At 36.7% G+C, this 144,179-nt stretch overlaps 4 protein-coding genes across 5 annotated transcripts; 3 read left to right on the forward strand and 1 right to left on the reverse strand.

Annotated features, from left to right (window-relative positions):
- The first annotated feature begins 14,020 nt into the window (after positions 1 to 14,020).
- Positions 14,021 to 45,770, forward strand: MS3_00004436 (uncharacterized protein). 2 transcript variants are annotated; one of them, XM_051212353.1, is made up of 10 exons: positions 14,021 to 14,303; positions 19,501 to 20,098; positions 21,746 to 22,149; positions 23,694 to 24,256; positions 29,358 to 29,975; positions 32,933 to 33,517; positions 33,763 to 34,415; positions 36,579 to 36,918; positions 37,861 to 38,489; positions 40,722 to 42,312. In XM_051212353.1, exons 1-9 carry the CDS (start codon positions 14,249 to 14,251, stop codon positions 38,473 to 38,475), a joined length of 4,431 nt encoding a protein of 1,476 aa, XP_051072531.1. In that variant the 5' UTR covers positions 14,021 to 14,248; the 3' UTR covers positions 38,476 to 38,489; positions 40,722 to 42,312. The 2 variants fall into 2 exon arrangements, with proteins under 2 accessions (XP_051072531.1, XP_051072532.1); XM_051212354.1 differs by lacking the exons at positions 14,021 to 14,303; positions 19,501 to 20,098; positions 21,746 to 22,149; ... (5 more) ...; positions 37,861 to 38,489; positions 40,722 to 42,312 and adding exons at positions 42,420 to 42,954; positions 43,883 to 44,395; positions 44,842 to 45,770.
- Positions 45,771 to 50,437: 4,667 nt separating this feature from the next.
- On the reverse strand, positions 50,438 to 63,226 carry PSMC6 (26S protease regulatory subunit 10B). The gene is made up of 10 exons (XM_051212355.1): positions 62,909 to 63,226; positions 62,645 to 62,873; positions 62,530 to 62,609; positions 62,452 to 62,491; positions 58,799 to 59,184; positions 55,359 to 55,583; positions 54,146 to 54,227; positions 54,028 to 54,108; positions 51,839 to 51,910; positions 50,438 to 50,869 (listed from the first exon to the last, which is right to left on the reverse strand). Exons 2-10 carry the CDS (start codon positions 62,745 to 62,747, stop codon positions 50,751 to 50,753), a joined length of 1,188 nt encoding a protein of 395 aa, XP_051072533.1. The 5' UTR covers positions 62,748 to 62,873; positions 62,909 to 63,226; the 3' UTR covers positions 50,438 to 50,750.
- An 18,082-nt stretch (positions 63,227 to 81,308) lies between these two features.
- On the forward strand, positions 81,309 to 99,207 carry FAIM2_1 (Fas apoptotic inhibitory molecule 2). Its single transcript, XM_051212356.1, has 10 exons — positions 81,309 to 81,775; positions 81,818 to 81,852; positions 81,883 to 84,013; positions 86,494 to 86,558; positions 86,606 to 86,659; positions 88,706 to 88,796; positions 89,578 to 89,808; positions 90,933 to 90,980; positions 91,814 to 97,239; positions 99,129 to 99,207. Exons 3-9 carry the CDS (start codon positions 83,876 to 83,878, stop codon positions 92,054 to 92,056), a joined length of 870 nt encoding a protein of 289 aa, XP_051072534.1. The 5' UTR covers positions 81,309 to 81,775; positions 81,818 to 81,852; positions 81,883 to 83,875; the 3' UTR covers positions 92,057 to 97,239; positions 99,129 to 99,207.
- A 29,760-nt stretch (positions 99,208 to 128,967) lies between these two features.
- On the forward strand, positions 128,968 to 130,887 carry MS3_00004439 (uncharacterized protein). The gene has a single exon (XM_051212357.1). It carries the CDS (start codon positions 129,265 to 129,267, stop codon positions 130,573 to 130,575), a length of 1,311 nt encoding a protein of 436 aa, XP_051072535.1. The 5' UTR covers positions 128,968 to 129,264; the 3' UTR covers positions 130,576 to 130,887.
- The last annotated feature ends 13,292 nt before the right edge of the window (positions 130,888 to 144,179 follow it).

A 144,179-nucleotide genomic window follows, 5' to 3' on the forward strand; every position in this document is an offset into this window, starting at 1 on the left:
GTACTCTAAATGGGGACGGATGAAACTATTGAAGATTGTGTGGAAAGTTCTTCCGTCAAACTGGCCAAAAATGCGCCTCAACGTTACCAGTGCAAGGTTTGCTCGGAAGGCATTTTTGTCACAGTTGGCGTAAGACTTCAAATCATGGGGCACCAGGACTCCTAAATCTTTTTCGACTTGGGATACTACTAGAGAGGAGTTTCCTAAGTTGTAACTGTAGTTTGCAACATGTCGCAGATGGACTACTTTACACTTTGAAGTGTTAAAGGTAAGTCCGTTATCGTCTGCCCAACTTTGAAGTCGAGTCAGATCCTCCTGAAGTGCCTGTGTATCGTCTTGGTTGCGTATCTCTCTCCAAAGTTTCACGTCGTCGGCAAAAAGTAGTAAGTCTGACGTTACCTGTTGAGGAAGATCATTTATGTAGATCAAGAAGAGAAGAGGCCCTAGTACTGAGCCCTGGGGGACCCCACTAGGACATTCCATAGCCTGAGATAAAGTGAAATTAACCCTAACCTTAAAGTGTCGATTTTTAGGTATGAAGTAAGCCAATCGATTAGGGGTGGTTTGATACCTAGTCGTTTGAGCTTGTTGATAAGACACATGTGGTTAACCTTATCAAAAGCTTTTGAGAAATCAAGGTAGATGACATCAACCTTTCCCTTGCAATCGAGGATGCTTGTCCATCTGTCCACCGCAGTCAGCAGGTTGGTTATACAAGAGTAACCCTTCCTGAAACCATGCTGTTGGGGTGAGAAGAAATTTAAGGACAGTAGATAGTCATTTAAACCGTCGCATATCAGGGACTCCATGAGTTTTGAAGGTAATGACAGAAGAGCCACCGGCCGATAACTTGAAGGTTCATTGCGTCGACCACCTTTGAAAATTGGTGTGATGTGAGCCAACTTCCAGTTTTCCGGTAATTTGCCTCGGCTAAGCGAGTGTGAAAACATCACGCTAAGCGGCGTTGCCAGGATTGAGGCTGCCTCCCTCAGTATGGCAGGATGAACCATATCCGGGCCAGGAGAAGTGTCAAGTCTTAAGTGCTGCAATTTCCGGAACACCAAGTCAGCGCTTAGGTCCACTTCAGAAAGTCCTGTGGAGTTGGAGATGAGACTGTCGTCAATAAAGTTGATGTCAGCCGGTTGAAATGTTTGAGAGTAATGGGCCGCCAGAAGGTTAGCGGCGTCGCCATCGTTGTTGGTCGGGCCGTTAAGACCTAGCAGTTGAGAAACTCCTGTTTTGGCTTGACGAAGAGAGGCTGCATAACGGAATAGGCTTCTAGGGTTAGAGGCGAATTTGTCCATAAGCTTTGTTTGGTACTGAAGCCTGTCTTCTCTTATAGCCTTCGTGCATATGTTCCTGATATGTTTGTATTGCCTATACGCTCCATCGTTATTAGTTCGTTTGTATTCCGCCCAACAGTGCCGTTTGCGGCTTAGGAGGCGAAGGGTACGGTTCTTGATTACTGTAGGTGGCTTGAAGCTTTTGGGAACCATTTGAGGAACTGAATGGTCCGTAGCACATAAGAGCGTGTGCAGTAAGAAGTCCCAATGACCATCCACATCGATTTGAGGGTGAACATCCCAAACCACCTGTTGTAGATAGTCATGTAGAGCTGGCACATTCAGCCGTTTAAAATTCCAACGCAAATTATTGTTGGGATACCTTAGCTTAGTTTTGATGACAAAACTGAAGGCTATGACGGCATGATCGCTTTTTCCCAGAGGAGCCAGGATTGAGAGGTTGTCGACTAGGAATTCTTCGTTAGTGAATACACAGTCTAAGCGCGATGGTGTCTGACTGTTTCTCCAACGAGTTGCCGACCTCACATTTTCATATAAGCCCAAGTCATCGATGAGGTTGAAGAACCGAGCTTCAATTGAGTTGTCGCCTCCAGTGTACGTGTGTTCCGCGAAGTTGACTCTAGGGAGATTAAAGTCCCCTAGAATCAGGATGTGTGTGAAACCGAGACGGATAGAGCGGGATAGTCCTTCCAGCATACGACTATCGTACTCGGTGTCGGCAGTTGGCTTCCTGTAAATGACTCCGACTAGACACCTGGAAGTACTAGACAATCTTACAGAGCACCATATGGATTCCTCAAGATTGTTAAACTCGAGGTTGTGAACCTGGTGCACCTCCAAGCAAGAGCTCATGTATATGGCTACTCCGCCCCCAATTCCTGTTTTTCTGTCGTTGCGGAACAAAGTCATCCCAGGCAATGCTAACTCATGGTCCGAGAACTGAGAAGATGATTAACTAATGCGCGTTGCTTGTACATGACCTTGGCAGGGAGCGATTCAAATGGTTCAAATGGTTGTGGACGGAATAGAAGAAGCTTTCGCTTAACAGGCTTCCGTGTCTAGTAGCAGGGGATCACCAAATCCTCCAGGCAGGAACCTAGGTATGTTAACAATAAAAAAGGAAAAGAAATTGGTAAATCATAATGTGATGCTGTCCTTGGTCCTTAAGAATAGGTCAAGTTGCCTCTTGAAGGACTCCTGAGAAGTCGCTTGGACTAGCTCGGCCGGCAGCGAATTCCAGCTTTTGACAACTCTTAAGGAGTAGAAGTTGTGTCTACATTCCGTCTTGCTATGTTGTGTTTCCAGTTTCTGGGTGTTACCCCTTAGGTTGTTATTCGAACTAAGCTTAAGTAGGTGTTTAAGAGGATGTCCAGAAGTGTTAAGAATACTATAAGCCATTAATAAATCACCTCTAAGACGCCTATATTCTAGTGGGTAAAGGTCTAGTGAACGGAGGCGTTCTTCGTAAGGCTTAGATTTGAGTCCTCGAACTGATTTCGTGGCTCGCCGTTGGATACGCTCCAAAGTGACCTTGTCCTTATGGAGTGAGGGGGGGAGTATTATGTTTCCGTACTCTAAATGGGGACGGATGAAACTATTGAAGATTGTGTGGAAAGTTCTTCCGTCAAACTGGCCAAAAATGCGCCTCAACGTTACCAGTGCAAGGTTTGCTCGGAAGGCATTTTTGTCACAGTTGGCGTAAGACTTCAAATCATGGGGCACCAGGACTCCTAAATCTTTTTCGACTTGGGATACTACTAGAGAGGAGTTTCCTAAGTTGTAACTGTAGTTTGCAACATGTCGCAGATGGACTACTTTACACTTTGAAGTGTTAAAGGTAAGTCCGTTATCGTCTGCCCAACTTTGAAGTCGAGTCAGATCCTCCTGAAGTGCCTGTGTATCGTCTTGGTTGCGTATCTCTCTCCAAAGTTTCACGTCGTCGGCAAAAAGTAGTAAGTCTGACGTTACCTGTTGAGGAAGATCATTTATGTAGATCAAGAAGAGAAGAGGCCCTAGTACTGAGCCCTGGGGGACCCCACTAGGACATTCCATAGCCTGAGATAAAGTGAAATTAACCCTAACCTTAAAGTGTCGATTTTTTAGGTATGAAGTAAGCCAATCGATTAGGGGTGGTTTGATACCTAGTCGTTTGAGCTTGTTGATAAGACACATGTGGTTAACCTTATCAAAAGCTTTTGAGAAATCAAGGTAGATGACATCAACCTTTCCCTTGCAATCGAGGATGCTTGTCCATCTGTCCACCGCAGTCAGCAGGTTGGTTATACAAGAGTAACCCTTCCTGAAACCATGCTGTTGGGGTGAGAAGAAATTTAAGGACAGTAGATAGTCATTTAAACCGTCGCATATCAGGGACTCCATGAGTTTTGAAGGTAATGACAGAAGAGCCACCGGCCGATAACTTGAAGGTTCATTGCGTCGACCACCTTTGAAAATTGGTGTGATGTGAGCCAACTTCCAGTTTTCCGGTAATTTGCCTCGGCTAAGCGAGTGTGAAAACATCACGCTAAGCGGCGTTGATGATCTGTTCGACATTCAGTGATCCAACTGCCGGATGATTTGGCTAGGGCTCAGTGACATTTCACTGGCCTTACAAGACTTTCCAATTTTAAGAGGAGTCTGCCACTGGGCATCTTATCAAATGCTTCACTGAAATATATGTGGATAACAATCGCTGATTCTCCACTATCTAGCAACCGTCCATTTCTCTCTCGGTATTAGGTTTTTTGTGCAATATAGTCCTTTTCTGAAACCATTTTTGCTGTCTAAAAATTTGTTGGTTCTCACGAACGTTATTATGGCCTTTTGGTGATTCTTTGTAGTATTTTGTCCACGATATTGGTGAGGTTGATAATTCGTTGAATTTATGGGAGTTTTCTTGATCGTGTTTTGTAAATAGGAATGACAAGTGTACCCTTCTAGTCCATAGTCAGCTCACCTTGGTCAAGTGACATATTGAATATCGTAGTCAGTGAGATAGCAATATAGCGTCTAATTTTCCTCAAGATTTCAGGGTGTAGTTCATCTGGCTACGTTAAGTTTTCCATAAGTAGTGTTAGGGCCTTTTGTACATCGTTCCGGTCAAAGTCACTTATTTCAATCCGACCTGTAACGTTCCATCGTATTTACTATGCTAGTGCTGACAGTGACGGCCAGGATATAAATGACTGAATTAGTAGGTTGTTTAACTGCCGGAAATGAGTTCATGCCTCACCTACTGACGTGCCGGGGTCAACGTGCCAGTTTTCAGCCGAGGCTGAAGAGTTGATCGCTTTCATGTCTGCCTACTATATGTTATGACGTGCCGGTGCAACTGCTTGATAGACCATATCAGCCGTGAACTTGAATAAGATGACCACATTATCACTTCTCACCATACGTGAGAGGAACTTCGCTTGACTGACATCATCACAGTGTGTGAAGACTAAGTCAAAGAAATGCGGAGTTTTGTAGGTCATATCTGGTGGGATCTCCAATGTGCTGGAATAAAGCCAAAACAAATGTGATTTCCAACAATTTTCAATCGGGCACTGTTTTTCATGTCCCTACTTCTAAGTTTCCTCGATTTGTAGTTGGTGTATCAAAGTGACCAACTATAAAGCTTCTGGACCTGTTCGACCAGGGTCTGAATTTACTTAGGGGGAAGTCATTCACTACTCAATCTGGACAGAGATGTACTGGGCCTACGTTGAATATCTTGCCTTTGTTATTATCTTAACCTGCTGCGTTCTAGCTTACATGTTCCTGAATTGTATGTCACTACCTCGACGGCTCGTGTGGTTGAGGTGATTTACGTGTACGTGACAACCCCATCACCTCTACGGATTAGTCTGCCGGCCACATTGAGAAGTAATCGAGTTTCAGCGTAATGCGCTTTTGATGTTAATCATGTTTCTGTAATGATCATGACGTCACGGTAATTAGTACTCACCATGGTTCCGAGCTCCACCATTTTAATGAATAAGCTTCTAGCATGTGTGTAGCATACATAGTTTTACAATGTGAAAACTCTCAAGCATAAGGTCTTATCAATTCGGCGGTGCCCATTTCTTTCTGCTTCTCTTGGTCATCTCAGAGGACCGCTTGGACATGTATTACAGATCCAGTCAGTTTGCTTGAATTTTCCAGTATTAGGTTTATTTCATCAGCAGAAGCAAGAGTGAATTTCAAGGGTCGGCCTTCCTAAATACTTTCGGGACCCACGTTTTGTCCTTTTCTATAAAGCCTATGAGTGTTAACCCCTGCTATTAATCCTGGGACTAGCTTGCATGCCAAAGGCTTAACGTGGCCTAGGTCACATTCAAAGTTAGCTTTTTCATGAACCCTTCCCATCTCCTACTCCTATTTGGCAATAGAAGTGGAGGTCTGACTTTTTCTCTGGTCTTCTAGGTGTTATTGTAAGCCACTCATTAACTTTATTGTTTCTTAATCAAATCTTTTGCAACGTCCATGCATTGCTCCTGCATAGTCTGTCTTGCGCTGTTGTGGATATCTGTATACAGTTTTGCATTTGAAACCGTCAACACATTTCTGGAGCTCCTTTCAACTTGTATCTCCTTTGTGTGCTTATTTTTATTCCTCGTATTCATGTGTGTATTTGTCATCCACTACGTCGTGGAGGTTCGAAATGTTGGTTTCGTTCAAATCTATGGATAGACATGATAACATTCGTTGCTACCTCGAGATCTGATAGCTGCCCATCTGCTGTTGGTTGCTTGTCTGAGGGCATCTTTTCAACAGTTTAACAGCTCGATCGCCTCAGAGGTCGGCAGATGCTTTGTAAAGCATTGGGCCATAACCACACAATCCTCAAAGCTGAACACGAGACAGCTGAAAAAATAGATATTCGATATTTAACGCGGAGAAGAACCTAACGATGAAGAAGGCGGGAACAATGAGTTGAATTAATTCGAGTTGATCAGATGGTATGGTCCGGCCTTGCGGGCGTGGTTCCTGCTGAATGTTACCCTATGTCTTTTATTCATATTAAATATATTGTTCTATCTATAGCCTAAGCTTGTTCTACATCATGTATTGGTGATTGTTTCGATGCAATGAGTTGGTGTAGACGATGATGTTACTTCTACATAAGATCTTATAGATTAGGCAGTTATATCATGGAAATGTACAATCTTAGGATTAAGTCTGTTATTAGAGCAGTACTAATATCATAGTAGACCATAATTCTACAGTGCAGTCAATGTGAGTCCCGTGCATACTTGGTGATAAAACTTGTTACAATTGTCACGTAGTCTTACATCTTCAAACGTAAGGAAGCTTGAGGGCCTACCACGACGACGTTTTGGTTGTGCCATTGAAATGGTCAAGTAGGTGCTTGAGAGGACCACTTATTGTGTTATTCTTTAATAGCTCCTATTATCAGCACAGTGTTTTCAGCCTTCATTCACTAGCTTGTACATGACATATGTCATACTAACCAGCACTTCCACTTCTTTGAACTAGGTAAAAAGGAACAATTTGTTTGATAAACCAGTCAAGTAAATTTGATATTTAGTAATGTCTCTTTATTCCTCTCTAAAAAACATAAACTCTATGAAGAATTTTCAAGATGGGTTATCAGGCGAGTGACTGGTCTTGATTATATATCTTAGTAAGAAAGACTCCAATATTTAGGATCCCCATTCTAAGTAACAGGTTAATGTTCGATCTGACATCATAATATTTTATATAAAGTTCGTCAAGCCACCCTAGCAGGTGCATATAACCGGAACATCATCGACACCGCCATTTTGAGGCAACCCTCGGATGATGGCACGTCAGAGTGAGAACATCCTTTTTTTTCTCAAGAGCAGTAGCATCAATTTTGAAGTGCCCTAGCACCCGAAGTGACCACAGCCGATTCAGTTGATAGCTTTAAGAGAATATTTGGATATACGTGCTCATCTACGGATTGAACCCCCCCCCCTCGGACTAGATGTGTCTAATGCGTGTCTTATAAATTGCCGCGTTATCATCAATGCATAGTCAACACTACTTAGTATGTTTCATATTATCATCTCCAATTCCCCTATTGTCCTTTCAATTCCGTGTTATTACACATACCAACTAATTTTTCGTTATTCTCGAATCATTCATACTCTCTTAGCATTTTAATTATTAGTTTATAATCTTGACATTGCACTCAACCAACCTTCTGCCTGTTAATTTAATAGCTGCTAATATTCAGAAACCCTACTCCTCTGGGGATAACTTTACCATCCTCCCATATGACGGCTGCAACTCTGGAAGCATTTTTTGCCAACAAACGTCGTTTGCCAACTGGAAACCATATGCACCCGGATAGGCCACATGACGCAACGATCAAGCACAAAGGCAAGTTGGAGCTGACCATTCCACTTGTGGACTGCCTTGATCACAAAAAATACTTGTAAAGGACAGGACCTACCAACTCGGCAAACCTTATATAGGTAGGGTACCTGTCCATTCACGTAAGGCTCATACAAACAAACAGGAAGAAGCTCACGCGTTTCAAATTGAAAACATCTACTGCTTGTATATGAACTTCGCGAGTCCACCAAATAAAATGGATGAGCTGCGTGAACTTAGCAATGCTAATAATGCTCATCTGATAGGAATATCTGAAACTTAAATATCTCAGTTTACGGACCAGGAGCTAGCAATATCTGGGATGTTTTTCTCTCTCAACGACAAAAACAGAAATTGGGGGTGGAGTAGCCTTATACATACGATCATGCCTGGAGGTACACCAACTTCACAATCAAGAGATTATCAGTCTTGATGAATCCATATGGTGCTCTGTAAGATTGTCTACCACCTCGAGTTGTCTAGTTGTGGTCATCTACAGGAAGCCCACGACAATCGTATACTGGAAGGATTATCCCATTCCACGCTTCTCGGTTTCACTCACATCCTGATTCTAGGAGACTTCAATCTCCCTAGAGTCAACATACGTATATTGGAGGTGAAAGCTCATCTGAAGGTCGGTTCTTCAACCTCACTGAGGATCTGAAATTATACGAAAATGTGAGGTCGGCAACTAGTTGAAGAAACAGTCAGATACCGTCGCACTTAGACTGGGTATTTACAAAGGAAGAATTCCTAGTTGACAACCTATCAATCCCAGTTTCCTTGGGAAAAAGCGATCACGCCGTCATAGCTTTCAGTTTTGTCAGCAAAACTGAGCTAACATATCCCACCAACAACCTGCGCTGGGATTTCAAAGAGTTGAATGTCTCGGCTCTACAAGACTATCTACAACAGGTGGACTGGGATGTTCACCCTCAACTTGATGTGGATGCTCATTGGGACTTTTTATTGCACACGCTCTTATATGCTACCAAGCAGTCAGTTCCTCAAACAGTCCCCAAGGGCTACAAGCAACATGCAATCACCAAGAACTGCACTCTTCGTTTTCTAAGGCACTGTTGGGTAGAATACAAAAGAACTGACAACAGTGGCACGTACGGGCAATACAAACATATAAGGAACGAATGCTATAAGAGAAGACCGGCTTCAGTACCAGACGAAGATTATGGATAAATTTGTCGCCAATCCGAAAAGTTTATACCATTATGCAGCTTCTCTTCGTCAAGTCAAAACTAGATTTTCTCAACTGCGAGTTCCTAATGGCTCGACCAATAACGACGGCGACGCCGCTAACCTTCCGGTTGAACAATACTCTCGGACAACTCAACCGGCTCACATCAACTATACTGATGACAGCTTCATCTGCAACTGCATAGGACTTTTCGAACTGAACCTGAGCGCTGACTTGTTGTTCGGGAAACTGCAGCACCTAAGAAAACACACTTCTCCTAGCCCAAATATGGTTCACTCTGCTACACTGACGGTAGCAGCTTCAATCCTGGCAGCACCGCTTAGCGTAGTGTACTCACACTCGCTCAGCCGAGGCATATTACCGGAAATTTGGAAGCTGGCTCACAGACCAATTTTCAAAGGAGGACAATGCAGCGAACCTTCAAGTTACCGACCAGTTGCTCTTCTCTCCATACCTTCAAAAATCATGGAGTCCCTGATATGCGGTGTATACATGACTATTTACTGTCCTCAAATTCCCCCTCACCCCAACAGCATGGTTTCAGGGGGGAGGGCACGCCTGTACAACCAACCTGCTGACTGCGGTTGACAGACGGACAAGCATCCTTGATCGCAAGGGGAAGTTTGACATCATTTACCTTGACTTCTCAAGAGCTTTTGATAGGGTCAGCCGTATGTGTTTTATCAATAAACTCAAACGATTGTGTATCAGATCACCTCTAATTAATTGGCTCACTTCATACCTGAAAATCAACATTTTAAGGTCAAGGTTAACTTTGCTTTCTCTAAGGCAGTGGAGTGTCCTAGTGGGGTACTCCGGGGCCCAGTACTAGGACCTCTTCTCTTCTTAACTTATATAAATGATCTTCCACATCAGGTATCGTCAGATGTATTCCTTTTTGCTGATGACGTGAAGCTTCGGAGAGAGATACACAACCGAGATTATGTACTGGCACTTCAGGAGGATTTGACTTGCCCTCACAGTTCGGCAGATGATAACGGACTTACCTCTAACACTTCAAAGTGTAAAGTAGTCCATCTGCGACATGTTTCAGACTACAGTTACAACTTAAGAAACTCCTCTATAGTAGTATCCTGAGTCGAAAAAGATTTAGGAGTGCTGGTACCCTACGATTTGAAGTCTTGCGCTAATTGTGACGAAAGTTCCTTTCGAGCGAACCATGCGCTGATAACATTGAAGCACACTTTTGACCAGTTTGACAGGAGAACTTTCCACATAATCATCAAGAATTTCATTTGTCTCCATTTAGAGTATGGAAACACAGTATTTCCTCCCTCACTTCAAAAGGATAAGGACACTCTGGAGTGTATCCAACGGTGAGCCATGAAATCAGTTCGAGAACTCAAATTCAGACCATATGAATAGCGCCCCCAATCACTTAACTTTTACCCATTAGAGCACAGGCGTCTTAGAGGTGACTTTCTGATGGCATACAGCATCCTTAGCACTTCTGTACATCCCCTTAAACACCTACTTAAGCTTAGTCCCAATACAAACCTAAGGGGTAACATCCAGAAAGTGGAGACGCAACATAGTAGAACGGACTGCTGACAAAACTTCTACTCCTTAAGAGTTGTCAAACGTTGTAATTTGCTGCCGACTGAACTAATAAAAGGGACTTCTCTGGAGTCATTTAAGAGACAACTTGACCTATTCCTAAGGACTATAGATAACATCTTATTATGATTTACCAATTCCTTTTTTCCTGCTTTATCATTAATATACTTAGGTTCCTGCCTGGAGGTATTGGTGGTCCACTGCTACTAGGCACGGAAGCCCTTTAAGCGAAAGCTTTTACTATTCCGTACACAACCACTTGAACCCAACAAGACTTACAAGACCGCAAATAACCAACAAACTGTCTAGAACGAGCGCTATAACATCAACGATTGAACATGGTAAAATAGTCGGAACCGTAATGAAACGACGAGAAACAGGCAGAAAGAATTCAGCCTGTTCATACAGGCTTGTACCAAACATATTGGATATTGAATAGACCTGCCATGTCTCTCGAAGATAGAATAAGAAGGAAGAAAGCACTAGCTGAACTTGAAACCCGTCGGCAAAACGGCGAGGTAAAACTCCGGCTAGTGGGTTTTTGGATAGTCAGGTCTTGGAAGCGAATGTCACCAAGGCCTGTGTGGATAGGCTGTTATATTTATGAGTTTTATATGCCAACGCTCGTAGTCTACGAAATAAGTTCTATGAACTAGAAGCACTAGTGGACAGGTTAAAGCCATTCATTGTAGCAGTGACAGAAACTTGGTTAGTCCATGACGTAGACATTACTCCTGAATTACCCGGATACCATTACCTCAGGAGTGATAGACATAGATGTAGAAAAGGAGGTGGCGTTCCATTATATATGGACAATAGCATAAACATCCACTCCTCTGCTAGTGAATCCCATGATAGCGGTACTTGTGAAGTCATTAGCTGTAAGTTGGCTATCGGATGTAGTACATTTATGATCGGTATCATCTATCGCAGCCCAATCTGCTTAGCTGATGACTTTATTTTAGAGCACGTTCATCTTTGGAGTGAAAATACCAGATGCTTGATAATAGGAGACTTTAACGCACCTGATATTAGTTGGACTGATATGACCACAGAAGGATCTATAAACTCCTTTGATAGTAGGTTCCTGATAACAATAATGGAGCATGCATTAGTGCAGCATGTATCCAAACCCACACGTTTTGTTGTTAACCAAGGTTCTTCTCTGTTGGACTTGGTATTCACTCATGAGATTGACAATATTGTCGACCTAAATATTCTTCCACCGTTAGTGAATAGCGATCACGCTGTTTTGTCATTCGCGTTTAGAACTAGGGACATGTTATACGATCTGGTTACACCTCGCCCAAATGTATGGAAAGCTAAAATATCAGCCATTCAGGAATGCGCTGCTAAGACAGATTGGTTTGTAGATACTAGCTTATCAGTTGAAGAAGCATGGTCTGTATTTAAAGGTAAGTTTAGTCTAGTTACGTCCCCGTTCATACCATACCTGGTACCGCAAAGACCGAATAACCGTCCACCATGGATAACTAAAACTGTCAGGAAACTCTTTAGAAAAAGGAAGAATCACTGGAATATGTTCATCTCCACTGGCTTAGAACAATACAGATCCAGTTATTGTAAGATTAGAAATGCCTGTAAAGCGTTACTAGGCAAGACTAGACTATCATACGAAAAACAATTGGTTAGGAATTCTAGATATAATCTGAAACGGTTATTCTCGTATATAAAAAGGCGAATTCAAAGAAGCGATGAAATTCCATCACTTTTGATACAAGAAAATCCGTTAATCTTGGCAGAAAATGATGCCGAAAAGGCTGAAGCTTTATCGGAATATTTTAGTAAAGTATTTTCTATCGGTAATGAGGAACGACCAACGATTCATCGCGACCGTGACGGCTCGCTGATGGATCCTGTAGTCATTGAGAAAGGTACTGTTTTAAGGCTACTCCAGCGTCTCGAACCTGATAAGTCCAGTGGTCCTGATGATATTCATCCTAGGATTATGGGAGCCATATCTGATGTAATTGCTGAACCATTAGAGATACTGTTTGACATGTCTCTAAGGCAGTCCAGAGTGCCCAGAGTCTGGAAAGACGTTATAATAAGTCCGGTGTATAAGGCTGGGAGTAGGGATTTAGTTAGTAACTATAGGCCCGTTAGCTTAACTAGTGCAGTTGTAAAACTGATGGAGAAAATCATTCGGATACCTGTTATAAACTATGTTGAAGGGCATAATCTTTTCTCCGGGGCACAACATGGTTTTCGGAAGGGCCTATCTTGCTTGACAAATCTTGTCATTTCACGAGAAGATTGGGCTGCTGCAAAAGATCGGAATGCTCCTGTGGATGTGATCTTCATAGATCTAAGTAAGGCCTTCGATAAGGTCTTCCACTCTGGTCTTAAATTCAAACTGGAACGTTTTGGAATCCATTATACAGTTGTAGATTGGATTAATAACTTTCTCCATGACAGGAGACACAGGGTAAGGGTAAATGATGCTCTCTCCTCGTGGGTACCTGTAAAAAGTGGGGTTCCCCAAGGTACAATCCTAGGTCCTCTTCTCTTTTTACTTTATGTAAATGAATTGCCAACTGTAGCAAAATCATCCGTTCTACTCTTCGCTGATGACATAAAGATTTGAAAACCCATACACAGTAGGTTGGATAGAATGGTATTACAGGATGATCTTAGCTCATTGGTGGCATGGTTAGACAGGTGGTCGCTAGAAGTAAATCCCAATAAGAGTGTAGTGATGCAGTTAAACAACTCTGACGAATCGTATCACTATACACTACGTGGATTCGTGTTACCCAAAGTAAGGAACTATAAAAATTTAGGAATCATATTAAGCAACGATCTCAAAACCACTAGTTACTGTGAGGCTGCTGCTGCAAAAGGCTATAGGGTGTTATGGTCAATTCGTAGGTCTTTCCAGTATTTAGATGATGAAAGGTTTAGATTACTATACCCGATTTATGTGCAACCACATTTAGAATACGGTATTCAAGCAGCGTGTCCTTGTTTCAAGTACGAAGCAGATATGCCGGAAAGAGTCCAACGACGAGCTACTAAGATGGTACAAGGTCTATCTGGCCTATCTTATGAAGACAGACTGAGATACCTTAACTTATTTCCGTTATCTTACCGTAGAATACGGGGTGATCTAATATTGGCCTATCGTATACTGAACTATGACCTTGGTATTAACATGTCTTATCTTTTACTTCCGTCTAGAACCGATCATTTGAGAGGACATTCGAAGAAAGTTCAAAAACCGAGATCAAACCGTTTACGTCTGGAGTTCCGTTTCTCGCACCGAGTAGTGAATTACCGGAACTCTCTACCGGAACACGTAATATCAGCACCGTCTGTTAATATATTCAAAACGAGATTGGACCTCCACAGTATTACAAACTGCAAGGATTAATATAGGTCAATAGACTTCCTATCCTTATTACTGAAAACTGAAGACTGAATATATGCCGTTCATTGACAAGAGGCAGTTAGAACAACACAATACACTTGTGTTGGAATAAGTGATTTCATCTTCAAATTAGAAGTTGATGGAACAAGAAACCGTCTGATAGTTGAAGGAATTGTTTGTTTGTTTCAAGTGGGTTGTGAAGGTCGAAAATGCTTTCGGTTCTGGTGTTTGTGGACGGGATTTGTTTGTATTATCGGTTTGAGTCGTCAAGGCTCGTACAGTGATTGTCGCTTCGTACTGTTAACAGTTCAAAGAAGTTATATGTTGAGGTTGCTCTATTACATTTACCCCTTGGGTTGCGGAATCTCGGATCATAAATAATGGACGTCCGACTGTAGTGACTTCATCCTGTTATTTATGGATATTGACAACGATATCAACCAAGTTTTGCCAGCTGGAAAACTAGCTAGAGGTTAGTTAAAGTTAGCTTAATTTGTTCTTGTGACTGGTGTATGCTATTTACTACCAGGTATGACTTACTATAGCTCCGTAGTTTACCTTCAACAGCACGCTCCCTGGTAATACGTGAAATATATAGCTTATTGATGTTCCAAAGCATACCGATTGCCTTGAATAAAGTAGTATCAGCCTCAAAGTTTCGTTGGCCTGAATTCGACTGCGTAGATTCCGACTGGTTCTGTTAGCTGCTCTTGGGTCTAATTTTCACAGTCTAATCCCAATTCTGAATTTAAGCAACTTCCAGGAATAATTCAAGATAACAAAACTCTATGCTAAGCATTTGTCAAGTTCACTTCGAATGGGTTGTTTGTCGGGTCCTATTTTTTTTTACATCAAGTCATATATGGTGGAAGCTTTCAGTCTTCAGAGGTCAAGCGATCCTTACTAATTTTCAGTATTTGTACTACTGCAAAGTCCGGACTTCACTTTCAGTGTACCGACAGGTGCATATATTAAGCGTCCTGTTAGGGGGTTCGGTGAGACTTTAATTTATGGGTGATCTGTTAGCGACGCTAAAGTAACCCTGAGAACGTTCATCTACCTACTAGGGCCAAACAAGGGTTATAAACTAGTGCGAATCGGAATTAATATTTACGGTTGACGGTTAGGGTTAGAAATTAAACTCCGTGTTTTCACCACGAACTAACCACCTGAAGTGTCAAAACTCTATTTGGTCAAACGGGTAAGTGAATTTCGCGCCGAAATCCAAGAATTGTTATCCTAAACGTGTTTGGTTCTTCCATAAATTATAGTCTCTCCGGATGTCCTCTCAGATGGCCACCGGTCCTGGATATAAAGAGAAAACAAGATATGTTAATGCCGAAATCACCATTCTGTATGCTGTAAGCCGGTACTAAATCACGTCGTAGCCTGCGATAACGGAAATAGGTTGGGGCGTCTAGGTCTATCTTCATAAGGTCGGCCAGCGAAACTTTTCTTCATTCTGGTCACTCGCCATTTGACTCATTTTATCACACCCGCCTCATATCTGAAATAAGGACTCTGAGTCATATAGCAAATGGAGTCTTACAAATGCTGGGTATAAAATCCTGAGCGTGTCGACCGCTTCACTTACCTTGGAAGTCTCATCAGCTCTTGTGGTCTGGTGTGTGACGAAATCTCAGCACGGATACAGAAGGCTCGACCAGCTTTTACCAACTTGCGTCATTTATGGCGTAGGCGAGATATCCGTCTATCAACCAAAGGACGTGTTTACTGTGCAGCAATTCGTTCCGTCCTACTTTATGGCAGTGAAACATGGCCGGTATGAGTAGATAATATTCGTATGTTACTAGTATTTGATCATAGGTGTCTTCGAAATATTGCTCGTACATACTGACTGACTGATAATATCCTGAGAATTTATTTATGAACGACCTTTGAGCGATATTGCTTCATCCTTGAGGGGATTCAACCACTTACTACGATCGAAGTAGGATTATTAATTGATGTGAGTGATCGAGATCAGACGTTAGCGTCATAAGTCGGCACTGGGGATTTAATCATATAAATAATTGAATTTTGCCCCAATATCCAAGAGTCACAATATTAGGTCAGATTGATTCATCTATTAATTGTAGTCTCACCTCATATCCTGAACATTTATTTATCGGAATGATTTACGAAAAGGTAATGAGACGCTAAAGCCTTTGGCAGCGGGAACCTTATATTTATTCGTAGTTCAGTGTGCATTGTTAGTTAAAACGTCTAAATCTTTATCGTCCGTTGCTTCGGTTATTGCCATTCCACTTACTGCGTATTTGTATGAAACTTCACAGTTCGTTCTTTTCATCACCATTCTCTTTTGGTAGAACTGATTTTTAATCCCCGCTTATTCATTCATCTAGTGAATCCAGGCCTTCTTATAATATTATCCTATCAGACATACGATGTATGGGTCTCGAAATCTTAATTAAATCAGCAAAGAGTAAGACAGATCACTGCGACAATTGGTAAATCAGGCTTATGAAGTAGAACAGAAGATTAATTTAGAGATGGTCGTCCACTAGATTTGTGTTAACGCTCGCTTATGTATTGCCTTCGACGTGGATATGTATTTTAAGGTCTTCCAGTAATAGGGGTAATGCTATGTCGACCACTCGAAGGAGTAACTGAACCCCTACTTATTCAATGATGATTTTCCCCAGTCCAGTGAGTATCTTGTAAAGTTAATTGAAAAATATACATATCTTTCTAAGCTACCACGCCTTAAATCAGCACATTAATAAAGGAAGTCAACAAAATGAGGGTCTAGAGAGAAATTCTGTCAAGTCTGATGGGAAGCAAGACATGAGAATTATAGTTCAAATAAAATTAAGGAATGTAGATTATGAACTAATGCTAAACTCAGGGTTTATAGGAAAGCGAAGCAGAGCATGATCATACTACATTTACTGAATTTATTCTTTGTCACCCGTTTGCATCCATACGTTACGGTCACTGATCCGGTCCAAATTCGCTATGTTCATTTTATTACTTAGCTCAGACTAGGGTAATGCAAGGTATAAGACCTTATTATTATTTTATTATTTGCACACATAGATATTGGTACAAGGAGGCACCAAATACATATGCGCCACACAAATCTCATTTGATTTGTGTGAGAGCTGTGATACTGCCCGGGTGCCCAAACAGAAGAAGGTGGCTTTCTTAGGGGGCCACACCCGGAGCCTTCGACCTGAAGGTCTGATCCACAAGTCAGTGGAGCATCGTAAGGAGATGCAGTCCCATGGTAGTCGGTGACCAACGATTGGTTCATACGCCATTTGTCCACTCAGGATACTGTAGCCCATGTGCACTATTGGTTTGGAATTAAGGTTTTCCAACTCCCCTAGGTGGACTCTCCATGTCCACTGACCCGGTTAAAGCGCCGGACATTCGCTTTTCGTCCTCTTAATTTCGTAAACAACACCCCCGTCACGAGAAGGTAATGAGTAGGACTTCCCTGGTAGAGGCTATATACGCGTGGCCATGTGAGAACATTTGGAGAGGGAGGGCGGACTCTCCTCACTCTCGACCGTACCAGGGCATTTGGGGGCAGGTTTAAGTCCTACCACCCAAAAAATCAAAGCATACTTTGATCTAATCTATGTCCCGCTAACAACTCAACTCAAAATAGGTGACTGCGTTCACCATCTTTATTCTCATGTTCAGAAACACATTGGAGTGAATGCTCAACCTACACATTCACGACCATATTTGTGACCTACTTGATGTTTCGCGGCTTCCTGTTCTCTAGCTTCGGTTAGGTTCCAAATTATTGAAGTTAGTATCTTAAACATTAGTTCAACTTATCCTTATGTGGTCATTACAAGCCAATTCCTGTACTTTTTAAACTATCACTGTTAGCTTTTATAGCAAGTCGTATAGAATTATTATGACTGCCAAGTCTCAGTTATTACCAGCCGATTCTAATGATATTTCTAAATCACTCTCTAAAAACCTCCGAAGTTATTCCGTCAAGTCCTTCTGCTCTCTCTCTCGCTTTATGTCATACTCCTTAAAGCTTAAGCTCCAGTGGCTTCAGGTTAATATTTTCAGGGTGCTAAGTAATGAAGAACTGTAGATTAACTACATACCAGTTAAACTACTCCTTAATCGCCTAATCTGAAAGTGAATTCTAACATCGTCTTTTAACACGATGGCTACCAATATCTTGGCGCTTACCTTTTTTTGAGTCTGAGTATCTGCCTATTGCCTATACTTTTTTCATCCATTTCACTTTCATCATCCACCACTTCTAATCACTACCCACACTTTTTAAAGTCTAGATTTAGGTTTCTTTCGCTCGTTGTGTTCTGAACACTCCGAGATGTTCTTCCGAACATCTTTTAGTCAAGCAGTAACCTCAAGAACCGACCGGTCTTTCCTAAGCTTCTGGCTAAGGTTGTCAAAAAACATCGCCTATTTATGATTAACTTAGATTGGGCTTTTTTGGTATAAACATTTTTTGCATCAAACTAATTGTTGCAACTAACGTTACCACAAACACCAAGCTGAGCTAGACTCGGCTTTAAGATCAAAATCCTTTTGTGTTCACTAAGGCTCTGATAAACGCTTGATTGCATTACATCATGGTCGGAATCCTAACTTATCCCTCAGTCAGACCAAGTCTTCTGTTGGCTCTATCTATCAAAAGGAAAGTATACTGTGAAGCGTTGTGCTTGATGGTCTTACGATTTGTTGCAAACCAATTCGAGTTTTAAAAGAAACAATGCTGATCGATGGGTTATATTGTAGCATGACCGACTGATAGCTGGTCACAAGACTGAACCATTGACACGAGCTCAAAATTAATCATTAACAAATCAACACAACTCGGCAATAAAAATAGGGCTATTTCTTGCAAAGTGGTCTGGTTACAAGTGAAAACACTGGACATAATAAACATGGAGAACATCGTAGCATAGATGATCGGAAAATACGGGTTCCGTAGGCTAATTATGAGGAAGTGGAACTGACAACCACCCATTAAGCTTTATTCTTATCCTTCCTATATAGTAATATGCCCTGTATTGCTCTTCGGTACGGTTTCCATTAAGGGCTTGTCAGCTGGATGAACATGCCTTTGCTTGAACTCATTAAAATCTATTCATCCAAGGCTCTATCACTATCTGTGGTATATAAGCACTTCCGAGCATAATTTAGGGATTTATGTAGTTGTTGCTTGATAACTAAATAGTTACAGTTAAGGAATTCACGCCTTATTGTGAGTTATGAATACTGTCATTTGGGACGTAAGATAAATTGAAGTTAATTTGGTCACATTATGTTCATTACTCTACCCTTGTCTGTGAAGTATGTAATAAAGGAAATTGTTATACATTCATTTTCCACTTCCTACTTATATTGGTAAGCATGGATCTTAGTGGAATAGTTCGCACGCGTTTTGCGAAATGCTCTAATTTGTAAATGAATTGTACATTTAGGGTTTGGTTATAAAACTAAACAGTTACCAAACGTAATAACAGTTTACCTTAAGAACCAGTTATATATATATATCCCTTTTTACGTCTGGTGCATTTCTCATTAGTAGTTATCGGAGTTTCTTTTTTGAATTATACTATCCATAAACAAATAATTTGATCATACTCATATCCTTACCATGTAGTTTTTTTAGTGGTTGCCTATTTTTATGAATTCCCCTCTAGAACCAGATCGTCCAACTCATATATGTACTTCCATTCTGCAAAACCCTTCTTCCAATTCATCCAAAACAGTACCATTTTTCCCACGTGTATTGCTTAGCGTTCAGCAACCTCTGTCTAGTCTGATAAATCAAACAATAATACAACCTACTGCTCTCACCACTGCATCTGGTGCCAATACGCCTCTACCACATGCTTCTAGTTTACATATGTCGGCTACATCAGTTTCATCTCCCATTAATTCTACCAATCAGTTCTTCCCTTTGATATTGGCTGCCGCATCTACATTGCCTCCGTCAACATCAAGTGCACCGACACCACTACAACTTCACTTGGGGAACTATTCAGGAAGCTCTAGTGTTACATCAGCATCAAGTCAAAGTATCTTTTTACACCCAAGTGTCACAACTACTGCATCTTGTTTGTCCGTACCGAATGTTTTAAACAGTCCATCACGGCTAGGTACATCTGGTGTTACGACAGCTTCCACCCCACTAGTTGCTTCGTTAATCAATAAAAACTGTTCCACATCGCCGTCAGTAGCTCCTGTTGTCATATCTCCACAGGCTCCAAACCACATACAACCAACACTTGCTTTAAGGTTTGCTCACTTCGTGACATTAATGCCTTTAATAAAATGTATTACTACATATTTTAAACATTTTTTTCAATATTAAAATTTTTTTCCAGTAGTTTTTGTCAAATACCACCAAAGCTGATAGTGTTTTACTGCTAAGAAGGTAAACGTTTTCTGTGTTAATGGGAATAGGGCTCATATTTTATAGCTATTTAAGACGTACCGGAGCTCAAATATCTTACACAGCTTTTTGTTGGCATACATTGTGTATTCAATGGCCTCAGTTTTTCATCTTTTGTATTGTTATCATAATTATTTTGGTGGTAGTATGTTAATATGTAATATGTCTTGGATGTAGATTTTGTTTCTATGAAGGTCGGGGTAGACCAGTTAACTGTATCTAAAATTTCTGATGTTAGATGACTAGGCAATCAGTTGCAAACCTACCTTTCATTCAGGGAATCTTTTACAAGATGCCTCTTCGATTCTAATGGCGTTGCTTCCCTCCATGGGTTTCAGACCCTTACCATAGTGAGACACTAAGTTCTTTGAGTTGCGACAGACTTCGACATTGTATAATCTACAGTGTTGAACAAGCCACAGTTTAGTCACAGGTCTGAGTGGCTGGACATCATAATGCATTATGTTTAGTGTTAGCTGGTTGGAGATGTTAGGGGCGGCCAAACCAAAACGTGGCATCAGTGCTTGAAGACACTAACTTGTAGTCTGAGCCATGTTGGTAGATGCAGACTACTTGGTTGGGGTCCGCGTGACTTTCGTAACCAATGGTTGGAGACTCTTGGTGACATGGCTCAGAATCGATCACAATGGCGTCGGTGTATACACTCCCTGTCTTCCCTTAAACTAAGAGATTAAAATCACTTCATATCTTTCCTTCTACGAACCAATTCTTTCTTCTTGTACTATATCTCTATATGCAATCTTTCTCCTACATATTACTACCTTTGACCTAACCACTGCTATGAATCCGGTGTTCATCTTGTTGTGCTGATGCGGTATGGCAACCTAGACCGATGCACATATGTGCCTGGTCCTACGTTGTAGCTGACTGACTGACTGAGATGTTCTTTCTAAAGCTGTAATCAATACTCATTTTCCAAACCTCTGGAAAATCTAATACTTCGAGTATCCTAACAATCTTTTTCAGACTTATGGCTAATGTTACCTTTACTAAATTATCCAGAATAGGCAAGTGTATTATGGGACAATAAATACTGTTTGATTATGTTTATTTGTTCATATGAAACTAGCTTTGGAACATCCTATAAAATGTTTGTCTGTGATCCATAACTGAGCTCAGCATTTCCATTGCATAAATTACGTGTCAAGTTTTAATAAACACTGAGTACCAGTTCATTACACTGATCACCTATCAAACAGTCTACTATTTTTAACCCTGCGCTTACTGAAAATTTTCAGCGAGTTGGGCTTAATTTAAAAAGAATCTGATAGACAGCTAGTCCGTAATTAAGTTGGGTATTTTACCCTTTATAACACTTTCAGTACAAATGCGAATTGCATTTATCTAGTATTCGACGCTTGTTTCCGTAAATGTATGCCCTTAGAGGTTTTCATTGTGAATTGCTTGATAGCTAGTTGGAAATATTGTAGCAGTTTTCATCTTTGTTTTCTGTTGCTTTCCTTTTATAGATTCGCAACCCATACGTCAACCCAATGTAGCGCTATGGTTACAACTGCAACAGTGAATTCAAGTGCCTGCCCACTAGTGTTTGAAACTCCTACAACAAATGTTACGTTGCCACTCCAGTCTCAAAGATCACATTGTGTAACTGCCATAAATTTCCCTGCGCCGACTTCTTCTGTATCTGGAAGTTTGCTCATGAGTTCTACTCTCTGCTCAACTCCACGCGTACTTATTCACAAACCTCAAAGCCTTTCAAACCCACCATCTTTGATAGAGAATCCAACAACTTCAATTACTACTGTATCCCCCAGTAAGATGAGTACATCTGATTCCAGTTTCACCAATTTATCGAATCCCGCTATCATTTTCCATGATCAAGTAAATACACAGTCTCCACAAACATCAAAAAGTAACTATATTTGTCTAGTATTTCCCTTAATTTCTACAGATTTCAATTTTTTCGGACTGCGTAACTTGACGATAATGTCTCTTAATATGGATTTAAATGTCTACAGGGTTTCAGATGCACCTTAATATGTGGATACCAAATAGCTTATCTGGGAACCATACTAATCACTAGTTGACAAATATGATCCAATCTTTTCTAGTTTAGAAAGTAAGATGAGTGAAGAAAGGAATTAATTACTCGTAAACCACAAACCTGTATATGATATCGTTTTTATGTAAAACTTAGGTTTCGGTAAACAAACTGTACAGAGCTTATTTTGTCTAAAAAAGGAAATGCCGTAAACTTTTGCCTTTGAATATGAAGCTTATGTAAACACTTCTAAAAATTCATTCATCAAGCACCTTGATTGTGATGAGTTATTATGTTACCCTGTTGCCCAAGTTGAAGTAAATGGGGTGGCGTTCGAATCTAGGAATTATTAACCGGAAGTTAAACGCACTGATCATAAAGCCACTTCTCCGTGAATGTAGTTCCGATTACTCACATGTTTTATCATCAAACAATATCAGTTGTCAAAGGTTGTTCGTCTGTCACACTCAACATTTTACAAAATTAATGTGAAAATTATCATTTAGATACCTGAAAAAAATCAAGAAATGTACTAGTGTTTTTTGTTATGTTCGTTAAGCTTGAATGCTACTACTGATTCGGCTTATTCGGAACGGAACGAAGGATCAGGATTCAGAGACTCGTTAGGCTATTCTGGTTCGTTGTCCCCGACTCAGCTAACTCGATCAAGAAGACTTCGTAAGGTGTAGAAAGTGTATTCTACAGGCAAACAGCAGATACTAAGTCAAGTCAGGTCAAGCACACAAATCAAGAGTATTTATACAAATATTTATAATCGATATTGTCATGGAAAATTTTTAAACATTAATCAATAAGTTCATAAATTGGCTGCTATTTAAACATTTAATCGATAAGTTCATCAATTGACTGCCATTCAAATATTTGAACATTTAATCGATAAGTTAATCGATTAGATGAAATTACAAAATATGAGTTTTGGGGATCTATCGTACCCAACATTTTTAAAGTAAAATTTGGAACTTCAATATTACCACCTTTTCAAGCAGAGGAGATACAATTTAGTAGTTAACCATCTTGGGCTCTACATTTTCGAACTGTCGTACCTTAGTCTGGAAATCCGGGTATTATATATCCATTTCTCACCCTAAGTATGGTTCGGAAAGCAAAAAAATTACTCATACTCTATTACTAAATTGAATTACAATTTTTGAGGTGGGTTCTATAAATGTTTTACTTGAAGTTACTGGTTGAAATATCTATCATTATCATCATGAATCCCATATTCTCCATCGGTTGTTATGAAAGTTAGTTGGATATATGACGGTTTTCAAAACATTCATTTGCTTTTCGGTGGTTAATATAAGAACATAGGTCCATAATTTGTGTTAAAAATATCAGAAAAGTGTGATAATATATAAGAATAATAAATTCTTATTTATACCTTTATCTTACAGCTAAATTGGTTAATTTTACCACACCGCTATCTGCTACTGTTCGTTTGATTACACCTCCATCTACGGTTTGCACGACTACTAAATCCACATGCACTGTATCCACTTCTGGAAATAGTGCTTTAGCTTTCCCGACATCCTTATCTCAGACTGTAGCACTTTCAACTCGGCCATCTATAGCAAATACAGGTAGTGTATGGTCAGGGTTGACAGTGAATCCTAATGTTTCGTTCATGTCTCCTTCCAGTGGTAATGTTGTTGCCATTCAGTCTTCACAATCCTTGATTGTTCAAGCTCAATCTGACTTACCTGTTCAGTCAACTATAGCAACTTCTTCATCTTTAAATCCAAGTTTGATGATGTCTCTTCGAAGTTTTTCTGGAAGTTCATCAAATACAGGTCCATCTTTACCCTTGAGTGCAGCTAATCATACAGTGCTGGCCTTCAACTTGGCAAATTCAAATGTTCATAGTACTCCTACAACATGTACAAGCGTTACAGGAATGCTTACAAATCCTGTCCGGCAAATAAATTCTTCCAGTCCTGCTTCTCCACTAATTGTTCGTGTAAGTGACCAATCATATTTTAGTTATCAAATAGAAATTCTCCATAGACTGGAGTTGAAAATATTGTATTACCTTTATATCTTCTCATTATATAACACTAGATTCTTAGACTGTGTCTTGTCAATTGCACATCAACCGAATTTTGTGATCAGTTTTTTTATTGTACCCAATATTACAACATGCGGTTGATTTTGTCGGGTGGTACTTTCGTGTAGTTACAACACAAGTTCTATGTAATCTATCTTTAGGTATATGATTTCTGAAGTTTGAACTAAGTTTTAGGTTCCCTTCTAGATGTATTTCTGTTTAAGATATATGTTAAGTTAGTCACTCTGTGGGAGGTCAGTCAGTCAGCTACAACGTAGGACCAGGCACATATGTGCATCGGTCTAGGTTGCCATACCGCATCAGCACAACAAGATGAACACCGGATTCACAGCAGTGGTTAGGTCAAAGGTAGTAATATGTAGGAGAAAGATTGCATATAGAGATATAGTACAAGAAGAAAGAATTGGTTCGTAGAAGGAAAGATATGAAGTGATTTTAATCTCTTAGTTTAAGGGAAGACAGGGAGTGTATACACCGACGCCATTGTGATCGATTCTGAGCCATGTCACCAAGAGTCTCCAACCATTGGTTACGAAAGTCACGCGGACCCCAACCAAGTAGTCTGCATCTACCAACATGGCTCAGACTACAAGTTAGTGTCTTCAAGCACTGATGCCACGTTTTGGTTTGGCCGCCCCTAACTTTCTTCCAACCATCTCCAATACCGGATAGCATTGCACGTCGTGGTAGTCGGTGTTCAGGCATACGTAACACGTGGCCCAACCATCTCAGTCGATGAAGATTCATAACCTCATCAACTGATTTACCATCATTCCCTAATACCCTGCGTTTAACCTCACTATTACTTACCCGGTGATCCCAGCAGATGCCAGCAATATTTCTGAGTCATCTGTGGTCAAATACTAATAGCTTACGAGTGTCTTCTACTCTTAATGGCCTTGTTTCGCTACCGTAAAGTAAAACAGAACGGACTGCCGCGCAGTATACCCGTCCTTTTATTGATAGACGGATATCTGGCCTTCGCCAAAGGTGACGCAAGTTGGCAAAAGCCAAGCGAGCTTTTCGAATCCGTGCCGAAATTTCGTCAGACACCAACCCATTAGGGCTGATCAGACTTCCAAGATAAGTGAAGTTGTCGACGCGTTCGACTACTTCACTCCCTATCCTTAGTTCAGGTGTTGACGCAGACCAGTTCTGAAGCATAAACTTGCATTTGGAGGGAGAGAAGCGCATTCCAAACATTCTGGCATTGTTGCTCAGTGCTACCAGAAGACTCTGCATTTTGTCAGCGTCTTCACCAAACAGGACTATGTCATCTGCGTATTCTAAATCGATAAGTGGACCTCCTGGATGGAGATCAATACCCGAGAACTCAGTCGGCGAGAAAGTTATTTCCATCAGTAGATCTATGATGAAGTTAAACAAAAATGGGGAAAGTGGACAGCCTTGACGGACACCACTTGAGGTTGCAAAAGTAGATGACAGTTCGCCATAAGCTCTGACTCGACTAGTAGTGTTCGAGTAAAGAGCCATCACAAGGTTTATGTACTTCTGTGGTACGCCTTTCAATGACAGACACTGCCACAGAATCTCGCGGTCTACCGAGTCAAATGCTGCTTTTAAGTCGAGAAAGACCACCATTGTCGGACGCCGATAAGTATGCCTGTGTTCTAAAATCTGACGAATGGTGAATATGTGGTCGATGCAGCCACGACCAGGTCTAAAGCCAGCTTGATTCTCTCGTGTTTGCAGTTCACGAGTCTTAGTTAGACGTCTGATAATTATCGAGGCTAGTATTTTAGATATTATATTAGTTAAACTAATCCCTCTGTGGTTGTCACAAGATGATTTTGACCCTTTCTTATATATTGGGACGATAAGTGATTGTGACCAGTTAGATGGGATAACGTCTAACTCCCAGATCCTAGCTAAAATATTAGTCAACCTAATCGCTAAAATTGGACCACCATCCTTAAAGACATCTGAAGCCAGTCCATCTGGACCAGCTGCCCTTCCTCGTTTCAGATTAACTATAGCCTTTTGAACTTCAGCTAGAGTTGGGGGACCTACTTCAATGTTCCATTCACACTGTCTGGGAATGGAGGGTAGTTGTAGAGTAGCTGAAGGCCAGTTGAACTGTTCTCTGAAATGTTCCGCCCATCGTTCTAAACGTCTGGACTGGGAGCAGATGAGAGTATCGTCTTTTTCCGATATAATCTCACTTACACTTGACTTATTAATTCCAGTTTCTTTTATTAGTCTGTAAAGCTGTCTTGTGTTCCCTATAGTCGCCGCCTTTTCCATCTCTTTTGCTTTCGTTGCCCACCACTGCTCACGGTCGTTTCTTAGACTTTTTCTTAACCTAGATCTGATTTGTTGTCGCTCTTCATCATGTTGAGAACCTGATGGGACAAGTTTGCGAGAATCCATCAGTGTGATAGACTTTGAAGAAATCCACTGGTTCTTTGAAACTCTGTGGTTTAAATCACTGATAGATGTCACTGCTGTTTCGACAGCTGTTTGTATGGCTTTCCAAGCAACAACTGGGTCAATCTCGTTTTCAGAACTACCTAATCGTGACCTCAGTTGTTCTTGGAACCTATTTTTGGTTTTCTCGTTACTCAACTCAGTTCTAATGGGTCTTTTTAATGTGACTTTTTTGCGCCCAGTGAGGCGCAAGCAGATGCGTGCCCGTATTAGGGCGTGGTCGGAGTCCAAGCAGGTACTCCAGAATGAGCGACAATCTTGTACCGACCCTCTCCAACGATGACCGATGGCAATATGGTCTATTTGAGTCCATCGTTGGTTTAGTGTAGGGGTCGCCATGTTAGACGATGTCTCTTATGCTTAAAATTTGTGTTTGCTAAAAATAAGCGATTGTCTGAGCACAGTTGCAGCAGACGGTCACCATTATCTGTTCGCTGTGCTGGAATGCTAAAATATCCACCTAAATGCCTTTCTGTTTGGTTTAAGCTACCTATCTGAGCATTAAAGTCACCCCCTACGAGTACTATGTCTGAGCGTTTAGCTTTCTGAATAAGTTCGGACAGCTTTCTGTAAAATTCATCTTTCACATCATCTGAGCTGCAGTCAGTGGGAGCGTAGGCAGAAACGACGAAAAGGCAACGACGTGTATCCCTATCCTTCCGAGTTCTTACGAAGCCGTTTAACCGAACAGCACATAGACGACTGTTGACGGGGATCCACTCTAGCAGTGCTTGTTCCGCCCTCATGCTTAGTGCTATGCCTACACCTGCCAGTCCACGAGAACTGGCCATCGGGTCACCAGATACACGTAGGGTGTATTTCGTTGGCTCTACGTTTTGCCGAGGTGAGGTCAAGTGAATGACCACACTGGAATCCTGTATGCGTGTTTCGGAGACACAGCATACATCAGTGGAAAGAGACTCTAGGGTTTTAGCCAAGGAAGCCTGCTGACCGATTTGACATAGAGTGCGTACATTGAAAGCTCCAATGTGTAGTTTGGAGCGAGGTTTCAGTAGACCTGGGACAGAGTTTTGAGCACTAGAATCGTTGGCTATGGTGACACTTGAGGAGGAAGCCGAAGGAGGAAGTTTAGGGTTGAAAGTCGATGTAGGAGGAATAATAGGAATTGAAGAGGAAGGTTGATTATGAATACAGTGGTCTCAAGTGCTGTTAGAGGTATGAGGGCGGTTATCACTTCCCGGTTGCCCACACCGTGGAAGGGTTCTTCTGGAGGTACCTGAAAAGGAAATTGGATTAGAGGTGGTCTCAGTGACCTGAGAGCGTGACCGCAGTGCCCAAGGGACAACTGCTTGAGGCCGGTCGCGCACGGCCTTTTCGTGGGAGGTTTTTGACGTGTTAGCTCCGTTCTTCAAAGGGCCTTACCGCCGGAGACGGAAATCCGTGAGGTAAGGTGATGTGTGCATTTTTAGGGTCGACCTTTTCTAACCCCACCCCTCCTTGTGGGAAGGCAGCATCGCTGTCATGCTGGTTGTCTGAAGGAAACACCTTACTGCTGCCACACCTCTGTACAGTCAGCAGTACGACTTCGCCTTCGGACCTTGGGTTTGTTGCTTTTAGTCTTACCTCTCTTCAACCGACCTGTCTGACATGGTAGGACCTTGATGAACGGTTGTTCCAGCCAGTATAGCTCGGTTGCTTCATCACGATAGGCAAGCCCGACCACCACGTCAAGGTAGCAACAACGGTCGGGAGGAGGTGCCAATCAGTGTTACATCTGATCGTACGAATTAATAGTGGTGCAAAAATAGATTCAATTAGTGGTTAAAAATGTGTCTTGTCAATTGATACCAACAAAAATAAAACCCGAGCTCGGCTTCCGTTTCCCATTTGACTTGAAATATTTCAAGAAAAGCAATCACATTTGTACGTATGTCTGTACACCGATTATCATGACGCACAATGCTGACTAGTGTTGGGGTGGGTTGGAGGAAAGTTAGAGGCGGCCAAACCAAAACGTGGAATCAGTGCTTAAAGTCACTAACTTCTGGTCTGAGCCATGTTGGTAGATGCAGACAACTTGGTTGGAGTCTGCTTGATTATCGTAACCAATGGTTAGAGACTGCGTAACATGGCTCAAAATCGATCACAATGGCGTAGGTGTATGCACTCTCTGTTTTCACTTAAACTATGGGATTATATCTTTCTACCAAATTATTCTTTCTTCCTACACTATATCCTAATATGCAATCTTTCTTTTATATATTACCACCATTGAATCAACTACTATGAATTTTGTGTTCAGCTTGTGCTAATGAGGTGTGGCAACTTGTACCGATGCATGTGTGTGTGCCTGGCCTTACGTTGTAGCTGACTGACTGATTATTTCCGTTACTATAACACTGGACGACCAATAGAATGTAAAAGTCCTCTGTGTTGAAACAGTATCATTACATTGGATGCTGTCAGAATATCGTTAGCATATAGCTACAAACTATGAAAGTTACGCACACACACACCTTCAATACTTTGTTAATTGTCGATGGTTTATACCTGATTAACTTTTAAATTTTTCTGTGACATATAGGCTAGTGGACCTTCAGCAGTTGGATATGTACCAAATACTAGTACGGTTATGGGTCCTACATCGCTTTTAAAACCATTCAACTTAAGCGGAAACACGGGATTATCTGCTACCTCGTCCAGCACATCTGTGGTACCGCATATTTTACCGGTCAATATTGCTCCAGCCAAATTAACTCCTTTACAACCATCGATATCTGCTTCAACTTCTTCAATATCTCATACCCGTTCAAATTTTTCTCAGAATAACTCTGTTTGCATTAGTTCTCATCGCCTCCCGACTTCATCTATTTTTTCTCAGCCCAGTCGAAAGAGAGCACGTAAGCAGCAACTCGCTTCATCTTTCTCATCTGTAATGATTACTCCAGTTTCGGTTGTCTCGTCGACTACATCAACTGCTGTCAGTATGAGTAGTCTAGTAAGTCCTTCCAGTTTAAATTCTGTAGTATCTGGATGTCGCAGCGTTTTACCATCAACACCTACCCTGGTTGCCATGGCTAAACCAACTATCCAACCACATCAGTTTGCACAACCTGTGTACAGTTGTCAAGTGACACATTCACCACAGATCTCAGGAAGTTCTACTAAATCAGGTCCTGTATCAGTGGATTCTGTTTATCGGGTAAGCTAGAAAGCTGTTAGATTTGTTTGAGTATTTCTAATAGTATTGCAATGAACGAAAATATGGTGGGGAAAACCAGTTTATTATTTTATGCTAAGTTACACAGTGCCTTTGTAAAATATGGAAATTACACATTAAATACATTATTTGCAAATTTCCATTGAGTTATCCTTTAAATACTCCATTCTTCCAATCCTGTTGTTATTCCGATTGCTCTCTGTTTTTGTTCCTCCTTTTTATTTCGATCTTTTGCTGGTAAGCATTCTACTTCCGATTCCTGCTGCGTATTACTTACGTTCGTTCGCATATTAGCTCACCCACAGTATGATGTTTGTAACAGTTGTTGACATTTCATAGCGGAGTGATTGCTTATTATGTAAAGTGTTTTATTGTTAATTATTAACTTTTAATTTGAAGTTCAGCTTCACATATTTTAATTTATACAACCAGTCGGCACCACCAACATTCATTTAGGTGTTTTAAAGGAAAGTTCACAAACCTGGACTCGATTACTGGGTTACGTCCATAAACACCCACTAAAATGGTTTTTCTATAGTTTATTAACTAATTTATTAGTAATATTTCTTGGTTAAGTGGTTTAGAGTTTTAGCCATTATTTTGAGACGGTTTTCGTATTGAATCAGCATCATTAGTACCTACTCACGACTCTGTCAACGACTGAATCCAAGACTGTTAGGTCTCATACCAAGCGCTGAGTTGAAATTCAGTCATTTAAGTTTCAAATCAAAATAGGATGTCATCGGAAAGTAACTATCTCACTTCCAACTCTGTTGAAGTTCATTGATCGCGGCTTCTCACCAGAATTTTAATCATCTACCCGTAATCAATGGGTGGGTGGGGTGTTAAGTATCATGGAGTGAAGTTAGTTGCGATCCAGTAGTTGCATTCATTGTCTACTAAATATTAAGTGCTATTCTTAAATCTCCATTCTTTGCTCTTGTTTCTTCCTTTTGAACCATAACCCCTCCATGTTTCGATATTTATTAATGTTAAATTTAAGTTCCCTCTTTTGCTTCTTATCTTGAAGCTTTCCTTCCCTGCTGTAACCTCATCCCATACACGTTCGTTTCAGGCCTTACCTTGATGACTACTAGCTAATTGATCAGCTGTTCTAACCCCGGTAGACATCTGGGATGGCTGACAGAGCTCTCAGGTCAGTTTACTAGTAGTATGTGAAATTTAAGTTGTAAACTTTCTAAAGGTAATATCTTATCATGATTGAGCTTCTCCGTAGCTGTACCCATCGCTAATTTTTTCACCGATTAAGTCACTTATCCATGTGTTTCTAAGCTTACCGAGATGTGCCATCCGAATTTAAAATAGCTAATCACAAATTTCTTGCTGTAGATATTCTGTTGTTCGTGGTTGTTCTGATTACTGACTAAATCTTGACTCAAACACTAACAGTTGTGATTTCTACGTGTTCACTTACATCGCTTAATGTATTGAACATCCAACAATAACTGATCTGCATACATCATGGTTAGATGTCTTAATTTGGAACATTGGTCGTAACTTATAGTTCCTGTAGATGAAGTTGTTAATTTATCGATATTATAAATTGTATACATTACACTGCACTACAGAAGTATCACACTACTATCAGCACCAGCAAAATTTTACAACAGAGTGTTGCTGAACCTAATGAAAGGTTCAGTAGACGTCCAACTTCGAGATCAACAGGCAGGATTCCATAATGATCGGTCGTGCATAGATCAAATCGCAACCCTACGGAATTCCTCACTATACATTGACTTCCTTGACTATGAGAAAGCGTTTGACAATTTAAGTAAGTAATACTTACACTAAATTATTGATTAATGAATGTCAACTACTTCCAGTTTGATGTATTCAGGTTTAACTAATGGCCAGATAAATAAACGAAATATAGCTTGTTGTGGTTTTTATTATTTTGATCAATTGGGAATTTGTGGTTGGTTTACGGTAAACTTTTCATTTGCTCTCTTACTGTTTGTTATGCCCCGATAGGCATAATGAATGGTAACTTTTGCGATCCATTTATGAACCGATACTATGCGTATACTTTTATCGTATAATTTTTAAATAACTAGACTGTTCATATTCTTGTCCCTCTTATTATGAGCCTTATTTTGACCTATGAACTATTATTATACGATTTACCATTCTTAAATTATGCCCTGTCTATGAATTACTACCTGCCACATTCACAGCCACATTTGGCCAAATCTTGTATAAATGTTGTTTCCTATTTTATTGTACGATGTGGTCTGTCTGGTTGGTATATAAACCGAGTATGCTTTAAATAAATGATTCATATCGCAGAGGCTGCGATTAGTGTCCTGAACTTAACTGGCTGGGCTAAGCGGAAATCAGAACCAATAAGGACTCTAGACTACTCGCACGGGTTTAACGCGTCATTGGTCCGATCGATAATTCACTACTCTCGAACTGGCGGTATTGTTACGTTATACATTAACAGGGCACACAGGCCACAAGTTATAACACTGTTCTTCCTTGCGCCGAGCATTATCAGTCTTCGTTCTATCATACCGTAACATATAAAGCGTAATGTCCGCAGTCATAACAAGTAGTACCAGTATTTTGATTAATCATGGTGACTGCTACCGACATTACGTTTATAGTTTTCAGGTAACCAAGTTAGGTGATTAATAAATTTATCCACATTCATTATTTAGTATGACAATTTAACTTGTCGAGTTGAATGTTTTTGAACTAGTCTACAGATTTATAGCTTATTGTTCATTTGAGGAAATTCAGACACATTTCTTTACGTTCTCCCGACAATATCCACTTCCCTCATTCAAATTCCTACTGATTTTTTACTTTTTGTAAACATCACATATTGGTCGAAGCGGTCACAACTATTTCCTATGATGTTTTCAATTGGTTTCTCTACAAACTAATCAGAAAGTTGTCCATTTATTTTTTTACAGAATACATCAGCAACCATTTCCGTCAGCTGTGCAACTAACGTCAGTCCATCCAACAGCGGACTTATGGGTATACGTTTAGTGTCGGTACGTTCTACCCCAACTACTTCTGTTCCCAATAACAGTTCTATTTTACTAAATACTACCTGTTTTCAGTCATCTACTGGGAGTCTTGGGACCCGTGGGAGTACAGGTGATAATTCAGTGATTATGGTCACATCTCCATCACAGATCGTATCTTCTGGTGGACACCTTCGTATAACCAATTCACATTGCTCACAGTCTTCGGATATTCATCAAACACAGGCCGCTGCGGTGTATGTTTTAACCACCTCTGTTTATCCGATTCTAAGCACTACTACTGTTACTTCGTCGAACTCTAGTTCAGGAAGTGAGTCAACATGTTCTGCTTCCAGTATCATCAGTCCAGTTGTAGTTTCTGGATCAACAAACGGTGTTCTTCAGGTACGATTTAGATCTCCACAACCAAATATTAGTCCTACTGTCATGGCTGAAAACCAAGAATCTAAAAGTTTGCAAGTTGTTAATCATAATATTCTTTCAACTAGCCTACATTCAATATCCGATGTAAGTTGAACTAAAACTCAGGTATTTTTAATGACCTAAAAGTTATGTGCGTGTTGGTACTTTAACAAAATAAATTTCAGAATATTATCAATATCCAAAGTTCTTTTGTATATTTGTTGTTTGCAAGAGTACAATAAGGTTTACAGGGACTGATATACCTGATAAAATAGAATGCTTTACAACATTGTACTTTCGTAAAACTTGTGTGGAATGAACCTACTAAATTTGTGAAATATCTTTTCTAGGTTTCTAAGTCAGTTTCCGAAGATTCAAAGTTTATTAATCCGACTAGTAAACCACTCCGATGTGCTTCTGAATCGAATCCTCTTTTACATCATCTAGTTTCATCCTTGAAACAATCTCAAAATGAATCAACGGCTGATGTTAGCCATATGAATAATACAGATCTGAAGAAGTCTGATTCAATTTCAACCCATTCTGAGTTATCTCTTTCAAATTCATGGTCACATAATAACATAGATGATTCAAAACAGATTAATGTTGGGAGCTACTTGAATTCAAATGAAAAACACACTTGCTTTTATCCTACTACCAGCAGAGATAATTCTGACCTTAACAATGACTTCACTGATTGTGATAGTAAAATTTTAAACGAAAAACAGTTGACCGTACCTATTCACAATATACCACGTAAGAAAATTAAAGGTGAACAGGAACCAAATGAATGTCAAAAGGCTGATGAGATTACCATTAAAAGTGATCTTCACAATAGCAATAAACTATCAAAAGCTGGTATATTATGGACTGTAGACTCTGTTGATGGTCGTGAATGGATACTTAATGGAAGACCTCCAAGGCCTTTAATCAATCCAAAGTGCGGATTGTCAAATAGTAGGTTGAGTGTTCCTTGTCGTTCTAAGAGCTCTCACTTTCTCAGGTGAGTTTTAATTGCTTCATATCCTATATTTTCGTGTTTTGATAATACTGTTATTTTTTATGTATAAGAGTTCCTCTCATAGATCGTCCACCAAAAATGTGTGTCGTGATAGACGATGTGGATTTTTAAATTCGTTTGATAATTGTATAAAAGTTCAAATGTTATATTCAAGTCACAAATTTCAATTTTCCTTCACTCCTTGAAGCTTCGGGAGCCATAAAATTCTATCAACTAATAATTATAACATTTTTATATCTTAACTCATAGGTGTTTTCGAAGCATTGCTCGTATATGCTGGGACCACCGAGTAAGTAATGTAGTTGTTGGGAAACAGGTACTAGGTAAAGATGGCAAATCAATTGACGAAGTAGTGAAACTTCATTGGTTGAGATGGCTGGGACACGTGTTACGTATACCCAACCACCGACTGCCCCGAGGTGCGATGTTTTATGGTGTAGGGGAGTGGGTTGGACGAAAGCTAGGGGTGGCCAGACCAAAACATGGCACAAATGCAGGAAGTCACTGACAAGTGGACTAAGCCACGTTGGTAGGTGTAGACTACCTGGTTGGGATTCGCGAGACGATAACAAGCGATGGTTAGAGACCTTGAATGGCATGGCTGAAAATCGTTTGCAGTGGTGCAGGTGCATCCACTCTTTGTGTTCTCCCAAATTCTAATCTTCCGAATTCTTCATATCGTGGATGCGCACTGCTGAGGAGTCCCATACTAGGACGAAACGGCCGTCCAGTGCTTCCAGGTTTCCAACGGTGGTCTAACATCAATTAATTCATGATCTCAACCAAAAACTTAACAATCTCCACAACCCCCATACTGCAGGTGCATCCACTCTTTGTGTTCTCCCAAATTCTAATCTTCCGAATTCTTCATATCCCTTTTTTTCTCTTTCTAGATTTATTTCACTGGATTATACTCCTTGAATAACATCTTCAAACCCTAATCTTTCCGATTACTGTTTATACTTTTACTACCTCTACCACTACGGGATTTGAATCGACAACTGCATCTCTGTGCTAATGTGGTATGGCAACTCGATCTAACGTACGTACGTAGGGGTCATAGATGTAAAAATATCGGTTGATGTTTGATGACTAAATCTTAATCAAATTCAAGAGTACAACTACACCCTTATTTTCTTTGATGATCATCTTTGAGTAAGTGGTCAGAATTTTTGAAGTTACTAGTCACTTAGTTAATTTTAAACCACATGGGACTTAGAATAATTGTCTATTGGTGCAAGGTATTACATTTCACATTAGGCTGATTGTCTTCAAAATTATTGCTCACATATAATGAAACCACCCAATGAGGAATACTTATGCCGAGTTTAGTGTAACCTAAAGTTGAAAGTTAACTAATAGGGATGTAATTGTTCATTGACTATTATGAGTAGGGCATTTATTTTTTATATTTAGTCATCACGTCATGTGCAGGCTTACATAGAAGGGGTGAATGAAAATTTAGTGGCGTTCAGAATGGCATAAATATGTCAGTTCATGAAGATTTACTCTACTTTCTTACGCTTATTACCCCTCGTGGGATATAAACCACAGACCGGGATTCACCTATCCAGTTGCTTCCAAGTGCTATTCATTCTTTTGATGTCCACTTCATTTCGTTTTGCCTTGAGGATTCCACCTTAGGGTTTGGAAGTCACTGTATACGAGGAGGTGCAGGTTTTATGGCTGGGAATTGCAAGGATATGGTATTAAATCATTTTACTCTACGTCCTAAACACCACATTATTCTACATCCTACGTTTCCATTTGTCTCGTCCATTTCGTTTTTACTGTGGTTCTTCACTACTGCTGCCATTACTCTTTCGCTTTGTTTTTTGCTACTGTTGGTTTCCTTTCGATATACTGATATGTAGTAAGTCAATGTAAACTGTTACAAACTCTACACTTTTTATCTGTCGAATATTTTCATTTAAGGTTTTTGGTAGACAGCATGTTTTTCCAAGCGTGTACTTAACTTTTTCTTGTCAGGATTTCATGAGTGAGCGGGAGGCTTTCTTTAATATTGATAGTACGAGACTAATTTCCAAAGCACGCATATTGAATTTTTAAAAATATTGTCTATGAATAATTTTTTCTGCCTTCATATCTTTTGAATTATAAACTTGTCTTTCTCATATATTCTAGTCTTTCTGAAATATGCACAAGACCACAACACAAGTCTGCCAATCCTGATGATTCTTCACGACGTGGTGTGCAGAATACTCGCCGCAGACGTCGTTCTTTGGTTACTGGCACGAATATGTCACACTCCGAATCTGACATTCAGAGTAAAGGAGAGAGAGATATGAATAGTTTGAATTCTAATTCTGAGTCAAATGAAGCGAAACGTTTAGTGCAAGATATTTTAGCGGTACGCGCTGAGCAAGAAGATTCTGGTTTTGTTAGATTTCCTTTGACCACTACATCAGTGCTGGATATTACAGGTTGGCGTGTTCTTCGTTGTGCTGACAATTTGGATTTATTGGTAAGTGTTATCATTGAAAGTCTTGATTTTATAATTCGTCTTGAAATGTTTGTCAGACAAATCAGCTTTTTTGTGTAGAAGTATATACTTCAATAGTTCATAAGGTAACCTATTAATTTGAATCTAAATCTACCAGTGGCTTTCGCTCGTAGCTCAACACGTAAAATTTTTTACTTCCAATCATTGTCTCTGCTGTTTACACCATTTAAAGTTGTTCCAAGTTCTGTCATTCTTAATGTTTATTAATTGATAGGATAAGATGATACTTTTGTTTGCAAATTTTATACCATACTGAAAGTAACCTTTTTGTTTATATCCTACTGTTCGCAGAAAAATGTAGCTATAAAATCTCTTCGAACTGCGTTCAAGGACGATTAAGTCGATGATGTGTTTGAGATAAAACTATCTAAGTTCTAAGTCAGTTATAAATGCTATGTCCATCATTACATGATCCAAAATATTTTGTCATCTGCGCAGTTTAAGTGATCCAAAATATTCTGGATGGATTTCTCTAACTCTAAATAGTACCTCAGGACCACCCATGAGGGGTTGAAGTAGTTGAGCGTGTCGGTCACACAAAGATGTATTTTAAATGAAGTTTTTACCCAATCTGGTTTGTTTAACATATTCTTCACATAATCGTCATTCGTCAATGTCTATCTATTAAGTCCTCAATATCGATGCAATCAGCCTAGTATTCATATCTAATAACCAAAATAAACGAAATAAATTTCACCACTTCTCTCCTTAACTCTTTTTTTTCGCTCGAGACATAGTTTCATTTAAGATATATATAAGTCGCATCTTTAGTATCCATACACAGTTAGATAACCTTTCCTTATGTCTGTATGTTAGTTTGGGAGTGACATTTCTTGCATATCAATTGAAGCCAAGTTTTCTTAATCTTTTTTGCTAATAGAGATTCCGTTTCCGTGGTTTTAGGCATACACAGAGTTGCAAACACTAGAAACCATAAAGAATATGGAGACCGATTTAACTGACCAGCTACATTGCATTTCTACTCAGAGTGTTACATCATCACTTCTTAGTGTATCTCAAGGTGTTAGTGAAACAGCAAAATCTATAGAGTCTGGATTAAAATCAGATGAATCCGAGATGGCTAGTCAGTTTAATGTAGCTATTGAATTGATCAAAGGGATTTCTCAGCGTAAAAAATACCTATTGGACTCTATTCAGAGGATAAGTTCGGTCACCAAAAATTTAGTACATCATTTCAGTCCTGGAATTCATAATCTAATTGAAGAGCTAGAAGATAGTCCCAACAGCTCTAGTAAATCATTGTCTCCATCATCATCGAAAACCAATTTGGATTCCAACACTTTATCTACTCCAATTACCTTACGAAGATCCTCACGAAGGTATCCGACCCATAATCCCATAGTCCGACAAGTTCGACGTCGAAATAACGTTGCAATCACTAGAGGCTCGAAATCACTAACTTCCCTAATTAAAAATTCACCAAACAGCTGTCCAGGAACGAGTTCTCAAGGAAATATATGTAATGGTGGAACCAGTAACTATTCCGTAATTCGGTAGTTATGAATTTCCAGGTATGTTTTCTTTCCATATTTAGTACTTAAAATGTATTTCATTAGTTCTTTTTGAAATCCATTTAAAATTACAATGTATGATATGTGTCTCAGTATACAATCAAAAGCTGAATCGTTTGATAATGATATTTTTAAGTTTATATTTAAAATGATTTATGTAAGAGACACTATACTGTCCACCGAGCCCTCATAGTCTTGATATCTAATCTGAAAGAAAATGTAACGACATCAGGAAATGCAATCCTATTGCAACCGGTCACTAAACCCACACATTACTACCTAATTAATGTTACTGATCATCATTGATTAAATTACTGTCTTGATCGAATTTAGATCACTATTTACTGGCAGCCTGTATACAAATCCTCGGACTGTCTTCACTTCCCGGTTCTGGAATTTAAAAAAAAAACACTTGCTGTGTATTAGTGACCGCAAAACTCTAAATCGTGACCAACAAATTCTAAGTTCAAATAATTGAGACAGATGACACGACATTTTTTGTTGTGGCGAGACTCTAATTTATGGACGAGCCAATCAGAGGCGTTTGAAGGATTTCAAGGTTACGGCGCCAACCGTCACGGTTTTACTCTTGTGAAAAATCAGTGCTTAGTGCTAACGTACGATGGGTTCACAAGGAATTTTGTACAAAACGTAATAATTGAGCAGCTATAACGAATAAGACGGCGAGACTATAATTTGTGGACGAATCAATCAGTTATAAGATAACAGATCTCGGATTTGGGTACGAAAGCCTTTCATCCATTTGGCTAAATAGATTTCTGGCATTATAGGTGATGTCAGTTTGTGATGAAAACCCCCATATATAATTCCTAACTAACAACTATCGCGAACTGGATAATAAAAGTACCAGTAACACTGGCTGCAGCCAGGTACTACATTATATAAGGATGATTGGAGAACCTACAGATTCCTACATAGTTTGGTTATGTGCATCGTGTCGTTATCGACAAGTAGCATTTTGTGTACTCAACAACCGAAGTGCATATAAACAATATTAAAACTAAGTTATCGAGGTTGAGAGTTTTTGAGACTTTATCATGGCTCCGGAGACCGACTATCCTGTGGTCGTTTGGATGATTTCCTCTACTGCATGCATTGCGACTTCAGAACCTCTGAACCTCTTTCTAACCTTGGCAAGCTTTTGAACCACGTATAAGAAGTGTATCCACTATATTTCCTTGGTTTTGTATAATATATTTTTACTCCATACTTACTGTTCGCTGATTGGCCAATACGCTCAAGGTCACTTAAATTTCGTTCAAAGGTCGTCCACAAATTAGAGTCTCGCCTTTGTTGTTGTTATTTTTGTATTATCCATGCCCTTGTAAGCCCCATCTGTCTTCATTGTGAATCGATAACAAAAAGATTGTAATGTTTCCAGGCTTACATTTTCTTACCTCTTAATCCATTTTTGAAAAGGTTGTATTGTTGGAGAATTTTGTTTAAAAAATCTCAATGTCAATCAATAATGAGTACGTCTTTACTCTATATAGTACCTTAAGTTTTCTGTCTTATTACACTAGTCTCCAATCAACAAAACAATTGTTCTAGTCAACAATATGATATATATATTTATGGTAATAAGGAAACCCATTAATCACATCAAGTTGACAGTTACATTTGAAATATATTAGTTTTAAGATTTCGTATATACATAAGATAGTTAATAGTGAACTTGTATTGTTGTTCACAAGGTTATTCATTTCTGCAGCTATTTGAAAGGTTCTCCCGGTCTCCTACATTGTACGTACATTCCATGTACCTAAATTATTGGTTGCTTTGGTTGTCAGAAAAGACATCGGCCTCATGACTTCCGAAGGAACTCGGCTTTCACCATGAGGCGTTATAACTCTTCTAAATGAAGACTTTCTAATTCCCAGGGCAAATTTTAAATGGTTCGAATTATTTTTTCCCTGGTTAGCGTTTTTTTTTAGCGAGTTCGTTTCCTACGAGGTGGGGTCGCTAACCCCATAATCAACCCTCCTCCTTTACCCAGGCTTGAGACCGGTAGTAGCCTCAGAGGGTTCCAGAAGGAGTTGGTATATATATATATATTTTTAAAAAAGAGTTTTCTCTCGAATTCATCTCTCAGTAATCTAAATGTTTTTTTTCTTCATCTTACCCCTTATTACTTTATAACACAATGCATTAACTTTTATTTCCTATAATTCATTTATTGTATTCATTGTTTCTTTTTTTGCCAATTTTTAGATATATATTTCAAACACCAATATCCAATGATAAATAAAGTTGTACAGTGTTGTGTACGTACGTTATGCACTACCATGCAGCATTTTATATTTTATATATATATATAAATAACATTACAATGAGAATTTTCAACGTGTCATATAAATGTTTATATATAAATTACTATTATTCTTTTCTCATTACTGAAGTTTAGTGTTTTTGTGTATAAATAATATTCTATTTGTTAATTTTTCTTAAGGATTTTCTTTCTATTCACTATTGTATTGTATAAGTTGATTGAATGTTATTTTTCTATCTACTTATATAACTAATCACTATCTACTCATATTTCTTCTTACATCTAATTTTTCATCACTTTTATGTATGTGTGTGCATATACAAAGTTCATATTCTTCTATTATATTCGATAATGTTAATGAAATTAATAGAAACAATAATTGAATTTGTTTGTATCTATGTATGGTAGTTTGCATTCGTTAGTACTGTCTACATTCTCTTCTATGTATATATAAATATATTTATGTACAACAAATAGTATTATTTCATTGATGCGTTTATTTCTATTGTTCATATAACTATGTATGTGTATATACTATTATTATGATAGTGATAATGATAATTATTATAACTATCACCTTTAATCTAACACTGTAATCTGTTTTGTGTTTAATAGATAAATTATTTACTATATCATGTGTAGTTTTTGATTTCTCGTTTATATTGTTATTGTTATTATTTTTATCCTACATAAGTTTTTTGTGGCCTATCTCTCTCTCTCTCTCTCTATTATACTATTTGTACGTGCATGCATATCATTTACTAAGATGACCTTGTCGATCATCCAATTATATTCTAAGATGATCAAATATCTCTGTTAGGTTCATGATTGATTTCGATAATAGTAATAAAAAAGAAAATTCAATTACTATAGTAATAATATTCCAGTAAATATGTGTATGTCTCTCTTCATACGATTCAATGAAATAATTAGTGATTGTTCAATTGTTAAATAACGAACAGAAGTAAAATTATATTATATGACTTGTGATTGGATGTTTGATTATCTAGTCGAAAATTCATTATACAATATTATTGTGAAATAAATCATTTCACCAATGATTCTATCTAGTTAGTATTGAGTTATTAGCATTTATAAACCGTTTATCATACCAACAGTACCGTTATCATAGAGTAATACTATTATTTATATATATATGATTAAGAAGTTGAGTTGTATAGATTTCATTTAATTTATCACTTGATAACAGTTATACGTCAATATTAGTACATTCAAGAAAACTTTTCAAATTGCTTATTGCAGTATTTCAAGCACTTGTAAGTTTTCACGTTAATTATGACATAGGATGTATATTCGTTCAGTCCTAATCACTTCAGTAATCTTTCATATGATGTAACTCACTAACCATTTACAGAATTATGAACTTGTCTTTGATTTATTCAGCTGAATAGTAACATTAACATTCTTAAAGCAATGACTTGAAGTTTACTAGAAGGAAATTTGTATTTATTTGAGTACAATTTCAATGTACTATTTTATTCACATATAGATGAACAACTCACATGTGTTAGCGTTCCTATATATATATATATATATATATATATATATATATATATATATATATATATATATATATATATATATATATAATTTCATTATTATGTACTTTGGAATAGCATTATTTTTTTACAGTCAGTCACTGGAATATCACAAGAGATTGAAAATCTGAAGCTAACACTTAATCAGATAAGTACATGCCTTGTAGAAGAAAATGATCAATTAAAGTGTTCTGATTTATTAAATCTAAAAAAAGACTTGGAAGAGTTGATTGATTTGAAAGAAAATGAGCTTTTGAATAGTAGAAAAGCACAACTTTTAGCTGAAATTGGATCTATACTTACTGATAATCAAGAGAAAGATGATGAATTACAAGGAACGTCACTTCAGACAGATTCATCAACAATTAATGAAGAGTCTTTAGTCGGACAACGTTGCAGTGTTCCTGGATGGACTTCATCTGGGAAATTTATTCGACAAAATGCGCTAATCCTTTCAGTTTTGGATCATGATGGAGACAGCCCAGGTCGAGTACGAGTACTATTGGCTCATCCAACACGTCTTAATGAAATACCTTGTGAAAGATTTTTTGAGACTGGAACCTGTCATCGGGGTATACGTTGTACTCGCTCTCATGGAAAGATTTTCAACATTGAAGTGAGTAAATAAAGCGTTATCATTGCACTTTTTTGATAAGTTACGCGTTTGATTCCCATTTGACACTGTATTCGATTGACGTTAGAATAATTTTAGTTTTTTAAATTATGTACTTGATTTTCATGATTTCAATCCTATTTTCGACAATCTTTAGTCACTAACCCCAGGTGTATTTGTGTCGAATTTATGGTTTATCCGTTTTGCACAATGTACTCTGCAACTTTAAAAGTTCCTAAGTTGTGTCTACTTGTTTGCATGATACTCATTGTAATTAGTTAATAGAAATCACACTTTGAGTGATGGCTTAGTTCTAAGAGGACTTGACTCTTAAACGATAAGTCCCGAGTTTGAATCTTAGTCTACTTAGGCTATTGTTTGATATCATTGACCATTACATACACAGTATGGGTCAAAGCCGAGTACATAAACCTGTGTTTAGTTACTAATATGTATTAATTAATCATTCATCAATAAATCTATTTCCGGAACTCCCCATTGGTTTATTTCTAGTTAATTTCAGTGTACATTCCTATTCGAATGTACAGGAATAATTATCTCAAGTTAGGTTGGTATGAACAGTTCAGATATAATTAAGACACTATTATTCTTTCGATTACTTGATTTATTAATTATTTAAAAATGGTAGGTATGATTAACTGACGGATCAGAGAAATATATTACAAAGCTACATCTACATTCTCTGTAATTGTATTAATTTTAGCGATATAAATGTTTGTAGTGTATATTGTATTTTTCTGCCTCTGCATCAAACCATAAACCCCGCACAACTTGCCATATTTAGAAGTGCGATGATCAATTAGGGATCCTGTCTTTTCAAATTAATTTGATACCATAAAACTGTATTTGTGATTTCTTTATTTACGTTTTAAATCACGTAGTAAATGTGTGTCATCTAATTTTGTTACAGCTACTTAATGCGCACAAAATATGAAGTTTTGTAACTATGCAAATGTGAAGTAATCATGTATTATGGTTTTTCTTCTCAAAGGATATTGGAGAATGGTATGAACCAGACACAGAAAAATATCTACATGAAGGTCAATCATGTCTAGCTAATGACCGTAAAAATGATCACAATTCTTTATGGCATTATGCAAGGCTTCTTCAAACGGATTTTGAATCAGGCACTTGTGTTGTTGAATGGGGTCATGGTAAAAGCCAACCTGATAAGAATTCAGTGAAGCGTCAATCGTACGGAAACTTGGAGGATAAAGTAACTAGTTTGCCACTAGAATGTATCCATATATTAGAAAATGATGATGATATTGACTCTGATGTTTCTGTAGTTAGTGATATTTCATCATCAACTACTAATTCGGGAGATTCCAGTGATTATTTGGATCTTACTACTTCGTATACTCGGCCTTCCATCGAACTGATCAGTAGTGGACAGACGACTGAATCGCAATCATGTTCGCAGGTTTGTTGATATGTTTTTTTGCATTTTATATTTCTAGACCTTTTTCTATTACTTGAAATTGTAGTTGTTTATGTATGGACTAGAAGTTACCGAATACACCGTACATGACATTGACTATAAATTGGCTTTCACGCTAAAGGGAGTATAGACTGCGGTGAAGTTTTCATGTATCTGAAAATTTGAAGCGGACATGAAACAATCACTCGATTGGCTTTTGCCAACTTGCATCACTTGCGTTGTAGGTGAGATATCCGTCTGCCTACTAAAGAACGAGTATAATGTACAGCAGTTTGCTCCGTCCTACTTTATGAGTGTGAAGCATGCTCATCAAGAATATAGGATATTCGTTATGTAACAAAAAACCATATTGTAAATAATATTCTTCATATTTAATATGAGTTATATTTTCTAGTTGTAAAAAAGCCTCTTCGTGATTTTTTTTCTAGTATGATAAACGTCGTTTACGGGTTCAATTTGTCTTCGGTAATACGCTTTTACCGGACCAGCGACCAAATTTAGACACCGATAAGGAATATCCCAATGTTAATAAAGAAGACAAACAGAGTTCCATTGGTGACTGGGAAGCACATACTCGAGGAATAGGCTCTCGTTTATTAGCAAGTATGGGTTATCCAGGTTACGGTGGACTTGGTCGCTGTCACCAAGGTCGTCAATCTCCTGTATGCGCTAACCTTGAAAAGTATCAAGTGCATAATGTCAAGTGGAATCATCGACCTTCACTAGACAATGTTGTGTTATCTCGAAAACGTGTGAAAAATATTAAATGCCGTGATAAAACAATAGAAATGTCAAGTAAAACATCAAAAAACCATGTTTCTCATAGTGGAAGCGTTTTTAAGCTAATTAATATAGCATTATCATCGACATCCAGTAACAGTGATCAAAATCCAAAACACCCTAATAGTAATAACAATCATAATACAAAGAATACCGTAACATCTCAGAATTCTCTTACAAATTGTAATGAAAGTATTCTGAAACGTAAACTATTTCATACACATGAACAAATCAATCGATTACATAATCAAATTTCTAAAGCTCAAGATTCAATGAGAAGAAATGAAGGACGAGATCGTTTAGCAGTTAAACAAGCACAACAACGAGTTAATGATTTACAATCACAATTGATACAATTAAAAGAGAATGAACGAACTATTGTAAATATGCAAAATAAACAAATGAAAGAGAAAAAACTACGTATTTTCTAATTTTATTCAATTCTAATAAAATAACTAATATTATAAACATATACGACAATGTAAATAGATTATCATTAATGTATAATAACAGTATTTACTTGAAATATCTCTTCTAAATGTTTTGAAAGTTGGTAGATTATTTTTCAAATTAACTAAGTCAATGTTTCAATAAGTTTAATCGCGTATAATTTACGTGATAATAGGCTCAGTTGATGATAACCATGAAAATTGAAATACACTAAAATAATTATCAATTATTTCAAGTTTATAATGTGCTATGATTTGTTTGCAAATTGTGATCCCTTTCGACCATATAACACAAACCTATCATAGAGTATAGCTTGTAATGAAATACTGTTTTGATGCTGATTTCCTTGTTTATCAAAGATGCCTGTGTAGTCACAACATAGTCATTGATCGGATATCTGTTATTCTTAAGCTGAATTATTTCAGTTGATGAGTCGAAAAATATTAAGATCAGATCTAATGTGAGTAGAAAGTTTAAATGATTAGTACATCACCAAACTTCAACGCTTATATATCTCAAAAACAATCAGCTAAATTTTACCATTTATAGTGTTTCTTAAAGTGATGTAACCAATAAGAACAATTGTCAAATAAATGGGGTTGCTACATCACAATAACAATGTCGGGCCTAATAATCCTATCTTAAATAAGACGGTCTCTCAAGCTTACTACCATCGGTAGCAGTGTAGTGAAGGAGAACACAGGTGAGGACAACCGACTATATTTAGCACAAAACTACAGAGTTACTTGATGAAATAGAAAAACACTCCAATACTTCATTTGCAAAATGTCCATTAATTGTCTCAGACTACATTGTTCCTGTATTTCTATACTAATTGTTTTCTGTTCCCGTTCTCTTAACCTTCTTCTGGCAGACATTCTATTCATGACTAGCGTTATATGATACATATTTCGACATAAGTGGCACACACCACACTGTTCTCGCATCTTCCTGTTCGCTGCACCGCTGTCTTTGATGGTGTTCTTCACTCGCACTCATGATGCTCTTGAAACCATCTCGGCAGTTGTCTGGCATTTAGGCGCTTCTGCTTGTCTTCTCTCCGGGTCGTGTAAAGCAAACCACGTCTCTCCGTGATAATGTACGGTCCTTCCCACTTCAGGATCAGCTTTCCTGACCCTGGTCCCCCTTCTATGTTACCTTTCCGTTCTCTAGACTTTACAAGTTCCCTCACTGCAAAAGGCTTCCACGTTCTTCTCTGTTGTCCCGCCTTGTTTGTGTCTGATATTTGTTTATTTTCCACGTTCCTTATTGCCCTCCTCCTCTCGTCCACTTTTGTTGTGGCCAGGTCTTATTATGCATCGAAGTTGGTGGCTGTCTACCATACATAAGCAGGAAAGTTGACTTCTTGGTTGTTCCTTGTATAGAGGCACTATGTGCCAGCAAAATCAATGGTAACTCTCCCAATTTTCTCCTTTAGAGGCTAACCATTCTTTTAAAGTCCGGTTGATTCTTTCTGTAAGCCCGTTTGTCTGAGGTTGATATGGTGTGATTCGTATCCTTTTGATGCCAAACTGCTTAAGATGGGCTTTAAACTCGTCACTTTCAAAACAGGGACAAGAAGTCCGCCATTACGTTTTCCTTTCCTGGAACGTGCCCGATACTGAAGTCGTACTCCTACAGACGTGCTATCCATCTCTCCAACTTTCTACGTGGGTCTCCTGCTGTTTTCAGCTACTCCAGGGGTTCATGGTCAGTCTCGATGTGGTCATGTACACAAAGGCTACGATTTCTCTCCTGCCCACACAATTGCTAATTATTCATTTTCGATCGTTGAATACTTCTGTTTAGTGGGTGTGAGAACGCGACTCATGTATTCCAGTACTCTATTAGACTGACTCAAGATGACACCTATACCATGATCACTTGCATCTGTGGCCACTGTAAACAGTTTCTCGGGTTCATGCAGTCTGAGGGTCACCTGGCATTGTTCTTGATTCGGTCGAACGTTTGCTGGGTGGCCTCAGTCCATGTAAACTTTGTCTTGCTCAACAACTTATATAGGGATGCTGCTACGTCACTGAAGATCTTGACGACCGACTGTAGAATGCCACCCTTCCCGGGAATTTTCTCAATTCCTTTTTTGAATTAGATACTGCAACGTTCTTTATGGTTAGGGTTTTCTCCGGCTGTGGTTCTATTTCCCCATTTCTCACTTTATGCCACAACAACGTGACGCTACTTTTCGCTCTCTGGGACTTGCCCCTATTAATTCGAAGTCCAAATTCTTCTTCAATTCGCTTTAAGACCGCTTCCACATGCTTGGCGTGATGTTTCTGTATAGCTGTACAGAGCTACGTCGTCGCCATACACATCGACGTTACCTAGATCCCTGAGCAGCAGCGTAATTAATCTTCTACACGTAAACGTGGCACACGCCAACCCAATCGGCATTCGTCTAAATTGATACTGCTCATCACTTATAGTAAATGCTATCTTGTTTCGCTCACTCTCTTTTATTGTAGGCAGTTGCCAATAACCTGACCGCAAATCCAGCACTGTGAACACCGTATCATTTAGCAGCCAATCTAATGTTTCCACTACTGTAGACATTGAACAAGGTTTCAGTTCTCTAAAATCAACACAAAATCCATACTTTTCATTTGGTTTCTTTACCAAGAGTTATACGAGCTATTCGCTTTATCAGTTATACCTTCTTTCAACATCTGGACCTGTCGATTTACCTCATCCTCTAAATACACGACGTGTTGCAAATATATTTATTCGATTGTTCTTTATTGGGATTTCGTGCTTTACTTTGTCACAAAATCCGTACGGCTCCGCCTCTAGTGAGCAGTTTCATGTACTTTGTGCAGAACTCGCTAACGTTTGGTCCCTTCGTTGAAACGTCTGTTGCCACTCTTATCTTAGCCACTTCACTACTTTCATGTATTGGGAATAAACCGTACTTTGTGACCATCCTACCGCTTAAGTCAACTATTGCTTTTACTTCTCTTAGGAAATTTGCTCCTAATATTGGTCTCGATAGGCTTTTAGTCACTACGAACGAGGAATTTATCTCAGCACCATCCACTTTTACGATGCTGTTAGGCATACCCAACACCTAACATGTGCCCTCTTACGGTCTAAACTGCCAATGTACATGCCTTGAGTCTCTTACATTGTTCTTTGCCTATTAACGATACCGTTGCCCCTATATCGATCAAACACACTAAATCTCCTTTATTTATTTTCGCTCCTGTGTAGACTGCCCCCTCTATCTACTAGTGCAACAAACCCCAGATTCCTAGGGTAGAAAGAACACACGTTATAACGTCTAAAATATCTGCGTCTTATTAGGCAGTTTATCTTCCAATGTCCTGTCCCTCCACAAGCTTAACATCTATCGTTCCTTTTATGATTCACTCGTATTGCCGCAACATCAAGCTGCAGCTCCTCAATCTTTTTGACATTATTTATCTCCTGCTTTGCGCACCCGACCGGAGCTCCTGTTCGGGTCACCGCCAGTTCACTGATATCCATAGGTCGTGCGGCGTTTCCTAGTCTCAGCTACTGGGAAACGGTGGTCGGCACGTTCTTAATAAATTGCGACGCCAACAACTGTGCCTCCGACTCATCCAGATTCGGCAGCGCGCGGTGCAACAACCTGGTAAGCTCCACAGCCAGCACCAGTGGGTCACAATCGATCGACAACTTCGCTAGCTGGAACTTCTGCAGTGCCTCTTCTCTGTCCGCTGGGCTGTCGATCTCCGGGATTAACCGCTTTGTGACTGTCTCCGATGTCATTCTCCCGCCAGAACCGCCCAAGCTGTCATATAGAACCTTCGTCCTGCCTCTTAGCAGCGTCCCCAACACCACCATCTTCGCCTTAGGCTCCTTCACTCCCATCAGCTCCACCATGGCTTCAAACTCCTTCATAAAGCTCAGCACATCTCCGTGCTCAAATTCATTCGGGAAGGAATCTTCATTCATAGTGAAGACAGCGATACCAAATGTAGTGAGCACAGGTGAGGACCGATTATATTTAGCACAAAACTACAGAGGCACTTGATAAAATAGAAAAACCATACTCCAATACTTCATTTGCAAAATGTCCATTAATTGTCTCAGACTTCATTGTTCCTGCATTTCCATACTAATTGTTTTCTGTTCCCGTTCTCTTAACCTTCTTCTGGCAGACATTCTATTCATGATTAGCGTTACATACTACTGTTGAGGATGTTAGATCCCCAGAACTCACTTGGTAAATGTCTTATTTTTGTAATTTTATTTTAAAATTTTGGATTTATTGTTTTCGCGCCAAAAGCGCTCATTTCTACCTTCATGTCGTATTTCCCACTTGGGAGGATCTTAAACGCTATTAGTTCGTTGTATTTTTTGGTATGCTATTTTGTAACGCATCCCAAGGACAATCATATGCTGTATATATACTTTGATTTGCGCCTGTTTTCAATGCTCGTGCTTCTGGCTGCTTGTGGAATATATTTCCCTTTTCCGAACTTAGACTTTTTTCTCTAGTTAGCGAGGCTGAGACGCGACGCGTCAGAATAGCTGGCTTATCTGTCATTATATCACAGAGTCTTCGTTCCGTTCTCAGATTAGGTGAACTCGTAATCGCTTCAAAAATACCAACTACATACGTTGACATAAGTAGCACACACTACAGCATCAGTAGATGTACTTCTGAATGATTACTATATCTTTACAAATTTTAAAGATATTATATAATCTTGACTAGTCATTGTGTCTATTGAGCATATCAGTTCAGCACAACATTGGATGGGATATTTGCACACAATTCTAATTTAGTCATTCCCACAGGAACATTCTGCTGAAAAGAACGTATATTAAATACCATTTAAACTGTCTGACGAAGCCCTAATTAGTCAATACGACTTGATTACACTATCTAGATCGAAAATAATGAAATTATGACCAGTAAATTACATTTTCTATTTCACCTTGTATTATATAAAACATAACAACTGAAATATACAAGTAATTATTGGTTAAACACTTTAATAGGTTGATTAATAAAACAAAGTTTGTTTTATTGAAAATCAATACTTGTTGAATAACCTTTTTTTATATGTCAGCAATGTGCATGCAAAATAATATATCCCTATATTTAGACTGGTTTATAGTCTAATTTTGTTTCTAATTTCTTAGCATCGGCTATTTTTCGTACAGCTTTCATAAAGTCCTCTTCTATTGTATAATCTCGCTCTGCACGTATAGCAAACATACCTATATTGACCAAAAAAAAGAAGGTTAAATAACATTTGAGAAATAAAAGCTCTGGTACTATGTTAGACTGACACAATTGAAAATTATAAAAAAAAGTAAGGAATTGTTGAGTTAGTCAATTAAACTCAACAATAGATACGCGATATAGCATTCGAAGACAGTGGAGAACAGGATTTTGAAGAATGTCATCATAAGCAAAACGAAAGATGGGATAAGTACAGTGTACACTTATTAGTGACGTATTATTTGTACATAAATAGGTAGTCTGAGAATTTGAAATTTGTAGTGGGTATCTGGACTTTCTTCAAACATTTTTCCCCATATAGTGGCAATTAGAGTCTACAGGATTAAATTATGGAGAATAACCTCAACTCTAGTTATTGTGACGGGTGATGTCCGAAAACTGATACTAATACACGATGTGCTACGCTCTAATCCTACAACTGACTACTTGGGCGAGAAAGTATGTTGGGCGACCGAATAAAATGCACGAATATATATAATTTGTAAATCGTATGCAGTCACATCTATTGGAAATTTCATGCAATTGGTTCCCTTTATGAATTTAAATAAAGCAAGAACAAATATTAGTGCAGAATAGTATGGATCCATAATATTTCGAGGTTTCTCGTCAGCTGCTTTGAATGTGTCCCCTTACTAAATGTAGGGTGAATACGAATCCTGCATGACATAAGCGCTGAAGATTTTTCTCATAATGACGATGAAAGCTTCGCAATAAATCAAAAGCAACCATCTGGACTGCAACTGTTCTTCATCAATTCAAGATGAATACGAATTGAAATCCTGTTAAATTTGCCTTATTCATTATCTAATACACAAGGTTTTGTTTTATTCATACTTTACTAAATACTATAATAAATCAGCTCTAATGATCCTACTAAATAACAATTAGTATATTCAAAAACTGTTAAGAAAGGTAAGCGACAGCATAATTACTATAAAACTTACCAGCTTCTGTGCAAACGTTACGTAGATCAGCTCCATTGAATCCATCAGATAGTTTAACAACTGCTTCCCAATCTATAGAATAAATTAAGTAAGTTAATAGTTGGTAAACAAACAAAATATTTAAATTTATATTATACAATATTATCGTAGATGTAATGTGATTGCACATGTTTTTACAATACACAAATTATGTCATATTCACAGTTATATAATATACCCTTGTGGGCCAGGGTAATTTTACATTGGTTTTCAGGAGAACCAGACACCATCCAGACTTTCACGTAAAAACCCAAACAGTACAGCTCAACTCCGTTTGGCAGAGGAACCAGACACCGTACAGGCTTTAACGCTACAATCTGAATAGTACAGCTCAATCCTATGGCGCAACCACACAGGTACCAAGCACCATCTATGTCATATTCAATTAGATAAAATATGAGAATCTTGAAAGTACTAAATTATTTCACCAATAAAGAAATTTAGATGTTGAATAGTTGATCATTGCCTCAAATAAAGTATATAAAAACAGATTATCATTAGATGGTGGTTGGAGGTAGTCGACAGGAAACCCTGAACTCGGGTTTCGTGCTACTTGGCACTCGTTAGCAACGTGTACCTGTAATCATGAGGAAACTGGTGCTCCCTGGCGGACTCGACGCCGTGTCACCCAGCTTCACAGTCGGAGACGTTACCACTGAGCTATCCGGGTCGCAGATTATCATTATGAATAGGGAAAATGACTAGATTGTTTGCGAGAGAGAGAACATGTTATTAATCTGGTACAAAGCCATTGACATCTATATTATACTTTTCATAGTCATACAATACATTCTACTAACTGAAGAAAACTTAAATTGATTTCTTGTTTATACTTGCACTATATTTCTGCACTACTTCCTATTTCTAATTTTAGAATATGATTATCCTTATTTTGTTTTTCGATAATATTTTTTGTTTTTAAGACTAAATCGAGGCAATCCGCCCAGGAAGCACATATGCGAACATGAGATCGATCAATTACAGTCCTAAATAACACTGGGAAGATACAAGTAAAACAACACCAAGTGAATTTAAACTCAACCTCATTGTATAAGCAAGTGGCTATAAGGACTCAATAGCTAAGTGGATAACGCGATAGCGTTCGAAGTGAACGGTAATGAGTTCGAACCCAGGAGTGAACATCAACTCTGGGATGCGAGTACATCCAGCCGACGAGTCCCAAATGGGACGAAACGCGTGTCCTCGATTCCACTGCTAGCCACTACCCTTTTTTTTGTTTTTCGTTTTCATGATGCACATTCTAGTACTCTCTATTCGATGTTTATGTGTTGCTGTGTGAAATGGACGTCATATTATTATTTTTTAATTTGGTTTCGCTTTTATTTAAAGATTTATGCAGTAAAGTTAGATTCGCGTAAAACAGGTATGGAGAATAACCATGGATTAGAAGTTTAAATTGAGTTAGTAAATCAGTAACTGTGTGAGCGAGAAAGATAATGATTGGTTGTTTGCTTAGTCAGACTTGTAAATGGTTTGACAGGCGTTAGATGAGTTATATATTCAGTTGTCAGTTTTTTGGTGTGGAAATATACTTACGTACTAGTTAGGCTAATCACGTGCTCTTGATCTGTGTTGTGTTGAAGTCCTGTAGAATAGACACTGGGAAGGAATCTAATGTAGATATTCGTGTAGACGTAGAAAACCGAGCGTTATAACAGTAACTAATCTTCTGTGTCTTTGAGTGTTATCTACACGTATTAGCTAATCAGACTTGGTTAAATTAAAGCAAAATTGATGACACTAATTGATATCAATGGACCACCAGAACGTACTATAATAATCAACTAACTTCAATAGGCTAGGTATTTCACTTACAATTATCATGTCTCGAGGTTAAACTCAGTGATATTTGAATGGCAGTCAAAAAGTACTATGTTAATACTCCTGGAGTAATACCCATTGTGAAATTTGTATATCATAACCATACTATTTATAATTAACTGGTATTGACAAAAGTACCTTGAGCGATTTCGTAACTCATCAGAAAACTCTCTCTAGTTATAAGCACAGTAAGGATAAGGAAATATATAGGTATTTATTGCATAATCTAGAGTATTTTTTATAATTTGACAAATAGAGAATTAATATAAACAATACAAGAACGAGAAATCAAGAAAATGACACTTTACCTATTTCACCATGTTTGGCTATTGGAGCTGCATGTATCTTTAGTACATCCATTCGAGCTTGTTCATTGGGCAGAGGAATTTCTAAGAAAATAAATTATGACAAAGGATAGAAGCTTACCAATTTTACGATCTAAACGTCCAGGTCTAAGTAGAGCTGGGTCAAGGGTATCCGGACGATTAGTTGCCATGATCATTTTAACCTGTGATCGTAAATGAAATAGAATTGCACAAATAAGTAAAGCAGTATACCGAATTCAGTTAGATCGTATTGATAGTCGACATTTTGTGATACATCTTTATGGTTAACATTACAGTATTTTAGTCGATGAAGTTAGTAACTATAACATATCCTTAGTTAATCAACAACAGCCTATGAAACTGACAAGAGATTTAAAACTCAAACAATATTGAGGCTTTTTAAGTTATAAATACTTCTTACCGATATGTGCTAAAGAGCATGAAATTCATGTTTAAGAAATTATGACAAAGGATTTAACATATGTAGGTGACTTTTGTTTTTCACCCCAGTATGATGAAAGTGAGGATATGTGACCAGTGAAGTTTAACTATGCCGAGAGCGAAACAAGTATTGTAGTGAACGTATAAGTCAAGTGTGGAAGATTAATTTATTTTCTTAATGCACAGTCACACAGTGGTTTAGCAAAATGTGAAAATCATACAACAAATACATCATTTGCACATCTCTGAATTGTCTCTCACAAGCTTCATTGTTCTTTCACTACTGTTTTATCTTGATTGCTCTCAGTTTCCTTCTCTTTTCTCTTCACTTCAATTTTCCCAACCTTTTGCTCGCAGACATTCTACTTCAGACTGGTATTACATACTGCTTATATCTGTAAACATAAGTAGCATACACCACAGTATGACCTATGGCAATATTGAGAATTGACTGCAGTTTGAAATGTACACCATTAGATGTTAACGCGGTCGCCTAGCTGTAACGCGCTTTCCATAAGCTTCTAGGTTTGATTACTGACAGGTTAGCGAGTCAACAATGCTGAGGAATTTCATGAGAAGATAAAACAGCCGTTCAATGCCCTCTTACTTTTAATGGTAAACCAAATTCCGTAGGAAGTCAATGTCATTTTAAAGTTGGTCAAAGGATTTTTTCGGTAATTCATGAAGAATTCAATTAAGAATACTTACTCTAGGAAATAATAACATTTAACCCGCCCTTAAGAACAATGCATATTTACCAGTGAATACAACGATTTTAACATAAACTGATAAAAAGTAACCTTGTAATATATACTTTAGAAAATAAATTAGAGATGAACAGCTTTTCAGAAACAGAAAATATCAATAGTTACCTGACCAAGTGCATCAAAACCATCCATCTGATTTAATAATTCCATTAAAGTACGTTGAATTTCACGATCAGCACTTGTACCTTCAGTGAAACGACGACCGCCGATTGCATCAATCTCATCCATAAAAATAATGCAGGGTTGATGATCTCGTGCATAATTGAACATTTCTCGAATAAGACGAGCTGACTCACCAATATACTTGTCAACAATACCACTGGATACAACCTGTGTACGATTTAATTTTAAAAAAACGAAGTTTCCGTTAGATTACTTGTGAATCTATTGTGTAGGAAATCTTATGAATTAGCTGGACTACAAAAAAAACAGTGACAACGGAAAAGCGCACGGTCCTATGAATACCTCTCTAACTAAGCTCTGAGCTATTGGAAAAACGAAGTTTTATTGCAGCTTTAGTCGAAGAATTTGTATATAGTAGAAAAAGTGTGGCTATTAACCGGGAATTTGGTGGCAACCTTGAGAACGACCCATCAAGAATTTGAGACTTGAGATACTGAAGGCAGGCAAAAATTTAAAAATAAAGAATTTAGGAATTTTTAGGATGGTTGTGGTCGAATTTCACGGAAATATTGTATTTCCCGACAGAAGAGTAATGACAGAACTTGGTAGATAGATCCTAATTCCACTGGCTTGAGTGACCAATGATAATTGCATTTTTATGTGTAACATTCTGAATATAAGCATGGCATTTTGTTGGAAAAAAATTATCCTGCAGACAAGCTCTATTGTCTTGGTAAGTTTATTTGGAAGCTTAATGTTAATAATGTTGTCTTATAAGTAGGTATTAACTGATCAAGTCGTATTATTCCATATTATCTACTGCTTAGTACTGTATTAATAATTTAAATGATCTGAAACGAGTTCACAAATTTGAAAACTTTCATATAAGACATTCAGCTGAAGGGTGTTATAAAATGAAATGATTTGTATTTATAATTTATTTATTTAAACACAAACATCGGTACAAGGAGGCACCAAACAGATATGCGTCACATAAACCAATTGATTTGTGTGAGGGCTGGGATACTGTCCTGGGTGCATGAACCGAAGCACGTTTTCTTAGGGGGCCACAACCCGAGCATTTGACTTGGAGGTCTAATCTACAAGGCAGTAGAGCAACGTAAGGTGATGCAGTTTCATGGTAACCGGTGACCAACAATAGGTTCGTACGCCATTTGTTCCCTCAGGATCCTGGAGTCCATGCACAGCATGGGTTTGGAATTATGACTTTCTAACTCCCCTAGGTGGATCCTCCATATCCACCAACCCGGCTGAAGCACAGGACACTCACTTTTCGTCCTCTCAATTTCGTAAGCATCCCTGCCACGAGGTGGTGAGTAGGAATTCCCTGGCAGTGGTTGTATGCACATGACCATGTGAGAGCATTTCGAGGAGAGCTGACTTTTCCCAATATCGGCCGTACCAGGGCATTTGGAGGCGGAATTTTTACTCTTGTAAGTTGGTCATTCGTCAAAATTTAATAGCTCAACCCAAAAAAGGTTGCCCTTAAATATATATGGCACAAAATCATAATACGTCTTGTATGTTCTATAATGCTAAACTATCGCCAGAGATCCTTTGACCTAGATTTTGAGCTTATTTACATTTATAAATAGATAACTTATAACAAGTGTACATCATACTTTAATTAAACTAACGAGAGGATAACAAGGGAGTAAACAATAATCATATAAATATTAATGAAAAACCAAAAGAAACGTATTAAACTGGGGGTAATTTTATTTTTAGAATCGAATGAAAGATGACTGAGTGCATCTGTGGTAGTGTAATACAATCATGACGATATCAAATATAGATAACGATGGCTAACTAATTAATTACTGTCGGTGCGAAATTTCGACTACCGTAGTAAGTTGGACAGAAACTAAGAGCGGCCAACGTAAGAAACGACACTCATGTATAAAGTCAGTGATGGAAACTAAATGGTTGGATTTCTTATGATTATAGTTACCAATAGTTGGAGACATTGAACAGCTTGATCAAACTCGACCGGAATGATGCAAATATATGCATTCACACCTTATCTAGCATCAGATTCTAAGCTTCAAAATTGTTCTGTGCTTTTTATTCCGGGAATTCATTTTTTCTCAAATCATATTCTGTGTAATCTTATTCACTATCATTGATACTTATAATGCCTCAGTGTTTACTTTTCCATCTTATTTCGCAGTGCTGATGTGTGATAAAGTGGGCTGAGGAAGATTTGTGCTAGGTCCGATGCTGATCAGTTATAATTAGGTTACCACAATTCCAGACGAAATAAAACGTCTCTATCGACAGAATATAATTACATGAGCTAACATTTGTATTATACCAACATAATTGTTGATGTTACTAGATAACCTAAAAGTCGAACTACGTCAAAACCATTGTCTCTGTAATCATAACTTTATGCAACTTTTTTTAATATCAATAACGTTCTGAGTCATCAATACTCAGTGACTGAGTGTTATAATCTCTTTTCTTACGGTTATGACCCAGCTATTCCTATTGCTTAGTATTCGTCTGCCAATTAAGGGACGAGTATACTGCGCGGCAGTTCGTTCTGTTTTACTTTATGGCTGCGAAACGTGGTCATTAAGAGTAGAAGATATTTGTAAGCTACTAGTATTTGACCACAGATACCTAAGAAATAATGCTCACATCTGCTGGAATCACCGGGTAAGTAATAGTGAGGTTAGACGCAGGGTATTAGGGAATGATGGTAAATCAGTCGATGAGGTTGTGAATTTTCGTCGACTAAGATGGATGGACCACGTGTTGCGTATGCCTGAACACCGACTACCACGACGTGGAATGCTAACCGGTGTTGGGCATCAGTCCACAGAGTCACTAACTTTTGGTATGAGCTATGTTGGTAGATGCAGACTACTTAGTTTGGGGTCTGCGCGACCATCGTAACCAATGGTTGGAGACTCTGGGTGACATGGCTCAGAATCGATCACAATGGCGTCGGTGTATACACTCTCTGTCTTCCCTTAAACTATGAGATTAAAATCGCTTCATATCTTTCTAAGTACTAATTCTTTCTTCCTGTACTATGTCCTTACATTCAATCTTTCTTTTATATATTACCACCACTGAATTAACTACTATGAATCCGGTGTTCATCTTGTTGTGCTGTGGTATGACAACTTGGATCAATGCACATATGTGGCTGGTCCTACGTTGTAGCTGACTGATACTCAGTGACCCAACTTTAATTGCAGTGAAGTGATTTTGTTCTGTATCTATAGTTTTAATTCAGTCATCATTTAAAGAGGAGTAACTTAAAATAAATTATTAATAGTAATAATAGATTCAGCTAATTCCATGTGATCACAGTTCGAATTGATTGTAGTGACATAACTGGTATTAATCATAGTACACAGTGCAAACCAATAGTAGAGAATCCAAAATACCTTTAGAAAGTTAACATCAAGTTGTGATGCTACAGCACGTGCTAGAAGAGTTTTCCCAGTCCCCGGTGGACCATAAAGAAGGCATCCTTTGGGAGGGGTTATACCAACTCTATGGAACAATTCTGGATTCATAAGCGGGAGTTCAATTACTTCTCTGAGTTCACGAATTTGATCAGCCAGACCACCAACGGAAGCATAAGATACAGAACCTGGGTCTTCTGCAGACATATTATGGACTAGTGGGTCGACTTCGCGTGGTAATTGGCGCATAATTGTCAATGTGGTCATGTCCAATGCAACTCTAGTGCCTGGCTTTAATTTACTGCTTTGTAAACTGCGTCGACAGCCAACAACATATCGCGGCCCGTTACTAGCTTTAACAATGACTAGAAAACAAAGATAAACCTCTATTAATAGAATGCATCCGACAAAGTCGAAAATGGCATGAATGTTTAGTGCAACAATATAGTACTATGAAGTAAGCTATTAAAGTACACTTACCTTTAAAATAACTTCTACTACTCCATTTTGATAATGATTTATGCCTCTGATATTTAACAAGGTTATAGGTGTGAATCCCACATCATCCAATGAAAACTGAGTTACCAGGCTTCTAGATAAAAATAGTGCGTAACACAGAGCCTGAATTTTCACAAGGTCGCATTGAACTTTTTAAATCTATTCCAGACTAGTTTCCAACCCTAAAAAGCTATGATGGACTGAGATTTACATTTGCCAAATCAACTATATTTCGCAGTACTTCTGATAGACGTATACCAGTTCCCTATATGAGAAGAAATCAGCTTACACGTGCAAGCAACGATAGAAATATCAATTGATTATTTTAAAAATATCGGTCGAATTATGTTGGTTAAAATGGTTAGTTTGTAAACCAAGGGAACTGGTTACTGTCAGAATAAAAAAACAAGTAGTATTGAGACACAATTCAAGGGGTCATACTGGCGACTGTAGAATGCGACTGGTGGAATGTGATAATAGTGAGGTGGGAGGTTAGAAAAACACTATTCCAAGACTAGAATCCTTTTTCCTATATAAATTCAAGTTGTGAACCCTATAACTACCACCATTTCAAGAATTACAGCGCATGATAACCTCAGATAGATATGCTTTGGGCTTTGAGGTCATGTACGTTTTTATTCACCATCCAGGATACAAGCTTCTACAATGCGATTAGTTGTAAAGGATTAGTTTCGTGCGTACTTCTAAAAGCGCGAATGTAACTCTAGCTATTTATCAGCCCTTCACATTTTCCTCTGCTCTTAGTAACAATATGATCACCAGTAGTCTTGAAAATCCGATTTGTTTTACAATTGTCATTTATTATTCGAGCCCATGAAATACCAATTTTGGTCTACTGAAATTGCACTGTAAATTGTATATTGGAGCTTTTAATGTTCGGATGCCATATGCGCGATTTGTCCCCTCAGGATAATGGAGCCCATGTGCAACATTGGTTTGGAATTAGGGTTTTCCAACTCCCCTAGGTGGACTCTCAGTGTCCACCAACCTGGTCAAAGCGCCGGACATTCACTTTTCGTCCTCCCAATTTTGTAAACAACATCCCCGCCACGAGAAGGCAATGAGTAGGACTTCCCTGGCAGAGGCTATATACGCGTGGCCATATGAGAGCATTTGGAGAGGGAGAGCGGACTCTTATTTACTTATTTATTTGAACACATGAATATTGGTACAAGAGAGCGCCAATATATATGCGCCACACAAAACAATGAGAATTCGAATAGAAATAGAAAAAAAAGCTAAGGGGCGCAAAAAAAGAGAACAATAACGAACAGATTGGTGTAAGGTAGTATAGTAGAAATGAGGGAACGGAAAGATACAATCAGAAGAAATCTTTCAGGTAAGGGAGACAACCACTTTTTATGAAGAAAGTAAAAGAAGGTTACAGCAGGATCGCCACTGGCTTCTATTCTGAGCCATATCTGATAACGTCTCTAGCCACTGTGTAGCACCATCTCTCGGACCCCAGCCGGGGAGGCTGTATACGCGCGGGCGTGTGAGAGTATTTCGAGAGGGAGAGCGGACTCTCCCCACTCTCGGCCGTACCAAGGCATTTGGGGGCCATCATTTTTGCAGAAAACATTAGCACATACTTAAGAAAGAAGTAGACTATTAAGAGTTATTCTCCTCATGCTAATAGTTTGTCTTTTTGATAAAGAATATGGTCATTTACTTAACCTGATGGCCATTGTGATGAATTGAAGCAATTCATTTCGAAGCTTAGAAATCTAGTAGATAGTTATCATTGGCTCTAATAATTAGTACACTAGTAACACATGTTAGGTGCCACAGAGCATTAAAGTTGATTCCCATATAAAGCACTGTGGCAACAAAGGTATTATAAAACATTATGAATTAAATAATCATATGGTACAAGCAAAAGAAACGAATATTAAAGGACACAAGCCAACTGGGAACACAACCATGGTATGTCTCACCTTTTAAAAGTACGTCTTACCACTTAGGAAGAACAAAACAGAAAGTGTAGGTAAGACCACCGGTAGCTTTTATTTTGGGCTATGGTCAGGGTTCTATAGTATTCATGGGTCTATGCAAGGTTACATGTACCTCCAACTGTAAACCTATCAGAACTATCATTCACTAAAACCCCATACGTCACAAACTGATATCGTTTCTTTCACTCAGTCGAAGAATAGTTCATGGAACGCAACCCACTAGAGGAATGTGTAAAAAGGGTCTCAAGTTAAATGGAAATGGTGTTAAAAGACAGTAAAGCCTGTAAATTCGGACATGCAAATATTTCTGAATCTAACAATTACTTACATAGCAGTGGAACCAATAATTGGTAGACAACCATCTGAAGCAGGAACAGCAAACTCTCAGTTATGGAAGATTGTGTTCGACAAATCCGATACAGAGATGCTCGTACAAATGCTCATATAAATATTCGGAATCAGGGGATCTTTTTGGAACTCATCATCGATGATGACTTCAACCACATGCTGTCTTTTTCAATGTTGATTATGTAGCATATTAATAAATGCCGATTGTCGACTAACTGGGTATTACTTGGGTAACGTTTCTCTACACCAAGACAATATCACGTGTATGCTGACGGCTGGGGTAATCCCCTAGGTGACATGACCAAACTATCGCACTGTTCTGCGACGGTTTTCACTGTTATCAACGGAGAGAAATGGTGTGCACACACTCCATTAGTCATATTGCTGATTTGTGAAGACGAAGAGGTGGTTGTGTAACAGTGTTTACTTTGGGGAGTTTATCCATTGGGCTTCAAAGTGCTTTGAGCACATTTCTGTCTGACAGACAGCTTGGAAGCACTGTCATGTCTAAAACCTATTATGATACTACAAAAATACATATTACGACTAGCCACACTATTTTTCAACGTTTGGAAATGTATTATTATAGATAACAGTCTGAATCGTGATGACAAACGAAACATGAAAATGATTCCCAACCTCCCAGTTTTGGGGAATTTTCGGGGTTTTCCCAAAATCTAATGACCGTTTTCCCCGAAAAATTTGGGGCTTTGTGTCACTCCTCCAGAATCTTTTACAGCGGCTTCCACGAAATTTCCCCAAAATAGGGAGATTGAGTTTAGCAGCTATATAGAGCAGAAAGCAACTTACAGTGATCATCAGTCAGCTGCTTCAAAACATCACCTACTATCTTCAAACACGGATTAAATAGAAAACAAGATAAAATACCTGACCAACACTTTGGAGCGCTTTCAAATCATTCTCTGCTTTGTCGTACTCTTTCGAAATCGCTTTGGATTTTTCTCGAGCTAGTTTATGAGTGATAACGGGGTGGAATTATTACCTTCCTTGAGCCTTGCATCTATTCCTCTATGTTCCACAAGTTTACGTCTGTAGTAACTTAGTGCTTTCTCTCTAGCACTTTCGCCCGGAACAGCAACAGTCATGACTAATCTGCTGTAGCACACTTGTTAAGTTAGTTCCAATATCCGATAACTTAAGATTCAAACATCAAACTTAGCTTGGCACGACCGGCAACCTGGTACAAATATTTTTAAATGGTTCGAATGGTTCTAGATGGAATATAAGTAGCTTTTGCTTAACGAACTTCCGTATTTAGGAGCAGTGGATTACCGATGTCACCAGGTAAGAACCTAGGTATATTAGTGATAAAAGAGAAAAAAGAATTATTAATAATAGTTGGATATGTCCTTCGTCCATAAGAATATTTCAAGGTTTCTTTTAAAGGACTCTTGGAAGGTCGCTTGGACTAGCTCAGCCGGCAGCGAATCCCAACATTCCAGTTTCAGTGTGGCGGAAAATAAATTTCCAAAATCAATAGCCCTATAAGTCTTCGACATTCGATGCTGATCACATTCATTTTAATGGACTGACCTAGCTGAAGGCGGTCAGTCATACAAACGCACCAGATCACGGGTGAGAACGCCGTACTCAACATCCCCTGCAATCGCTAGCCAGATTAGATTAGTAGATCCTCGATATATTGATAGCCTATCAAATCTATCTTCGAACCACCTCGCTTCTGTCTTTTGATTTCACTTGGTGGGTACGCTTCATATTAGAAGGTGTTACTGGTTAAAGCGTTGTCGAATTCCAAATACCTGTGGCATCTTCACCAGTTTCAGTTTGGAAAGGACAGGATGCTTGATGGTCTGTGTTAGTCCTGGAAATGATGGTCTCTCAGTTGTTGCAGCTTTCTTTTGAAAGAGTCGAGGCACGGATCCCCAACCACGTGCTGAGTTAATGAACTTCGCTCGTTGATGCTTTGATTGGGAATTCGATAGTCAGTTGACAAATAATTTGTTCTGGGCTTGTGAACTTTTTGTAGTGTCCTCGTAAATTCTGTTTTGGAAAAAAATGAAGGCATATCAGGTTTAAATTTATCGCTAAGCAATTTGAAAATTGTTATCAAGTCGCCGAGACCAACAGACTGGATTCCGTAAGGGTCATTTGTGTAAAGACCAAATCGCAAGTTCACGGACCATAGTGGAACAATCGATTGAATGGAATTCATCACTCTACATCAACTTCATTGACTACGAAAAAGCACTTGATAGCATGGAGAGGACAACACTATAGAAGCTTCTTCGATACTACGGCGTGCCTCAGAAGGTAGTCAATATCATACAGAATTCCTATAATGCATTAAACTGCAAAATCGTGCATAGAGGACCGGTCACAGACTCCGTCGAGGTGAAGACCGGTGTTAGGGGAGGTCGTTTACTCTCACCCTTTCTTTCTCCTGGTGATCGACTGGATCATGAAGACGTCAACATGTGAGTGTGGGCATGGAATACAGTGGACAGCTAGGATGCAGCTGGACGATTTAGACTTAGCAGATCGTCTAGATCTCCTATATACCAGGTAACAACAAATGCAGAAGATGACCGGTGTAGCAGCAGCCTCAGTAGCAGTAGGTCTCAATATACACAAAGGGAAAAGTAAGATTCTTCGATACAACACAGCATAAAACAGTCGAATCACACTTCGTGGAGAAGATTTAGAAGATGTAAAAACCTTTACATATCTGGGCAGCATGATTGATGAACATGGTGGATCTGATGCAGGTGTGAAGGCACGGATCGGCAAACCAAGAGCAGCATATTTACAACTGAAGAACATCTGGAACTGACTATAGAAACGTATGGTTTTTTGTAATGTTTCTTCAAAAAGTTAAAGGTAAAACAAGTTAGGTAGTTATTAATGATGGAAGTTATTACGGGGCAACACTTGAACGTATCCCCCTTACTTCCTGGGGAATTCGCCTAAACGTCCATAATGATCTAGTTTAGACGAGTTTATTGCTCTGTGTTGGCATCTAGGTGTTCTAGGTCTTTGGGAGCATTCAAATATGGTAATTTGGTCACTCGACTTCGCTAGTATCAGCAAGTTCAACAAAAACGTGACGGTAAGTATCGTGGGGAAATTGTATAACTATGGTCTACTATGATATTAGTACTGCTTTAATAATAGAACTAATCCTAAATTCGCAGATTTGTCATGATATAACTGCCTAATCTATAAGATCTTACGTGGAAGTCACATCATCGACTACACCAACTCACTGTATCGTATCAATTACCAATACATGATGTAGAACAAGGTTAGGCTAGAGAAAGAACAATATATTTAATATGAATAGAAGATATAAGGTAACATTCAGCAGAGACCACGCCTGCATGGCCGAGCCATGCCACTCGATCAACTCCAGTCCATTCAATTCATTCTTCGCGCCTTCTCCATCGTTAGGTATTTATCCGCGTTAAATATTGAATATCTATTCTCTGAGTAGTCTCGTGTTCAGCTTTGTGGATTGTGCGGTTATTGTTCAATGCCACTACAAAATAACATTAATTAGTAGTCAGGTGAGTTGTTGGGACGAAAGTCATCTTACCGAGGTGACTAGTCATTAGACTTTGATCGATCAACAAAAATCAACAATGACGACTGGTGACAACTGTCTAACCTGGAGGCATTAGATGACCGTTTCGTCCTATTGTAGGACTCAGAAGTGTGCATCCACGATCCCTCTCGTGGGATTCGGATCGAGGACCATGTGCTCACTGATGACTAACTTCGTGAGGGAATTCTCTGAGTTCTAGTGAGGGGTCGTGGCCAGTGAAGTTATTCCGTGTTGGGTAGAGACAGGAATCTACCTCAGTACAATGGAAGATGGTCGCACAATTTCGTGGATTGGTTGAGGTTAGACATTAACGCCGTTGGATGACGGCTCAGAGGTTTAGAGGTTGGGCATTCGCGCGCGAGACCGAAGGCTCCGGGCTCGAAGCCCGCGAGCGGGGTCGTGGCTGAGCACTGTTGAGGTGTCCCGTAATAGGACGAAACGGTCGTCTAGCGCTGCGTTAAATTTAAATAGCTCTAATTTGATAAAGCCTATAGAATATATCATCAGCACAAAGTATATCAAACGGTGAAGCCCGTGCTACACAGTCCAGGGTTTGCCTAACGCAAAATTGCGTGCCAAACAACGACAAGAATAGTTGGTAAACAAGAGTTTGATACCTGAGAATCAATAAAAATACTCACAAGAAGACGAAATTAGTTATCTACCTGCAAAGATTTCGGCGATTCTTTCTTTCTACCAGTCCATATTGTCTCAAGACATCTCGACACCCGATGTTGTCCGTTCCGACTTTGAAGCTTGGGCCTCTCATCAGAATGGTTAGTTCCCTTCTTAGGCGCTTCTCTACGATCGACTGCGGCTTTCCGTAAAACTGATATTTAGTATCCTGATTGTTATCACTGGTGGACGCATGACACTGAGTAAAATCAATGTGATTCCCTCCCCCTTTATTTTGAAGGATACTTTGAGGATTCTGAATCCATGAGATCCCCACCCTACAAGTGCTTTTCATTCTTCTTTGGACAACATCACTGTAACTTTTTTGTATGGAAGGTATTTTCTCCTTCATAACCAGCAACTCTCCCAAATGTAACATTTGTGTTCAGCTTGGGTTCCACTGATTCCGAGCACCGTCAAGCTGTATCTCCTCATTGTTACGGCTACTTGATTAGTCCTCCTGGTCTCTTAGACTTTCCGGACATTCCATGTATCTGTAATAATTGTTGTTGTGGTTATTAGAAGGGACATTGGCTCGTGCTGTCCGATGGATCTCAGCATTCACCATGAGGCATCACAATTTTTCTGAATGAAGGCTCCCCAAGCGGTTTTAGTTGCTCCTTCTGGTTAGCGTCTTTAAGCAAGGGTATCTCCTATGGGATGGGGTTGCTGGAATCTATGCACAACGCTCTTCCTCTATCCGGGCTTAGTGCCATCAGTAACCCTGGAAGAGCTACAAACGGAGAAGCTTTTATCTGAGGGAATCAAAATGAACAACAAAAAATTAAGGCATGCAACCGAATGGTGGTAACAAATAACTGCTGTCCACAGCAACCTTGAGTTTACATAAGCAAGACCTTTACTATCAATGATCCGGTGTCGTACGACATCGGCACATATTGATGAAGACAAATCCTAACAAAATTCAATTAATAAGGTATCAATCTGAGAAGATTTTGAAATATGAAAATATGGTTCATCCAGCCCCAGATTAAAGTGAACACACAAAACGTGCAGAAAAATCCAAACCCCAGTGCAGTCAAACAAAAAAGTTTGGTGAGTGTAACACTACTGACAAGATAAGACAGGAATGACCTTTGACTAAGAATTATTGATTGGTTGGTTGGATCACTACATTTATTTGAGCAGTTAAAATTATTAAGCTGAATGAGCCGAGAATTTACACATATCTTGCCGGAGGATTTACTTCAACGGCAATTCTAGACAACTGAACAATTAGATCCTTAAATGTTCAGAGAAGCTGTAAGAAAGGCCTTAGAATCTCAGTACGCCTAGATCAAAAGTAGCGGATCCAAATGTAAAATCTGAATCTAATATCAAAGTGAAAGACTAGTACTATGGAACAAGAATTATGTGAAATAATATCGGTGCTAAGACATGGACAGCCGGCTGAACCAAAAATCCAACCGCTGGAAAATATTGTTTTCCTCATAGAAACTATAATTTCGGCAACACCCGACTAATTTTGCCAGCAACCGACATATTTGAATGTCAGAAACCCTTCTTTCTAGTAAAGCGTAGAAAGAATTAAGATTATCGTGTATTAAGATTCTACCTATAAGGAACGTGAATAGTCTTTACTGAAGGTGAAACAGTATTCGTACCTTCAAAGCATCCTATCTTGCTGAGAAAAGTTATATTGTGTTCAGCAAGACGAGGGAGAAAAGTCAGCTGCCTTCATCGGACGTCTTCAAAAACTAGTAACAACATCATTCCCAGATTATTTACGACAGAAACTCGAAGAGTTTGTTCTCAGTCAACTTGTCGACGGCACGAAGTTGAAATTACTACGACAGTTGATGAATTAAACCCGTAAAAGCTTTAAAGCTGCTCATGAGGAAATAACTTTGGAAGAGCAGGTATCCGTGATCTCAGGTTTTCAAGAGTTGAACTAACACAGTGTTACAAGAGTTTCCTGGAGAAATGACCACGTGAGAAATGCCCAGTAGGTAATCTTCCTCTCAAGATTTATTAGATATTCATGCTGCAAACCCAACGACGGACATGCCAGGTGGTTCAAGAAGAATCTGAGGGCAGTTTTGGTACATGTTTCGTTAGTTTCATGTGGTGGTTGTAAACCCTTTGGTCCAATGTTATGTGGAGAGTTGTATTATCGTCCAGATATTATCTTGCTAGATTTGGGCGCAGCATGTTCTTTAATCAGCAGTAATTTCGTTCCTGATGATGTGTCTCCGTCTGATACTTACAATGTACATTTGAATGCGAACGACGGCACTTCGATGGTTTTTAAGGGAAAAATAACATTGCCGTGAACCCTAGACCAGTCGAATTTCATTCATAATACTCTTGTCTTTCAGAATCTATCCTGGAACGTGATGTTGAGTACAGATTTACCAACGAAATATGTTTGTTTGAATATAGAGGGAAAGATCTTTACTATTTGGGATTTAATCTGGAAACTGGGTTTTTACAAAGGGAAATACATTCCTAGTTTATAAATAGCGATTAGTGTTAATCAAACCAGGACAAATAATATGTTGCCTTTACTTACAAAATGCCCTCGGAAGCATGTTGAATTATTAAAAATAACCTTATGAGGTTTTATAATGTATGATGATATCGGGCGCACGAGGACTGTGACTCGTGGGGTCGAACTGGAAATACTAAACCATATAATCAACCTCCTCGTCTTGTACCTCCATAGTTTAAAGAGTCTTTTAATGATTTGATAAGAGAGACGTATTAGTACGTAATACAATCACGCCATCCACATCATCCTGAGCGGCCTCAATTGTGTTAGTAAAAAAGAGAACGGAACCCTAAGACTGTGTATCGATTGTTGTTGACTTAATGAAGTCTCAAAGCGCGATTCTTTCTCGTTGCCACGAATACGTTTAGACATATTGGCCGCTCTGAAAAGGTTCTCAGCACTAGAGTTGGCATTTGGCTATTGACAGGTCGCAGCACGTGCAGATAATCGACACAAGACGGCTTTTTACTATACCATAGTGTCCATATGGTTTTTATATAATGTCTTTTTTGCTAGCTAATCTACCTTGCAATACGCATACAACACTGTCTGAGTTTGTGTCACATGTTTGTTCGGTGTATTTGTTTGATGCTATAGTACATGGAGAAAACGTTCATGAACACCTAGGAAATTTGCAAACAGATTTAGAATGCCTTCGGAAAGTTGGATTTAAAGTACAACCACCGAAATATTGCTTTATGAGTTAGCAAGTTAAGTTTGTAGATCATGTCGTTGATGATCAAGGAATACACTAAAACATAAAAAATGTTGTTGCTACTCTAATCTGGGTTGTTCCACAAAATGCCAATGAACTCCGCAGCTCCTAGGGCTAACAACTTACTACAGAATGTTTAAACAAGGATTCTCGAGGACTGCAATTTCCCTTCATACCTTGTTAGGGGAGGAAGTTAACTTTGAATAGTTTGAAAAGTGCTAGCAATCTTTTGACCGGTCGAAGAAGTTGTTGCGTTTGACTTCAATTACTGTTGCAATTAGACTTGAAAGATTCCAATAGCAAGTCATGGACTCAGTGGTAGGACTCAAATTCACACGCTGCACGTGACTTTTAGAGTCTCTGAGTATGTATCCTTCAGAATGTAAGTGACTGCGAGATCTTACAATGAACTACATTATCTAGAATATCCCTCGGTATTCTCTAAAAGACTTAGTTCATTTAAGCCGCAACATGGAATTTTGGAAAAGTTGTTATGTATGTATTCAATAATGATTCCTTTAGGCATATCCATATTCACTGAAGAAGATGAAGGATCCACGAATTCTCCCGGAAGTCGAAGTATCGTTCAATAAACCAGTTGGGCTGTAGTGTATCCAACATCAGCTTTTAGTGGCCCGTGGATCTGACTTCAAGATCGTATAAATGTTTGTTATCGCCTATTCTCGTATATCATCGTCGACTTAAATCGCGTTATCCAATAACGGAATTAAATAAGTCGAATAACGAGAATTGACTTGAGAATACATATATTTCGTACATGAAGCGAATGAAACAGAGCAAATCAAAATGACACGCAGAGAAGATGGCTGGGAAGCCAACTCCATTTTAGTCAGGCGTTACTCAATATTTATAGTCAGACAAAATAAAGCTACAGACATGTGATTAATGGAATAAGAAGGACACACATATATACGCCCATATAAAAACAATCAAGACTAATAAGCGGATAATTGACAAGGTCAAAATATGACTCAATTAGGATGAATAGAATGGTTTGCCCAAAAACTAGAATAAGATATATGGGCTTAAAATAATGTCTGACACTACATGCTTGTGCTGCATTGCGAATACCTAGTAAGACGAGTGGACAGGCGTCGGTCCACTGTGAAACGTTTACAGCTGGAAGGGAAACGTTTAGCTGTCGGTGAATGCGTTCTACCAGCCTGTACGCTTGTGGGTGGTAGGCGGTCTTTCGGAAGTGAGTGGTTCCTAAACGTGTGGTCAGACAACGGAAAGGTTCAGATTCAAACTGACGTCAGCGGTCTGTAGTGATGGTTGAAGGGCAGCCGAAGTTTGCTACCCATCGTTTGACGAAGGCGCGAGCCACTGTTTCCACAGTCATGTCTTTGATAGGTACTGCTTCTGACCGTCGAGTGAAACGGTCTACGTAGGTTAAGAGGTAAGAGTATCCATTTGAATCTGGTAAAAGTCATACCACATCCAGATGAACATGGTCGAAACGAGCATCGGGAGTTTTAAATGGGCCTAAGGGACATTTATTGTGTCTGATAACCTTAGATTTTTGGCAGCTTACACAGGAATGCCCACTCCCTCACGTCTTTATTCATTCCAGGCCAGCAAAACCTTTCTGCTATAAGCTTGATGGTTGCACGGACGCCTGGATGAGGAAGTTTGTGCAACGTATTGAAGACATTGCGTCGATGACCTTTCAGCACGATTGGGCGATCCCTACCTGTAGATGTGTCTTAATGTAAGGTTTCCTTACCTGTTTCCATCTGTTTGGTGCGTAGCTTGAGTGTTGTAGACGATAACTCGTGCTGAAGATCAGTGTCTTCTTTTTGAAGCTCGGCGAGTTTAAGAAGGTTGATTCCTTGGAAACTGTTCAAGGAAGTTATGCGAGATAAGGCGTCTGCAACTACATTGTTTGCCCCAGAAATATGTTGGGTGTCTGAAGTAAACTGCGAAATCTAGTCCAGTTGTCGAGACTCACGAGGTAAGTACTTATCTGAAGAGGAGCTTAAGAAGAAAGTAAGAGGTTTATGGTCAGTGAAAAAGGTGAGTTTACGGCCTTCGATGTAGTGTTGAAAATGCCATACAGCACAATACATAGCCAGGAGTTCCCTACCGAGTGTGCTGTACCTCGATTCGGTGTCTAGCAACCGTCTAGAGAAAAATGCCAAGGGTTGCCAGGAGTTGTTAACCCATTGTTGTAAGACTCCTCCGATTGCCGAGTCGGATGCGTCTACTGCGATGCTAATGGGTGTTCGGGTGTCCTGATGTGCGAGCATTGTTGCTTTAGTGATAAGTTGTGAGGAATGCTTTCCGTGCGGTGTCGTCCAAATTAATGGATTTCGCATTTCCACGAAGTTGGTCAGTAAGAGGTTTTATAAGTAACGCGCATTTGGGTATGAAACGTCTATAGAAACTTGCGAGGCCGTTAAAAGTGCTTAATTGCTTAATGGTGGTCGGTTCATTGTAATCCAGAATGACCACCACTTTGCTTCTTAGAGGAGAGATGCCTTGAGCATCAATCTTGTGTCTTAGGAAATCAAGGAGTTAGTTCCGATTTGGCATTTCTGAATGTTTACAGTAATGCCATGTTTTTGTAGTCGGTCGAAAACAAGGTCCAGATGCTGGAGATACGATTCTCTGTCCGGACTTGCTATTAGACAGTTGTCGACATACACATGAACGAAGTTGAGACCTCAAAAAACGTCATCTATGAAGCTTTGGAAGGTCTGGGCAGCATTTATTAAGCCGAAAGGCATGTGCAAAAATCGTAAAGACCGAAAAGAGTTATGATAGCGGTTTTTAGAATGTTGTCAGTGGCCATGGGAATTTGCTTATAGGCTTTAACCAAGTCGATTTTCGAAAAGACAGTTGTACCTTTCAAGGTAGCTGTCAAATCGTGAATGTGAGGCAACGGGTAACGATCGGGAATGGTTTTTGCATTCAATCGCCGATAGTCACCAGTTGGACGCCGATCGTTCCTGTTCTTTTTAGGGACCATGTACAAGGGAATGCCCATGGGCTGCTTGACGGTTGAATGATTTCTAACTCTATTATGTGATCGAATTCGTTTTTAGCCAACCTCAGATTTTCAGGAGCCAGTCGGCGCGCTTTCGAGAATACAGGAGGTCCTGTAGACGTGATGTGATGTGAAACGTTGTTGGTTACACACAACGATTTCGGTTGAGATTGGTGTATCCCAGAATATTTATCGGGTGTTTTTTGTTAGAATGGATCCATCGTGTGCCTAACTGTGGCAATAATCTGCAACCGGAAAAAAGACGTTACGCAAACAGATAAATTAGTATTTCTGTCCATTAGCCCCCGTTTTCGCGTATCGATGAGTGGATTGTGGTGTTGTAGTAGGCCTGTACCAATGATTAGCATAGAAACATCTGCAACAACAAAGACCCAGTGAATGGGTTTGCGTAAACCCACGTTAAGGTAAGCGTAACCTTTACCGTATGTGGCGATGGGCTTTCCGTTTGCCACCTGTAAGTTTAAAACAGATTCGTGAAGCTGGTCGTTAGGATTTGCAGGAAGAACGCTAACTTCTGCGCCACTATCGACGAGGTAGCGAACTTTCGTTATCACATCTGTGACGTATAACAGACGCCTATGATCGCCGGCTACGGTTGCCGTTAACACGTGCTGGTTTGGAAGTTTCCCGAATTTTTTTGTGTCGGTCGATTTTGAGTTCAGAAAATTGCGGGGTTTTCTGCAATTTCTAGATTTTCAGTACTGGTTATGATACCAGCACCAGTCGGGGTTATCCTTCTTTCGTGGTTCAGAGACAGATCGTCCACGTGAAGTGCTTCTTCGCGGGGTATGTGACCGTTTACGGACATTACGAAATCTAAGATAACGTGCCGGCTAATGACATAGTTCCTTAATGTCATTCTGTGTCGCTTAAGTCTTTTCTTTGACTGAAAAATCCCGACGTTAGACTTAGTGATTTTTAAGATTCGGTCAGAAGATGCAGCCAGCTCGTCTACGGCGTTGTTTTGAAACGAGATTAGCACAGCTTGCACGTGTTGAGGAATTTTAGATAAGAAAAATTATCTGAATAGGCCATTATCGAACGTTCTTTGGTAAATCACCTCTCTCATTCGTAGCAACATTTTTGTCGCAGAACCGTGTTGCAGGTCAATATTATTAAGGAGTTGGCCTAACCTTTATCGATTGGTTAGTTTTCCGCGTTTAAGAGTTTTGTAAGGTTCCGAAACATCACCAGTAAACATACTAGGTGTTACTTGCCTCTCGGTAGTGCCTTGACTACTGCGAGGAATTGTGCACGTGTGTCGTTCACGTCGTGCTCGTAGGAGTCGGCTTCCGCATGGCAGAACCAGACCTCGAGGTTGTCTGGCCAGAAGGACATGAGTTGAAACGAAGGTGGGGACATAGTCTTTAGCTTAAGTACCTTGGGTGTCTGTCCCGTCATGGTAAAATATGAAGTACGAGAATGAACGAGTAGAATATATACGTATATAAATATCCAGAAACGCGCAAAATACATCACAATATCTAAAAATTAAAACGAAGCAGTGATACATAAAATCCCAGAAAAGATCAGACTAACTGTTTGCAATTTGGTGTATCAGATCACACCGGACTCACTGATGAAGATGTCACAGGTATTTGGAGTTCGACAACGCTTTAACCAGTAACACCTTCTAATATGAAGCGTACCCACCAAGTGAAATCAAAAGACAGAAGCGAGGTGGTTCGAAGATAGATTTGATAGGCTATCAATATATCGAGGATCTACTAATCTAATCTGGCTAGCGATTGCAGGGGATGTTGAGTACGGCGTTCTCACCCGTGATCTGGTGCGTTTGTATGACTGACCGCCTTCAGCTAGGTCAGTCCATTAAAATGAATGTGATCAGCATCGAATGTCGAAGACTTATAGGGCTATTGATTTTGGAAATTTATTTTCCGCCACACTGAAACTGGAATGTTGGGATTCGCTGCCGGCTGAGCTAGTCCAAGCGACCTTCCAAGAGTCCTTTAAAAGAAACCTTGAAATATTCTTATGGACGAAGGACATATCCAACTATTATTAATAATTCTTTTTTCTAGATGCCAACACAGAGCAATAAACTCGTCTAAACTAGATCATTATGGACGTTTAGGCGAATTCCCCAGGAAGTAAGGGGGATACGTTCAAGTGTTGCCCCGTAATAACTTCCATCATTAATAACTACCTAACTTGTTTTACCTTTAACTTTTTGAAGAAACATTACAAAAAACCATACGTTTCTATAGTCAGTTCCAGATGTTCTTCAGTTGTAAATATGCTGCTCTTGGTTTGCCGATCCGTGCCTTCACACCTGCATCAGATCCACCATGTTCATCAATCATGCTGCCCAGATATGTAAAGGTTTTTACATCTTCTAAATCTTCTCCACGAAGTGTGATTCGACTGTTTTATGCTGTGTTGTATCGAAGAATCTTACTTTTCCCTTTGTGTATATTGAGACCTACTGCTACTGAGGCTGCTGCTACACCGGTCATCTTCTGCATTTGTTGTTACCTGGTATATAGGAGATCTAGACGATCTGCTAAGTCTAAATCGTCCAGCTGCATCCTAGCTGTCCACTGTATTCCATGCCCACACTCACATGTTGACGTCTTCATGATCCAGTCGATCACCAGGAGAAAGAAAGGGTGAGAGTAAACGACCTCCCTAACACCGGTCTTCACCTCGACGGAGTCTGTGACCGGTCCTCTATGCACGATTTTGCAGTTTAATGCATTATAGGAATTCTGTATGATATTGACTACCTTCTGAGGCACGCCGTAGTATCGAAGAAGCTTCTATAGTGTTGTCCTCTCCATGCTATCAAGTGCTTTTTCGTAGTCAATGAAGTTGATGTAGAGTGATGAATTCCATTCAATCGATTGTTCCACTATGGTCCGTGAACTTGCGATTTGGTCTTTACACAAATGACCCTTACGGAATCCAGTCTGTTGGTCTCGGCGACTTGATAACAATTTTCAAATTGCTTAGCGATAAATTTAAACCTGATATGCCTTCATTTTTTTTCCAAAACAGAATTTACGAGGACACTACAAAAAAGTTCACAAGCCCAGAACAAATTATTTGTCAACTGACTATCGAATTCCCAATCAAAGCATCAACGAGCGAAGTTCATTAACTCAGCACGTGGTTGGGGATCCGTGCCTCGACTCTTTCAAAAGAAAGCTGCAACAACTGAGAGACCATCATTTCCAGGACTAACACAGACCATCAAGCATCCTGTCCTTTCCAAACTGAAACTGGTGAAGATGCCACAGGTATTTGGAATTCGACAACGCTTTAACCAGTAACACCTTCTAATATGAAGCGTACCCACCAAGTGAAATCAAAAGACAGAAGCGAGGTGGTTCGAAGATAGATTTGATAGGCTATCAATATATCGAGGATCTACTAATCTAATCTGGCTAGCGATTGCAGGGGATGTTGAGTACGGCGTTCTCACCCGTGATCTGGTGCGTTTGTATGACTGACCGCCTTCAGCTAGGTCAGTCCATTAAAATGAATGTGATCAGCATCGAATGTCGAAGACTTATAGGGCTATTGATTTTGGAGATTTATTTACCTCTACATACTTAACATACAAATACCCGATAACTATAATGCAACACAGTAATTTGATTTAAAGGCACACTCCCCAATCGTTGTGCGTAGCCAAGTCTTGGGCCTCTCTATCGGTGGATGTAGTTTAAAAAGCAAACCTTAAAACACTAAAGAGATTTGATGGATCCTAGGTGCTCGTAAAACTGTTTCATACTAATTTGCCAGTATCATCGTCCGTTCCATATATCTAGACCCCTACATGGAGGAGTCGGTGATCTATTACTACCAGACATGACAGCTTGTCAAGTGAGAGCTTCTTCTGTTCCATCGACAACCATCCGATCAAAGTTTAGGGTTTGAACTTCACTCCCCAGACTACGATACCCCATTTCTCTTCAGCTATCTCATAAGAAGATTGAATGATTCAGAAAAATTTAAATTCATAGAACTAAGCAAAATGTTTTAGCTTTATACCGTAATGAATTGACAATGACGAGGATTGTACATTGAGAGGACTGTTAAGGTCTGGCACCTTCACGACCTTGGCGGTAAAACAATCTGCTATTTTCGACTGAATTGTGGGTGTTGTTTGGGATGTATGACAGTGAATGTAGCGTTCTTCCAGTACAAATACACGTGTAAGATGAACCTAATTTCCGCATGAAATTAATACGTTCTGGCATTCGAAACTAGAAGTTGATAAAGTAAAGTTTCAATCGTTATTTCAAACCTAAGACCTTTCCAGCCAACAATAGGAAACTAATCGTTACTTGGGATTTCTGTTTGAGTTTTCCAGGGTATGTCATAAATACGAAAGGATACAGTTCTATGATTACAGAAGATGCTTATGAGTAAAGTGATATTTATCTGGACAAGCTGTTGCGCGTTTCTGTTCTTGTTGATTTTAAAACTTGATGAAATCGTTTCTTGGAATTGGTTCATCATATTCATACCAATGTGGTCTTTTGATTTTATGTTATTCATTACCTCAATACTATATATGTCACGAAAGTATGTTCTTAAAACTCAACTGGTTGATTATTATGCATTAAACTGATGAATTTTCAGATTTACCCATATAATTGGTCAACATAACGTTGAAGGTAGATTTAATCAGACTCTGACATTGAGTTTTATCTTATGGAAGTCAATTGCACAGATTATTCTCTGCCTATCCCTGGAAGGCTATTTAACGACTTTGTTAGACAGCTTTTCTCAGTCGAACGTTATTAACCAGAATACAACCGGTAATTCAACCGCCGTTAAAACCCGTCTGGTTTATGCAGTATTTCCTATATGGACTACAATGGTTGTATGTTTATTAATAGTGTGCACTCAAATCGTAAATCCACGTTTAACTGGAATTTAGTCATTTTGTTCAAATAATCAACCATTTGATGGCCATCCTGAAAGACGAAAACAACAAAAGACCAACGTTTTAAGGGGTTTTGTAACGAATTGAAAAGTTGTCGGTTGATAATGTTATGTATTTGTCATTGTTTATATGTGTACTATTCCTTTGTGAATAAAAGTGAGATTTGTTTAGAATTGTTTTAATCTACAAATCAGAATTTGTTAAAAGAAAATGGTTTACATAGGGGGTCATTTATGATACTTGTCCGATTTTCTCCAACTTTCTGTCCTTATTAAGTTGTTTTTGAGCAGAGTGAAGGTGATCAATTTGGTTAAAACAAGAAAGTTTCCTGTTCTAATTAGATCTACGGACGAATTGACGTATTGATGTCGTCGGTATTTTGGAACCATATAATTCTCGTACGTTTCTTAATGATCAATATATACCTTCAAATTTACTATTGACAGTAGATCGTGTAGGCTACATAAATCTTATCTGAAGGAAAGTAGGTCGACAGGGATTTCATTGATTTGTTCGCTAAAGGTTCAACAAGTAAAATAATTTATTTGGCGCATCTAAGAAGTTTATTATTTATGTTGAAGGATCTCAGCTACATTGAGATTACAATAATGAGACGTTTAGAAATTAACGTGTCTAGAGCCTTTATGTTGAATAATATTGATAAAGGAAATAGTACAATTGATTTTATCAATGCTTAAACGATAAATGCACATCGTTCACCTTCTACTTGGACACTGCACCAAGCACTATGCGTCATCTAGCAAACAAGAGGAATGTGTCAGCGATTGTATACGGCTTACGACCCATAAAACATCCAGAAGTGCTCTAGAACACCTCTCTGAAAACATAACTGAATAAAGCCAGTAAAAACATTGGCTCAGAATAATATGAATTCATTATATTTCTCGATTTCTCATCATCTTACAACCATGTGTATTGAAAGTTAACGTTGAAATAAGATATAATGTGACACAATCGACGAAAAAGAATTAAAAGGAAAAGAATTAAGGCGACAAAGGTCACCGATATGTATATGGAGTTGGGATTCATAGACATAAGGGGCGGGTGATGCATTAATTAAACGAGGTCTGGATATAGATTGTGTGGTAATTTTAGAGGTTATGAAGGGTTTACATAAGATTACTGGAAATAAAATAAGTTCCAAATGATTCTGTTTTTTGCCTGTTGCGTGTATATTTTGGTATTTCGACCAAGTGTACTATTACCGGTGACTGGGGCAATATTACTCTAATTTGTCTTGCTGGTGAGAAAGTAGCTAGATTCTGGCGTTAATGGTTGGATCTCCGACCTATTATGTATATCAGTGACCACATGTCCACTTTTGTCACTACATATTTCAGTTTTGAGATTTTGACAATAGAATCACTGTAGGATATCTGGGTGAAATAAAGCTTGATCTAAGACGTAGTCAGAAAGAATGCAGCAAGAACTGATAGTGGACAAAGCATCGTTTCGTGAGTTTTAGTAATTCGTTTTCGGACGGATCCGCTGTTCGATGGTTAATATGTATGTGTGGTCAAATTGGCCGGTTGACAAAAAATCTCTTTTCTATATCAACTATTGGAATCTGGATTGTTCAAATATCACTTACTGGATATCTGTGAACATCTGGTTCGTTGGAGACGGGTGGAGTGCTGGTGTCTGAAAGTTGTTTTGGACGAAGCATCCATTCAAATAAAATCCTATCATAGTGAATGAGAAGTCAAGTGGGGATAACCAGTTTATTATTTCGTGCTAAACCACATAGTAGCTTAGTAAAATATGAAAATCGTATATTGAATACATCATTTCCTCATCTTTGCATCACCCTTTACGAACTTCACTATTCCTCTAATTCTGTTGTTGTTTTGATTGCTCATTCATTTTCCTCCTGTTCTCTTCACTTCAGTCTTCTACTGCAGGCATTCTACCACTTATATCTGCCAGCATAGGTAGCATACAACACACTATATCAGAAACTAAATAACACCGTTAGTGGCTCAATACGAATGCTTTCTATATCTGTGACTCAACTGGTAAATTTACTGACCGTCATAGACACCGAATCCGACTAACAATAAATATTTCCTTTCTGTTATATGAATACTTCGCTGATATTCCTCATGAGATACGTAGATTAAGGCGAAGTATATCATTTAAAATTGTAGCATCTGAATTTAGGGTAAAATAATGTTGGGATCACTAACATAAAGTGTTAACATTAGTCATTTTATAAAAGCAATGAAGTTGTGAGATAAATGATCAGAATAAATATGGTCAACATGGGGCGAGAGAGAGAATACTGTAATTGCAAATCAGAAATCAAGTAATATGTAGGATTGGGTATGAATTAGTAAGTAGGGGTAGATGCTGAATAAATTCCTCAAAAACGTTAGCGGTTCTTATGAAAATGATGACAGCAATGATAATAATAATAATAGTGATAGTATTTATGGTATGATGTATGAATAAGATAGATTTAAGCTATGCGAATTAGCACTAATCGAACACTGCACAATATCATAATGATTATTAAATAATTAGGCCATAAGTTGGGTAAGGGAAAAGGAGCGACTAAATATATTTCTTCAAATCATGTTCAAATACTGTTGATATAGTTTATAAAATACAATTAAAATTCGGTGGGAGAGTTATATCTTCAAAAGAACGAAATGATTTTACAGTGGTTTTATAGTTGTCTGAATGATTATGATTGCAATATCCCAGTATCATACTTCTTGATGATTTGTAGAGATTACATTTCAAATTGAAAAATGTCAGCATCTGTTTTGTTGTGATTGAATTCATGTTCAAGTTTTGGTAGTCTGAAATGAATGACAGAATTGAAGCATAAAGGTTCTGTTTCTGAGAATACTGTTCTGTATATGTTGAAATTTCATCAATGTGGTTCCATATTAGTTCGGTTGGTTGGTGTTTGCAGTTCCTAGGAGTCAGTGATAAATAAGTCAAGAATGTTGTAGTCTGCCATCATTATGTTTGGACGATCCAAATATTGAGAGGTAGTCTATTTATGGTGGTCAGGCTGATGACAGGAACATGTATGCGATTACACACCATGTTTTAATTTTCACACAACAAACAGAACTTCAGACTACACTTTATGTGAACACAGAGCAAACGACCAAGACTAAACATTTACTCATCATAAAGACACTCGCATTCGACTTTGATTAGATTTCAATAGTTTCTGCCCAATCAGACACAAAGAGCTTCGGTTAGAAAGCTATGAGATTGTGTAATAAAACTGTGTTCATCAAGAAAGATCAAAGACGAATTAAGTATGGTTAAAAGTGTTTGTGAGATAATGGTTACGGAACAAACTGATTAATTAGAATGGGAGAAAAGAAAGAAGGGAATGGAATACTCCAACGTAAATAATAAATGACTTAGTAGGACTCAGCTCTGAAGTTGATTGAGTTTCTAGCATGATTGAGTCCAAAATGTTCATTGTTGAAGAGGACGCATCCAGCCTAAATTCAAGTCTTGTTAAATCAAACCAAATATTAACGAATTACTAGTAGCAATAATAATAATAATACTGATATCTGATAGAAGTCTTGTTAACTCTTTCATTGTCCTGTCACTTCTGGTTTATATTCAGCTGTTGTTGTTAGAAGGGAACTACTATGACATTAATTTCATCTGTTCATTACTACATCATGTGATGACTTCAGTCGAACTACATGGTGGTACTACGTTAGTCAGTCGTTTGTCATTAAGTTCATAGTCTGTGCATTTCAAATATGAAGAACGTTCTGTTAACCGTTTCATGGTTAGCATTTTATAGCGAGTTAGTTTTCGACAGGTTAGGTCGCTAATCACATGCCCAACCCTCCTCCTTTATCCGTGTTTCGGACGGGTAGTATTAGTAATAGTCTCAGAGAGGATCCTGGTGGAGCCCCTATGCAGGTTTATTTCTATTAGATATAAATAGAATTCTATTAGTGAATTGATTGTATTCTGTTGAAACTATTGTGGTGCATAATTCAACATACTACTAACTTCTTTAAGTAGTAAGAAATGTGAAATATGAATGAATGAATCAATGAATGAATGAATTGTCAACAGCATGTTTCAACATTATACAACACAATTCAAAGTTCATTTATTCATACAATTTGATTATTATAAAGTGACTGTATTTAAAATTATTATTATTATTATTATTATTATTATTACTATTATTACTACGGATTAGACAAAGTTCAATGCAGATTATCCAAGGTTTATGCATAGACACACATTGTATTATTACTATTCAATGAAGTGAACATGAATATGAATCGGAAAATATCAATTGAACACATTCATAATCAACACTTACATAGAGATTGTTGACAAAACATTATGAATACCATATTTTGGTAGGTGGATTCCTCATAACCAAATCATTGATTATATTGAAGTAAGAGAATAAACAGGTTTGTAGAGTGTATTACAATTTGTGGATTATACCACCATCTCATTATCAAATTTTCCAGTTAATCAACTAGTGAAAGAACATTACCAGTTTTACATCCAACATGATGCCAACTGAGGTAATACGATATACAGTAATTAATACAATCATTGTAGTTTCTATTCATTTTCACTGGTTGTTTAACCAAAGTCTGTTGGCGATCCACTCATGATGGTGATATCATTTAGTGTATTTATATGAAATCTTTGCAGTTATAACTGTATTTATTATTATTATTATGATTAATTATTTGCTATATCAGATGGAATATTCAGTTGGCTTGTTAAATTGTATACGGTAATTCATAAGAGTTTTCATCACGATTAGATATCGTTAAGAGACCTATTGAAAATTGTGCCGCATTAAACGGTTGTTTCTTTATAGTTCGGAACTACACAGCAGTGAGAATCCATCACTTCCCACTAAATTGAACATAGGCGCCACAGTTCTTGCAATGGAAATGATATCAAATAACCGCTGAGTTGGAACTCCACAAATCACGTAAATCACAATTTCCAACTCTAGTCACTTGATAATATAGCATGAGTAACCATCAACCGATTTCGAGATGGTGGTGAACATTTGTTGCTCAGGTGGATGATTATGACGGAGTATTGTTCTCTGAGCTGGATGGTTTTGTTGTGGAGCCACCGTGGTTATTCTGAGCAACATCGTCAGCATGAACTTCATGTAGAATTGAAGTGTTCGAATTTCTCCACATATGGCTCACAACTCGTCCGGTAGACCTCAATGTTGATTGGTTATTGTTCACCTTGTTGGGGACTTTAGATCCCCAAAACTCATATTTTGTGGTTTCATCGTATCTATTAAATGTTCAAATATTTGTAGGGGGGTCAATTGGTGAACTTATCGATTAAATGTTAAATAGCGGTCAATTGATGAACTCATTGATTAATGTTTAAAAATTTTCCATGACAATAGCGACTGTAAATATTTGTATAAATACTCTTGATTTGTGTGCTTGACCTGACTTGTTATCTGCTGTTTGTCTGTAGAATACACTTTCTACACCTTACCCAGACTTCTTGATCGAGTTAGCAGAGTTGGGGACAACGAACCAGAATAGCTATCGAGTCGCTGAATCATTGATCCTTCGTTCCGTTCGAGTAAGACGCATCAGTAGTAGCATTCAAGCATAACGAATCATACCACACCTCTAACCAATAATTGTTTTCTTCTTTATTTCGGTTGTATCTCCCATTCCATTTCATTTTCAAATCAATTAACTCGTCACACTTTCTCACGAGAATTTTGGAAAATCCAGTGCTAAATCGGTCACTAATTCCCAGTCAAATGTTATTTACTTAGATGGATAGTAGCGATTTATGCATTACGTTTGTTTTTATGACATGCTTGCAATGCCATCTACCACATAGAGTATGATTGTGCCTTGTGTGTATTGCTGCATTCACGTTGAGTCATATTTGGATGAGGTAATCTGACATCCATCATCGTCTTCTGAATAACCACTGCTTTACGAAAGACTCAAGGATCAAATCATCAGCTTGACCAACAAATTACCAAAATTCGTCTCAGGTTAATAAATATTCAACATGTATTCATCAACTCTACCTTTAATACTATCGACTACTGGACATCACATAAAGGCCTCATATTGAAACATACATCGGTGACTGAATACCGACTAAGGATGGAAACCGAATGAAATTCACGAGACTCACTATTCTCACTTCAATTGTCTCATCGGTTATGAGTGAAATGTGGTTAATTTCAGAAATTGTTCCATCACTTATCATACAATGTGAGAAACGCTATCCATCATACAAACTCATTCTCATTTTAATAAACTAACGATAACCGACAATCCATGAATCATACACTTGAATCACCACAATACAATCACTATCACCCGGTCATCCCACCACTGTGCATCGAATCGCATTTGAAATCCACCGTATATTTTGACTAGTATTCAGTGTTTCGAGACAATCGACATTGAGTGATGAACGTTGGACACGGATCATATTACGATTTACCGGAATTCAGTTGAATCTGTTTCGATTGATCATAGTTACACAAATTGATTATTATAGATGACTATTGAAATTCGACACTCACCCATATGGTGTATCTGTAGTTTGCATAAATTTAATACTCATTCAGAAAATCCTTGACATCTAATTGTGTAGTCAAGTATTTTGGAAATGAGTTGTGAGATTTTATTAAATGAGAGTCATATTGCACCACATCATCTTTTCATATGTGATTTCCTTCCAGACTCAACTCAATCGTCGTTAAATTGCATTCTATCAATTATCATAATCTGTCAGTAGAAGAGATGATACATAATTGTGGAATTGGGAAAGTGGTCAACGTGTGGACACAAGGAGCAAGCTACAATTCGGATAGTTCACAAGAAGCATCCATTAATCAACGACAATATTCGAATAATGATGGTGATATTTTTGCATTGAATGTAAGCTGAAATAATCTATGTATGCTTTGTTCGTCATCATGATACTAATATTCCTACAAGAACTCTTGATTATCACTGTTCTCAGTTTTGTTATCAAAATAGTCTGGACATCTACAGTTCATTTCTCTCCCCTAAATAGCAGTTTAGTGACGTATTTCAGTTTATAGCTTCTACTCATATATCTGTGTCGATGTGATGACTTCAATCCATAAAGTGATTGTTGTAGAACTAAGCAATCGTCTTATATCTTTCTTACTTTGTATGCTAGAAATATTACGTTTTCGAAGAATTGAGAGTGTCCATTAGATAAACTGTCACTTCTTACAAGTATTGGCAAAATCTTTTTAAGATAATATTTTTATTCACGACTTGTCACCATTGAACTTAATACAGATTATTTTTGGAAGAGAAATTCAATGATTCACATCTAGTAAACAGACTTTAGTTTAATTGACAGGATGTTTGTTCACTTAGTTTAAACGGTTTTGTCCATACGGATAATGATGATGCATTCCGACACTGCACGTTGTTGATAGCACACTACCTAAATTTAGTTTTCACTACAGCTGAAGTGTTTCTTTTCAAGTTACTCAGTAATTAAAAAGCGGGAAAGGTTTTTAAAGCTGGTGATACTTGAAGTTAATTTCGAATCGATTCTGTTTCTTCTCTTAGTAATGGATACAGTGATCAAAGATTTAGGAATCAATATCTGATTCCATTGAACCATGCTAATAAATACTTACTTACGCCTTACTTACTTACCCCTCCTCAAGGAGCATAGGCCGCTCACCAACATTCTACATCTAACACTGTTCTAGACAACCCTTTCCATTTGTTTCCAGTTGCTATTCATCCTTTTCATGTCTATTTCCAATTCCTGACGTAGTGTGTTCTTCGGTCTTGCTCATTTCCGTTTCCCTTCAGGATTACAAGTTAGGGCTTGCCTCATAATGCAGTTTGATGATTCCTACAATTTTCTTCCAATCCACTTTCAACATGTTTTTTTAGTTGGAAGCCAGTTTTTCCTTTCCCACAGTAGACTGCTACTGATGGTATTCGACCAACAACGGACATTGAGTATATTGTGTAGACAATTGTTTACAAATACTCGTATTTTTTGATGTTGGTTGTGGTAGTTCTCTACGTTTCAGTCTGATGCAGTAGAACTATCTCGACATTCATATTGAAGATTCTGACTTTGATGTTGGCATACAGAGAGCTATTTTTAGTTCCATATTTTCTTCAACTGTGTGAATGTTGTCCTTGCTCTGCCAATCCTCTCCTTTACGTCTTCATCCAATCCTCCACGTTCATCGATGGTGATGCTGACCAGGTACGTGAACGTTTCCGCTTGTTTTAGAGTTTCTCAATCAAGTGTGATTGGGTTGGTGCTCTCCGTGTTGATTCTGAAGACGTTGCTTTTTCGTTTGTGTATGTTGAGGCCCACTGATGCAGAGGCTGTTGCCACACTGTTTGTCTTGACCTGCATTTGTTGATGTGTATGGGGTAGGAGGGCTAGGTCATCTACGAAGTCCAGGTCGTCTAGTTAATTCCGTGCTTTCCCTCAGATGTCAAGGTATTCATAATTCAGTTGATCATCAGAAAGAAAGTGGAAGGGAGAGAGTAAGCAGCCTTGTCTGACTCCTGTTACCACTGTGAATGCATCTGTCAGCTATCTTTCATGCACGAGTTTGAAGTTTAGTTCATCGGATCGATCCCATATAATGTTGACAATCTTTTCAGGTACACCATAGTGTTGAAGAAGGTTCCGTAATGTTCTCCTATCCGCACTGACGAATGCTTACTAATAAACGATGGAGTTGATGTATGGTGACGAGTTCCACCGAACGGGTTGTTCAACGATGTTCCGTAGTGTCACAATTCGGTCTGTACACGACCGATCCCTACTGAGTCTTTCATCCGGTTCAGAAACATACTGTTGAAAACCATTCCTGGTACTGACAATGGGGTGATCCCTCTTTGATCCTCGTACTTGCTCAGATCTCCTTTTTTGGTATCTTGATGAGGTGTCCTTCTTTCCATTCCATCGGGTTGTTTGCAGTTACTTCTGTGTCTGACTTTACTGCTTCAACTAATATATTGTCAGGTCCTACTGCTCTCCCACTGCCGATTGGTCTGATGGCCATTCTGGTTTCTTCGGTCATTGTTGAAGTGACATTTACAGGTGCTGCATCGATATCCGATGGATTCAATGGAGTTACTCATGTTAATGAATAGGACTTCTGATTTGTCGCACAACAATATATATTTATATATATTGTAGTCGGTAAACTACTGACTAGATAGATTATTCTATGAGATTCTCCATCTTGGATTTACACAACTTCAGTCATACAACATGGGAATTCTCCAAAAATGTGAAATTGATTTGACATGATAAAACTATTTATATTAGAAAAACACAAACCCTATTTTACATGGTTTTGTATGTTCCCATCATCTAATTTACTCATTTACAGGTACTTGGAATTACAGTTCTTCAGTTTGCAATCACTTTTGGAGGAACAAATTTGTTTATTCTAGTGTATGTTGTGTTACTGTTTAGTAAACTTGAATCAAACTTCTTTTAAGTCGACAGATCAGTGAATTGATTAAAAATCATGTGGTAATCTTATGGATCTCATGGTAAGAACCATTTACTTTACCATCATTATTCAATATATAAATAATAACATTAATAGAATGAAAATATGATGCTGTTCCAAATTAAGCCTTTGTTATATTTACAAATTGTCAATACATTTCAGTATCACTATGCATTAAGTTTAGTCACATATATATTCGCATAGTATTCAATGTCTGTCACGATGGTACTGATAATCTGATATAATGATGAATTCAATAAGATGATCGAAGTTATATTTTATTCATAAAATGTTTCACAAGATCCAAACCGAACAGATGGTTATATTGTGATGCTCTAATGATAGTTCTTAAATACTTAATCTATAAAAGGATGAAATACTTACAACTTTACTTATTTACGTCTGTTACCCCTCATGAAGGAGTATAGGCCACCCACCAACATTCTACATCCAACTCTGTCCTTCACAATCCTTTACAATTCTTTCAGACTACTATTCATCCTTTTCATGTCTGGCTCTAATTTTCGATGTAGTGTGTTCTTCGGTCTTCCTCATTTCTGTTTCCCCTCAGGATTTCAAGTGAATGCCAGTTAAATTGAGATCTGATTAGTTCATACCCTTCATATGAATTAATAATCCTTATTCAGTAATTTTCTATATCATTGACTAAAGTTAACATGATGAATTTAGAATTGATTATCAATGTAAGCTTGAATTTGTTTGAGAAATGTGTAAAATATTAGAATAATGAATCAAAGTTTTGAAGATTGATCGACTTTTGTATTCTAGCGGTAACGCGGATTTTAACGAAGCAGAATTTCCACCACACAATTGATTGAGCTTAAACATCCCACTCATATGAATACTCTCAAAACTATTTAAAACATAAATATCTATAGAAATGGACACTAAATTAATATGCACAACACAGATAAGAAGATAAGATTGTGATGGAATGGGTGAAGGAATGGGAGTATAGTTAAATAAATAAATGAATAAAAATAAGTGAACATGAGTAGTATACAATGGGAAAAACCAATCAGTAGAAAAAATATGACCAGAAAGGATTCTTTCAGTAGACGAATCTCCTTTCACTTTTGTGAAGAATGTAGAAGGAAACTACATTATGGCCTCAATCGGTTTCTATTCTCAGCTGTGTCTGGTAAGAGATTGAGCCACGGAGTTGCACTATCTCCTGATCAGAGAATCGTGATGGACTGATTGATACCAGTCCTGTACCGCTTTCATACTATTGGACTATGTCATAAATCGACCATCTCTCAGTTTTCCCATACCAGTCACAGCCTCTGAAAATGAAGCACGATATGGAAGTCACTGGGATCACCTTCATAACAAATATTGACAGATACAGTAGATTTTTAGCACTTCACCAGAGTGTTGAATACAGGTCACGGATAAACAGTAAACACTGATATTGTCTTTTAAAAGATTTGGCTAAATCTATCTGTTGTCCTATCTGCATTAGTAGGCGGATGTTGAAGCAGGCCAATTTGAATGGGAGATCTGTTTCCTGAAAAGCTCATTCACAATCTTCATCATGTAGTAATACTGAGCTTTCAACTAGTCAGTGACTTGATTTCATTTAGATAAGAAAACAATTTCCCCATAGACAGACTGGTGTGTGATTTAAAGAATATGCATAAACGGAATAGAAAGTGGAGTGAGGTAAAACAAAGACACATGAATTAAGTGGAAAATAATTGTGTTTTGATTTGGCAGTGAAGTGGAGATGGTAAATCCATTTCTCCATAATTATTCATTGTCATATATATGAGAAGGATAGAATACTATGCGAGCTCTCGGACAGAAGCATGTGGTTTTGATGAGGAGCAACTTTCTGAATCCTTGTTAGACTGGTCTAATTCCCAAGCTGTGAAGCAACATTAAGAATAAACGTTATTTCATAGAGTGCTGACTAAGTAGACATGTGAACAAGTTTCTTAATACGTTCTCATAGCACGATATCCACTCAAAGCTACACGTCCTCTCCATTATATCAAAATATAATCTGTAACTATGAATGATATTATTATATATTCTTATCAGTATTCTACCCTACCTACAGCGCTATCTACTTAGTTCTTCAAACAATTTGGATGTATGTTCCAGCATTAGCACGGAAATATCCATACAATGTAATGTATCTGATACTGATGGTAAGTCGAAATTCATTTGAAGTTCAATTAAAATTTACACATAGTAGAAATCTTAACATCGCAGTCAGTTTATGTATGTATGTATGTATGTATGTATGTATGTATGTATGTATGTATGTATGTATGTATGTATGTATGTATGTATGTATGTATGTATGTATGTATGTATGTATGTATGTATGTATGTATGTATGTATGTATGTATGTATCTATCTATCTATCTATCTATCTATCTATCTATCTATCTATCTATCTATCTATCTATCTATCTATCTATCTATCTATCTATCTATCTATCTATCTATCTATCTATCTATCTATCTATCTATCTATCTATCTATCTATCTATCTATCTATCTATCTATCTATCTATCTATCTATCTATCTATCTATCTATCTATCTATCTATCTATCTATCTATCTATCTATCTATCTATCTATCTATCTATCTATCTATCTATCTATCTATCTATCTATCTATCTATCTATCTATCTATCTATCTATCTATCTATCTATCTATCTATCTATCTATCTATCTATTCCTCTCCCTAGTCTGTCTACACATCATTAATTCGTCACTTAAGTTTTGTATGGGTTATCAGTCATCGGAAATAAAGATTACTCTTTCAGTTATATTTTTGTGATTGATTTCTTTTCGTATTGTAGTACCGTCAAATAAGTGTTGTAGAAGTGCAACAACTGTTATAATTCTCATTACCCTTATTATCATTACTTTTATTATTATTATTATTATTATTATTATTGTTATTATTATTACAGACATTATTTTCAACCATTGCGATCGCATCGGATTCGACTTTGTACTTCGAAGATATTGTCTATTTGATCTTCGCTGTATCGGTGACATTCATTAATTTAATTGTTTGCACTATAACTGTTCTACAATATGATTTCAGTAAACATTACACCATCAATCTGTTTGTTACATTAAGTATTGATTTGATACTAATCATTGGACAGATTCTTTACTTCACAATGAATAAGGATAATGTAATTGTATTTTGTTTGTCATTATAAAGCTCATATATTCAATCCAAATTCTGTAATTAACTCTATGTTATCATTTGTTATGAATATACTAACATAATGATTAAGCATTTTAAGTGAGATAGTTTCAGTTCTAATAGGGAAATCACATATTCAATGAAATTCTAACTGACGGTATTGAATAGAAGGCAAATTGGGAATAATGTTGTTATATTGAAGTAAATTGAAATAGTCAGTTTATTTGTTTATCACTACCCAGTACTTGTAACTGATGTACAAACTTAATTTATTCTAATGTTCTTAGATCGAAGTTGAACATGTGGTCTATTGGATACTAGCTAAAATTCCTGTCGGTCATTTATTCGTTGATACACCTAAAAGCTCTGAATTATATATAGTTATTGGATGTTTGTGCGTTTATATTCCTGTAGGATGTTAAACTGATACAAAGTACCAGAAGGGGTTTTGTGGAGGTTGTAGCAATTTCAATAGTTGTGATCATGAGTCAGTTGAAGCGAAACTACCATGAAGTTAGACATTAACACCGTTGAATGCTGGCTTAGTGGTCTAGTGGTTAAGCGCTCGTGCGCGAGGTGCTTGTTTCGAATCCCGCGAGGTGAGGTCGTAGATGCACACCTCTGAGTAGTCTCAAATAGAAAGAAATGGCCGTTCAGTGCTTTCAGATTTTCCATGGTGGTCTACCTTGAACTGACTCATGATTTCAACTATTGAAATTGATACAAACTAGTTTTTCAATGACACTTTGGATTGATAATATTCACTTAGTTGATGTTAATCAGTGAAGAAACTAAAATTTTCGTGAAATTTCATTCTTTGAGCTGGATGATTTCAGTGTAAACTATTCAGATCAGAGAATGAAAATCCACTTCACTATCTCAAAACAAACTTCATTTGCCATTCGACTGATTCAAAAACTGAGTTAATGTTTGTGCTAATGAAAGTTGGTCTGTTAATCAACGTTTAGTAGAAAGGGATTTATGACATTATATGCTCAATTGCTTATACTTATTTTTTGCTACATATTAAATCAATAGTTGTCTCGCTTTATTGATTTTCGATAGCCTGAAACTTATTTCATCACACTATTTCTTTCTGTCTTTTATTAGATTGTACTAGTTATTGCTGGTGCAATTACATTTCCATTAACAGTCTTTGTAAGTCAACTGTTTTTTTTGTTTTTTACATTTGGTGGAACATCCTCAACTAACTGTCAAACGCATATTGTTTGAAAGTCAATTTTACATAACATACATTCATTTTTAATTCCTCTTTCATAATTATATAATCAATACTATTAGAAATTTGAAGGCTTCCCAATACTCCATTTGAACTTGTGAAGTTGATCACATAATGTCGTAGATTGATTGAAGTTAAACTTGCATATCATTGAATCCCAGCTAAGTGGTCTACAGGTTATACGTCGTCGTACAAGATCGAATGTTCTCAGTTTGATCCTGATGATGGGGTTATGGTTAGGCACTGATGAGGACTCCAAATTTCATATGGTCTCCTAACTTAGATCAATTCATGATCATACTAACATCCGGAAATCTCCACAACACTCATACTACTACTAATACTACTTCTAAATTGTTTGACAACTGATTGAATCTCATATTTTGGTGAGAAGTGGATATTTTCAAATAAGTTATTCAATTTGTTCATGATATTACTGATGCATAAAATCATCTAATACTGACTACATAATTGATGTTTAGTCTAACACAATCAAATCAAAGAGAGAAGTTGGCAAGGGGATAATACAAATCAATCTGCACCTTAACAACTAGTTTATGTATAGAAGTCAAGTGATCTTAGTATTCTAAAATCTTCTATGTAAGATATTTAACATGATCATGAATTCAGTACCTGATCAACTGGTTCAGAAGTCTTAGTCAATTGAATGAAGAATAATTGTGCAATGATTCCTCATCTCATTGTACATATATGTATATTTACACATATATTGATAATTTCTCTTTCATAGAAATTATTATTTGAAATGAAGATGGTATTTGGAGGTGGTACATTTCGATATCATCAAATGGATTTAGTATTAGCAGCTGGAATTCTTTACAATTGTTGGTGGAATTTATTTTTAACATTAATGTGGTTATCTTCAATGACAGGTTTAAGAAATTTGAATTCAACGAATACTACTACTACCAGTACTACTTTATTAAATGTTCAATCTTCAATTCATTTAATAGTTCTAACTAAATTCGACTGAATATATATTTCTAGGGAAATATGTGTTGAAGAAGAATTCTCAAGTATTTTATTTTTTCTCTTTGAATAAACAGCCAATTTTTCAGTGGTCAATGTATATCATGGATGACGGTTATGTTGTGACTTATATTACTCTTTGTATAAGTTTACTCATTTCTGAATGTTAAATATCTTGTAGTGTCAGTTATTATGTATAAGCCTATATGGATTATTCTAGCTTCTGGACAAACCATTTTATCCATTCTATTTGAGTTACATCTTGACCTCGCTAATTGTTTACTTATCAAACTTGACTATATGTATATGTGTACACTTCTTATCCTACTTACCACATGTCAGTAGCTTATTTTTATGTGACTATAAATGTTGATTAACGCTTGATTAAATGGAGTTGGCTCAGTACTGTCCGTCGTTTCGTTCTCTCTTCTTCGTTTCCTTCGCTACGTCTCTCTGATTACCTGTTCCGATCAACGATTATACAGCAGATATATGTATTGGGAAATTCATTCTCGTATTTGACTTATTTAATTCCATTATTCACTAATGTGATCTAAGTCGATGAATGGCGATATGTATATTTCAATAGTAATCAGAAACGATCTCATTGGAGTCAGATCGTGGGCTAGCAAATATTCGTACTATATACGAATGTTCATGTATAATGTGATTAGGAAATTGTAATGAGATGCAAGAAAGCTAAGTTTACAATCACTTGTTTTACTTATAAATTAGAATTTTTATTATACTACACTAGTAATCTTTATCAATAAATTTTCCTGCTTCTTTTAACTTGGACTATGTGTGTATGATTGAATTTCAAGTGACAAGAGAAAAATATATTTATACTATGAGTTGTCATTTAGTATACCATAGGGCTAGTGATCCCATCCCGTAGAAAACTAAATCGCTAAAAAACGATAACCAGGAAAACAAGTAAGTAAGTAAGTAAGTAAGTAAGTAACTACAAACTTTGAATTTCAACCTCTCTATTTGGAATTCACTTCATAGTTAATTTTATCTCATAACTCTAACAATGAAATGATACTCTTGGATGAATCAATTAATCATAACATGACCATTGTCCTTTTATTTAATATCATCAACATAAGTGCAGTTTCAATATACTTCTCAAAATAGAACTTTGAAATATAGTTTTATCAAATTGGTAATCATGAAAATTGCTTTATACATAATGCATAAATAATCAGTTTGTGTGGTATAAATGATGTTGTAAAGAAGAAGGAATAAACAAAGAGTATGATGATATGGTAAAACAGTTTATTAAGCTAAACCATCATGGAGAACCTTGAGGCAATAGATGGCCGTTTCGTCCAACTGTGAGACTCCTCACTAGTAAACATCCACGATCTCGACTCGTGAGATTCGGACCTAGGACCTATAGGTCCCGCGCGAGAACGCTTATGCTCTAGACCACTGAGTCAACATCCAACGGTGTTGATGTCTTACTTCAACTAATCCACGAAATTGAGAGACACATCTACAAGTGTCTTCAGTGAATTACTATCTCACAATAGGCACAGCTAAACTTTATTGGTCACTGCTTTTCATTAGAACTAGTATTATTGACTTGAATTCCTACAGCTTCTGCTAATATAAAAGAGATAATATCGAATCTTGTTAGAAAAGTGAGAATGAATATGGTAGGTTGTTTGAAATAAGTGAATTTCACTCATTATGTAACCACTATCAACCAGGTTTGATAAAACACAACGATATATTGATGACTTTACTTGGTCCTTCAAGTTATAATGACTGTATTTCATATAAGTTAGTTTCTTAACTGATGCGAGATTCGATACTTGCAACTAACTTGCATGGATTATCATTCGGTACATATGAATATAAATAAATGGTCTATTGTAAATCAGGAAATTGGGTCTGGAGCATACCTCTCATGGGTGCATTCATGTTTAACCAATCACTGTCAGCTATCTTTTCAAAATATACATAATTATCAGTATTTTCACATATTAAATGAATTTTTAATAACAGTTCATATGTATTAGTAGCATTACTAAATATTACCACAGTTAAGCAATAACGAGGTCGACAAAATCTCCCCGATGAACTTGTGTTTATTAGAAGCGACCTTCGCAATTTCGTCCGATTCGTTTGAATGGGCACTATATTCACCATTGAGATCATGTACTAAACCATTTTGGCATTCTATATTTTTCATCTTATGGTATGTGCTACTGACATCGACAGATATAAGTAGTATGTATTATCAATCGAAAGAGAAATGAATAATGGAAGAATGTTAGGAAGATTGAGGAAAAGTGAACGAGAATAAAGAATGACTGGTGTGGAAACAAAAGAACAATGAAGTCCGTGCAGATTGATGGACATTTTGCAAATGAAGTATTTACTGCATGGTTCTCAGATTTTCACAAGTGATTCCGTAATTTTGTATCTAAATGCATTCGATTGTCCACACTTGTTTTCGTTCACTACAACCTGTAAAATAGTTAACAATTGAGCAGTTTTAAATGTCGCTTATTTTTATCTCATTTATACGCCGGTAAGTATCATGATGACGAACAAAGCATACATAGATTATTTCAGCTTACATTCAATGCAAAAATATCACCATCATTATTCGAATATTGTCGTTGATTAATGGATGCTTCTTGTGAACTATCCGAATTGTAGCTTGCTCCTTGTGTCCACACGTTGACCACTTTCCCAATTCCACAATTATGTATCATCTCTTCTACTGACAGATTATGATAATTGATAGAATGCAATTTAACGACGATTGAGTTGAGTCTGGAAGGAAATCACATATGAAAAGATGATGTGGTGCAATATGACTCTCATTTAATAAAATCTCACAACTCATTTCCAAAATACTTGACTACACAATTAGATGTCAAGGATTTTCTGAATGAGTATTAAATTTATGCAAACTACAGATACACCATATGGGTGAGTGTCGAATTTCAATAGTCATCTATAATAATCAATTTGTGTAACTATGATCAATCGAAACAGATTCAACTGAATTCCGGTAAATCGTAATATGATCCGTGTCCAACGTTCATCACTCAATGTCGATTGTCTCGAAACACTGAATACTAGTCAAAATATACGGTGGATTTCAAATGCGATTCGATGCACAGTGGTGGGATGACCGCGTGATAGTGATTGTATTGTGGTGATTCAAGTGTATGATTCATGGATTGTCGGTTATCGTTAGTTTATTAAAATGAGAATGAGTTTGTATGATGGATAGCGTTTCTCACATTGTATGATAAGTGATGGAACAATTTCTGAAATTAACCACATTTCACTCATAACCGATGAGACAATTGAAGTGAGAATAGTGAGTCTCGTGAATTTCATTCGGTTTCCATCCTTAGTCGGTATTCAGTCACCGATGTATGTTTCAATATGAGGCCTTTATGTGATGTCCAGTAGTCGATAGTATTAAAGGTAGAGTTGATGAATACATGTTGAATATTTATTAACCTGAGACGAATTTTGGTAATTTGTTGGTCAAGCTGATGATTTGATCCTTGAGTCTTTCGTAAAGCAGTGGTTATTCAGAAGACGATGATGGATGTCAGATTACCTCATCCAAATATGACTCAACGTGAATGCAGCAATACACACAAGGCACAATCATACTCTATGTGGTAGATGGCATTGCAAGCATGTCATAAAAACAAACGTAATGCATAAATCGCTACTATCCATCTAAGTAAATAACATTTGACTGGGAATTAGTGACCGATTTAGCACTGGATTTTCCAAAATTCTCGTGAGAAAGTGTGACGAGTTAATTGATTTGAAAATGAAATGGAATGGGAGATACAACCGAAATAAAGAAGAAAACAATTATTGGTTAGAGGTGTGGTATGATTCGTTATGCTTGAATGCTACTACTGATGCGTCTTACTCGAACGGAACGAAGGATCAATGATTCAGCGACTCGATAGCTATTCTGGTTCGTTGTCCCCAACTCTGCTAACTCGATCAAGAAGTCTGGGTAAGGTGTAGAAAGTGTATTCTACAGACAAACAGCAGATAACAAGTCAGGTCAAGCACACAAATCAAGAGTATTTATACAAATATTTACAGTCGCTATTGTCATGGAAAATTTTTAAACATTAATCAATGAGTTCATCAATTGACCGCTATTTAACATTTAATCGATAAGTTCACCAATTGACCCCCCTACAAATATTTGAACATTTAATAGATACGATGAAATCACAAAATATGAGTTTTGGGGATCTAAAGTCCCCAACAAGGTGAACAATAACCAATCAACATTGAGGTCTACCGGACGAGTTGTGAGCCATATGTGGAGAAATTCGAACACTTCAATTCTACATGAAGTTCATGCTGACGATGTTGCTCAGAATAACCACGGTGGCTCCACAACAAAACCATCCAGCTCAGAGAACAATACTCCGTCATAATCATCCACCTGAGCAACAAATGTTCACCACCATCTCGAAATCGGTTGATGGTTACTCATGCTATATTATCAAGTGACTAGAGTTGGAAATTGTGATTTACGTGATTTGTGGAGTTCCAACTCAGCGGTTATTTGATATCATTTCCATTGCAAGAACTGTGGCGCCTATGTTCAATTTAGTGGGAAGTGATGGATTCTCACTGCTGTGTAGTTCCGAACTATAAAGAAACAACCGTTTAATGCGGCACAATTTTCAATAGGTCTCTTAACGATATCTAATCGTGATGAAAACTCTTATGAATTACCGTATACAATTTAACAAGCCAACTGAATATTCCATCTGATATAGCAAATAATTAATCATAATAATAATAATAAATACAGTTATAACTGCAAAGATTTCATATAAATACACTAAATGATATCACCATCATGAGTGGATCGCCAACAGACTTTGGTTAAACAACCAGTGAAAATGAATAGAAACTACAATGATTGTATTAATTACTGTATATCGTATTACCTCAGTTGGCATCATGTTGGATGTAAAACTGGTAATGTTCTTTCACTAGTTGATTAACTGGAAAATTTGATAATGAGATGGTGGTATAATCCACAAATTGTAATACACTCTACAAACCTGTTTATTCTCTTACTTCAATATAATCAATGATTTGGTTATGAGGAATCCACCTACCAAAATATGGTATTCATAATGTTTTGTCAACAATCTCTATGTAAGTGTTGATTATGAATGTGTTCAATTGATATTTTCCGATTCATATTCATGTTCACTTCATTGAATAGTAATAATACAATGTGTGTCTATGCATAAACCTTGGATAATCTGCATTGAACTTTGTCTAATCCGTAGTAATAATAGTAATAATAATAATAATAATAATAATAATAATTTTAAATACAGTCACTTTATAATAATCAAATTGTATGAATAAATGAACTTTGAATTGTGTTGTATAATGTTGAAACATGCTGTTGACAATTCATTCATTCATTGATTCATTCATTCATATTTCACATTTCTTACTACTTAAAGAAGTTAGTAGTATGTTGAATTATGCACCACAATAGTTTCAACAGAATACAATCAATTCACTAATAGAATTCTATTTATATCTAATAGAAATAAACCTGCATAGGGGCTCCACCAGGATCCTCTCTGAGACTATTACTAATACTACCCGTCCGAAACACGGATAAAGGAGGAGGGTTGGGCATGTGATTAGCGACCTAACCTGTCGAAAACTAACTCGCTATAAAATGCTAACCATGAAACGGTTAACAGAACGTTCTTCATATTTGAAATGCACAGACTATGAACTTAATGACAAACGACTGACTAACGTAGTACCACCATGTAGTTCGACTGAAGTCATCACATGATGTAGTAATGAACAGATGAAATTAATGTCATAGTAGTTCCCTTCTAACAACAACAGCTGAATATAAACCAGAAGTGACAGGACAATGAAAGAGTTAACAAGACTTCTATCAGATATCAGTATTATTATTATTATTGCTACTAGTAATTCGTTAATATTTGGTTTGATTTAACAAGACTTGAATTTAGGCTGGATGCGTCCTCTTCAACAATGAACATTTTGGACTCAATCATGCTAGAAACTCAATCAACTTCAGAGCTGAGTCCTACTAAGTCATTTATTATTTACGTTGGAGTATTCCATTCCCTTCTTTCTTTTCTCCCATTCTAATTAATCAGTTTGTTCCGTAACCATTATCTCACAAACACTTTTAACCATACTTAATTCGTCTTTGATCTTTCTTGATGAACACAGTTTTATTACACAATCTCATAGCTTTCTAACCGAAGCTCTTTGTGTCTGATTGGGCAGAAACTATTGAAATCTAATCAAAGTCGAATGCGAGTGTCTTTATGATGAGTAAATGTTTAGTCTTGGTCGTTTGCTCTGTGTTCACATAAAGTGTAGTCTGAAGTTCTGTTTGTTGTGTGAAAATTAAAACATGGTGACCAGAGTAAATATTCGACGTAGTCGAGTCAACGGCTGGTTGATAGATATTTTTGTCGATATAAAATGTCGGACATCACATGTTAGATGATGTTTCAAATCCACGTAGTAATTGAAATCTCAGTGGTATATTAACGTGACCAAGGTAATTGCCTACATGTTCTTGTCATTAGTCTGACCACCATAAATAGATTACCTTTCAATGTTTGGATCGTTCAAACATAATGATGGCAGACTATAACATTTTTGACCTATTTATTACTGACTCCTAGGAACTGCAAACACCAACCAACCGAACTAATATGGAACCACATCAATGTACTTTCAACATTTTCGTTATTCCAAAATCTGTCTATGGTGAAGCAAACATGCAGTTTTAAGTATGTGTAATATGTAACAGTCTTGAGATTTCAGCTTTCTTCTGTCTGAATTATACCTTCGGATAACATTATTACAGTTTCAGAGGTTAGTATCACCTGGAACACTGTCGATTTTGATGACATTCATCGTGACACTAGAACTGTTTACCACTTAGATGTCAGTTTGGAAGGAAAAACGAACTTACTAAGTCTTGCTGAATGCATCTGCTAAGCTAATATCTTCATTCTATATTTTAGGTAATCAATGGAGAGAGGTCACGCAATGTACAACTGCTGTATATTACCATTTTACTGCTTTATTAACTGATATTTGTACTACTTTTAAAAAAAAAGGATTATATTATATTCAGTAAATGTATACTTATTTGCTTTGAAGACGATGATGGGATCGACTGCCATCATATGTTCATTAAGGAGCTAAGCGAGCGCGTAGATTGGTCTACTGTACCATATAGGCTGTTCATATGTTACTAGTATTCCACTAGCTGTATTCGAGGTATTACTTGCATATCATAGGACATTAGAGCTAGTAACTATGAGATTAGGCGCAGAGATGGAACGTCCAGTGCTTAAAATCATCTCAGGAGTTCCACTTCTGTCGAAAATTCAACACAAACGAAAATATTTCTGGAAATCAAATCATCTCCACTTTTCAAATAAACATGGTTGACACAATTTCTTAACTTAGCTACTGCAATTTATCGTATTCATTGCTATTATTGGTGGGTGAAACAACACTCAGTAAAACCCATTGTAATCCACTTCTCGGAAACAATCTTGATGTATCCGAGCACCAATTCACCATTGACCAAACCATCATCAACGAGAAACCACAATTCACGAATAACTGAATTAAATTACAAAACAAACGATAATTCATAAATTAGAGTATACTCCAACAAAACTATCAACAATGTATACAAGTTGTTGTTATGTGGTCAAATAAATTGGCTTATTCAATTGAATAATCATAAAAATACTTAGTGTGAATTGTATATTGAAAAGTCAAGAATGTGATATTGAAATGTGGTTCAAATTGCCTACACAATTAGCGATGATCTTCTTGACATACATATTTGTGCTTGGAAATTAGTTAATAAGACACAAAGTTGGTTGAACTTCATTATTCATTTAATTTTAATTCAAGGGTAGGTGATTTATTGAATGAATGAATGAATGAATTAATTAATTAATTAAAATAAAGTAAGATTATACAACATGGAGAGGATGTAGATATGAAATTAAATGGTTTAGAGGTAGGAGAAGACGAAGAAGAAGAAGAAGAAGAAGAAGATAAACATACAAAGACTCAGTAGCTAAATGGATAATGCGATGAAGTGATTGAAACGACCAGTGATGGGTTCACGTGCCACAATGAACATCAACACTGGGATGCAGGTACATCCAGCTGATCAGTCACAAATAGGACGAAACACAATTCCTGGATTCCACTGCTAGACACCATCCATCTTTGTGTTATAATGTATGTGAATGAAGCCAATATTGAGGCAATCTGCATAGAATACACATATGCTGTTAACAACGATGGGAAAATACAAGCAAACAATACCAATTGAATTCAACTTATTATTTGTCTAAAATGTAGAACAGCAATACAGCAAGTTTTCATGCTCATATTTGTTGTAATTCAACTAGTCCTAGCGAAATTCGTAACTAAATTTACACACTGATTATTATGAAAAGGGCGTTTTGTGGATATTATAGTAATTTCAATAGTTTTGATAATGAGTTAATTGAAGCAAAACTGCCATGGAATATCTGGAAGTAGTGGACGGCCATTTTGTCTTACTGTGGGACTCCTAAACAGTGCGTATCCACGATGTTGTCTCGCGCGAGACTGATAATCATTGTAAATCTTGTATAAGATAATCCGAAATCTATATAAATGAATACACATCTACAATATTACATGACATTGATGACAAGAGTGAATGTGAGAGAGTGTGTGTACAATAGATTAAAATGAGTTTAATTCCATACTCAAAAGTTAGATTTCTACTTATTTTATAACACCTTAAACAAGGTAATAACGGTATGTTCACTTCGTATTTCTAAATCGTATTTAAGAACATCGACAAGAAGTGTTTATATAATCGTTTTTGTTGCTTGTTCATTGTCAAATCAGTCAGTCATAAATCATGTACAATCTGGCACAAATATACATCAAACAGCAATTCTCAAACGTTGTATCAGCCCAAACAAAGAAAAGAAAGAAAAAATAATGAGTGTTGTGTAGTATTCGTTCAATGAATTCATTATTTCATTGATATATAAAGTGATGGTTGGAGATATTTGACCGGAAACATGCAACTATATATATAGATAAATCCTTGACATTTGAATGGTTATCTTCCATGTGTAGTTACACAATTAAATTAACTTAAGCTCCATAGATTATTGATTTCCTCCAATAATAAAAATTCAACTCTGATTATATTTTATATAAAGTTTATGAACAAGTAGAATTCAGTGAACTGATTCAATGATAATTTTATTGCACCCAAATGCCCTGGTACGGCCAAGAATGGGGAGAATCAGCCCTCCCACTCGAAATGCTCTCACATGGTCACGTGCATATGTAGAGGCTAATTTCCTCTATATCTGACTCCAATAAATAGTATCCCATTAACTGGGTGTTTAATGCAGGCTAAATCTCTTAGTAGAATTATGGATTTACTTGAGATTATTCAAAAGCCTGGACATCAGTTATATAGATAGTTTGTTGTTAAAGATTGGTAAAATCCGCAGGCGTACAGGAAGCAAGCACACAGAGAAACCAAGACTGTGTGTGTGTATGTGTGAGTGTTAAAAATCCATATATATTAATCAATGTTAATCAGGTATGGACAAATTATTGATTGTCTGTGTATTACAACCAATGGGAGAATAGATTAAAGATTGATATGCAGAAATGTGCTCAATCAGACTCACACAGAAATTTACATAGTGGATTAAGTGTCTAAATTACAATGAGTAGACAAATAATATAGTAGTGGAATGAGCTTACTACACATACAACCATTGTCAGTTCTACTCACTGCATTCTCGAGGTATGGGCTTTGTTTACGAAATTGAGAGGACGAAAAGTGAATGTTCGGCCCTTTAACCGGGTTGGTGGATATGGAGAGTCCACCTGTGGGAGTTGAAAAACACTGATTCCAAACCAATGGTGATCATGAGCTCCAGTATCCTGAGTGAACAAATGGCGTATGAACCTATCGTTGGTCACCGGCTTCCATGGGACTGCATCACCTTAAGTTGCTCCATTGTCTTGTGGATTAGACCTTTAGGTCGAATGTTGCGGATGTGGTCGCCTAAGAAAATCACCTGCTTTGGTTTGGGTACCTGGGCAATATTCCACACCTCACACATATCGAATGATTTGTGTGGCGCATATCTATTTGGTGCGCTTTCGTACCAATATTTATGTATTTAAGTAAATAAACTTCGATTTGATTCGATTAAATATATGCAATTGAAGTTTTTACACAATCTATCTCTAATTTGATCAAAATCAAAGTAAACGTAGACTTATCCACAAGTGGTTTGCCATAACAAAAACCAACTGTTTGTAGAGTTATACCATTTTTAAATCAAAATGATGATGGATTAAATATTCTAGAAGCAAAAAAAAAACGAACGTAAACTTATCTTCACATTTGGAATAGTTTTTTAGGTTACTGTAACTTGATTCTCAAGGTAACTGATTGTATTATTCAGTAACGTTGGTTACGGAGACTACTTGACCTAAATAAACTGATTGATCTGGAAAAGTCAAGCCTATTAAATAAATTCCAAAGTATCTCAACCAAAGAAAAAAAAACAACTTTGTACTGTAGTCAATCATTTGTTGTTGTAGTTACTTAGACGAAACGTGGTCTAATTGTAGATCGGTAAGGTTTCACGATCATCACTTATGATGAACAGAAAAGATTGGGTGTTTCACAGAATCAATGTAAATCCTATTCCCATTGATTTTATACATTGAAACCAAGTGCTCACCTACAGTGTCTGATTAAGAATGAAATATCGCTGTAACAGAGAAAGTGGCTGTTTTATATATGTATTGGATTGCCATACAACTAATAAAGTTGAAAACAGTGCCTTGATTAGTTTACCTGAATCAGTCTGAATATCAGCAACACTCCGAGTCATAATCGTTTACATGATTAGGGGAAATGTCTGTGATCATTTTCACTTGGACATTGTATTCATTTTTTGACCCATTTTAAAAGAAATTCACCTATGACACTATGCTTCATTCAATCAAGCTAACAATACAATCGGTTACTAAATTGATCTGTTTATTTTCTTAATCTCATACTTTGCATTCTATTTGAATTAACTAAGTAGTAAATGATCATGTGCAATGAATGCTTATTCTCCCAACACATTCTGTATTTCATGACCCAGTTACAAAAGTGTATGAATATGTATTGTTGCTGAGTTGTTTAGTTAATCTTAATGGTGTTATTGATGAATGTTTGATGAAAGTAGAGCAATATGATCATAGTTTAGAAATCGATTAAGTTAGTTACCGTAGTTCAACACTATACTGTACTACTCATGAATTTTATTAAGATATATAGTGAAGCTATTAAAACGAAACATTATCACTAGAAAATAAAGTTTATTTTCTTTCAATGTATAGCATGATTCAGATATAGATATTTTTTCGAATTTGGTTAACCAATTCCGAATCCGTAACGTTTCTCATCGACCGCTCCACCTCGAACTGTAAAAGAAACAAAACACTTGGACTAATTCAGCTGATAAATGATGTAAAATACTACAGAAGTTTCTTTGTAATCTGTCATATAAGAAGTAACTTTATTTGTTCACTAGAATCTCAGTTATATTCCCTTCAAACTCCTCATATCAAACTAATGTGTTTTACAATATGTTCTTTCTCTTTCCATGAATCTACGAAATCCCCCACACTAACCCTTTGAACATGACAACAATGACAAACATTTACCATTTACAATACCGTTCAATGCAATGAATGTAAAGTTCATGAGTCAGGAGTGATTAAGTTCAAATACATCAATGTAAGATATCCATTATACCACAAATTCTGAATATTTCTCTATTGCCTAATTAATTTCATCGATCGGAATATATGTACTGTACACAATGTACAGGATATCATGTTGTCTTTGAGAAGAATGGAGACTAGAAATTTATTTAAGTATTTCTGTCGAATAAAATGTTTAGTGTAATGATACGTTACATAACATATAACCAGTTCGATAAACTAGTTATAAATGTGAACAACTATTGAAAGTTAAGATTTTACATAATATCCTATATACAGTAGATGATCTAGGTGCTACATTGTACAATGTCGTGGATGCGCACTACTGAGGAATCCCATACCAGGACGAAACGGCCATCCAGCGTTTACAGGTTTTCCATAATGGTCTAGCTTCAATTGACTGATGATCTCAATTGTTGAAATGACTACAATCTCCACAAAACCCCTACTGATACATATAACATTATTAGTCAATAGATGTATCCATGAGAACAAAACAAAACAAAATAAAACAACCCGGCTACACTTATGTATAACAACATGAAATGAATGAAATACTATTGCTTACCTTTATTATTAACTAAGATTAAGATGACTGATGTCAATAAAATAACTTGCTTCAAGTAATTCATAACATTACCAACTATGTTGACCTATTAAAATATTATAATATTTAAGCATAACTTACAGAATTCATTTTCATTTCTTTCTTACTCTGAATGAATATTGGCAAAAGTCATTTGTACTAAGGCTTAAATAGTTCTCATTTCATTTCATTAACATTATCGCCTACACAAAATAAAAGTATCCGTTTCATATAATATATAATATGATTGGTGACATGATATTGATGTGTTGAATATTAATATTAATATTCAAACTTTCATTAGATGAATGAAACTTTTGGTACTTCTCATACTAATCAACATATGCTCACTAGTGACTGGCTTCAAGAGATATATCATGGGGTTCTAGTGAGAAGCAGTGACCAGTGTAGTTCAGCCGAGTCAGTTGTGAGGTATTAACTCACTGATAACAATGTTGGATATGTCGCTCGATTTCGTGAATTAGTTGAAGTTAGACATTAACACCGTTGGATAGCGGCCAGCTCAGTGGCCTAGTTGGTTAAGCGCCTGGCGCGATACTGATAGATCCTGGGTTTGGATCCCGCGAGTGGGGGGTCGTGGATGCGCACTGCTGAGAAGTCCCATACTAGGATTACATATCCTCATTATTATCAACTTTAGTTTCATTGTCATAGACAATACTTTGTTGTATCGATTTTCAGTGATTCTTAAGTTGAAGCAGCTTTGTATTATAAAATCTTTAACCATATATCCAAATGATCAGTATTTCCTATTCTCATTAACATCGACTACAATAAACTAATTTATTGTATACGATATATTATTTATCCTATTTGTTAATTAAAGAGATAGAAGCTACATCAAGACAAGAGGAGAAAGTTTCAATAATCATAAGGAAGTGAATAAGATGAACTGTTTGTTTTCTTCTGAATTCCTTTATATACGTGAATGAATATTTATCATTTGATGTATCCCTTTAAGAATTACTTTAAGATGAATTTGATGAACTGGTTTAATACTAGAAACTTGAACAACACATATTCGACTATCTGTTTCAAATTCTCTCGATGTGCTTATAGCTTTGTGATCTGTGTTGTCCGCCAATAAACTGTAGTTGCCACTTCTTATTAACTGATGATTTTACACCCAGTTGAGATTGATATAATAACGGTTACAAAGGTGATTGATTAAGGGAGACAAGTCACTACAATATTATCAAAGATTTACAATGGTTGATTATGATTAATGTCCAATTACAACAAATATGAAAATGAAAAATTTCTGCATTGTTGTTCTACATTTTAGACAAATAATAAGTTGAATTCAATTGGTATTGTTTGCTTGTATTTTCCCATCGTTGTTAACAGCATATGTGTATTCTATGCAGATTGCCTCAATATTGGCTTCATTCACATACATTATAACACAAAGATGGATGGTGTCTAGCAGTGGAATCCAGGAATTGTGTTTCGTCCTATTTGTGACTGATCAGCTGGATGTACCTGCATCCCAGTGTTGATGTTCATTGTGGCACGTGAACCCATCACTGGTCGTTTCAATCACTTCATCGCATTATCCATTTAGCTACTGAGTCTTTGTATGTTTATCTTCTTCTTCTTCTTCTTCTTCTTCGTCTTCTCCTACCTCTAAACCATTTAATTTCATATCTACATCCTCTCCATGTTGTATAATCTTACTTTATTTTAATTAATTAATTAATTCATTCATTCATTCATTCAATAAATCACCTACCCTTGAATTAAAATTAAATGAATAATGAAGTTCAACCAACTTTGTGTCTTATTAACTAATTTCCAAGCACAAATATGTATGTCAAGAAGATCATCGCTAATTGTGTAGGCAATTTGAACCACATTTCAATATCACATTCTTGACTTTTCAATATACAATTCACACTAAGTATTTTTATGATTATTCAATTGAATAAGCCAATTTATTTGACCACATAACAACAACTTGTATACATTGTTGATAGTTTTGTTGGAGTATACTCTAATTTATGAATTATCGTTTGTTTTGTAATTTAATTCAGTTATTCGTGAATTGTGGTTTCTCGTTGATGATGGTTTGGTCAATGGTGAATTGGTGCTCGGATACATCAAGATTGTTTCCGAGAAGTGACCCTTATCAGATGACATAGCTTCCGATCGCCATTATATGGTGTTTGCCATGATGAAACTGGGGCTAGAAAAGCATTAGATAACTATAGAAACAGCATTACAAGAGTTCAATACGGTAATTCTTCGACATACCGAAAAACTCAACGAATTCAAGAGAACTCTCAACAACAGTTTTCGATCCTTACAGGATCTACTGAAAGTAAAAGTAACTACTATGGAGGACAGCTTTAAAGGTATAAAAAACACTAGCTTCAACCTCTCAGGAAGTGCTGGGCCTCCACAAGCATCATCATGAGGAATGGATCTCTATGAAAACTATGGGCTAGATTCAAGAAAGAAAGAAAAAGAAGACAGCAATTAACAACAGCCTAACAAGAACAGAGACAGTCAATGCACAAGCCGAATACACCGAAGCAAACAAGCAAGTGATGGTAGGTATTAAAGCCAACAAGCAGAAATCTACGGAAGGGTTAGCAACGACAGCAAAACAGCTGCAAAAGGAGAAAATGCAAGACAGCTATATGACACATCGAAGAAACTGGTAGGGAAATATGATGAGCCAGACAGACCATACAGGGAAAAAGAAGGCAAGCTAATCAGCGAGATTCACGACCAGAGGAACAAATGGGTAAATCCAACGAAAATCGAAGCAGCATACACAGACCTTCGTATAGATGTTACTCCAACAACGGTCGAGGAAATCAGGATGGCCGTCTGACAAACCAAGGGCGGGATGGTAGCAGGATCTGACAATATACCAGCTGAATCTCTGGAGTCAGACGTAGAAGTAACTGCCATATGCTCCATGTTCTATTGAGGAAGATTTGGGAGGAAGTGAAAGTGCCGATTGACTGAAAATAAGGACATCTCATCAAAATGCCAAAGAAAGGAGATCTGAACAAATGTGAGATCTACAACCATCATCAAAAATGTACAGGTATTTACAAACAGCTATCTGAGCAAGATACTCCAGATCCGTTGACCCTATAACCTCACCAACAATCTTCTCTAAAAGAGAACAAACAGCTTCCAGATGAACAGGAAATGAGGTAAAGTGTCTGAATGTGGATAGGATGGCATGTAATAGGGTAGGAATGCATAGGGTGAACGTTGTGGAAATCCTTAAATCGCATCACGAGGCATGCTCTTACTAGATATTTTGAAAGGAAAAGGAAAGGAGTAAGACAAATGAACAAATGATCACTGGAATTGGAGACAGACAGTGAAAGGATAAACACCACTTGGCAACAACTGGAAAGCAGAGTTCAAGACAGAGTAGACCTGAGATTTCTAGTCAATGGTCTATGTCTCACGAGAATCAACAGGCTTAATTAAGTAACTAGGTATTTCAACAAATACAGTTCAGTACAATCCACTTGATCTGTACTTATCTTATCTATCTTCATAACTCAGTGGTCAATACATGATGGTTGAACCATGAAACCACTGGTTTTGGTGCAATTTTGTCCTCTGTGCTGAGTGCTCTTAACTTCTCACTAGAGGATACCATTATCACATATTTCCGATAGGACAAACCGCTCATTTCTTTACATACACATATTCAGAACATTGTTTGAAGACAATCAGAAAACAGACAACTCAATTCTCTAAACAAACCAGCTAAAGCAAACCAACTTGCAAATTCACCTTAACAATCCAACATCTAAATATCTCACACATGATATTTGCAAATTAATTGTTTGTTTTCTCCTGTTCATTAGTCAATTCAATCATCAAATTAAAGGTGACCAAAGTTCGTTAACTCGACCGACCAATCAAGTCTCAATATTCAACTATTAAAACCACAATCGATCTGATATAAATGAGTATCATGTTATTTTACACTACAATGTAAACATCATGGATGATTAACATTTCTATATTCATATTCAAAACTACTCATTTATTCCATCAGTAGTAGTAGTAATAATAAAAATAATAATGCATGAATCAATCAGCATTTCATCACTTTTACTACTTTCAATGAAATCATTTGTAAAATGTAAGCAATTTGTAGTTCTCTTTTCTCTTCTCTCAGTTAATTCTCCTTTTCCATGTATGTAGCATGCATGGATCTCTATCATGGGTCATTAATCCGACTGTATTCTCCCATATACATCACCACATATCTTGATTGTTTCTTCTAAATGATCTCATAGAATTCATTACTGAACTGAATGGATAATTAACTGTTCATGTGAATTAATTCAATCTCTTCAACATTACCATAATACAGTACATGCTCTCATCTGAATGTTGTTTGATCCAAACAGCTTTCCACCATTGAACACTGTATTTAATGATTTATGTTAAGTCAATTGTGAAACATGCATAATAGATGTATTTTATTCAATATCATATTGTTAAAATACTTGTATACATAAACAATTCCAATGTTCTCATACATATATGTAATTGCCATAATGATATAATAGAATATAGTTTCATGCTGTACCGTTGTTTTCGATTTTGTGAATAATTGGAGGATCTTGTTGATTTCACAAATGGTCTATACTAGAACAAACCATCGTAGTAGTTTTGTTATGTGCTACTGATTTCGAAAGATATGAGGCGTATATATCACCAATCGAAAGTGGAATGCCTGATGGCAGAATGTTGAGAAGATCGAAGATAAGTGAACGATAACATAGAGTGATTGTCATGGAAATGAAGGAACAATGAAGTGTTAGACAATTGATGGACATTTAGCGAATGAAGATTTCACTGTGTGGTTCTCATGTTTCGACAAGACACTCTGTATTGTTGTATTAAAATACATTTTGTTTTCCCAACTGATGTTGTCATGCACTACACCCTTTTTACTACTACTACTACTACTACTACTACTACTACTACTACTACTACTACTACTACTACTACTACCACTACGACGAATACTAATACTACTAATGTTATTTTATTTAGATCTTCCAATTGATTAGTATTTTTATCATTTTGTTCAGTCTCTACCGTATTTTACCCAATCAAGATAAATTATTTGATGAGAACTCGTTAAACATGAACTTTGTCCCTATTTAGCACAAGTTGTCAGTACGTTTTTTTGTTTTATACAACACCATAACAATGCAGTTTTCTTCATTCTGTAATGAATATTCATTTAAGATGGTGGTTGGAGGTAGTCAACAGGAAACCGTGCACCCGTGTTTCGTGCTATTTGGCACTCGGCAGCAAGGTGCACCTGTTATCTTGAGGGAACTGGTGCTCCTTAATTTATTCGATCCCATGTCACCCAACTACACAGTCAGAGATAGCCCAGTGTGAGAACATCTCTGGTGCAGAGTTTCCTGTTGACCACCTCCAACCACCATCTTATCTCAACATAGTGCACACAATGTCCAGTCACCTAAACTAGTTCCCACATTGCAACTTGATCGATAGCATTCGATCTGCAATAAGAAGGACTTGCCACACATGAAATTGATCACCACCCAGTGGTCAGTCAATTGTGAAATGTTCATTTGCATGATGTTAAGCACTTAATTTATCTCCATATCAATGCAATATGAACATTGGATAGTTAAAGCGCACTGTCGAATATTTTCCCAGTTCATTTCCATAAACAGTTGAGAAAATGAATATTTATTGCTTACAAATTTAAACAATCAAGTATTGTTTACAAAAATGAATGATCTCATTTGTAAATGAATGAAGATATGTTTAGTAAGGTGGTTGATAGAGGGAACATTAAGTCAAGGATGATTTCAGTGATGCACTGATATTGATTAGAGTACCAGATACATATAAATAGATGTTTCTCTCCGACTTGGGAATTCTCACAAATGCATGCAAACAAATGAACAGACACTTGACTCAGAACATTCAGACCACACTGATAGGAAGTTAGTGTCGACTCACTGGTCTTCAATTCAGCGACTTCACACTTCATAACTCAGTAGTGCCTGTCCATTTCTGTCTCACTCCTGTATTTGTAGTTTTCTGTTCAGGGCTGTAACATCTTCATTATCCACAATGTCCTCAAATAGGAAGTTTATACAGTTGTCCGACCACAGCGTGTCACGTTGATATTCTAAAAGTTCTATCGAGCTGTGACTGGACAGAATCTGATCGGTTTCTTCAGAGGCATTGGTGGCTTCGTTGCGCTTTCTGACGGCCGTCCCAACAGAAGCATGTCTGCATTGAATATTCATTTGAGCAAATGATTCGGTAAATCACACAGCATTTTATCATGCTGTGAATGATATGCAGATGAATAGGCAATGCTCGAACTTTTGTCGACACATATCATGTTTGATGAGGTTTTTCAACGCGTAAACTAATCGAATGTTCAACGAAGAGAGCAATGTACTCAATAGGAAGGAAGAAGTCAACTTTATTTGCGAAATACCTATTTATATCAGTCCATCGCTTCTCTGTTACGGTTATGGAGTTATTAGATTACTTTGTTTGTGTTCACTGCAATTAGGTGATCGGGTTGTAGTGTTTAGTACTATTTCAAGCCCATATGGTTAGTTCTAGTTTCCGGACAGACCATTTGATTTGTTGGTCTTGAGCTGCATCTCGACCTTGTGGATTATTCGTCTATTGAGTCACACCTTATCAAATTGACTCGAAATACTAGCCACCTCAGCTCCGCTGCTCTCCACTCTGCTTCAATTCTTCTGTTCTAGCTATGAAGTTCTATCTGAATGATAAATGAATACCTGAAATAAATTAATTCAACTCAACACTTATTTGACTTCTTATTACCACCGTCGCACAAACCGGATTAAACTAGTGTAATAATTACGGAGTTCAATAGAACATTTATATTCATGACATATTCATTCGTACATTCAAATCGGAGTCAGATCAACGTGACACATAAAGGTATTTAGTATATACATAGCAGTCGAATCAAAATCATGCAAAATATTTTATCTCGTGTTTATACAACTAATTGCTTGATTCTATATAGAGGTTTGAATTTCCCTGTTGTTAATATCAAACACAGCATTGCAATATGTGCATCTTGAGTGGAATGTCTTAACATTGCTTCTAGTTGAACGTTCGATTAAATTTGGGTCTGAGCTACAAGTTCAGTCCAGCAGTTCTGTTCCGTCTTATTTGAAACACGTTAGCTAGATATACACACAACCCAATGTTGATATTCACACAGATTGTCGAAAATAGTTCATATAACTTCGAACGCCATGTAACATAACAACGAGAAATCCAAAACATTCACTACAATTTTATAGTCTCTGAACAAATTACGAAACCATAGGTACTGCATTACAGATTCAGTATGAACATAGACATTAGGATACAGGTACATCTACAAGATGAAACACAGATGACACGAAATTCACGTTCTAGATTTCACTGTCAATCACAACACAAACATCAGTGAACATCCAAATAAAAGAAATATCGCGGCGGTCCACTCATGATGCACATATCGCAACACAATCTGATCCAATACAACAATTAATATCAACAAGGGGCAAGTCGAAACCAGGTAGTCAATTCAGTTAATCTCGGTTAAAGTTGTTCGAGACACTTACCATTATTATCATGGAAGTGTACATGCAATCTGTTATGACTGTTGTCCCTGTCAATGATCACATGACAAAATCGCTTGTCACAGTACCAACTTCTCTGAAACTATCCCTCCCTATGCTTAACCAATCACTCATCTTCAGTACCAACATTCTTGACTCAACTTTGAATACATCTTGGTACTCTGATAGGTCCCGGGTTCGAATCTCGCAGGGAGGGGGCGGGTCCGTGGATGCGTATTGCTGAGGAGTCCCATAATAGGGTGAAACGATTGTTCAGTGCTTCCAGGTTTTCCATGATGGTCTAGCTCCAATTGACTCATGATTTCAACTATTCAATATCACTTTCTTAAACTTCTTTATAATATTTACACAACTTGTAAATTTTCAATTTGCCTAAAGTGTTTTATTTCTATTACAGAGAGGAGTAGATAATGAAACTAATCAAGTGGACAGATTTAAATTCTATCAAAATATCGGCTAACAAAAAACTACAGAATATTTGATTGAACAGATAACTAGTTGTTTTTTTTTCAATGTTTTGTATTGAATACGAATTATTTTGATGGAGTTTTATTCTCTGAGCTGGATGATTTCGTCGTGGAGTTTTCATCGTTCTTCTGAATGACATCGGTCTGAGATAAAAATCTTTGCCACCGTCCATTTCATTTTTTGATAATATAACACTTATATAAGATGCAGTATTTGAATATGTATTTTTTACTTATTAATTTATTTGGACACATAAATATTGGTACAATAGGGGCACCAAATATATATGCACCACACAAAACAATGAAAATGGGAAGAGAAATAGAAGTTAAGGCGCATACAAGAGAAAAAACAATAACGACCACAGATTAGTGTGGGAAACGTAAAGGTACAATCAGAAAAGATCTTTCAGTTAAGGAAGTTACAAACACTTTTTATGAGGAAAGTAAAGGAAGGTTACAGCAGGATCGCCACTGGCTTCTATTCTGAGCCATATCTGACAACGTCTCTAGCCATTGTGTCGCACCATCTTTCAGATCCCAACCAAGGAGTCGTGAAGGACTAACACAGGTCAACCCTATGCAGCTTTCTTTCATAGCACGACACCATGTCATACACTGACCACCTCTCCGCTTCTTCCAACCAGTCCTAGCGTCGGCAAATAATGCACGACGTGGAATTATCTGGGACGATATCCGTAGAAGATGTTCAAGCCACCAAAGCCGATGTTTCGAGATGATGACACCAATTGCATTATCGTCTCTGCACTCGAACACACGATGCCGAAACTCTGCATTACTAAAATGGTATTGCCACTGGATGTCAGTAATCCTTCGGAGACAATGATGATCGAACACAGAGAGTTGTCTAACATCCTGAACTCGGGGAGGTCAGACTTCACAAGCATAGAGCAGAACTTCTCTCACCGACGCATTGTAGATCCGACCGTTTACAGCCAAACTGACATTACGAAGTCGCCAAAGATGGCTTAGATTGGCGTAAGCCGCTCTGACTTTCACCATACCTGAATTGATCTCATCACTCACGCCACCACCAGTACTTATGCAGCTACCCAGATACATGGACATTCGACTACTTCTATCTGCTCACTACCCAAGTTGAGTGCAGGATTAAAATCCTGCCAGTCTTGTAGAAGTAACTATGGAATATGTATTGACTGTGGCAACAAAAAACAAACACACAAACGTGACAAATATAAGTTGAATGGAATAAAGCGTTATACTTTCACTACAAAAAATAGAAGGAAATTAATTGATCAAAAATGATTTTATAACGTGTTATAACTTGTGAGTTTGTGCCCTATTAATGTATGACATAATGATAGAGCCAACTAGAAAACAGTGAATTATCGACCGAACCAATGATACATAAAACCCGTACAAGTAGTCTAGAGTCTTTAGTTGCCCAGGCTGTGACTCTAGTAAGATCGTTTCTGATTACTATTGAAATATACACATCGTCATTCATCATATATAATTATCGACTTAGATCGCACTAGTGAATAACGGAATTAAATAAGTCAAATACGAGAATGGATTTCCCAATACATATACCTGTTGACTATCTCCAACCACCATCTTAAATGAATATTCATTACAGAATGAAGTAAACTGCATTGTTATGGTGTTGTATAAAACAAAAAAACGTACTGACAACTTGTGCTAAATAGGGACAAAGTTCATGTTTAACGAATTCTCATCAAATAATTTATCTTCATTGAATTGACCATTTGTGAAATCAACAAGATCCTCCAATTATTCACAAAATCGAAAACAACGGTACAGTATGAAACTATATTCTATTATATCATTATGGCAATTACATATATGTATGAGAACATTGGAATTGTTTATGTATACAAGTATTTTAACAATATGATATTGAATAAAATACATCTATTATGCATGTTTCACAATTGACTTAACATAAATCATTAAATACAGTGTTCAATGGTGGAAAGCTGTTTGGATCAAACAACATTCAGATGAGAGCATGTACTGTATTATGGTAATGTTGAAGAGATTGAATTAATTCACATGAACAGTTAATTATCCATTCAGTTCAGTAATGAATTCTATGAGATCATTTAGAAGAAACAATCAAGATATGTGGTGATGTATATGGGAGAATACAGTCGGATTAATGACCCATGATAGAGATCCATGCATGCTACATACATGGAAAAGGAGAATTAACTGAGAGAAGAGAAAAGAGAACTACAAATTGCTTACATTTTACAAATGATTTCATTGAAAGTAGTAAAAGTGATGAAATGCTGATTGATTCATGCATTATTATTTTTATTATTACTACTACTACTGATGGAATAAATGAGTAGTTTTGAATATGAATATAGAAATGTTAATCATCCATGATGTTTACATTGTAGTGTAAAATAACATGATACTCATTTATATCAGATCGATTGTGGTTTTAATAGTTGAATATTGAGACTTGATTGGTCGGTCGAGTTAACGAACATTGGTCACCTTTAATTTGATGATTGAATTGACTAATGAACAGGAGAAAACAAACAATTAATTTGCAAATATCATGTGTGAGATATTTAGATGTTGGATTGTTAAGGTGAATTTGCAAGTTGGTTTGCTTTAGCTGGTTTGTTTAGAGAATTGAGTTGTCTGTTTTCTGATTGTCTTCAAACAATGTTCTGAATATGTGTATGTAAAGAAATGAGCGGTTTGTCCTATCGGAAATATGTGATAATGGTATCCTCTAGTGAGAAGTTAAGAGCACTCAGCACAGAGGACAAAATTGCACCAAAACCAGTGGTTTCATGGTTCAACCATCATGTATTGACCACTGAGTTATGAAGATAGATAAGATAAGTACAGATCAAGTGGATTGTACTGAACTGTATTTGTTGAAATACCTAGTTACTTAATTAAGCCTGTTGATTCTCGTGAGACATAGACCATTGACTAGAAATCTCAGGTCTACTCTGTCTTGAACTCTGCTTTCCAGTTGTTGCCAAGTGGTGTTTATCCTTTCACTGTCTGTCTCCAATTCCAGTGATCATTTGTTCATTTGTCTTACTCCTTTCCTTTTCCTTTCAAAATATCTAGTAAGAGCATGCTTCGTGATGCGATTTAAGGGTTTCCACAATTTGTATCCTATCCTATCGTATACCGTTTTATCCACAGTCAGCCACAATACTTCATTTCCTGTTCATCTTGAAGCTTTTTTATTCTCTTCCACAACAGGTTGTTGGTGATGGTAAGTGATCAACAGATCTGGAGTATGTTTCTAGTACAGCTGTTTGTAAATACCTGTACATTTTTGATGATGGTTGTAGATTTCACATTTGTGCAGATCATGACCATCCTGATTTCTGCTATTGTTGGTGGGTAACGTCAATAGGAATTTATATGTGTGCTACTTCGATTTCCAGTGTGTCCAGTGAGGTTGGTCTGTTCAAGATTTCTCCAACGTACTCTACCAGCCTATTCCCTAATTCTTGAATCTCAGCGATTATTTTGCTTTGTTGGTTGCTGACTGGTAGCTCTGGTTTACCGCATTTTTCAGCTAGCTTCTTCATTCTACTACGTAGTGCTCTGGTTTATTGCTTCTGTTTCAGCTGTTTGCTTTGTTATTACTAGGTCTTCTGCATATTTCTTTTAGCAGTTCAAACGCTCCTTTTCACTAACTTGCTTGCTTCCAAGTATTTAGCCTGTGTGTTACCTTCCTCTGCTCTTGTTCAGGTATTTTTGATTAACGTGCCCTCATTCTTGTACATGGTTACGATAGAGATCCACTGTTAACGGTTGTGCTTGTTCGATCCTTTTAGAGTTGTTTACCCTAGTTGTTTCTTCTTCTTGGTATAGATCTGGTTAAGCTTGCAACTTATTGTGGATGTTATTTTGGATTCACTGAGTGTTCAGTATGTTGAAGGAAGACTGTATTAGACTTTTTAAATGCTATTTACCTAATTATTCTATGTTTTTTAGCTTCACTTTCATCTTGGCCACCTTCATGTAATGATCTGAAGTTATATCAGCTCATCTCTTTGCTTTTATGTCCTTTATTAGATCTTCTGAACATTTTATTGATGTAAATGTAATATTTAAATGAAATACAATTCAATACTTTTGAATATAAATACTACCTGCGACCTTGATTTAAGGTCACGTGTAATAGTCGTATAAGTCGTATAAGGAAACCCGAGTCCAGGGTTTCCTGTTGACTACCTCCAACTACCATCTAAATCTCAACACATAGTACCCGCAGTGTCGAGTCACCTAGACTGGTGGCCACATTGCAACATGATCGATAGCATTCGATCTGCACTAATAAGGACTAGACAAGCATGACATTGATCACCACCCAGTGATCAATCAATTGTGAGTCGTATAAGTGTTTGTTCGGCAATCCCAATAATTCATGTTTCATTTCCTTTTATTGATTGGAAGTTGAATGTTGTTTTCCTTGTCAGAAAACAATGTACATTTACATTTAAAGCACTTAGTTCCTTTGACAGATTTCAATAATGTAATAAGAAGATGAAGATTATCAGAACTATATGATGATGATGATATATTAGCGCAATACATTTCGAACAATCTGATCACACATAATACACTTGTTTAGAACATTGATATATATAAAGAAATAAAAGGTCAACTAGACTGGAAATGGGGTAAGAGGAGACAGGGTTAATAAAGAAAATAATGTGGAAACAATTTGAAACTTCATCACTTTGGATAATAAGGGTAGATTTAAGGTGTGAACAAACTATTTCTGAATACATTAAGTGAGTTTGAATTTTCAAATGGTTAAAGCTTCAATAAACCTTAGTATACGCCCTTTTACACTTTTATACAAAACCACAAAAGCCGAGTTAATATCAATCTTATGATCTATTTCAATAATTATGCGTTTGGTAATAGAGGATGATAGATGTTTATCTTTTACTCTTATTGGGTCACTTGATTTTATTTGTTTCTGTAACTAATTTGGTACATATTCACACACCCTAATTTTGAGATCACGATCACTCCTCTCTATGTGTGTGTGGTCACATACCTATTTAAATTGATAAACACATTATTGTACAAATGGCGCTATTGATGATGATGTTAGGTTACTAAACAAAACATTAATGGAAAATGGCTATCCTCTGAAATTAATAAATAGATGGAAAATTCATGGTACAGTGACCTATTATAGCTTTGGCAGAGAAAAAGCCTGTCTACATCACCTTACCATTTAGAGATGATTCAAATGGCTTTTTATTGAAACGAAGGCTTAAGTCAGTCATTAACAAGACATATTGTGCAGCGAAGGTCATTATCAAGGTAACAACAAGGTTCATGCTTCATCGAAAACCTAAAAGACAAAAAAACGACTACACCACATCCGACTGTGTTTACCAATTTAAATGTGTGTGTGGTCATACATACATAGGGAGGAGTGATCGTGATCTCAAAATTAGGGTGTGTGAATATGTACCAAATTAGTTACAGAAACAAATAAAATCAAGTGACCCAATAAGAGTAAAAGATAAACATCTATCATCCTCTATTACCAAACGCATAATTATTGAAATAGATCATAAGATTGATATTAACTCGGCTTTTGTGGTTTTGTATAAAAGTGTAAAAGGGCGTATACTAAGCGTTAACCATTTGAAAATTCACACTCCCTTCGTATATTCGAGATCAGTTTGTTCACACCTTAAATCTATCCTTATTATCCAAAGTGATGAAGTTTCGATAATGTAATAAGAAGACGAAGATTATCAGAGCACGATCGCTGCTCCCTATGTATGTATGACCACACACATTTAAATTGGTAAACACAGTCGGATGTGGTGTAGTCGTTTTTTTGTCTTTTAGGTTTTCGATGAAGCATGAACCTCGTTCTTTTTTTGATAATATGAAAATTCAAACTCCCTTTGTGTATTCAAAAACAGTTTGCTCTCACCTTAAACCTACCCAAGGAATCTTGGCCTATTATCCAAAGTTTCAAATTGTTCCCACATTATTATTATTATTACTCTTATTATTATCATCCTTATCTCCTTTTACCCCATTTCCAGTCTAGTTGACCTTTTATTTTTATATATAAATGTTCTTAACAAGTATATGTGTGATTAGATTGTTCGAAATGTATTGCGTTAATATATATCATCATCACATAGTTCTGATAATCTTCATCTACTTATTTCATTATCGTAATGTACATTCAATAGATTCATTCAGCAAATTATTTTGTTTTGTTTTTTCCGTTTAAAGATCCCTATCATATTAAAAGATGAATATTTGAACAAAGAATATTCTTCTCATAAATTCTCTTCAGGTTCTACCATTATCACCTATCCAAAATAATAATTCTATTTTGATAGATTTTGGTTTCGAATCCTACACGATTGGCTCGTAGATGCGCACTGTTAAGGAGTTCCACAATAGGATGAAATGGCCATCTAGTGCTATCAGGTTTTCCATAATGGTCTAACTTCAATTGATTCATGATCTCAACTATTGAAATTCTATTCTATTTGACAATCTTAATTTCACATTCTTTAAACGATACACTTTACCTATAACCTGACCATTTTTCGGATTATTAATTTGGTTATATGAATTGTAGAACCTGAAGAGAATTCATCAAAAAGAATATTCTTCATTCAAATATTAGTCTTTTAAGTATCCTCTTTTTATTTCTCTCATTTTTTCTCTATTTTTCTTTATGAATGATTGACAATTAAACAAATTAATATAGCAAGAGTGTACATAAACTCAATAGATTGAATATTGTACCTTATGTAAAAGAACATTCTACAACATTGATTGTGACCACAGTTCAAACGGCTAGAAATATGTGTCAAATAGTTTTAGAACAAGGGAAAGAAAGACTCTAAACATCTCTTTGATACATGACATCAGGTAGATATATACCTTGCAATCATTCAAGGTGATTAGTAAGCAGCCAAACTCCAGTCTTCGGAAGTTTGTTGAAGCCATTGCCATTAGGCGTCAAAAAACTGACCTATGTGTTCAAAAGGAGATGGTTATTAATCTTTCCTTGTCTTGGTGACAAATATGTCTTCTCTGCATCTTAAAAAAGTTTTTTTCTTTTTCTTTAACCTCTTTCTTGCATTTAATACATTATTGAATATTATTTCAATTATCTTCCAAATTTGTAATCTTATTTTATCAACTGAACTCTACTCACTATATTCCTATCAATATTTATTCATTATGTAATCGATTGTTTCTAACCCACTTTTGAACTGTTGTCACAATTAATGTTGTAGAATATTCTTTCACATAAGGTACGATATTCAGTCTATTCAATTTATTTACACCCTTGCTGTACTATACGAATATGTCTTCAATATAACTTGCAACCAAACCCTCTCATGTAAGTAATTTAAATCCATTATGTAATTATGATGTTTAAACACCACAGGTTGTAAGCAGTTGATAAGAATCAGACGAAATAAAAATGAATTCATGCTATTCTACTAGAATGTTTGTTCTTGCTCTTTTCAAAATGATAAAGGGAACTATGTGTATGAAACAAATTAATATCTGAGATAAAACATTTAACTTACATTATTTGTTGTATCAGTAATGTTACAGATTATTAATATTTCATGTTATGACTTCTAACCCTGTCTTTCTTTGATAGTATCGAGTCCTATTGATATATTCATCAATGAACAAACTGTTTAGCATTAAATGCTTATTTAGCAATACTATTTAGTTTCATATTTCATTAATCTGATATTTTGAAATGATTTACATGACTATTTAAACTTAATACGATAATCCTTTTTTTTTGGTATAAAGTTGAATAGTTGCTAACAATAGAATCTACAATATACTTTTCATCATCATTAAAACTTGTTATTGGGATGTACCTGTATTCCAGTGATGATATTGACAATGAAATGTAAACTTAATACCTTCCAATTCAAACGCCCAACTCATTATCTACTGAGCTACTGAATTCAGTTCACCACTAGTTTGTATAACGAATATCATTGGTTGTGTTTTCCAAGTTGTTAACTTGAAGATGTGTTTCTCTTAACATATATTCATCTTTCAATAGTTGAAATCATGAGTCAATTAAAGATAGATCACCATGGAAAACCTGGCAGTACTGAACGGTCGTTTCGTTCTAGAATGAGACTCCTCAGCAATGCGCATCCACGATTTTGATAACAGGATTTTTAGGATTTAATGAATTTCTGAAGATGAGTTTGTTAAAAACATCGATAAGATAAGACAAAGAGGATATTTGTAAAAATGAGGATCCATTTGACAGAGATGTTTCATTCTATTTATGTATGGCATTTTAGACTAGCAAATTTAATAACTTATAAATTTAACAAGAAATTTGATCAACTAAGTATAAACTAATACTTATGAATTACTGTCAGTCATCATATGCTCATTAGTGACTGGATTAAAGAAGTTTTTCTTGGAGTTCTAGTGAGAAGCTGTGACCAGTGAAGTTCAAGCGGATCTGTTGTGAGATAGTAACTCACTTAAAACAATGATGGACAGTGGCGCAAGTTAGATATTAATACCGTTAGATACTGATTCAGTGGTCTATAGTTTAAGTGTTCGCGCGCGAGACCGATGGGTTCTGGGTTCTAATCCGATGAGCCGGATCGCGAATGAGCACTGTTGACGAGTCCCATACTGGAACGAAACTGCTGTTTACTGCTTCTAGGCTTCTCATGGTGGTCTAACTTCAACTGACTCATGAATTCAACCATGAGGTCTAAGTTATTTATTTTACAAAATATTGATTTAATTCACAATGCAATTATTATATGAACATTGAAGAAAAAGAAGTGTTAAGTTCCTCTTAGTATACGACAAATATTTAATATAAAAAATCTTACTTACTTACGCCTATTACTCCTAATGGAGCATAGGTCACCGACCAGCATTCTACAATCCACTCTGTCCTCGGCCTTCTTTTCTAATTCCATCCAATTCTTCTTCATTCTTCTCATGTCTGTCTCCATTTCTCGACGTAATGTGTTCTTTGGTCTTCCTCTTCTCCTTAATTTAGCCTTGAGGATTCCTTGTGAGGGTGTACCTTGTGAGGCAGTTCGTGCTTTCCTCAATGTATGTCCTATGTACTTCCAGTGCTTCTTCCTCATTTCTTCCTCCATTGGAATCTGGTTTGTTCTATCCCACGATAGGTTGTTGCTGATAGTGTCTGGTCAACGGATCTGAAGTATTTTGCGTAGACAACTGTTAACAAACAGTTGTATCTTCTGGATGATGGCTTTCGTAGTTCTCCAGGTTTCTGCCCCATACAGTAGAACTGTCTTGACATTTGTGTTGAAAATCCTGACCTTGGTGTTGGTTGACAGTTGTTTTTAGTTCTAGGTGTTCTTCAATTGTAAATATGCTGATCTTGCTTTGCCGATGTGCGCCTTCACATCTGCATCAGATCCACCCTGTTCATCAATGATGCTGTCCAGATATGTAAATGTTTTTACATCTTCCAAATCTTCCCCGTAAATTCAGATTGGATTGGTGCATGCTGTGTTGTATCGGAGAATCTTGCTTTTCTCTAATCATTATCATATACAAGAGATAGAAATTTAACTAGTTGGCAAAATAAAAATTAGGTCAAATTGTGGTGTGCTACCGATGTCAACAGATATAAGTAGTATGTATCATCAGAAAAAAGTGAAATGCCTGGTGGTAGAAGATTAAGAAGATCGAAGAGAAGATAACGAGAACAGAGAATGATTGGTGTGGAAACTGTTATATCCTAAGGAAGATTGAATTACGAGTACCTTCTGAGACATATTAATTGACTAATATTATCTATACATTCTTATGGTATAACTATTCAATAATTAGATTATGTATATCTATATTCCTCTTATTATAAGCTTCATTTTGACCTATAGATTATTATTGTACGATTTACTGTTCATAAGTTATACTCAGTTTATTAATTATAGTCTCACACGTTCACAGCCAATTTTTGGCTTTATTGTGTATGAATGTTATTTCCTATTTTATGCTGCGTCGCGGTCTGTTTGATTGATATAAAAACCAAGTATGTCTGAAATAAACGATTCGTACAGTCGAGTCTGCTGTTGGCATTCTGGACTCAGCTGGACTGGCTAGGCGAGCAAAGGACCAATAGGACGCTAGGCTGATCAGACAGGTTGGACGTCATTGTTTTAGCACAGTACAAGAGCGAATAAGTCGTATTTGATTACAGAATAAATTACGTAATAACTTGCGTTTCCTGTTGACTACCTCCAACCTCCATCTAAATATTCAACATTCTCTTACCACGTATAAAAAGATTGGAAGTAATTGTTATGTTTTTATGCCCGGCTAGTTATCACATGATTTATTCGCCAATCGAAATACAAATTATACAATCTTATTACTGTGCCAAACCAATGACGTTCAACCGGTATGAGCAACCTAGCGTCCTTATTGGTCCTTTGTCCTTTTAAACATTTCAGTTTAGTCCAGAACGTCAATAATAGCTTCTGTCATACGAATCATTTGTTTCAAACATACTTGGATTATATACCAGCCAAATAGACCACATTACACCACAAATTAGGATATAACATTTGTACAAGATCAAGCCAAAAGGTGGCTGTGAACGTGGGTGACTGTAATCAATAAACTGAACATGACTTAGGAACGGTAAATCTTATCATAATAGTCTATAGATCAAAATAAAGCCTATAATAATAGGAACATGAATATACATAATCAAGCTACTTAGTAGTTATACAATGAGAATATTACTTACTTACGCCTGTTACTCCTAATGGAGCATAGGCCGCCAACCAGCATTCACCAACCCACTGTGTCCTGGGCCTTCTTTTCGAATTCCATCCAATTCTTGTTCATTTTTCCCATGTCTATTTCCATTTCTCGGCGTAATATGTTCTTTGGTCTTCCTTTTTTCCTTTGGCCTTCAAGATTAATGAGAATATATATGTATATAATATTAATTCATTAATAGTTCTCAGAAGTTACCCGTAATTGAATCTTCACCAGGATATAATATTAACCTTGATTTATTTTTTAACCTACGAAGTAACCGTAATAACCTTTCATAATTCTGAAATTTTCAGAACAGATAAAAGATATTACTTATGAATCAAGTGAAATTCACCGGTATCTTATGACATTAAAAAAAGTTAAAAATATTTCTGTCAACTGGTTAAGAGTTCAAACTTTTAGGATTTACACCAACTGGGCATTTGATAAGTTCTATTTTAGATATTAGTAAAATTCCACGTAATCGATATTAATGTAAAAGTATGTTTCAAGGTCTGACCTTAAACTACATGTTACAAACAAATCTCTGAACATTCTTTCATAGTTCTAAAAAGATTGATGTCCAAGTTCAAAATGCTTTTAGAATCCAAATGCCTTGATAATGCCTAGGGTAAGGGAGAGTCAGTTATCACTGTCTACATTATCTCACATGGTCACGCGTATACAGCCACGGCCAGTGAAGTCCTATCCACTGCCTTATCTCAGCAGGGGTGTTGTTTACAAAATTGAGATGACGAGTAGCAAATGTCCGGCGCTTTATCCGGGTTGATGGATATGGCGGATCCACCTACGGGAGATGGAAAGCAGTGATTCCGAACCAATAGTGTACATGAGCTCAAGGATCCTGAGTAAACAAATTGTGTAATAACCAATTATTGGTCAGCGACTACCATTGGCAATGTATCTCCTCACGTTGCTCCACTGCCTTACGGATCAACCCTTTAGGTCGAAGGGTCCAGGTGTGGTCCCCTTAAGAATACCATTTGCTTCAGTTTGGGCACCCGGGCAGTCTCGCAGCCCACTCACAAATCGAGTGACTTATGTCGTGAATATGTATTTGGTGCCCCTTTATACCAATATTGATGTGTTCAAATAAATAAAAATAAAGTCTAACATTCATTTTGAACTGTATTGGTTAATAATAATGGTCTCTTTGTTCGATACGAAATGTTTGGCTTTAGCGAACAATTCTCAACACAAACACACAGTGTTGTGACGAAATTCCTGTTTTTTAAGTAGTTGACATGTGAACATTCAGAAAAAATGTGTATGGAAGTTTATAAACAATGATTATCTGCCACTCTTATTCATCCCTAAAATGTTTACCATCCATCTTGCTTCTATCAAATCTCTTTACATTTTCTGATATATCTGATGTATAAATTTAGCTGTAATCGTCTTGTATTACTCCAGACAACAAAGGTAGAGGGAAATTAACGAATCATCGTGATACTTCTAATGTTGTTCACAAGTGGTGAGAATCGAATGTATTTCAATACAAAATTACAGAATCATTTAGTAAAATCTGAGAACCATTCAGTGATTACTTCAATTGGAAAATGTCAATCAATCGTCTCAGACTTCAGTGTTCTTTCGTCTCCACACCAATCATTCTTTGTTCTGGTTCTCTTTTCTTCGATCTTTTTAACCTTCTGCCACTAGGCATTTCACATTCGATTGATGATATTTACTACTTATATCTGTCGACTATCATTAGCACACACCACACATGCTCATAACGTTAATCAGAGCTATCTATACTTCACAAAATACCACTTCATTAACTTTTTTTCTCTATAATGTGTTGTAACAGAGCTAATTGTTATGCCATGAAAGGATTGTTAGTTGAGGACAAAGCAGTTTAGTAGTCTTCACATTGGTTACATTAAGCATGGTAGTGGTATGGATCTTCATACTCTACGATACCGTTATCTAACTTTTTAAGTAGATAGTTAAAAAATACTAATGAAATTCAAAAGGCAATAGCGAGGCAATAAGCACAGGATGCATGTATGCTAATAAGAGACTGATCAATTGCAGTCCTAAATTATGGGAAGATACAAGTAAAACAACACCAAGTGAATTTAAACTTCACCTTATTGCACAAACAGGTGACTAAGAGGACTCAGTAGCTAAGTGGATAAAGCGGCGGCTTTTGGAGCGAATGGTACTGGGTTCGTAGTCTCGGAGCGAATATCAACTGTGAGATGCCGGTACATCCAGTTGACGATTCCCAAATAGGACGAAATGCGCATCCTGAATTCCACTGCTATCCATCTTTGCTTAAGAAGTTTTTGTATTTTTCAACAAATTATATTTACTTTCTGAAGAGCAAACAAAATACAGACCATCATAGTTGAACTTCTTAATTGAAATATGATGGGGTTACTTATAGGTTAAATTACTAGATTTACAGCCATTATATTACAAGTTTGATTGCTCAGCTTGTATGAATAATCTTTAAGTTAGTCTTTGGGTATAAAGCTACGTATGGGAACCTGTGGTTGATTCCTCAGTTATATTATCTTAAAGAAAACTGTACACAGTGATAATTCCAAAACCATATGCATTCATTCATCCATAATCAACATAAATTCTTTATATTGAAATGTAGAGACTTGAGAAACCCATTTTAAAATTTCCACTTTTAGTATAGCAACATTCCAAGATCTTTTAACAGTTGAATTCACGAATCGATCTAAGTTAGACCATCACTGAAAACCTGAGAGCATTAAACGACCGTTTCGTCCTAATACAAAACTTCTCATCATTGCACATCCATGATGCTGCAGGAACCTAGGACCTTCGTTCTCGCGCGTAAATGCTTAACTTCTAGACCAGGGCACTGTTAAGGAGTCTCATAAGAGGACGATATGACCGCTCAGTGCTTTCAGGCTTTCTATGGTGATCTATCTTAGATTGACTCATGAATCCAACTGTTAAAATTACTATATTCTTCACAAATCTCCATTCTGATTTCATGTTCTATCATGACTATAATTTTTATTTATTTTTCACTTTTGTTATACAAATGTAACGGCATCTTTCGGCTTGGTAGGTTATTGATTACAAACAGTTGGTGTTGATTACATTCGCTCGTATATTCGTATACAAAATGATCAAAGCCATAAAAGTACTTCTATACATCGATATCATATATATCATATCTAAATCACCTGTTTCTTATGAAAGAAGTATCACACGAGGGTTATAATTGATAAATGATTCAAAACATGAGTAAACTTCATAGTTGAAATCATGAGTCGATTGAAGCTAGACAACCATGGAGAACCTGGAAGCACTAGACGACTGTTTCGTCCTAGTATGAGACTCCTCAGCAATTCGCATACACGATCCCGCCCCCCGCGAGATTCGAATCCAGAATCTATCAGTCTCGCGTGTGAGCGCTTAACCATTAGACAACTGGTGGTCTAGCTCCAATCGACTCATGATTTCAAGCATTGAAATTTTTTAAAATCTCCACAAATTCCCTTACTGGTAAAGGTCATAACCAGAGTTTCATAACGGCACACAGCATCAGAACCCAAATCAAGCACAAAAATCAACAAAAGGATCACCCTACCGTACATACAAGGAATATCAGAAACCACAACGAGACTGCTGAAAACCTTCGGAATAGGTGTGGCACACAGACCAACAAAATCATTACAATCAATCCTATGCAAACCAAAAGATGAAATAACAAAGGAAAACAAATCAAACATCATCTACAAAATAAATTGTACCAACTGCGACAAACACTACATCGGACAAAGCGGACGCCCCCTCCACCTACGCCTACATGAACATCAATTAGCAGTCAAACGCCATGATATCTCTTCACTTATATCAATACACGTGGATAACTACGGACATTCATTCGATTGGAAAAATGTAGAAATCTTAGACAGAGGAAACTCCAAAAACACCAGAGAATTTTTAGAAGCTTGGCACTCAGGTCAATCAGCAATCAACAAACATATTGAAATCAATCCAATTTATCAACCAATCAGGAAAATCATGCATAAATATAGGAACAAAAATCAAACCAATGGGAGACACAACCAAAACAAAGAAGTAAACAATGATAAATTTAAGGTCAACAAGAACCAATCAACATCGAGGTGCACAGAACAAGCTGTGAAACACATATGGAGAAATTCGAACACTTCACTTCTATCTGAAGTTTGTGCTGATGATGTCGTTCAGAAGAACGATGAAAGCTCCACGACCAAACCATCCAGCTCAGAGAACAAAACACCACTAAAAAGAGTTTCATAATGTCTATTGATTTTTTAAATGGCAAATTTTGATCGTTTGTTTCTACATTCGCAGTCATTCTAAATTGTTAGATCGTTTTTCTTTCAATTTAGAGTTCATTAGTTCAACTTTTTAACGAACAAACAACATCTTTTCTAAACAATCAATATCGATTACCTTATCAAAAGATAAAATAACTAAACAATAAAACTTCTTACTTGGTATTATTTACTTGTATCTTTCCATTATTGTTTAAGACTGAAATTGATCAATCTTTTATTGGCATATGTACATCATATGAGGATTGCTTCGATATTGCCTTAAGTCATAAACTTTATATGTAAGGATGGATAGTGGTTAGCAGTAGGATTCAGGATGTGAGGTTTCGTCATATTTGGGACTCGTCAGCTTAATGCACATCCACCCCATTGCACAAACAGGTGGCTAACAGGACTCAATAGTTAAGTGGATAACGGGATAACATTTAAAGCGAACGATACTGGGTTCGTAGTCCTGGATTGAATATCAACTCTGAGATGCCAGTACATCCAGTTGATGAGTCCCGAATAGGACGAAAAGCGCATTCTGAATTCCACTACTAGCCACAATCCATCTTTGCTTATAATCTAAACATGAGTTAAGAGATAATGTGCACAATTTAGGATACAATCAAAGATCAATTTATTATTCAAACTTTATGTAATGAGTAGTATATTAAGGTCATACTTTATCAGTAACCCATTTGGTGACAAAAAACTGTTGTTTTTTTTTTAAATTGGAGCTATTCAGTACCAATAGTGAATCCAACAGGATCTGTCTTGCATAAAATTATAATTGTACTATTGACTCAATTCACATACAAGCATCCTTAAACCACAATCACTCTCAGACATGCTTGTTCTTTTCTCTTTAAAGTGAAGCATTTATGTTTTTTTTCTCTTTCCACTATTGCTCACATTCTCCTACATTTTAATATTTTTCTTTACCCTGGATCAGAAAGGTAGGTCTAACACTTTTAATTGGTTATTTAACACTCTTATGTATCTATCTAATGTATCGATCAACTTCTTCATAAATATTTCATTTATCATTTTGTAAACAGTAGTATCGACCTACTCTAAGTTTACTTACATACAAACAGTGATATATTTTCTATACAATTTATAAGATTATGTCTGCCTATCTAAATGAATAGGGCATATTGAGTATAGGAATGATTATCCCAATCTTAATAGCCAATCATATTATTGTTTGTTATCAAGTTTAGTATCTATGGCTAAAAAAGAAGAAAAATACTCGTGTACTTATGTTAAACTTTGTCGTTAAGTTGATAATACCAAAAGCATGAGTATAGAAAGGAAACCAACAGTAGTCTACTGTTAAAACTATAGTAAACATAGTATAATTGTAAATTTTACATGCTTCATTACTATATCCTTTATAAAGACAAGAATATTCATATATATTTCATATTACATAATATATGTTCTGGAATTTATACGCTACTTATACCTTAGTAATTACTTTATTCAGTAGTATAAAACATACGTCTAATTCACCGTTACATTCAAGAGATTATGTGAATTCTATTGATCATTCTAAATTTGACAATATAAATAATGAAGATTTATTAATACATGATGTATTACCTTATATTCCAACATCAGTTGAACCGTCGTCGTCGTCGTCGTCCTCGTCGTCATCATCGTTATTATTGCCGACAATAAGGTCAGTATCATCATCTATTTCATCAATACCAAATGAAGAAGAAATATTACGTTTACAATTAGCATTAGCTTTACAAATTGATTCAGAAGTGAATAAAGCAATTCATTTAGAGAATGCTGCTAGTGAATCAATTCAACAAGCTGATTTATTAAATAAAGCAGCTGATGAAGCTAAATATCGTGCTCAACTTGTTGGACAAATATTGAACTCATTAAAACAATCATGGAATACTACTACTACTAGTAATAATAACAATAAGGATAATATCATTGATAATTTTTCAAATGATGATAACATTCATGAGAAGCGAGCATTTATAGAAGTGCCGAAAATAAATCAAGACTACTTACTTGATGAAGAAGTAGGCGGTCAAATCATTACTGATTATAATGATAATAATAGAGAAAAACGTAACCAAGAACATCGTGGACATCATCATCATCAGCAGCAACAGCATCAACGTTATGATAATATAAAGAAAAAGAGAAATCTTTTCCCTATACCTGATCCACATAATGAATTACATGTTCAACACTTATATGATTATCCTCTTCATGAATATATCGATGATGATAATAATAATAATAATAATGATGGTGATGACGACAACAAGAATATAATACTAAATGATTCTGAACAAAATATAAAAAAACAATTAACTTTAGAAAAGATACGTTTATTAATTTTAAGACAATTAATAAAACAACAAAGGGAATCAAGAGAAAAGGAACGAGAAAAAGAAAAAAAAGAGCATGAACAACATCATCTTCATCATTATGATCATTCTCATGATAATAATCATAATGATTATTTACAACTTGATAATAATGTTATCCCTTTACATATAATTAATCAATATCCAAATCTATATATTGATCGGCCAATATGGAAAGAATTACATAATCAATATGATAATGATCCTATTGATGATAAACAAATCAATCTTGATATGAATAATAATGATAATAATAATTACGAAAAGGATCATTATGGAATAAAATATCATTTATGGAAAGGATCTCAATTAAATTCATTAGATAATGATGATTCAATACTATTTAAATAAGTCATTATCAAAGGAAAGAACCAAAGTAACAAACATTGAAGAAAAGAAAAAAAGAAAGAAAGAAATGAAAATGAAAAAAAAATTATTGAAAAAAATATATAAATGTCTATGTTTACTAGTTCTATCTCTATAGTTACATCATAACTTGTTGTTTTATATAATAAGGTTGTGGTACTTTATATTCGAGGGTGAATGTGCTTATTAATAGGAACTATGTATATTTTATTGTAGACGTTTAGATGATCGACGAGACTATAATTTATGGAGGATGAACCAATCAGATTTAGAATAACAGGTCTTAGAGTTTGACGCGAAATTCACTCATCCATTTGGATAAATAGAGTTTTGATATGATAGCTGATATCAGTTTGTGATAAAAATACTAAATCTAATTCTTAACCTTAACCAACAACTGTGAATTATAATTCTTATTCTTCAAACTGCTTTATAACTCTTAGTAAGTAGGTATAAACTCTTAAGGTTAGTTTAGCGTCACTCAAAGGTCGTCGATAAATTCTAGTCTCATTAAATGATCAAACCATTTGTTATTGTTATGATGATCTAGAGATGTGATTACTGACATATTCAAAGGATGTATTAATCTATACTCCATATTTAATTGGATTGAATTGAATCTAATGCTTGAATAGTATCTGACAATGACTTAGTTGTTAGATGTTGGCAACATAATATATAATCCAAAGTTATCGTATATCTCAGTCAGATAGCTATTGTTAGATTATCTTGAGTTAACAGAATCTACGTTACATACTCCGATACATAATGTATTACTGCGACATTAATGAATCATTGAAATGAATACGCGTATGACGATGAAATATAAAATGTACTACAAGTCGATGAAGATTTTAAGATACATCTTATGGTGTAATCACTCTGTATTTACTATATTTCATGAATATTGAGAGATCATTTGAGTGTTGTTTGTACCACTAGAATCCTCTGTTGAAATACATATTCTAACCTGGGAGAGTATGGAAACATCAGCCATTATCTTATAGTGAGAAACTTGTTCCTTTATAATTATTCAAATCGTATTATCAACCCGATTTTTTAGAACTTCGAGAGACTGTCTCTTCAACTTTTTTTCATTAATTATCTACATCAGAGGAGGTTTTGTGGATATTATAGTAATTTTAATAGTTGAAATCACCGTTGGGTGCCGGCTCAGTGGTCAAGTGGTTAAGCTCTCGCCCACAAGACTGGCAGGTCTTGAGTTCGAACCTCGCAAGGGCGGGGTCGTAGGTTCACATTGCTGAGGAGTCCCATACTATGACGAAACGGTCGTTCAGTAATTCCAGATTCTCCAAGGTGGTCTAGCTCCAATTGATTCATGATTTCAACTATTGAAATTTCTAAAATCTCCACAAAACCCCTTTTGACTACATGAAAAACGTTTTGAATTCATGACAAGAATAATAATGAAAGGATCATTTGAAGATAGTTTGATTTATATATTATTACCAATCAAAGTAAACTATTAGAAACTAGGAAGTATTTTAACTTTCCACTCTTCAGAAATTTGCACCAGCAACGTTAAATGAAATTTTTAAAAAATATAGTGAGATTCCAGAAGGAACACAATATTTCGAAATTGTTAAAATGTAAGATATTTATACAAATGTTCAACTTCAGTCGGTTCATGACCATTTGAATTTAGAACCAATATGTGAGTGATATTATGAACTTTACGATATCTATGTGTCCTAGGTTCGATCGCATATAAGGTTAGAATAGTGTACACCATTGAGGAGTTCTAAACAAAGATAAAATAATGATCCAATGGCTCGCCCGATAGCATACTTGATGAAGAAAATCTGAAAGAGATGATAGGTTCTATGTATCTGGACAGCTGCATTATCGGATGCAGATGTAAAGTAAGGGATTGGCAAAGCAAGGGCCGCATTCCTACAATTGAAGAATATATGCAACTAAAAATTACTGTCTGTCAACCAATATCGAAGTCAAAATCTTCAATACGAACGTCAAAACAGTCAGTTCTACTGTACGAAGCTCAAAGGTGGAGAACTATGACAACCATCATCAAAAAGGTACAAGTATTTATAAACAATTTTCTACTCAAGATACCGAATATCCTTTGTTAGTCGGATACCATCAGCAACACCCTACTGTGTGAGATAATAAACTAGTTTCCAGATAAGGAAGTTACTATGGAGTAGGTGAATAGGACACACATTACGAAAATCACCTAATTGTATCCTAAAAGGAAACAAAAAAAGAAGGCCAAAGAATACATTAGGCAAAAGAATTAGAATCAAACATGAAAAAAAGGATGAGCAATTGGAAAAAATTGTAAAGGATTACTCGGGATGAAGAATGTTAATGACTGGCCTATGCTCCTCGAAGACAGGTGATAGACGTAAGTAAGTAAGTAAGTAAGTAAGTAAGTAAGTAAGTAAGTAAGTAAGTAAGTAAGTAAGTAAGTAAGTAAGTAAGTAAGTAAGTAAGTAAGTACGTAAGTAAGTAAGTAAGTAAGTAAGTAAGTAAGTAAGTAAGTAAGTAAGTAAGTAAGTAAGTAAGTAAGTAAGTATTTAAGTAAGTAAATAGATTCTTCTGATGACAATAATGCCTAATCTAAACTATTCTGAAGTTATTTTATAAGCAAAGATGGATAGTGGCTAACAGTGTAATCCAGGACGTGCGTTTCGTTCTATTTAGCATTCATCAAGTTAATTCTGTTTTCATATAAATTTATCAATTTAATTTCAATCAGAATACGTTATTTCTTTTCAAATAAACTAACACTTATTATTTATTCTATTTAAAATAAATTTGCATAAAAATGATGTGCTTTTCTCTGTTTTTTTTCTTTTTTATTTCAACTACATAATCCATTCAATAAACAATCATCAACCCCCCTCACATCGTGCGTGCCAAAAATTCACTCTTTTTTTTAAAAACACAATTGTATGAACGAAGAATATTCTTTTCAACAATTTCTCATCAGGTTCTACAATTATAAATCTAGATTAATAATCCATAAAATTGACCAGATTTAAGGCAAAATACATCATCATTTGGAAATGGTAATATGTGAATCAGGAATTGTTTGTTATATAAAAATAAAATTGTTAATGTTGGGGCTGACTAATATGAAGTGTTAACTTGAAACGGTTTATAAGCGAAATGAAATTGTGAGATAAATTATCAGAATAAATATGGTCAACATGGGGTAAGAGAGAGAGAGAGAGAGAGAGAGAGAGAGAATATTGTGATTACAAATCGGAAATTGCGTAATATGTAAAATAATCAGGTCAAATATAGTAGGTTCAGGGGTGGATATTAAATAAATTCCTCAAAAAGGGTTTATCAAGTGTAAAGACAATAATAGTAATAGTAATAATAATAATAATAATAATAATAGTAATAATAATAATAATAAGTTTGGGACATAAAATGAACATTAATCAGATTATGTCACCACATTATAAGATTGATTATTAGCTAGTTGGCCAGGGTAAAAGGAGAGGCTGAACATACTTCTTTTGGATACAAAGCTCTGGCTTTTTGATCCGAATAGCAATTGCTTCAGCCGTCTGTAGGATTCACAGTCTGACGGAATTAGGTAGACTGCTGTTGACACGATAAACTATTGCAAAAGATTGCTCCATGTTGGCTGTATGTCCTGTTTGGACTAAATGGTCTAAGATGGAGCTGTTAACAGTTTTGACAACACCTTTGCTTAACCACACGGGTAGGTGCTCACGAGCCCGAATGTACAAATTCCTAGAACATCTGCCAATATAACTTGCTCCACAGGAGCAGTTGAATTGATAGATACAGAAGGAGGTGGCTAGTCTAGGTAATTTATCTTTCAACCTCGGAGTGATTATTGGTCGTGTGGAGAACACTAGTTGTAGTTTAGCTGCGTTGAAAGTCCTTTGAATTGATCTACCTGACTTAAGTCTTAACATTTCACTCGGCGCGTCTCCTCTGAATTGTAAGCGTATATATAGAGGCTTTCTATTTACTGTTGGACATTCTCTACGCTGTCTTTTATTGGCTAAGTTTTTATTTATAAATTTCTCTGGATATCCATTTTCTTTCAGGGTTGTAAACAATCTCTTTGTTTCATCTTCAATCGTATCCATAGTGCATATAGTCTTGATTCTATGATGTAGTGTCTTGATAAGGTTCCTTTTTTGTTGTAGAGGAACGAAACTGAAAAAGTTAGTATATTGACCCGTCCAGGTTATTTTCCTGTTTATGTTTCTTTTCAGCGATCCATCTTTTCTCCTTGTAAGCAGAACATCTAGGAAGGCTATTTTACCCCCATTTTCTTTCTCACATGTGAATTTTATGGACGGGTGAGCTGTATTGAATTGCTCGAGTGTTCTTATCAAGTCCGTACGCTCGTTACAAAGGATAAATGTATCATCCATATATCGACAGTACAATGGAAACTTATCGATCTCTTGTGCCAGTGGGCCGTTTTCTAGTTTAGAAAAAAAAATGTCTGCCATTATGGGACCCAGGGGTGAACCCATCGCGACGCCATCTATTTGTCTGTAGATTTCCCCATTGAATTTGAAATGTACATTCATAGTGCATTTTAGTAATAATTCTTTGATGATCTCTACAGGGATTGTCGTTTCTAGTTCCTGTTCTCTAAGTTGTTCACAAATATATTCTACAGTTTCTCTGAGTGGAACATTTGTGAACAGTGATGCTACGTCAAAAGAAATCATCGTCTGATTTTTCGTGTTTATGTTTTTAATTCTGTCAACGAACTGGAATACGTCCTTAATACTATGTTTTACCAGGCGATTATGGAGTGGTTTCAAGACAGTTACTAGCCACTTTGCTACAGTATGATATGGGGAATCATACATGTCAAAAATTGGCCTTAATGGGATATCCGGTTTATGTATCTTTGGCATTCCGTATAACCTAGGTAAATGTGTACCTATTGGCTTAATTGTTTCATATGCATCTTTTGCAATCATTTGTTGATCTCTGAGCTTTTTTAAGGTTCGGGTCAGTTCATTCTCTATCTTATTATTGACATCTTTTTGGTTATTCAGTTTCTGAAATTTTTGAAGATCATTCAAGATATTATTCATCTTGTCAATGTAATCTTTTTTGTTAAGTAGGACGGTTCCTGTTCCTTTATCGGGTTTTGTGATGATCAGGTTCTCGTCACTAATGAGATCCATGATAGCCTCCCTGTGTTTCTTAGTTAAAATACTTCTGTAGTTATATCTACTATTCTTAAACTGATAGCAACAGTCAACTAGGTTTGATTTGAAACGTTCAAGTTCCTGGTCAGAGGTCGGGACCAGATCTGATGTCTGACGATTTAGGTTTTCAAATTGGATGTCCGTATCGATTTGATTTACGCGGTTTCGTGTATCACAGAATTTTAGGCCAAGTGCTAATACTTCAAGTTTTTCTTTATTTAATTCAGTACCGGAAAAATTGTGCACATACCTTTTTGGTTCCGTCAGAAATTTATTTTCAACCGGTTGATTTTCAAGGCTTTTGAGAAGTTGAATATGTTTCTTGTTTGAACGTTCCTTAGTTATTTTTGTGACATACTCTCTCTCCCTCTCTCTTACCCCATGTTGACCATATTTATTCTGATAATTTATCTCACAATTTCATTTCGCTTATAAACCGTTTCAAGTTAACACTTCATATTAGTCAGCCCCAACATTAACAATTTTATTTTTATATAACAAACAATTCCTGATTCACATATTACCATTTCCAAATGATGATGTATTTTGCCTTAAATCTGGTCAATTTTATGGATTATTAATCTAGATTTATAATTGTAGAACCTGATGAGAAATTGTTGAAAAGAATATTCTTCGTTCATACAATTGTGTTTTTAATATAATGGGAATTTTTCATCAATTAAAATCTTTTTTTTTAATCTCTTTTTTTTAATTATTTTTGCTTGTTTTGAAAATGTGACGATGTATAATTTAAAGAAAAAATAAAAAAAATTAAAAATAAAAAAATATATATCTGCGTTTTTTTATGTCTACTACATTGAACGGCCGTTTCGTCCTATTGTGAGACTCTTTAGCGGTTATGCATCCACTAGCTCGCCCCCTGCGAGATTCAAAATATTAGTCCAGTGCTTCCTGGTTTTCCATAGTGGTCTAGCTTCAACTGACTCATGATCTTAACCACTGAAATTACTATAATATCCACAAAACCCATCTGATATTTTGTTTTAGTTTAATTATGGATATAGAATGAATAAAATGTAATTTTGTTACATATTATTGTTGTTTGAGTATGGTGTAGAAAATGAAGTTATGTAGTAATGTCTATTTATTATGCATAATTATAACGATAAAGATAGGTGTCTACCTCAGACCATAGAAGATAATCATGCCGTTTTGTGGATTGATTGAAGTTTGATATTAACATTATTGGATACTGGTTCAGTGATCTAGAGTTTAAGTGTTCATGAACAGGATCATGTATGAGCACTGATAATGTTTCTCATACTGAGACGAAATGGTCATCTAGTGGTTCCACGTTTTCAATAAGGGTCATGATCTCAATCAAAAAGAATAAAATCTCATTTTGTTATAATATTGTTTGATTAAAGTGTAAAAATGAAGTTATGTAATAATGTCTATTTATTATGTACCAATCGAATCACACTTGATGGAGAAGCTTTGAAAGATGTAAAAACATTTACATATCTAGGCAGCATCATTGATGAACACGGTGGATCTGATGCAGATGTGAAGGCGCACATCGGCAAAGCAGGAGCAACATATTTACAATTGAAGAATATCTGGGACTCAAAACAACTCTCTGTCAAACAAAACCAAACTCAGAATTTTCAATACAAACGTCAAAACAGTTCTACTGTATGTGGCAGAAACTTGCAGAACTACGAAAGTCATCATCCAGAAGATACAAGTGTTTATTAACAATTGTCTACGTAAAATACTTCGGATCCGTTGGCCGGACACTATTAGCAACAACCTACTGTGGGAGAGAACAAATCAGATCCCAGCGGAGGAATAAATGAGGAAGAAGCGCTGGAAGTGGATAGGACACACATTGAGGAAGGCACCGAACTGAGACACAAGACAAGTCCTCACAAGGAATCCTCAAGGCTAAATAAAGGAGAAGAGGAAGACCAAAGAACACATTACGTCGAGAAATGGAGTCAGACATGGGAAGAATGAACAACGATTGGATAGAACCAGAAATGATGACACAGATCAAAGCAGGTTGGAGAATGGTGGTTGGTGGTCTATGTTCCATTGGGGGTAACAAGTGTAAGTATGAAAGTAAGTAATTATGCATAATTATATCTATAGAGATAGGTATCTATCTCAGACAATGGAAGATGGTCGTGGGATTTCGTGGATTAGTTGGAGTGAGACATTAATATTGTTGGATAACGGCTCAATAGTCTGGAGATTAGGCGTTCGCGTGCGAGACCGAAGGTTTTTGGTTCGCAATCGCGCGAGGGGGATCGTGGATGAGCACTGCTAAGATGTCCCATACTGAGACAAAATGACCATCCAGTACTTCACGGTTTCCAATGGTAGTCTAACATCAATCAATTCATGATGAAAGTGTAAAAATGAACTTATGTAAAAAAACGAAAGGTGTCTATTCATTATGCATAATGATATTAATAATGGTGAATAGTTAAATGAACTTCATCATGATAATAATTAAATTAAGATGTGAAACTTATCATTACCATAAGTTTCAATTATATACAACATTAAGGACACTTTAAATTATGTAAATTTAAAGATATATTAACATTATTTATTGAGTTTAGTTAGAAAAGAATTGAAAACCAAGGTGAAATAAACAGATTCTTATTCTTTCTTTCTTTTTTTTTCTTCTAAAGAACTCCTCCTTAATAAGTATATATGACCTCATCAGAGATCGAACCCAGGATTATTCAGGCAACTAGATTAAATTGTTACCTTAGAATTTATTATTGAAGAATTTATTGAAATTGAAACTGATGACAATCTCATTTTAATGTATTGGGTCAGTGGTATACTACTCATTAAGAAACCTGGGGCCTCTTTTAGGCTACTTCCAGTCCTAAGCCCGGATAAAGGAGGAGGGTTGGGCATGGGGTCGGTAACCCTATCCTGTAGAAAAAAATCTTGCTAAAAAAACGCCAACCAAAATGAACAAACTGAAATAATTAAGTCTGTATAAAATCTCCTGTAGCTAATACGAAATCCTAGTTTAATTATTTAATGCTCTTATATGAAAGAATATCGGGAGAAAAATAACTTCACAGCGTAATATATGGTTGACGTTGGACATTGACACCGTTAGATGCCGGCTCATTGGTCTAATAGTCTGAACATTCGTGCAGCTGAAGGCTCTGGGTTCGAAACCCGTGGATTGGATCGTCGATGCTCATTGCTGAGGAGGCCCACAATAAAAAGAAATGGCCGTTCAGTGCTTCCAGGTTTTCAATAGTGGTTTAACATCAATCGGTTCATGATCTCAATCAATAACAAATACAAAATACTTAACTGTAAAACAAATATGAAAATTGTTTATCCAAATACAGTCAAGTATAGTATATGGGATTCTTTGAGTGGCTCACTAGTCAGCGGAAATGTGAGCTGACTATCAGGCTTCATTGTTTTAACGGTAGGAATACGCTAAGTATAATTTCGTTTAAATGTTCTGTTACCTGGATTGTTTAATGTTCATGCTTTTAGCGTATATACTAAAAAGACATTTTACACTTAAAATATTATTTTCGCTATGGATAAAATGTCAATTTTATAATAATTTGAATACATAAAAGTCAATGTCTTCAACATCTTCAAAAACTACAGAAATTTAGTTATGTCATTTGACTACTTACAAGTAGTTAAACAATTTATACTAAAATATATGGAGACGAAGATTCATATACACGATAAAACTTCAACTTCATAGTTCTTCTTTACATTTATTTCTAAAAATTTCCACTCGAATTGTCTATAAAAGATGAGATTCCCCTAATTTTCCTTAAGACGCTCAACATGAACTATAAGATTTAAGAACAGATCGATAGGACTATAATTTATGGACGACTTTTGAGCGACGCTAAAGTGACCTTGGGAGTGTCCACCTAATAACTAGAACCACGTGAAAGTTATAAACCTGTGTATGGGATTAGAATTATGATTTACAATTGACCATTAAGGTTAGGAATTAAATTTCGGGTTTCTGTCACTAACTGACATCAGCTATAATGTCAAAATTCTATTTAGCCAAACGGATGGGTGAATTTCGCGCCGAAATCCAAGACTTGTTATCTTATATCTGAATGGTTCGTCCATAAATTATAGTCTAGCCAACAGATCAATGCAATCTTGAAAGGATCGCTTTTATCAGGGCTATATGGAGAAGTTGTAATGCAAAGATTATAGTCTTTAATTCTAATACTAATTAATTCAAAGCATCAGCTAAATTATATTGATGACTAAAAGTATTTCCAGTGATATCACATTTATGGAAAAAAATGTAGCAGACAAAATGCCATATTTGGACGCCATAGGTTATCCGAATAAATACAGGCACTATAGAAACACAAGTTCACCTAAACCTATGACACTAACATCACATTTTATGTTCAAAATAGTAACAAATCACTAGTATACAGAAATGTTTTCTAACATCTAATAATGATTGTCACCAATCTAATAATACAATAATATGGTTGCTGAATTACAGTAGTGGACTTTGTAAGTTTTTATTGTTTTCTCATATTAATTACCATAGCAACGTGATACTTCTCCTAGTCGATAAGTTTTCTATGTTGAAAATATTATCTACCTGAATAATCTTACTTATAAATATTTAAATAGAGCACAAATAGGAAGGTAGAAATATAAAATACGTCTACCTTTTGTCGCATCGAAACTGTTTAAAAATCCCTATCATATTAAAACATTAATATATGAAAGAAGGATATGTTGAAGAGATCCAGAAAATTCCTCGAAAAAAGCCAAAAATAGCTTTGAAAATTCTGAGAAACATCTTATCCAATAAACGTTTATTAGACGTTTTACCAGGAACATCTAGAAGATAGAAAGTCACATGTCACGTTTCTGATTGGATAATTACCTATACTACTATTATGTTTGGTAGCGTTTCAGAGTTTTTCGGAAGCCTAAGGCCATCTAAAATGCTATAAATACCATCGATTTTCTGTACATAAACGAATAAAGCTTTTCTTCCATTTTTTTGCGCCTTTCCTCTCGTGTTCAATTTGCTGTATAGATTTAGTCTAGTGGTTACTAGAAGATCATAGGAAATCGAGTCTAGAGTTCGGATTGAAAGGTTTTTATGAATATTTTTTTCAATAAACTCTCTTCACATTCTACAGTCATATAACCAAATTAACATTCCAAAAAGTGGTCAGATACAGGGCAAACCACATTGTTTCAAATTACAGTATTTAAAGTTAGGATCGTTTGTAAAATAGTATGAAATTTCAATAGTTGAAATCATGAGTCAATTGAAGCTAGACCACTATGGAGAACCAGGATGCACTAGATGGCCGTCTCGTCCTAGTATGGGATTCCTTAGCAGTGCGAATCCACGATCTTGCCTCACGAGATTAGAACCCAGGACCTATCAGTCTCGCGCGTGAGCGCTCAACCACTAAACCACTGGGCCGGCATTCAACTCTGTTAATTTCTAGCTTCAACCAATCTAAAAATTATTGTTTTCATAATTTTACTGAAAACGCATAGCATGCATAAAACATCATTTTGCAGATCGCTATAGGCACTAAAAGTCTTGCGTTTAATCTCTAATGAAGTTGTAGATGTTGATTGCTTAAATAGTCCTTTTTTAAAATCACACATTAATTCAGCACCTACTAGTTTCTAGTGGTTCTTTAGATGTTATCAATCCATAACGTAAACTCCAAAACGAATGATGGAAGTTTAAAAAGCTCAAATCGTGGGTCATCTAAGGGTCACTCGTGACACCAGAGATGAAATATCTCTTTGAACTAAGTAGATAAAAACAAAGTCACAATATGTTTTAACTAAGAAATGCAATATTATGATAAATAAACGTTATAAATTGTTTAAAGACAACCCAAACTACTGGACAATAACAAGTAGCAGTGTTACGTTGTATTGTGGTGTGTACTACTGATGTCGATAAATATAAGTAGTATATATTTACAGAGGTCGCTCGTTCCGATAAGCGTTTCCGACACATTCATACATTGGTCCGATAGATAATTCACTGTTCTCTAATTGGCTATATCATCACGTGATACATAAACAGGACAAACAGGCCACAAGTTATAATAATATTATCAAACGAAAGTGAAATGCCTAGTGGCAGAAGGTTAAGAAGATAACTAACATCTTCTGAAGTCTATGGTATTTTAATTCATTATGATCATTTCTAACCTTCAGTGTTTAATCGAAGACACATTGCACTGAACTGTTCCATATAGATTGTTGTAAATTTTAAAAATTCCAACAGTACAGAAAGTTGATTTAGTTGAAATTTAAGCTTCACTTTTTATTTATTTACTTATTTACTTATTTAAACACACATAGATATTGGTACAAAGGGGCACCGAATACATATGCATCACATAAGTCACTTGGTTTATGAGTGGGCTGTGATACTGTCTGTGTGTTCAGACCAAAGAAGGTGATTTTCTTAGGGGGCCACAACTGGAACATTCGACCTAAAAGTTTGATCCACATGGCGGTGAAGCAACGTGCGGAGATGCAGCCCCATGTTAGTCGGTGATCAATAATTGGTTTATACGCAATTTGTACACTCAGGATCCTGGAGCCTATATGCACCATTGGTTTGTAGTCAAGGTTTTCTAACTCCCTTAGGTGGATCCTCCATATCCGCCAACCCGATTTCGTAAACAACGCCCTTGTTAAGAGGAGGCAGTGAGTAGGACTTCCCTGGCCGTGACTATATACGCGTGGCCATGTCAGATAATTTCGAGAAGAGTTGATTCTTCCTACCCTTGGCCGTATCAGGGCATTTGGAGCCATCTTTGATCTGAGCATTTATTGATTATAATTATCATTCCGCAGTTACCCGGTATTAATTTCGCCTGATCTGTTTAAATAAACGATTAATTGGTGCGTAAAATACCCTTAATGAAAACACAAGATATGTCTAAATTACGGTACTGTCATTTGTGAGAATATGAGCAATTCATTTATAAATGTCAATCTGTGAGCAGCTCAAGGATTTTACAGTTTCCGTTTACAGTATAAGAAGGAACATTTAATATGATAGTTAGACAGGGATTATTTCAAAAGCATACAACAAGCTACGTAATATTCAATAGCTGCTTCAAAAAAGCAATGGTATTAAATATTTAAAATTAACTCACAAAAAAAGGAAAACTGGTACAAATAAATGAACAAACAAGAAATGGAGGGGACTTATGAAAATATCAGAAAGATGAATTGAAATAATAAACGAATTGAACATCTCAATTTCTTGTAAATACTGTGAAATACTGAGCAATAATCAAAGTGAACTACTGTCCACATGCTTAAAAATGATTCAAAATGCATTAACTACTGAATTTTAGTAAGTAGTAAAACTTGATTCTAAAAAAGAAACCAAACATGAATGTGGTCAAGATGAAATGGAGTGAGCAGATTTAATGCTAAGTCTTTAAATGCATTATCTTTTAAATAATTCGAATAATAAAACTTCAATCTAAGAGGCTGGTGCATGCCGACTCAGTGGCCTAGAGGTTAAGCGTTCGCGTGCGTAACCGATAGATCCTAAGTTCGAATCACGCGAGGCGGGATCGTGGATGCGCACTACTGAGGAGTCCAACAATGGGACGAAACAGCCGTTCAGAACTTCCAGGTTTTCCATGATGGTCCAACTTCAATTGACTCATGATCTCAACTGTTAACATTGCTATACTATTCACAAAACCCCTTCTGATATTAATCAAAAATATGTGTTTAATTTTATATGTATGGTACATCATCATCTAAGTATTTCTAAGGAGTAATTTACAACACTTCATTTCTAAATGCTTGCAGAACTATTCTGTCATCGTCATCCGATATCATTTAGGGAACCATATAAAAAACCGCTGAACTTTTAATGCAATCCTTTCGTACCAGTTTAAGTTTTCGTTTGATATATTCCAGGTATCATGTCTCCATCATTTCTTTAATCACCTTGTGATAGGCTTATAAAGTCATTTAAACGAGTGGCTATAATGCAACTTTATCGATAGAATCTAATTAGGACAAAAAAATATTTAATATACATGATGTCAGTCACTACTCAATGATCAATCAACTGTAACTAATAAGAAGACATGAAAGTCTATTACATCTATCCACTTTTTTTAATTCTGAGGTCAAGGTTTACTATAATCACTAGATCTCTATGTTCATTAATCTTGTATGAAGTCATTCTGTTTGTCTTTTATTGATATGACAGATGAAGTCTACAAACAGTTTTAATTTTGTTCACTTGTAATAACTTTCGATCCGTCCATTCAATTATAAACTCTAAATCCTGTTTTATCAAATATGTCATTTATGGTTTTGTATGATTTAACATCATCAGTAATC

The sequence above is a fragment of the Schistosoma haematobium genome, chromosome ZW (genome assembly GCF_000699445.3).
Source record: "Schistosoma haematobium chromosome ZW, whole genome shotgun sequence".
Lineage (NCBI taxonomy): Eukaryota > Metazoa > Platyhelminthes > Trematoda > Strigeidida > Schistosomatidae > Schistosoma > Schistosoma haematobium.

Coding starts and splice junctions, on each gene's coding strand:
- MS3_00004436 (XM_051212353.1), top strand. CDS start 14,249: ATGGATATTGACAACGATATCAACCAAGTTTTGCCAGCTGGAAAACTA. Junction 29,976..32,932: donor CAGTGGATTCTGTTTATCGG/GTAAGCTAGAAA, acceptor ATTTTTTTACAG/AATACATCAGCAACCATTTC. Junction 33,518..33,762: donor GCCTACATTCAATATCCGAT/GTAAGTTGAACT, acceptor TATCTTTTCTAG/GTTTCTAAGTCAGTTTCCGA.
- PSMC6 (XM_051212355.1), bottom strand. CDS start 62,747: ATGACTGTTGCTGTTCCGGGCGAAAGTGCTAGAGAGAAAGCACTAAGT. Junction 55,584..58,798: donor TTGATGTTAACTTTCTAAAG/GTATTTTGGATT, acceptor AATCGTACACAG/GTTGTATCCAGTGGTATTGT. Junction 54,228..55,358: donor GTTTTGATGCACTTGGTCAG/GTAACTATTGAT, acceptor TTACGATCACAG/GTTAAAATGATCATGGCAAC.
- FAIM2_1 (XM_051212356.1), top strand. CDS start 83,876: ATGATACATAATTGTGGAATTGGGAAAGTGGTCAACGTGTGGACACAA. Junction 89,809..90,932: donor TCACAATGAATAAGGATAAT/GTAATTGTATTT, acceptor GTCTTTTATTAG/ATTGTACTAGTTATTGCTGG. Junction 90,981..91,813: donor CATTTCCATTAACAGTCTTT/GTAAGTCAACTG, acceptor TCTCTTTCATAG/AAATTATTATTTGAAATGAA.
- MS3_00004439 (XM_051212357.1), top strand. CDS start 129,265: ATGTTCTGGAATTTATACGCTACTTATACCTTAGTAATTACTTTATTC.